Source organism: Paramormyrops kingsleyae, chromosome 4 (genome assembly GCF_048594095.1).
Source record: "Paramormyrops kingsleyae isolate MSU_618 chromosome 4, PKINGS_0.4, whole genome shotgun sequence".
Taxonomy (NCBI): Eukaryota; Metazoa; Chordata; class Actinopteri; order Osteoglossiformes; family Mormyridae; genus Paramormyrops; species Paramormyrops kingsleyae.
The window spans coordinates 7,187,335-7,306,053 of NC_132800.1; the positions used below are offsets into that span (position 1 = coordinate 7,187,335).

The following is a 118,719-nucleotide window of genomic DNA, read 5'->3' on the forward strand; positions in this document are numbered from 1 at the left end:
ATACAGTTCGACTAAATAGCCCATATAGTCTACGAATGTGTGTGTGCGTGCATGTGTGCATGTATGTGCCCGTTCAGGATGCACCCCAGCCTCGTGGCCTTTGCTGCCTAGGATAGAGTACGATCGTGCTTCTGGTCTGACCCTGACCCTGACCACCATAATTAGTTAGAAGACGGCTGTATGGACGAAAGTAAGTGATGACATAATATTACTACTACTACGACAAATATTATTATTATTATGAAGAAGAAGAATGCATTAATAATAACTTACATTTTCTAGTTTTATGGAGGGAAAATGCTGGAACATTCAACAGCGAGCACAGAGTCATCAGAACAGAAGCATGAAGCCACACGGCGACACTGTGACCCCCGCCCCTTTTCCTCACGCACACGCTAAGGACACGCAGCCGATGCTATGTAGAGTGGTCCCACGTCTAACCCTGGAATCCATGTGTCCCAAACGCCCGTAGGCTTTTACCATAAGGGCAGCCCGCTAATTAATGTCTCTCTGTACTAGCGGCTTCGTTAAGCTTCGTTGGGGTCCTCGAGTGTGAGCCCAACGATGAAGGTGAAGGTTTAATGTACAGCGCCTGCAGAGATCCCAAAGGGGGGAAAGAGGCAGGTATTAGCTATCCACAATCCCCAGAGGAAACCTCTGCCCTGTTTCATTCACATGCCCCTTATTATTGCTAAATTTTGGATATATGGAAGAAGGAGGATGGAAAAGGATGGTGAAGGGGCGTTGTTTACAGACAAAGTGGGATTGTGAGGTATGGGGGTTAGACGATGTCTGTATCCTTTGCATCTGGGCTGGAAGCTTTACATTTTCACAGTCATTCCTGCGTGATCCTTTTAAATCATTAGGCGATTTTTTCTGATGATGATTTACTGGAGACTTTAAAGCAGGGGAGCGAATCTAAATGGGAACGCTTTCTCTCGCGGTCCTGCGCTGACCTGCACCTCCACCAAGCTGACGGTCTGAGGTCTTGTCTCTCTCCAGCCGAGTCTGTTATTGTAGCTGCGTGAGGGCAGGATCCAGCTGCTCCGTCAAGCAGAAACCCAGCTCGGTCCGGTCCAAAACACAAAAAAGAAAAATAGCTCACTCTTTAACCCAGATATTTCGGATCTTGCTGGGTTGTTTTTCATCCCCATATTTACCCATCATCTATCCATCTTATTACTGCTTATCCTGGTCCGGGACATAGGGATTCTTGTTTATGTGCTGGTAAATATTTTCTGCAATATAGGCTAGTTGTAATAGTAGTAATAGTTTTAAGCCCATTTTCAAAGGTAAAATAGGCATTTAACTAGTGACCCACAGTGGCGGGATTAACGTGATGTGCACTAGTGGTAAACTGTTTCCCCCCCCGTAATTGTTTTAAGACCATGCTACAATAGGTACAACAGCCGTTCCCCGGGTCATCCCAGCTCTGACAACTCAACGTCCCAATGGCTATGCAAAACTATTCCGGGATTGGGGTGGCACATTTTCCGACGCGGTGGGAGAGACTTGCTTGGTTTGGTGATCACATGACCAGAGGTCAAGGGTAACTTTATAGACGCACCTCACTCCTATTGTATGGCTTAAATGCTGGACTAACAATGGCCGCTGTCAGTCGCGAACACGATCCAGAATATCCCGAGTCTGCGCTGAGGGAAGCCTGATCTGTGATCAGCGTCGACCCTAAATTAGCTCAGCAACATGGACCGGTGGCCACAAGCTGTCCGACGCTTCCTGACGCCTTCGCCCATTCCGGCAACCCGGCGTGCCGATATCACCTTTCACACTGTGCACGATTTATTCAAATGAATTCTAATTTATTCTCCGCATGCTCCCTGCAATCCGTGGCGTGTGGACCTGCACGTCGACATCCTTCTGAGGACCTGTTTGAAACACCAGGTAGGACCAGGTCGAACTGAATCACGGTAAGTAATACGGTTTTGGGGCCTGGTTCTAATTTTTCCATAAGATTTTATTGAAACAAATCATTGGTCAAAAATGTGCTATTAGATTCAATCTGATCGATGCTGCTGCTCATTTACAGCCTCCGGTACTTAAAGGTTTACTTGCCATGGTCCAAGAAGATATCACATTGAGACATAAACGAATACAGAAATAAATAGACATTTTTCTTTGCAAAGACCATGACCACTGGCTGATATCAGTGTAATGACTTGCGATCACCACCTTCTATACACTTTTCATTATCCCAAAGTATTCCTAATCTACACCTCCCCAAACACTTACATAAACCTCCATAAAAACTTGCTGGTCCCCTTCATTGGTCGGGTTGTGTGTCCAAGACTACATTTGTCTCCCCAAGTGAATAAAGAGTATGAAGAGCACATGAGAGTCAGGGGAGCAGCAACAATGATGATCCTGCACTAAAATGATACCAGTGCAGCTAAATCTAATCTCAGCACTATTGCAGCACATGTTCGTTTCTTCTCACTTAACATTTCACTGTTAATTCAATTCCCCGCGTATCCACATCCTGTGTTTAAATGGGCCTCATACGTTCTCGTCTCGCGTCTAGTCGGCTCGCTTTGCATTCTGCAGCATCCCATTTGATCTCACAGCCAGGAGGTCCGCTGTGCAGACCAGTGGCCCCGGTAACCTGGACCAGAACCAGCTGTGTGGATGTGCTAAGTTAGGGGATGGGTGGGAATGAGAGCGCCATCTACTGACTGAATGAATATTAAATGTAAATAAATAGATGCTGCTACAAGCCCCGTTTGGCAGGTCTGTTGGATTTGGTTATATAAGTGGTTGCAATTGTCGCAGAGGATCTCGCAACGCAGAATTCATTGTGTGTGTGTGTGTGTGTGTGTGTGTGTGTGGGGTGGGGGTGGGGGGGGTGATGCACTTTGATATACCCACCATTAAGCTATTTAACCTGTGTTTGTGCAGCACTATGCCCAGTTATATAAGGAGATGTTAAATGTAAAGTCAGAAAATTATAGCAATTGCAATGATAATTATTGTTCCTAGGGCTGGATCCAGGCGTAGGCAAACTGGGCAGCTGCCTAGGACACTATCAGCACAAGGGGGCCCAGACAAAGTAATCAAACAAACAAACAAACAACAAACAAACAAATACGTAATTTGATTGATTGATTGATGAAACAGACAAATTCAAATTTTATGTGTGTGTGACTGTATGTGTATATATATAACATTATATATACACTTTTTCATAAATATAATTTATAAAATAAGAATAATTTCAGAAAATTTATAACAATACAAATTATGCATCAATTTGAAATGTTTCTGTGCAGGCAGTAACGTGGCCAGCTCCTGCTATAGGTAGAACATGCAGCTGCCTAAGGCCCCTGAATTATCTCTGTTGCGGAGGAAGTGAAATGATCTTGAAATGATCATCAGCTTTCTTGCTGAGGGGGCCTCCCAAGTACAGCTTTTCCTAGAGCCTCAGAAAAAGGACAGAGCCAGCCCTGCATGTACCAATAACATGTCGATAAATGTATACAAATGTATAACTACAAAATATTTCTCCAGAGGAAAAAAAAATAGAAAAATCTTAAAGGATACATGATCATTACTTGGAAACTGAAAGCGATTCCCTGCCCCATTTGAATACGGTGAGTATTACTTTTGGGAGATGCTGTAATTGGATGCAGAAGCCACAAATGGCTGGCCTTCTGTGTATTTAAGAGACCTTGGCAGCTCTCCTAATCAGTTAGGAGCTGCTGGGATATGGCTAGTTTAATGAGACAGAGGCCTGGAGTGTAAGGCTGAGTGCAGGAACATTCTGGAAGCTTGGGAACCAGCAGCCGGTTAGAAAATGCAGCATCACCAGCTGAAGTAACGTCCTCACTTCCTGTCAGCCCACACAATGTCTCCAGCGTTGTACACTCTCAAAGAGTGTAAACATATTAGTAATTTCAAGGCAGCAGTATTGATATACTGAAGGCAACACACTGATTTTGCAGGTAACAATATTGATATGGGAGGTAATAACATTGATACTGAGGGTAACATTGTTGATATTGGATGTGATAATCACAGCGCTACTGCATGACATGTAGCAGAATGAACTTTTCACTGATATGGGTGGGTCAATAAGGGAGACACCTCCATAAAAGTACCATGAAAAAAACATGTTGCTAGAATCTTCTAAGCTGAGAACTGTGGGATGCTATGTTATGCTGAAACATTATTATTATTGTTATTATTATTATTATTGTTATTATTATTATTATTATCCATTGTCATGTATTTGTTGCAGTCTGAGAAAATGATGACACGGGTTTTTGGTGGGGGTGGGGAGATCTGTAGAGCCTCCGCAAAAATTCCCACACCGGGGCCATGTGACTCGGCCCATCTGCCCAGCATCGTCTCCTGTGCCCAAACAGTGACATTTACATTTTCAGCCCACTGGAATTGTTGTGTTTTTTTTTCCCACACCACACATGCGAGAGGGCCAGCTGAATGACGGAAATGCAAATGGCCCAGTGAAAACACCCATCATGCCCCGGGGCACTGTCCGTGGCCATCTTGCCAGGCTTTCGCCGGACATACGAGTCATTAAAGGATCGAGGGACACAAGCCTAATTAGCCTCATCATTCTCTGCCCCCCTTCCCAGAATTCCCCTGCCCCATTATCACTTGATAAGGGTCAACAAGCTCTACAATGCTTTACAATGGAAATTTACGACTTGCGGGTATTTTCTTATTCATTTCTAAATTCATTTCTTTATTACCATCCCACAAGCACTGAGGCTGCAGTTTTCAACGTTCTCCTCTGGGGGGCAGTGTGTGGCTCAGCAGGTTAGGACACTGTTCTTGGGATTGGAAGGTCATTGGTTCAAATCCCCGAATGATTTTGAACATTATACCCCCTGATCAAGGCCCTTAACACCTAATTGCTCCAGGGACTACCTGGTCCTGCTTGCTCAAAAATATACATCTGGATAAACACGTGTCAAATAAATAAAATGTCCATATAGTGCTTGGTGATGATGCGTTTGTATGACATCATAATGAATTTAGTGATGACGCATTCATCATAATGGACGTGCAAAGCACTGGAGCAATTAGGAGATCAAGCAAAATCTTTATGACAACATTACAGGAAGAGTGCGGCACTAAAGAACAGCTTTAGCATCCAAAAACAGAGCTGAGCATCTACTGGGGGTGGGGTTTGAACCCACATACATTGAACCACTCGTCCTCCCCAGTGTCACAGCACTTGTATTGACCTGCAGTAATAAGGAACAGCGACAACAAGCTTGTACCAGCTTTACCTACGAGGCTGCCCAGATATCTCCATCATTTTTCCTTGTTATTCCATCATCAGCCATTAATTCTGAAATATCCGGAGTACATCCAGTCTGCCGATCTGTTTGAACGCTCTGGTTCCACTAAGATGACCAGACCCCTTTTCACGTAATCAGACACCCTTCTCTAACCCACACCCCTCTGGCACAACACCAAACGTCATTAAGTATGAGGATTCCAAGCATTAGATGAGATTTAGACCCATTGATACAGTGGCTTCTGTGTGTTTTGCCTGTTAGCCTACACAATGAAGGATTACATCACGGAAGAATGTTTCCATGTGAACATCCGCATGGTAGAGGCAACAAATTTGATAACAATCACCTTAATAAGTTAACGCAACCCAGTGAATAAGTTCATGGATAACTCATCACAGTATTAATGCGACTCATTTGTCATTATCAGCAAACAAAGAATACACAGATGACAATCAGTACCAAGATACTGCTTAAAGAATGTTAATCTTCGCCAGGTGTTTTTTTCAGCATCGTTCCAAATAGGACATTTTCCCTCCTAGACCTAAATTCCGTCGGATGCCCATCATTAGAGGTTAAAGTTCTGGGAGCATGTGGTCATCCACTTTGAATGGGCCTTTCTCGTGTCATTCATCACCACCCCCCAGCCCCATTTCCCAGTCCCTCCCCCTTCCCCAAACACCAGGTTGCAGCCGGGGTGAGACTTTCGGCTCGCACCCATAGCCGGGCTGGCTGCTTCCCACCCAGTTGAGCATTTTAATTAGCCACTCTCTGCAGTGCATTAAACGCAATTAGATCTCCTGGAGCAGAATATGTTCGCAAACAGACACTCGAATATTTGGGAAGGTTTCTCCTTCTCATCAAGCCCTTCTCTCGCTGTGCAGGCCTCTTGGCATGACTTCTGCCTGCAGGGGGCGCTCTTGCAGCTTTGTTTCTGTTTTTTGTTTGTTTCTCATTCTCTAAATATTGTCTTGTCGAATGCGATTTCAAATTATCCACTGAAGGACTGTGTTATTCCACAAAGCCACTTTTCATATCGATTTTTGGTAATTCTTGCAGTAACGGCCACAGATCCCCAGGGAGTCTCTCCTCAAGCTGTGTGTATGTTCAGTTTGCAAGTTCTGCACGTTTGTCTAGTGTCCTCCAAATATTCCAGGTTTCTCCTTTCCTGGGGTGAACTAGCATGTCTAAATTGCCCATAGTGTTAGCGTGTGCCCTTCAATGGACTGGCATCTCATCCAGAATGCACCCTGCCTCGTACCCTATGCTGCCTGGGATAGGCTCCAGGTTCACCGTCACCCTGTATGGGATGAGAAGCTAAGGTAGATGGATGGAATGGCTCTAAATAAATGCTAAGCTAAATGCTGGCTAAAATTGTCATGTGTATCCCCATGATCACATGCCTAAATCTTCACGATCCTATTGGTTCATAGTGAATAAAATGAGCTAATTAGAGAACACCAGGTCTGATGCGTGGTAAGTCGTTGTTGCCAAGATGTAAGGTCAAACTCTGACAGTGTAGGGCTGCAAAAATAAATAAATAAATAAATCATGTTGCCATGGACACAGTAAAGTAACAGCTACCCCTCATGAGCCCCAGAAAGTTGCAGAACATTTCATATGTTTCTTCTTTTTCTTTTTTTTTTTTTTTGTTATTTTCCCTGAGGGGAAGTAAGACGCAAAGTGAACAAGGAGCAAAACAAAGCGAGAGCAAGTCAGCGAGCAGACAAGGACACGGCGGCTTGCTGAGCATTAATACCAGTTATTCTGACATTTCTAAGGAGATGGAGCAGTGATCCGGTTGGGGGGAGCAACCTACGTCCTACAGCTGTTTTTGTGCAGTTAATGAGCTGAACTAATTGCATTATGGGGGACTGATAGATATAGATCTGAGGACCATTGTTGGTTGCGGCATAATGAGGCATCATTATGCGATTTAACCTTTATATTGTCAGTGTCCAATGAAAAGCGCTTATGTCCACTTTTTGACGGTTGTGACTTTTTACTGTAGATGGAATACGCCCGTTCTCCTCTGTCTACTGTTAGAGTCTGATATCTAATTGACCAAAAAAAAGATGTTCTAACCTGTATTTCTGTTTGCTATCTACCATTCTGTACTCATGACTATCATTTGTATCGATTACTTTATATAGCTAATTTTAGCAACCTAATGTTGATAGCTAAAAAGTTAGCTAAGTAAAATTATTGCTAATTATGAAAATAAAGCAAGTTTAGTTTATATCTTGTTGAGACTGATATATTTGCCTCGCTGACAACAATCCATATAAGTCATTTGAAACATTAAACCGTTCACAGACGGCTTATTTTCTGAACCGACCGACAGAAAATGCATTTTTTTTCTCACATTATAAGAAATCAATAAGTTTGGAATAGATGGTTGCCACCTGATTCAATCTATATTTACTGTATATCACCTCCTTCCTGATTCAATTGCCCCAAAAATTCTTAACAAATATGGAGCCACAGCAGCATCATAGAGTACATTAATATCAGTGTAATGTATTGTGCTTTGAGTGTTTTGAATTTTGAGCAGTGAAATGATCTGGCATCAGGCAGCTGCAGTAGCATCTGCAGTGAGATATACAGTGCTGAGATTAACATTAAAATGCTGAGATATTCACTTGAGCGTCTTCAGAACGCCTTGTTCCCCCGCGCTGAGAGTCGCTCCAGGCAGGACGGACAACAGAACCATGTGAGATGGCGAAGGGAGAGAGGAACGGGGACTTTGTCGGGGTTCAGGTGTCAGATAGGCTTAAGCGAACCAGGAGGGAAGGAATGAAAAACAAACGGCAGCTGGCGCCTCGTCAGAACGAGCCGGAGACGACAAAGGCTAGGAGGGGAAGGCCCGGCAATCGTGGTCTGGGCTGTTTACTGGTTGTGAGAGAAGTAGTGGTGTAGAGCAGAGTGACAGAGCCATTAAGCAACTGCTCAAACAAAGACGATAAACAGCAGCGACACAGAGAGGTGCTGAACATGAATGGGTGTGTGAGAATACTCACCTGCATAAACGGTCCAAATGTAACACTGTGTACTCATCCATTCAGTCATCTTCTATATTTGCTCGTCCTATTCAGGCTGGCGGGGGGTCCCGAGCCCCTTCCCGAAACAAGGAGCACAAGGTAGGGAAGCCATCGCAGACAGATTATTATAATAATTACACAGATTTACAGTGTTTTCCGTAAAAGACTCACATGCCGTGTAACGCAACTTATATCTATGTTTGGACATTTAGAGAAGCAGTTCCCATATCAGTCTCAGTCATTTGCATTTATGCTTACGTTCAAAGACCACTATTTTATTGCTTATGCTCAAAACCTCACTTTCCATCCATCCTAAAAATAGGCTAACAAAGCTGTTGATATGCATGCAGTATTGCTCAGTATGGGGGGGGGGGGGTCTTGTTCCAAGCACGGACTATGTTTTGTTACGAAAATCTAATTAACGGTTCCTAATGGAGACTGTTGTCCTAATCTCTGTAAGTGTTGGGGGGGTTAGGGTGGGGGTGGCACACACGCGCACACAGACACACATTAATTCTGTCACACCCTCCATCTGCTTCACTTATTACTCTGTTTAATTTGTAACTTGTTAACCCAAAAACATTAGGGGTGCTGTACTGGGGCAGGACAGAGGCGCACAGAAGCTTCTAGCAAACAAAGGACTTACTGCAAATAAAGTAATCTCAACTCGCGTGCCTTAGAATCCAACCAGCTGAGCACATTAATGAGAACGGGAGCATACAAAACACTACCTGGAGTTCAGTACCTGCTGCCCTTAGTCTGGGTCTGCTGATCAGTCTCCATGGAGATGCAAAAAAAAAAAAAAAAAAGCCAAACAAACAGTGCTCTCGGGGTATTAATCTGCACAAAATGCATGAATGTGTGCAGCATTAATTAGACAGTAAAAGAATGAGAGCAGGAATAAAAATATAAAGACATATAGAGGATAATGGAACCAGAAGTAGGCCTTAGATGAGATGCCAGTCTAGCAGGGTGCGTATATACGGCTGATTTAGAGATGCCAGTTAGCTGTACTGTGTGGCTTCCTGCTGTAGAAAGAAAACAGGAAAACCCACAAGGTATGAGGTGAACATGCAAACTCCACAGGTGGCAGAGTGTGGGGAAATTGTGCAGCCATAGTGACTATTATTATAACTCATAAATAGGACGTGATTTGTGGGCCTTCAAGGACTAGAATGGCTGCAGCCAGTCCAAAGTGAGGCATGTTGAGTCTGGACACTCTCTCAGTGTCTGTGTGAGTGATGTGATGCGCTTCCTCTCGTGTGTCTGTATTACACGCAGTTTCACAGCACAGCACTGTCCACTGGACACAAGAGACGTGGGCGGGGCCACAAATTGCCCCCAGAAGCCTTGGGACGCCCCCAGTAGCAGTGTTCCTTATTTGGTTTTCCGTTTTGCACGATCAACTGACTGTCTTTCCCTGTCACTCAGTGAAGTCGCCTGTGACCCTGAGGGGGCGCTCAAACCGCCACTCTGTCTCCACGGCGACCGTCAGCCCACTCTCAATCCATCACCTGGCATCCACTGCGGGCACAGAGAGGCTGCCACAGCCCGCGAGATCTGTAAACAAGCGGCGGGGGCTAAATACCGGCCCAGTATCTATACTCAAGGCCTAAAAGTTTCTGGTTCACGTTCCAGCACTCTGACCATCCTACAGACGGATGGACACAGAGATCAAACAGACCGCCCTCCCCCCCGTTAAAGCTGCACTCTGAAGCAGCTGAAAGCGGGCAGCCATTTTGTTTCTCACACATAAATAAAACAGCCGTCAGCTAAGCAGGTTAGGATGCTGTGCTAATGATTGGCAGGTTAAGTCAAATCCCACGGTCAGTAGGATGATGTCATCATTGGGCCCCTGAACGAGGCCTGTAACCCTCAGTTGGTCCTGGGACAGTCTGATCCTGCTTCCTCAAATGAATGTCACTTTGGATAAAAGTTTCTGCTAAATATATGTCGTTCGGGAGTGATGTCCCAGAAGCCCCCCCCCACCCACCCACCCAGATCTCATTCAGTCGTTGATGTGACTGTGAAAATCTTAAGAAGGGAACTCCAGCAGTAAAATACAAGGTGATTCCTGACACCTTAAAATAACCCCCCCTCCCCCCCCCGGTGTTTAGCGGGCCCCGATGTGTGAAGCATCCCAAAAGCTTCCTGTTTTCTGCTGCCTGGCTCCTTCCCAGAGTGTGATGCATGTTCCCTGGCTTCACGTTCAGCCTGGGAATAAATCACACATCTGTTGACATTAGATATGTGGCCCGGAGCCTCTGACAGGGATGTCGTCAAGAGAGGTTAGCGCGTCGATCGATGGCGGAAAAAAGGACACGGGACACAAAAGCCAAGAGGAACTCCTGCATGTTCCCAGAGATTACACGCCCCAGACCTTCATCTCAAGGTCGTGACCTTCTCAGGTGGAGCAATCTCTGGATGTCCGATGGGGATAAAAGAATCTTCTTTTCCCTGGTTCTGTCCCCCTCCCCCAGAGAGTAATCCAGCACTCTCTGCTGCCCCCCCCCCCCCCCCCCCGGCACAGAAGGAGAGATGGCCAGCACTCCACCATTAGATAAGACACCGACACCCTCCAGCCCATAACCTTCCCTGGTTTTCTAACATCCAAAAAGATCACAGTTTCTTCTATATTCAAAAGCGAGCTGCAGTCCAGTCCCAGCTGATATTTCGTCTTTCTTGGGCAGCATACGTTTCTATACACTTTGGGGAGTCTCAGAGCCTTGAAATGACTTTGTCACGGACCAGTGAGTTCTCTGAAAACACTGATGTTGTAGATCTGCAATGTGGTCTTGGGGACAGCCTTGCAATGTATTAAGGAAGCCCGCAGTCCCACAGACGCGCCCTGCCCCCCCCCCCCCCCCCGCCCGCAAAATGGTGCACAGCTCCGCCAAGCCGCTAGGGTCACGTTAGTAACATAGCCAGCTGTGTAAACAGAGTCATGTGATTATCTCTACGTGAACGCGTAAATAAGAAGCCATGTCCGCTATCTGACTGCTTCTGCAATGCCCAGGTCATCCTCTTCCCGAAGTCCAGTCCTTCACCTGACCAGCTTTGCCATCTTGCGTCCCCATCATAAATAATCTCTACGCCAGTCATGCCCTCCCGTTCATTACACCGATGCTTTCTTCAATGGCCATAACTCGGCAGTGCATTCTGAGTATTCATACTTATGCATTTGTCTACAGGAATCCTCATACTCAGATTAATAGGCTCTCCTAGACCTTCATCGTTATTTACCCTGCAGCTTTTTGCCCCCCTCCCCCCAGCAGGCTTGTATTGCCACAACTTTCAAGATGCCCTAGATGGGTTTATTTTTCCACTCTGCCTGCCAGCTGACACCGCAGGGGACTTGGAGGGGGCAAGATCTATGTTAGACATCAGTGAGGGTGGGGGTACCAGAAAGAGGGGGGGGGGCTTAGGAGATTAACTAAAACCATGTGGACCCAACTGATCTCTCGCTCTCTCTCTCGGTCACCCACTTATGCAGTTGTCATGCAGTCAAATCCAAACAAATACTGAACACAAACACACAAAACGCGTGCTGTGCCTCAAAGTGACCAGCAGGTGGGCCGATGGAGTCATAGCAGCAAACAATCGATTGAATACTTCATGTCAATCCGCATTGTATTTCAGACAGCACAGAAGAATTCCTTCATAGGCCTCTGGCCTGCATTTATTAGCAGATACAGTATACAAAGCAAACTTAAACTGGGAGGGACGGGAACCACAACCCTGCCCCCCCGGAGCCACCGGTGACTTTATGTAGACCAGCTTCAAGCGGCTTCTCAGCAGAATTATTTATTCAAACAAGTCACTGGCTTTGAACAAAGCAGGTAAAGGGAAACACCTAGCAGAACCTCAACACAACCAGGTTTTTACAGAGGTCATACATTTACAAAACATTTTGGGCATCATCTTGTGAAAAACCCAAACAAGGAACAGTGTCAGTTATAATTCACCTTCACAAAAATTTGGGATGAAACCCAAATCTAGATCTTGTGTGCAACTAATATATATATATATATATACTGCACAATTTTGGCACAACTAGACTTTGCGTCTCAAAGCAGTTTAAGAACACAGAGAGCGCCACCATGTGGCAGCCGAAGTCACTGACAGGAGATGTGATCTCATGTGCAAACCAAGGCAAATCTTATTTGGTCCAGCAGGTACTTCCTGTTCCTAATGATTAATAGCAGGTACTTCCCATTTATAATGATTAATAGCAGGTATGTTCTGTTCCCTGTGATTAACAGAAGGCACTTCTTGGGAACAGGATTCGACAGGCACTTAAAAACATTTGCTAGGACCGGTATTATTCCCATACAGCAGTTCTGTAGTACAGTGTTCTTCATTCTGTCTCAGTGTAAATTACAGCAGTGCAAATAATCTTAAATCGCAGCTGGCTCCAAGTTTCCAGATCAAGCTGGCCTCCTGAAGCTGTGGTCACCATAATGTAACAACACCAGTTGGGGTCTCTGAACAGAACATATCGCATGAAGGACAGCCAGGAGAGCCGGGTGACCCGTTAGCAAGACACAGGCAGGTGCCAGTAAGACAGGAAGTGACTGGTATCATGGAGATACCAAGCGGAGACCGTGACCAATCACAAACGATCTGGTGACCAGGGCAAAATGGGATTGGGTGATGTTCCCTCAGTGGTACAGCGCCATGCTCGGACTCTGGTACAGGTACATGTAGGCGTCGCAGAAGAGGCGCTTGGCCACACCCTCCATCTCGCGTGGATTCTGACTGGCCAGCTGGCTCAGCGGCATGGTCAGGTAGCGTGCCACCTCGGGGCACGGCTGCACCCGGGGAACATTGAATCCATCCTGGTCGCCTGGGATTTGGAGACGAGAACACGGCTTAGTCAAGGGGGTGGGCTGAAGGGGATGCAAAAATATGCTGATTACCAGAAACAACAACAACAACAATATGATCAACGTGTGGTTATTTCTTCAGGATGGATTTGAGCAAGCATCAGATGAGGGACTGATAGAGACACAGATGGTCAGAGAGTCAAAGATGGTCAGGGAGAGGCACAGATAGTCACAGTCACAGACTGTCAGAAAGAGTCACAGACGGTCAAATTCACAGATTATCAGAGAGAGCCATAGACTGCCAGAGTCAAAGATGGTCAGTGAGAGGCACATATGGTCAGAAAGAGAGTCACAGATGGTCAGAAAGAGAGTCAAGGATGGTCAAAGATTCACAATGAGCAGGCAGAGTCCGACAGGCAGGTAGAGGCACAGACGGGCAGATAGATGCCACTCACCCTTCCGGTCGGCCATGCTGTCGAAGAAGATCCAATCTTTGGGCTCGGGGCCATGTCGGACAAAGGAGACATAGTGACTGGTTTCGATGCACAGCACTGCAAACAACTGTAGCTTCTCCCTGGGGATGATGATTGACTGCTGGAATCCCTCTGGGGGGGTGAGTGTACACAGGGTATGGGATCTTCGTTTGGGGTGATGGTGTACCTGGAGGGGTGGGAACCCCAGTTGAACACCAATCACAGGACGAAAGGTATCTGTTGCTGAATGCCATCAGCCAATCACATCACAGCTCTTGCATCCATCACAACATAGTGGATGGGGCAGGAAGTAGTTAAGAGGCAGTGCCTGTTTGAGGCAAGGGGCCTTCATTAACAGATTATGAGGGTTTGTTGGCTGACCTACCTGCTTTGAGCAAGTGCTGCAGAACTGTTTGAAGCCCGTGCTCCCAAAGACAGGGTCTCTAAAGCAGTCAGCACACTCCACTGCGGCCAGCTCTCCGCACAGCACGCACTCCTGAGGATCTGCAACAAGTAGTATCACTGTACCTGGGAATGGCATGCATTACCCCAAGCATCCACCAGAGGGCGGTGGCACCACACTCACTCTCCAGCAAGAGGTCACTGATGTCCAGCTCAAGGGAGGGGATGATTTTGTCAAACATCTTGAACTTCTTTCCGAACCGGGGCATCTGCAGGATGAGGCAGGAAGGCACCTGGACAGACATTTGTGGGGAAGAGGATGTGGCGTGTTCAGGTTTGGTCACGTGGTACATGACATGTAGGACAGGTAAAGTACTGATGGCTATACTGAACCTACTCCGTGGCTATACTGAACCTACTCCATTCCTTGTGTCCATCTGAACAATACTGAGCACACACATGCACACCACAAACACACACTGCATGTGTCTGTATTTGCAGGGACTTCCATCCATCCATCCATTCATCCATCCATTCTCCAACCTCTCATCCTGGCCAGTGTTGTGGGGGGAGAGGAACAAGGCTGAGGGACTCCCTGCACAGAAGGGAGGAATTCCCACTGACAGATGCTAATGCAATCAGTGGTCCGTAACTCCACGTCTCCACCAGATATAATAAATTACATTTATAAAGCCCAGGAAGTCACTAAAATGTGTCCCCCTTCACAGACTCACACACTTACCTCAGCTAGCTTGAGGGAGTTGTTGTAAAAAGAATGTTCCAGAAGCTGCTGGACTGTGGGCAGCACCAGACTCTCCTGATCCAGGAATATCTGATAGCAGAAACTCTCCTGCACCTTCTTCCCCGTCGACCTGTTGACTCACAGAACAATACCTCACAGTAATTACATAAAGTGTCCAGTGAGTCGTGCTTTTGTCCTTCTACTGTTTGACAGACAGTCCATCACGGATCTGTACAGTTTGGTGAAGTATTATTCGGTGAGAATTAAACTCATGAAGATACTGTACAAGTAACTGGGAGGACTCTAAAATATCAGTATAAAAATTAAAGATTTGAGTTATCAATAAGTAATAAGATAATTCTATTAAAATTTACAATAACCTAACAAAAATAACAAATAAATAACAATTAATTACTGAGCCATATATATGACAGTTACTCCTCATGCCCAGTGCCACTCATGCAGCCACACACCTTAGTTGTGTATCCTTCTGTCCTGCTGTTTATCTCACCATCTCTGGTGTTGTGTTGAATATTGAACTTAAAATCACAGTGTAATCATTACTAATGTGTGTGTATAAAAGAACTGATGTTCCAGTTCCGTGTTTTTCAAGAGTAACATTCAAATGTCTGGAAATTGCCTCAATCCCAACATTGCCAGATATGTCAGCTTCTACACCATTTATATTTTATATTTCGTTTTACAGACAGGAAAATGTCAAGCTGCCTAAATGAAGGACCCGAAGCCCCACAGGTCACCCTATGCAAACATGAAAGTGCGCTAGCTACTGTTAGCCGTGTCGGGGTCTCACAGCTTGAGGAGCGGCTCCAGGTGCAGGATATGGCCAATCAGGTTAAGGAACTCCTCCGGATCTGTGGGAGAATGAACGTCATGGTTACCGGCAGATGGCCTCCGCTTCCTGTGATTGAAGGACTTTCAGGAAGTCCTCCTAGACCAATCCACGCTTGGACCAGGTCCAGTTTGTCCCAGCACTCCGTCCGCTATGCTACCTTTCTCGTCCGTGGTGAAGGTGGGGCCTGTGGTCATGTATCTGCTAGCCTGCAGCTTCTTGCGGAGTTTCATGACGCTCCTCTCTGTCACGAAGCCCTTACTGCAAGCGCACACAGACAGTTCGTGAGCTCAATTCTGAAAGAGGGCTCACCAGAATGACTCAGCAGCGGAAAAATATCCCACAATGCCATTACACTTTGTGGAGCACATTTTTGCACATTACGAATAACTTCTAGGGCTGTAATGGTACACAACACCTCAGTACAAACCTCGGTTTTATTTCATTTCAGTATTTAGAATGTCTTTTGACATTATTTAGCCTATTATCAAAACTTTTATAAAAACAACAAAATTAAGAACAGTTGTAAACCAAAGGCAATGTGTCTGTGAATGAGTCTGGATAACAAAACCTAACAGATGCTTATTTGCACATTGTAAAAATATGTACAATAAATTTTAAAATCAAAAATATAAATGAATAACAAGTATAATTAACTAAAATTACTGAGTACCGTCTCTTATCTGCAGTGATAAATACTCCTATAGCAATAAACACCCTTAGCCATAATTTTATTTCAGACAGGTCTGAATTTCTTAGTAAAAGGACCTTAAATACTACAGGGAAGTTAACCTGCAAAGGCTGTATCTGCCTTGCTTTGGTCTCTCTCTCTCACACACACGCGCACACACACACGCATGCACACGCACACACACACAGGTTTGTAATTATATCTTTGTGGGGAATTTCCATTCATTTCTGTGGAGAAAACTACCAGCATATCGACCTTAACCCCTACCCAGCCCTAACCTTAGCCATAAGTAACCAAACAAAATACAAGACTTGTGACATTTTTAGTTTTTTGAGTGCATTCACAGATCTTTGTGGGGACCTGAAAAATGGTCCCCACAACGTCAAAATAACAAGTTTTTATTACATTGTGGATTGTGGGAACTTTTGGTCCTCACAATATAATATAAACATACTCCACACACACACACACACACACACAGGATGATGTTGTCTCAAATGAGTCAGCAAGTTGGATGTGTTTCCAGCAACATATTCAAATTTGCTATAACAGAACTGATAGACAGTCTTGGTCTTAGTAACCACTCTCTCCAGTGCTGGTGTAATTTATTGGGAAACCAAAATGTTCCCAGACTGCCGATTTTGACTGACTGGCATAGTCATATCTAACTCATAGCCACAATTAGCATAATGTGTTTCTTGGGAAACATCTACTTGTGAATTTAGGTTCCACCCATATCAGTAAATGATTTCATTCATTTCATTATGCGCACCAAACTGAAATGATGTACGGAACGGTATACAATGTTTACTATTACAGCCCTTATAAACAGTAAAAGTACTTTTATATGTTTTGCTTATCTTCTTCTTGCATGTTCTTAAAGGGCCTTTGATTGGCGGACATCATTTCCATGATGTCCTTCTGGACCGTTTTAGACGTATAACATTGTTTCGGTTAAACGGTGCCAACTGGGTGGTTTTAAGAGGACAGAGCAAAGAGTCAGAGAGGCAGGGGTGCCGCTATGGATTTCGGGCCCCATGAAGGCATTTCTTATATGGCCCCCAACTCAGAATAATCAAATGATGTTTGTCAGGGGCCCTTGGAATTTTCCTTTATGGCACCCCTGCATAGAAGAGGCATAGGGCGAGTAACTCCCTAGTGGGGGTGTCATGATCTCTTAACCAATGACCAAGTGGGGGAGGGGTTACCTGCGTAACGGGTTGACAATATCTTCTCGAAGGATGGTCTGGACGGACTGATCTACTGAGCCAGCCGACTTGAAGAGTAAGGAGTCCAGCACAGAGGAGCAGGAAAAGAGGCTGGGGACGAGAAAGAGGGACAAGGTGACGGTCGGACCCCCCCTCCCGCATGACCCGCTGTTGCGGCGCGTGCAGGAGCCTCGTGCCTCTCTGACCTGAAGAGGGCTGCATCCATGTAGCACGAGTTGCAGTGTCCTTGGATCCCCTTCATGTTACCTATCAGCAGCTGCTGCACCTGGTCTGTCCTGAGGGGGGCGACGTTGCCAAACACAGGCCCATCATCTGCTCCATTTATGTCTGAAGAAGAAGAAGAAGTGTTTAATGTGGAAACATCTGTGGAATAAACGGGCTGCAGCAACAGCCAAAACCAAACTCAAACTAGGACCCCAATGTAATCTGGAATTGTTCAAATTCACACCCAAAATAATACAGAGGAGCAAAACAAATCCAGCCAGTTAATTTTGCCTGTGAAAAAGAATTTTAAAGATCATCAATCATTGTGCCGGGAGATATAACTGCGTGTCATACATCTTTAATTTGGGCGTATGCTGAAAATCTCCCAGAGCCAAATATGTCGCTCTGGATTTGGATGTAGAAGATGTGCCAATTTAGCCTAGAATAGTCATTAAGGATGAAGAACAGAACCAGGGACATAATGTCTGACCCCTGGCACCCTGGTGACTTCCTCTCCAAGTGTCTACTTTCTTAACGAAAGCTTGAGGACCTGGAGCACATGGACCAAACTCCACCCAAGTGGATTCAATCTCAGATGCATTAGCTTCCACATCACTGCATAACATTAGCCCATTGGTGTATAAGATGAATTCGAGTTTGGTCTAAATGAGTGTTTCTCATTTCAGTCCTCAGGGGACTGAGACAGTCCACATTTTTGCTGCCTCCCAGCTCTCAGCCAATCAAGAGCACCGAATACCTAGTACAGGTGTGTTGGAAGCTGGGAGGAAGCAAAAATGTGGACTGTATTGGGTCCCTGAGGACTGGGTTGGGAAACAGTGGGTCTAAAAGTAGTAATTTGTGGTAAGTTCAAGTGTCTTTTTTCTGTCAAGTGACCTGAAAACTTGCTGGATGGTGCCCCCTCATCCACCTTCGGTGGGAGGAAGCGGGTGTCGGGCTGGCAGGAGGACAGCCGGATGAACAGGCCTCTTTTGGCGGGGCAGCGGAAAAACCGCTGCCCCTTGAAGGTGCCGTCACTGACGCCAAGGTCCTCTTCCTGTGCAGGGAGACACGGACGCAGAAGTGAGGCAAGCAGCCTGTGAGCTGCAATATTATGGGCAGAATTTTCAAGGTTATCTTTCTGGGGCTCTATTGTGACAATCTAATGCAAGGGTGTCGAACTCCAGTCCTGGGGGGCCGGAGCCCTGTGTAGCTTAGTTCTTTCCTTGTTCCAGCACAAATGATTCAGCTCAAGAGCTGTGTGGGAATTGGCACAAGGAAGTGCAAGGAGTTGAATCAGGTGTGTTTTGGGCATAACATGCAATAAACCAATAGGAATGGCGTATCACCTCACCTTTAAAATGCAGCGGCACATGAGCTACCGGCAGAGGTGGCCAATTCAGGTCCAGAAAGTAAAAATCCAGACCAAGCTTTTGCTTCAACCAACCAGTTGAGTGCTCTGTGATTGTGACTCTTTGTAAACCAATGGTTGGTTGGAGCAAAACCTTGGTCTGGATTTTTTACTTTCTGGACCTGAAATGTCCACCTCTGGCTACGGTGGACTGCTATTGTGAATGTTTAAGTAAGATCAAATAAAATAAAATAGCAAAAAAGCATTAGCGCACTTTCAGCACGTACCTTTTTCTGTAACAAGCGTTGTGCACGTTTCTGTGTTGTGCTGCTAAAACACCGTTTAACAATGTGCCACTGACTTTTGCCATGGTTTTTGTTGGTCAAAAGCCCAAAGTCATTTCACTGCCTTAAAATTACAACGTGCCAAAAATGTGCCCGGCCACACCTCATTTAAAAAACACCACTCACTTCTGACGACAAATGCACCAGTATGAAACTAGCAAAAACACTTTACATTGCGCTTTCCGCTTGTGGAAAAGACCTTAGACTTTCTTAAAAAAGAAAAGAAAACTGAAAAATATGAAGAAATGTTATCATTATTTCTGATCTGATCAACAGGGGGCGAGAATGAGCACACTCACCATCTCCAATCCGGCCATGATCCCTTCCTTATCTGGCAGCTTGCCGATCCACCGCACCGTTCCGTACACCTTCCTCCCATTCATCTCCACCTGCACCATTGAGTTCAGGCTGATATCATCAGCCTCTCCATCCGCACTCGATGCCAATGGCTGATCCGGGGTCAGTTTCACTTTCAGGTCTGCTGTTTAGAGCAAACACATGTAAACACATTTGAACACCAGCATCTCTTTATACCTCAAAGTGAGTTAAAAACCTTACAAATGTACCTGGCGTTAAGACAATATTGAAAACTGACCCAAATTCAAAGACGGAACTGCTGATATGTAATTCACACCTTCTGATACTGACTTAATACAGATTTTGGGGTAAAAAAAAAAATCTTTATTTTTGGATGTGCAAGATTTCTGTTTAGAAAAGTAATTCACATTTCTGGCTTCATACTTACGTAGACTTTACAGAAAACCAGAATGCAACACAAGTTCTGTACAGCCCTGTCAATGAAGTGAATGTTACTTTTCATAAATGGTAAAATGGGGCAAAATAGGATTGGAAGAGATGTGGTCAGGGGCATAACTAGAAATTCTGGGCCAACTGACTGCCCCCCCCCCCTATATTTTAAATATTCACAGGGCCACTGTGAAGTGCGGGGCCCCCGGAATCTGCCAGGATACCCATGCCCCGTGCACGGCATGCTGGGGCACACCTGGAGAGAGCAGCTCTTCCCGGATGACGCAGGCGATGGGCAGATTGACAATGTGTCCATCCTCCTCCTTCTCGCTTCCATCCTGCGGGACAGACGTGCAGATCACATGTAACATTCACAAGTATAAACTGGTGACCGCACCTATCGACCAATCAGAACTCACCGTGTGGATGAGCACGTGTTTCGCATCCTGCTGTATCTCCAGCTCTATGACAGTACCGTGGCGTCTGTTGTCGTCGTCCGTGAAGAATGTCACCCTGTCCCCAATTTTGAGAGGCTCCATCTGGCTTCTTGAATCGTGCGTCTTGGATGGAGGGGAATCCGGTTTCTTCTGGACCGCGACTCGGATTCGGGTGAAAGGGGCGAAGACACCGCAGTTGGCAGCACAGGTGAAGTACCTTCTGCTGCAGAATGTGCCGTCGTTCATGCCTTTTCCTCTGTATTTCCCCTGAGAAGAGAAGAGGACAAGCCTGCTGAGAAAGGGCTAATCAATGCAAGCACACAACCCAGACACGCCTCTTTGTTTACATTCGGGAGAGTTAACAGCCAATCACAGGTGACCTACAGGCCCTGGTCCACCTGACCGGGAGTGCCCAGGCCTGAAACCTGTAGGTGACAGATAGCAGTGTAAGCTATGAGGCTGCCATGCACTCGCCTTTCTGGCCTTGGAAAAACTGAGATGTTTGTGTAGTTCAGGATCAGATGGGACGCACAATGAGAGCAAAAGCTAATAAATTTGGATACAAAGTGCTATATTCGGGCAGTGTGTGGCTCCACAAGCAAGGGCACCGTGATCAGAAGGTTGAGAATTCAAATCCTGCGGCTGGCAGACTGATTTCATCATTGGACCCGTGAGCAGGGATGGGAACAAGTCACTCCTTGGTAAGTTCGAGTCAAGACTCAAGTCAAAACATTGCAAATCTGAGTCAAGTCTCAAGCCATGTTTCATGTCTTTCCATTGTTTTCGGTGTTGAGTCACAAGTCATAAAATTTCTAACTGAAGTCTGAGGCGAGTTGTGAGTCATGTCACTCAAGTCCCTACCCAAGTCAGTTTTTTTTAACCTTTAGTGATTAAAACATGTATCATTTAATGGTAACCATGCTGTTTTTCAACATCCACTGCAGATTGAGATATGTTTTTGTTGTTTTTTTTCTCATTTATTCTACATGAATAAATATTTCACGTGATCACCAGCAGGACCTCACCTCCAGTTCAATCCCAAACACGGTTCCCGATATGGGGGCTGTGTGCACCCTCGTATCCGTGATCGTCCCGATGTAGCGGATTACCCCGTCACACCATGCTCCAGTCACCTCCACGCTCACCGTGGTGCCTTCGGTGAGGCTGAGGGCAAATTCCAGATGCTCTTTTTCCTGAAAGGTCATCAGCCGTTCTTCTTCATTGTTCAGGGCCAGCAGCAGCTCTGCCTCCTTCACTGTTAATAGCTGCAGAGCTTCAAATTCTACATCTAGGTCGATCCCTAAAGATGTGCAGCTCACTGACAGTTTCTTTGTGTATTCCGGGGAATCCAAAATGGAATCATACTTTCTTTCCAAAATGTAGCATATATGGCCACAGAAGATGGAGTTTGGGGTCTTCAAGATTATGAAGTATACATACTTCTTGCTGTTCTCCGTTGCCATTGTATGGGCGCAGTAACCAGCTACAAACAGCAGAAAAAGAACAATAATCTATATGATAATAATCCTAGTGGCAAAAACAGCAGCAACAACAATAAATGTAACACATCCATTTGTAACTACTATCCATCCATCCACTTATCCTGAACAGGGTCTCAGGGAGCCTGGAATCTCTTCCAAGCAGCACAGGACACAACGGAAAAGAATACCCCAGATAAGATGTCCAATTGTTATGTGTTTCGACTGAAGGAACCAGATGCGCTCGCGAAAACACACTCCCCCTGTGGTCCATGTGGTATTTTATTGAATAACAGTAGAGCTGCTGTCGCATGCCACTTACAATAATTAAAAGTGGCAGAAACACAGCTGCACGAAACATCGCGAGACATTCAGCTGTCAGCACATTTTGAGGAACTAGCCCGATTTCCTTAGTTCACCACAAAAACTACATAAGAGAACATCTAGAGAAAATACGGCAGTTACTCTATGGATTGTGCTTTAAAATAAATAATTATGCCTATTTTTTTATGGATGACAATTAGTATTGGACAATCAGCAAAATGAAAATGAAACCATTGCTGTGGGATACATACATGGTCTATTATCGGCTTGACACCAACTTTGCTGGGTAACAAAAATAATATTATAAAAAAACGATAGCTGGTGGTCAACAATTCAGCAGTAATCAGTTGTGGTGGACAGCCACTCCAAGCCCACTTATCCCCATTAGCTAGATGAATTATGTATCGCCGCCTTACACTTTGTGCTGCTTCTTTCGATCGGAGACACAGCTCTTCCTGTAACTGTGCTTCCTAGTTGAATTCAGCTGATCAGAACGGATGAGATTTGCTTAACACTGTCGCCGCCAGTGTCCCCGTCACGTAAACGTGTCCCCTCCAGCTTCCAAGCCAACAAGAACGATAATCCCTGCGTCGCTTTCGTTTTCACCAAAATATCGTCCTGCAGTCAGCCCGCTTGTCAACTAATGTCACTGACGTCACATACATGTATGCAGCCAGAATATAAATTCCAGAAATGACATGTCTACAAACATAATCGTGCTTTTACAAAACAATGAGAAAAGTAATGCACTTTACATTGTCGTATATGAAAACGATTCTTAGTGAGAGTTTGGCAATGTAAAACGAACTGACAAAACATTAAGAACAAAAATCTTTCTGGACCGCTGAAGAAAAATTAAACTCAATTTCCCATAATTCATCGAAAAAAAAGTCATTTTCCCATAAGGCATGCCGCAGAAGCTCGAACTGCCTGATTGGATAACGGCTCGACGATTCCTTCCTCTGATTGGGTGAACTTGGCGACGCGTAGTTTGGCATTTATAGAAATGGAGGAGAAAGAATCTTTGAAGAGACAGATCGAACTGTTACAAAGTAAGTTACTGGATCGTTTTCTTCACGCATCTGACTGCCTTCAAGTCTGTGTAGTAATAAACAGTGGATGTGTTGTGAATGTTAAACAACATTTATGTAACTGGTGGCAAAATATGCTATTAAGTTATAGTTAGCTAGGAAGCTAGCTCTCTAGCAAACCACCACCGACTGAGTGAATGCTAACAACATAAACAAATGTCAGTAATGTTAACCTACGAGGCAGTTAGTAAACTGTATATGTTATTTTGTTAATGATTAGTATTTGTAAGTTTCAGAATGCTGTACAGCCTATTACATATATATGCTGTAGCATGTATGAACTTAACATAGTTATCTGTGAGTGTTTCGTGCTGTCTTCACCTATTTTCTCTGATTAAAGAAAACGAGTCGTGATACTGTTTAAATAGACTTCCAACAGTCAGCAAGTGAATTGTTTTGCGTGTTATCTAGTTATATCCACAATTGCTAGGCTGTGAAATTAAAAAAAGGTCACTACGATAGACATCCAAAATGATTTTTACTTTTCAGCCTGCATTTTGTAGATTCCTGATAAATAATTTAGCTGGTATGATTAATTTTCATACATTGCTTTATTGGAAAGTTTTAAAGTGCATTTATTGATTAATCGATGTAAACAGCAAATTTTACTGTAAATCTTTTGCATTTAAGACATTCCCTGCATTTGTGAGGGAAAATTCGAATGTCCAAAGAACAAATATCACTGGAATCCTATGGATTAAATTTCGGTTTTTGTTATTTTGTCTTGTCCAACTCAGGTCTCATCAATAACCACAAGAGTATCCATGGCAACGCCCCATCAGTTGCGGGTCAGTGGCAGAATCCTGCGCCCTCTAGAGGCAGAGGTCATGGTGCTCAGTTTCCCCACTCTTATCCCACTCGGCCGGAGCTGTATGCACCCCGGCCTGTGGGACACTGGAGGAAGAAGTACTCCCTCAGCAACCGGAGTGTCACTGCATCAAGCGACCCAACAAATCCCTCTTCTTCTGGCTCAAGCCTTGGACAAGAGGGCCCCCTAGTGACGGCGCAGCCACCAACCATGTCTGGTAGCTCTCAGCCTGCCCCTATCACAAGTACCGATCATTCTGCAACTATAACCAAGGAGCCAAGCAGTAAGGGAATAAAGGGAAGGTCCCCTGTATGTACTGCTGGTCTCCCAGAAGCGACTGGACAGCCAAGCCTGTCTGCAGTGAGCAAGCCCAGCCTATCGAGGGCTGCTGGTCCCACAGCTGAAGTTACCCCTTTAATTAGGACTCAGCAAGGCCTCAGGTCTGCAGGCAAGGTGACATCCAGTGTCCAGAAGCAGGAAGCCCAAAGTGGACCGAGCTTCAGTGTGCCTTTCCTCTTGGGGACTTCAGGCTCCTTGGCTAAGCCCCCAATGGGCTCTGCAGCTCCTGTTGCTCCTACTCCTCCTCCTCAAGCTCCCTCTGGTCAGCTTCAGCACAAGGTGCCCTCCGGTGCAAAAACAAGTGCTGGCAACCCAGCCCCACTAAAGAGGTCCAAATTCACCTGGGTGAAGGGGAGCGAGGCGCCGGCCGCCGCCCCCTCCGTTTCGGAAGCTGCCGGGGGCAGAGCGCCAGGCATCGACAGGAAGCCCCCCCGAAGGCCAAGCCTCTCGCCAGCACAGTGCCGGCTCACCAGTGCCGGGAAGTACACATGGGTGTCGGCAGTGGCAGGACGGCAGGCGAGGCCAGCCAAGCGCTTGCTGTCCCCTCGGGGGCCAGACGCGCCCGTGAAGAAGCCTAAACCCAGCCCATCTCAGGCGGCCAAGCCCAGGAGAGGCTCTCTGTCTGGGGCGAGTGCTGCTGCTGCCGCCGCGGCCCATAGCAGCCGCTACTGCTGGAAGGCGGCCGGCGTGGTGCCTAAGGGCGGCGGTGTGATGGCTAAGGGTGGCGGCTCAATGTACTGCTGGAAGGCGGCGGGCACTGTAGCTAAGGGCGCAATGGCTAAGGGTGGCAGCTCCGCGTACCGCTGGAGCTCAGACAGGACACCGCGTGGGACGTCCCCCTCAAACGGCAGTTTCAGACTAAGGAGCCGCACGAAGATCATCCGGGGGAAGCCCTATGGCAGGTGAGCATGGAGGCGACTTTCAGACAGCCACCTATCAAAGGTTTAATTTATTTTAACATTTCCAAACTCTTTATCTTGGACTGGCCTATTTGTTTACACCCGCCCTCCCTGTATGTGGCACCTCCTCTCACACCTTCTCTCTCCAGCAGCGTGAGCACAGTTCCGGCTGTGGTGGGCGGCTATTTCTCAGTGAGGAGGCGGAGTCAGCCAGCTGGGAGGCGGGGCCTGGTCGCTATCGGGAGGCACAGACTGTGCCGTCTCTCACCGACGGCCTCGCCAGGCCTCTCTAGGGCAGGTAGGTGGATTTGGGGGACCGACACGGCGGAGGCTGAGAATGTTTACCAATATGCCGGTGTCTCATGCCTGTGCAGAAGTGTTGGGGTTGTTCATTTAGCTCAAGATCTCGTCCTATCAGATTCTGTTCTTCTGTCGCAGTTGTATTCTCTGTAGTGCACTCTCATGTCTGTGTGTTGCATGGACACATGGTGTGTGTGAGGCCGTCCATACAGAGGCAAGGCATATTTATTTATATATCACTTTTACATACACAGAGGTTAATCAAAGTGTTTTACAGGAATAAAAAAAGATGACAGCTTTTTTTGTCATTATTCTTCAGTACAATGAAATTGTGTTGACATTTCTGCCTTTCCAGCAGTTGTAAAATTACCATAAAAATGAACAATAGAAAAAACACTAATTTGAAAGACCAAACAGCAGTTAGTTCCCATAAAATGCAGACAATAGGTACATACAGGTAACTATTCGGACATTATTTTTTCCCAGAATTCAATAAGCAGATTAGTAGTGTGTCTAAAATATTAATGAGATACGTATTGTGTCGCCCAAAAGTTAGTAATCTGTATAAATTCGGGGTATCTTTATGCTTATTAAATTCGGTTAGCGGAGCACGTCACGTGTGACTTTTGGTAAATCATGGAAGCGATAAGATCTGAAGTCGTGGTGAAGAAATGCACAGCTTAGCAGCCACAACATCTTTTAAAAGAAGAGATATATTGGATAAACAGGGTAAATAGACATTGGGTGGCTTTACTTTTTGCAGATTAAAGTAGCTTTATTATGGTAAATATAGTTTACATATTTCTTTCAGTTCACTTTTTTTTAAAATTTACTGCCTGTATTTATTTCAGTTTTATTTTGCGATAACTACACTGGTCCCAACAAGCCCAGTACGCACAAACACACACTGGCACTGTCAATCAGCGTGGAATAAGTCGACATGATTAGACAACACTTTACGTGGTTTTGGCTTGGCAGCCCGTCATCCAGAATAGCACCTGTGTGTTTTCTTTCCTGCATAGCGCTCGTGCCACTATGATATGCCACCGAAATTTGCACGGTGTACGAATCACCTTTGTGTTTTGTGATAATTTGAACTGCTCCCATAATTACATAGTTATATTGAAGAAAAACATTTATTATAATGAACTGAAGTGTTTTAGATACCCCAAAAGTAATTTTATTTAAAAACTAAAAAAAGCAATGGAATTAAAATATTGATGTCAGCGCATTTTCAGTGCTGATGTCATTGATTATGTTGACTAATCGCGGCAGCCCTAGTGTGTGTAAGAACACTTCTAGGGGTTCCAGTTATGGGGGTAACAGTCCTTGGGGGTTGGGACGGGTTTTTTGGTTTGGGGATGAAGAACAGAATTGATTATAGAGGTATGTGATTATACTGGTTTGGCATTACTGCCTGCCGTACCTTCTCCGGTGCCCATTGGTCAGCTGCAGAGTCATGAGCCGGGCTCCACCAATCATCAGTGTTTTGCCCCTTTAACCCCGGAACGTCGCCTGGTGGCAAAGCAGTGGCAGGGATGTCTCCCTGCCGCCCCCTGCCGCTGGATCTTGGGTTAGGTGATCTCTGCCCCCTTCTCCGCATTAAAATGTATTAAAAGTTTTTAGTTTGGTCTTAAGCGGGTTATTCTTGGGGCACCTCTGATATTCACTGGGAGCTGGTTCCAGCAGTCAGTTGTATAGAAACTACACCAAGTTCCAAAATATACAGTAAAATGGCAGCTGTCTCTGGGGAAGAAGATCCCAGGTGTAAGAGGACCTGATAGCAGCAAACTTTATGTGACCATGTGCTGAAGCTGAGGCGCACTGCCTTCTCCCGCCAGCAGGTGTCAGCATCCCCAATGCCTCGCTCGTCGTGGGCGGGCTGTAATGGATCGCTCCATCCAGCAGCAGTAGCAAGCGGGTGCCGATAGAGGGTAATTTGCAGCTGTTCTGGGCCTGGTACTGGGCCCCTATCGAGTCCGCGCACTCCATCGGCCCGAACGATAAAGGGGAGCTAATATATAATTATCCCTTGCAAATTGGATTGTTTTAACTAAGTGCGGCATGGGGGCCTGGCCCGATGGAACGCAATCACGCCTTTACAGCCCTTTCTTAACCACGTCCCTATCTCAGTGTAATTGCCTCCAGTGAATGAATATCCACACGCATTTGGCACCATTAAGATGTTTTATTCTTGTTGGGGGTGGGGGGCAGGGGGCTGAGCTACCTCTGCTGTGCTCCTCTTCCTCTTTTCTGGTCTTCTTCCTGCATTCCAAGGTCCTTTCCTGCAGTCCCTCTGTGCCCTGTACCAGTAAATGTGTTTCTCCAACTGGTTCTGGGGGACCACCAGTCGGTTCACATTTTTGCTGTCTAGGGATCCCTGAGTTGGGAAATACAGTACTGCTCTAAAACGATGATAGTGCAGGTCTTTTTGTCTACTACCCGGCATTTCCTGGCCCCCCTTTGAGCCTGTGGTCTATCCCCCCCCCCCCACCCACCCACCCACACCCCCCCCCTACCCTGTTACATAGCGTAATCGCACCCCTTCCTAGCATCCCAACACTGACACATGCATAGCCGTTAGGTTAAGGTTACCCAGAAGGTTGCCGGTTCCATTCCCCAAAGGGGGATTGCCATCTTAACATGGAGAAGCTACTTATGAATGGGTTACATGCCTTAGCTAAAAACCTAAATGTACAAGCACAAACAGCGCTATCTAACATAACTCCTTTCATGAGTCCGGAGAAATGCTTGCTGGGGTGCGGATGGAGTTGAACATTACCACACATCCCACAGATAGACAGAGTGTTTAGTCTTGGCTAAATGCTACATAAACCTGCATGGCCTCTTCATTCCTTTGTTTGTCTCTCTCTAGTCACTGATGTGCCCCCCCCCCCCCAAATGAAAAGAATACCATTTGTGGTGGTGGTGGGGGGGGGGGGGGTTGGTCTGTGCACGGTCCTGCAGATAAGAGACCCTAATAAAGAGCAAATTGAATTACTAATGATGAGGCCGTCGAGCGTGTTAAAGATGAGCATTAAAGCAACCTGACGTGCCCCCCCCCCCCCCCACCCATCTTGTGCTGGGCCGCCTCTTAATTCTGCCCCCCCAGGTTGGCAGGGAGGCCGGCTTTCCAGCTCTGGGTTATCTGCCGTTTAATTTAAAGGCGACATAAGCGTAAGTGAGCAGTTAGCGGTGTAATGAATCGCAGGCCGCACCCGACGCGCAAATAAGCCAATAAAGCAGATAAACGGCATGCTGGGATTGCTGAGGAGGTCGCTCCGCCCCCCTCCCACCCCCGCCCACCCCCTGGCGTCCCTCAGTAGAAATCCTCCAGCTGAAAGAGAACCAGATTCTATTTCCCACCGGGAATCTGGTGGAAATCTGCTGATCAGTCTGATCATCTCAGTGTGATTCTCTCCCTAGTGTGAAAATCGAATGAATGAGATTGTCCTTGTGGTTCCATCTCGTGTTAAATCTACAGATCAGAGGTCCCTCTGGATCCATTCTGTAATTTGAGATTTGACATTCCCCCCAGTCCGATGTTGTGGATGGGGAGCGACCCTCCCCCAAATGCCTCACTTCAGCATTTCTTAAAGTTTACAGAAGAAAAGCTATATAAAAATTATTTTTAAAGCATCATAAAAGATAATTAAGCTTCTATTATACTACATGCGCACATATAGTTTTGAAAATGCATGAATAGTAATTAAAATTACCCTGTTACTCCTGCATGGTGACATTTTACTGCTTATAAGGGATCCAAATCGTGGTTGTTTATGAATTTAATTAGGTTCCTCGATGCTCATTTAAGGCTTCATGCTGTGATCCAGGGTTTGTTCTCTTAAGGGCCACAAGAGGGCACTTGCTTTTTTTGCATTGCCTCCCTTCTCACATAAGTAGTTCGCAGATGGACAGATGGAGTTCTGTGCGAATGCAGATGCGTATGTTTGCCCCTCGTGCTCACTGGAACTTGAGTGTTCAGTCACTCATACAGCTGGAAGGTAGCTGGTTCGGACCTATGAGTGTCCTCTCACCTGATCGACTGTGTTAGGACCTGCAGGCGTCCCCTCACCTGCCCGACTGTGTTAGGACCTGCAGGCGTCCTCTCACCTGCCCGACCATGTTCAGCCACCTCTGACCTGAGCACAAAAGAGTACAGTTTATCTCATCTTCACAATAAATAGTATGCAGCTCTCAACGCTGCATACATGCGCACACACACACACACACACACTCCCTCCCTAGAGATGCTGTCTCACAGACTGGCAGTCCAGGAATTTCCCTACACACTGTCCATATATCCATATCTCTCTGTGGAGACTCTCCATTCATTTCTGTGGCCATAACCCTAATGCTAACTATGACACCCCTAACCCCCACCCAGCCCTAACCTTAACCGTAAGAAACCAAACAAAATACTTTTGCCATTTTTAGGTTTTTGATTACATTCTCAGATTTTTATAAAACTAAGGTATCCTTGTGGTCCCCTCAAGGTAAACATTTACAGGTGTTTATCACATTGTGAGGCGATCTGGTCCCCACAATGTAATAATTAGGAACACACTCGCAGCCTGGTGCACTCACTATCTCCACACTCACTAAAGGCCTCCCACGGTCACGAGGTCATTCTCAGTGCGTGGGTCCTTTGCGGGGAGGGCATGTGGGGAGGGTTAGTAATGGTGTCTGCCTCGCTGCCGTGTGTTTCAGCGTAGTGAAGTGTAATAATCCCCCCCCCCCAGGTCAGGTGTGGCCTTTCTGCCTGCGTCTCCCCACTACTCCTATTCCCGTAATAAATCCCAGCTCCCGCATGGCACCCCCTCCCCCCAACTGGGCTCTGGCCTCTTGCTTTATGGCCGTTGGGAAAGGGGGCAAGAGCCCCTCAGCTTGGGCTGAATAATTCATGTAAAACGCATTTAATCAGTGCATATTCCTCCAGGCGGCAGCAGAGGGCGACGTTTTTATGGACTGGGGGAGAGGGGTAATTCCCAGGTGGGCCCGGGGCCTGACCGAACCCCAGACTGCTCCCCCGCCAGCACCATAACTGCAGATTTCACGGGCGGGAGTGATGCTTAGTGGGACACGTCCAGGTATTCATGTGGTCAGGTGATTGTAGTCACGTGGTTTTGTGGTCAGGTGATCCCCAATTCAAAATCCCAGTCATGCGGTCAGACTTCCTCGGACCGTCTCCATGTACCCGACCGTAATCATGACCGCATCTGTTTGCGTTTTTATATTAGGACCCAATTGCCCCCCAGTGTTCGCATATCGCCGCCCCTCCTCGTGGGTTATTTTGGGCTGAAAACGAGCCCTCTGGGGTTTGTGCGACCAGCCCCCATACCGGTCCCCTGCCTGGTGGCCTGCAGCTTCTCCAGTTACAGCACCCCCCCCCCCCCCTCGCGGTGACAGTGGCGTGAGGATGGGCCCCGTGGGAGTCAGCGTCCGGCAGGGGGGGGGGACTTCACGTCGCCCCCGGCTGTCACTGCCGCTTGTCCTCCCAGCAGGATTACACTTTCGCTCGTGTGTAACGCCGCCCCCACCCCCCGAGATGTGGCTGCCCCATTTGAGCAAGAGCTTAAGTGTGTTAGTGACCCATCGCATGATGGAGGAGGGTGGGGAGTTGAGGGAGGAGGTGGGGGAGGGGAAGGTCAGGCTCATAACCCCGGGCATCCTCCGGGGCTGCCGCCTTGGCGATTCTGGGATCGGCTGGCTTGTATGGTCCATCAGGCCCACAAACAGCTGCTTGTGTTTGGGGGAGGGGGGGGGCAGTGACCCAGGAACAGTTGAGGAGCCTAACCAGGCTCACTGCCTCCAGTTCTGGCCAGACAGGGGATCAGAACCAGTGCTCCCTCACCTTCACTGCTGGCACTGGCAATATTACACAAAACTATGTCAGTCATGTATTGAATTTTCCAGGTATGCAGAAGGTTTGGACGTGATAGCCCGTCCCACTTCTGCTGACGTTATGGTTCCAAATTCTGAGACCAGCTTTTCTGTGGTGCCGTTTTAGAACCATTTTTTTGGTCTAGGGCCAGTTTTTGCTGTGGAAATGTGTAACTAGTAGCTCCAGATTGGGAACTGGATCGGGCACTGCTGTGGTACAAGCAAGGTATCTCAGCGCTAAGCCCAGCACAGGTCTCTGGGTTTCCCTTTGAAGACACTCGTCTGACTGGTTTTGAGAGCCCTCTGTTTCCCTCCTGGGGGGGCTGGGAGGCAATAGCTCTGTAACCCCCCCCCCCCCCTTCACATATCCATACAAATCCGTTACACCCATAGGTGCAGGATGAGATTTTTAGTCGGAATGACCAATATCCTTTACTGAAGTTCTTATGTATCATCAGTAGCTGTTAACAGCTAACAAGCATGAACATATAGGCTGACTATAGTCACTCTCATGCTGTTCAACCGTTATCTGACACTGCATTACCACCAACAACCAGAAGGGGGTGCACGCCTGAGCTGCTCACAGAGTTTGGTTGCTTATTTTGTATCACATCAGTTAAGTTGGTTGTCACCCACTATGTAAATCTGAGGCTTTATGTGGTCTGAGGGTCTGTCACAGTATTCAACCAACCACAGAGCGAAAGTATTTAAATTTCATCACCAAGACACCGGAATAGCATTGCTTCAGAAAGTCCTGGAAGTCAGCGGGTTAACATCTGACGTAACTCATACTTACAAAGGACTGCCATAAAGCCTGTTACAGGCAGTCCCAGAGTTACAATTTGCAAGTAAGCATCTGTTAGGTTTTGTTATTTAGACATGTCAATAGTCACATTGCCTTTGGTTTACAACTGTTCTTAATTGGGTTGTTTACATAATTAATAATAAATTTCGAACCAAATTCTGCTTTGATTGTCCTCACCCCACTGTGCGTGTGATTCCCTCCCCAGGCCTGTCCTCCCCGACACTACGCAGCCCCACTGCCCTGAGGGTCATCAAGACGCGATACAAGATAGTGACCCGTCGAGGGCTCCCAGGGGCCACACACAGCCCGTCATACAGCCCTGCTCTCTGCTGGAGGACCAAGAAGGTGCAGTGTGCCAGGTAAACGCAGCATACACACATACTCACTCACTCACTCACTCGCTTGCTCACTTTTACACACACACACACACACACACACACACACACACACACACTCTCACTCACTTTCTCACACACACAAACTCACTCACTCTCACACACACACACACACACACTCTTGCACACACACATTCACTCTCTCTCTCACACACACACATTCTCTCACTCACTCACTTACTGTCACACACACACACTCAATCACTCTCTCACACACACCGACTCACTCACTCTCACACACTCACTCACTCTTACTCGCACACACACACACATAAACACAAATCAACGTCCTTCCAAAAACACTCTCCCTCTGACTCCCCAGTTCTGTCCTCCTCTGCTTCTTCTGCTGTCATTAAACGATGAATGCAGGTTTGAGAGGCGCTCTACTGAGAATCTGCGTCCGGCCATTACCGTTGCCAAAGCCACGAGCCTAAATTATGGGATGCCTTATTCAGAGTTCCCCGGGGAGCTGTAGAGGCCGGCTCCATTATTTAGCAGTGCTTTCTGGAGGGCCGCTCAGGCTGTGATGCTCTTACATCTCTGTACCTTCCTCAAGAGAGAGACTGCCTTTAGTCACTGCACCACCTGCTGTCCTCTTGGGGCACTGTCTGCACTCTCCACTGTCCACTTGTCTGCACTGTCGCTGTGACACACCGAGGGTTGGCTGGGTGTGAATTCGGGGGGTGGCTTTGGTTTTCAGATCGCTTGAACAGACACAAACGAAGCGGCTTGTTTTACTGGTCTGAGTAACGACTGCCCGGAATTAGCCCATCCCCCCCCCCCACAACGTTTTGCTGTCTCCTTAATTACCCTCGTCAGAGGTGCTAACATAATTCAGTATGGAAGGTGTAATTACGCACAGCGAGTCTGTGTCTGGGAATAAGTATGTGTTAGAAAGCACAGAGAGGTATGTGTGTGTGTGTGTGTGTGTGTGTGTATGTGTGTGTGTGTGTATGTGTGAGAGAGAGAGAGCTGGTTAGTTGTGCTGCCTGTTTGTTTCATCCTTGGGAGTTACAGGGTCAGAGGTCACCGCCATTGACCTGAGGGCCAGGCTGACCTGTGCTTGACCACAGTGACCATCTGATAGCACACAGGTGTGGCATTACTGCCTTGATAACCGCCTCGGTTTGGCGCGCTCTCCCCCCTCAGAAGGGGCGTGTGCATCAGGTGTGGTCTCAGTCAGGGAATCTAGTGCCCTGATAGCCTGAGGAATTAAAAAAACAAACGAAAAAGCCTCTGTCGTTCTGATTGGTGGATGAGCCTACAATGTGACCACACCCCATGGGTGGTGCAGACAATGCGATGGCCCCCTTGTGAATCGTCCAATGAGACCATACGTTGGGGGGGAGGAGGCAACCATGCAACCACTCCTGTGTGGGAGGAGCTGGCCATGTGACAACCCCTTCATGGCCGGTGCTGATCATGTGACCATCCTCTCCCAGGACATGCCAACTCCTCGCAATCATGAATTTATGCCGCATCTGCGGATTCAACCAACCATAATGTGAAAATATTTGGGAAAAAAATCCAGAAAGTTCCAAAAGGCAAAACTTGAATTTGTTGAGCACTGAGCACTACATTGAATTCATGAGGACGGAGAGAGAGAGAGAATTTATATATTCTGTACGTATATTTTCTATGGCTGAATTGCACCAATATGGATTAAATTAATCCTGATTTAGACATAATGTAGAGTTAGTATGTCTAGGTTTAAACTGGTGGTTAATTAATCAGAGACGCGTTGCACTTCTTTATTTTAACCCTGGATTAGTTAACCCAATTTAAACTATGATTGGAATTGGATTCATTTAGGTTCAATGTCCGCCATGACGGCTTCAGACAAATGTAAACAAATTCATGATGCATCCAAGGCTAAATAAATTTGGCCCTAAATAAAGTTAACATAAATGTCTTGTGAACTTTTAAAAAAGTTATGCTTTTGCTTGAGTTATGCCGAATTACTTTACTTTTTCACACACACCTTGGACATTAATAGAGCAGTAGTCCTTTCAATTATGAAAAAGTTCTCCATTGTACCACCTGGGTCAGTAATCAAAATAAGCATGGGAGATGCTGAAAGTTCAAAGGTTAAACATCATACATAATTTTATATGACACTACACCACCACACCAAAACAATGGAGGACAAATAAGTTATGTTAAGTTTGTTAGTTATTCGTTAGTTATTGAGGGATTGAATGCAATCAAAACGGGAGACCTGTTCTTTATATTTTATTTATACGACCCGTGCCATGTTCATGATTCTTATTAAATCTGGCCAGCAGATCAATCTTTCGTTTTCGTTTTTCCACAGAATAAAAATTTGTGTAACGTTATCATGCTAATAAGCGCTGGCAAGTTTCACAGCTGGCAACGGCGATATTAGATAAAAGTATACTGGTTAGGGATCGAATTTTCCGATGCAGAAATATGGAGACACAGGCAGAAATGTATTAATTGAGGCAGTAAATGTAATTGGGGTAGAAAAATAATTCCGTCTGCTCAGTTTTTGCTCCGCTGCGTTTCTTCTGCACTTCCATGTAACTAACATGCTAGCGCCAGTGCTTGGAGTCAACCAATCGGTAAGCTATGGCGGAGTGAAGGCGCCTGTTTCTGCAGAGGATGCCCATGAACCATCTGATAACTCCCCGTAACATAAAAATGCAGAGCTGGAGAAGTGGAGGTACAGCAGAGTTTCTCTCACTTCCATGCATGGTAGCTGGTCTATCTTTCCCACTGAGGTATATGACTCACACTTTTGTAAATCGATGCCCCTCGGAAAACTCAGCATTGATTTAAAATATTCAATTGTGTTTAACCTGTCTCGAATTTTCTTACATGGGACTCTTTCCACCAATCCCACCCAGCAAAGAAAAATAGCAATCTTGTCAATAAAACGGAAACAGGCCGAACATAAACCTCCTCAAGGGGTGGTTTAAATATGACTGCTAATCCAGCTTTATACTAGGTTTTAATTCACTGGTGCAACAAACCTGAATTTAATATAGGTTTAAGTGCAAATTCAACTGAGATTATCAAAGGTTTAGATTTAACCAGGATTAATTGTGAACTAAATTCAAACTAGGTTTAAAACTAGGTTTAAAGTTAAGTTTGGTGTAACAGGTATTAGGAGATAAATCTTGATTTAATCCAGTTTAAAAGTTAAACCATGTTGGTGCAACCCAGCGTATGTGACACTGCAAATACTACGCCATTTCAAATAAGGCACTTGAGCCTCGCAGATACCAAGGCACAACTGTATAGTTACCGCTTAATTCCTACCACTAGGTGGCCATAATTTTGTGCTGGTGCCCAGCTTCTGCTAACACTGCACTGTCCCCACCCCTGCCAAACCACCAGGCCCCTTCTCTGTAATATATGGGGCAGGTGTGCCCCTCAGATCTACATTGTAGGCTCATTTTCATGAGCTTCAGTGCATGGGGCAGTGGAGCTAAACACAGCACTGCACTCTGCGGATTCTCTCACTGTATTCACAGCACTGCGCTCTGCGGATTCTCTCACTGTATTCACAGCACTGCGCTCTGCGGATTCTCTCACTGTATTCACAGCACTGCGCTCTGCGGATTCTCTCACTGTATTCACAGCACTGCGCTCTGCGGATTCTCTCACTGTATTCGTTTATTTTTTTCTTTTCTCAAAACAGCTAATCTGCACCTCAACTTTGTAACTGGAGTGTAATTCTTTAACAGCCGTGCCCCCTTTCTGCCAGTGTCTGCAGTGCGTGTCTTGTTTCACACCCCAGGCACTGCCATGCAGAGCCAGCCTGTTGGGTCTGGGCACGGCACCAGCTGTTGGTCTGCTCAGAGGGCCCCTGCAGTTTAATGTTACCTCCCCCGCCCCCACACATCCTCACCCCAAGCGGGAGGCTCGACAAACAAACGAGGTCATTAAGACGACTGGATGGTTATTCGCTTTAATAAGCGCCATTAAAATTCAGTGTGTCAACAGAGCCGTGTTATCAGCCACCTTCCTTATAATGGGCTCTGCGAGGCCAGATTACACCCCCAGTAAGCGCAGGTATCGCCGGCCTGCATCTTTACTGCCGTATAAAACACATTTTTAATGCTGGCATCGGACCCGGCTGCCTCGTGCCACTGGCTTGGCGCGTCTGCGTGCCTGGCAACACACGTGCGCTGTGCACTCATCTCGGAAAGGCACACTAAACGCACACGTCATCCCGAAGGGGTAAATACAAATAACATGCAGTTTAAGGGTCTAACAGCAGAAGCCCCAGTTTCAGCAGATCTGATCTCAGGTTACTGATTGTTACGTGCATGTGCCCACCCCTGTAGCACTCAGAACCCCCTCACTGCTGGATCAGGCTGCAATCGAGGTGACCCCACCCCACCCCGTCCGCAATTCCCAGCATGCAGGATAATTTAGGCTCCCATAGGAACCCCCAGCAAGCAGGAGAAATTGGATACCGTCTCAGTCTCCCCTACATTAATAGTATCTGCAGTTGGATCCATGAAGCGTGGTCTGGGGGGGCGTAGACCACCCATCTCGATCTGGATCATCCCGGACTGACTGCGTGTCCTGAGTAGGGCTTATCTGTTGTACCTTTGATCAAACTGCTGCATGCAAATTGCCATGTTAAATATCCAGTCCTATTAGGGAACAGAAGTCTACATTTATCAGCTGTGCGACTCTGTTTGACTCAAGGGCGAGAATAATGTTCTAAGTAATGCCGATGTAGCACTTTATTTAAGCCAGACTGCATGAACTTAACAGCAACAACACCCTTATTCTGAGGGCGGAAGCAGGTTCTGATACAGGGGTTCAGTCTGGAACGGAGCTGTTCAGGGTTTCTTTAACCTGGGACTCAAAAAAAAAACCAACATTCAGCACGTTCTGCGCAAGCCGGAGGTTGCGACAGGAGCTCTGTGCATGACCTCCCCCTCGCAACGTTCAGCTTGCCTGTGCATTTCCTGCGGCAGCAAACCGGCGATTGTGGCTGTATCGGGGGCACCAATTTCTGCATGTCGCATAAACCAAAGTCAGATAGATCATCACATGGCGTAATGCTGAGTCCCCCTTACCCTTACCCCTAACCCCACAGATGGGGATGCACTCAGTGGCGCCCCCCTTCTGTCGATCTGTGCGCCTTGATAGGGGGATTTATTCAGATGCAGATCTTAGTGATTGAGTTTAGGCACACTGCCTCATGTGACTCGTCTGTAATAAAACACCCCCTCCCTTCTCTTCCTTTAGGACGCTGCTGCAGAACAGGCTCCGGACCCCCCCGGGGCCCCTCCCGGATCAGGGGGTGCGTCCGTGGAGGGGGAGGGGCATGCGCTGGATCGGAGGGGCGCTATACCGTGTCTCTGCCAACAAGCTGTGCCGCACGGCGTCCCTGGGCTCCCCCACCATCAGCACCCGGCTCAGAATCGGTGAGGAAGGAGCCGCCGGGGGCTGGGATCATGTGTGTTTGTCGCTCAAGGCCTGAAGAATAATGTTGTCTCCTCCCCCCCCCCACCCCCAACAGGAAGGAGCCTTGCTTCTCAGGACCTGCCAGCGTACACCTCCCCTGGTGGCCTGAGCAGAGGCTCCAGCACCAGATACCTGGCCAGGTGGGTGGGGCTTGGGCCAGGTGGGCGTGGCCAGATCGGTCATGACTCTGTTGTTATGCAAAAAGTACAAAGCATAGTAGGTGGGATGATGGACTTTTAAGGGAGATAAGCAGAGAACCTTTAATAAAGCCCTGATGACCTTTTATACAATAACTGAGGCTTTTAGGCTGAAAAGGGCAAGCTGGGCGGCACGTTGGGTCACCCGTAAGCCCGGCTCGCTGCCCTGCCCTCGGCCCCCTTGCGCTGTAACACGAATGCGCGTGTTCATACCGCCGAGCTCATGTGGGTGTTCGTCCCGCCAGCCGTGCCCTCCAGCGCAGCCGCTCCGTCATCAGGCACGCCCTGCAGCGACACCAGCGCAGCAAGCAGTACTGCATGTACTACAACCGCTTCGGGCGCTGCAGCCGCGGAGAGGGCTGCCCCTTCATCCACGACCCCGACAAGGTGGCCGTATGCACCAGGTACAGCCTGCTCTGCTGGAAAGTCATAAAAATATTCACATTAATGGCATTCATACGTCCTTTTTTTTTTTTGAGAAGTGACTTGCTAAGACCAGCTGACTGAGGCTTCTCTGAATGGCCGTTGCAGGTTCTTGCGAGGCACATGCAAGCAGGCGGACGGCACCTGCCCGTTCTCGCACAAGGTGTCCAAAGAGAAGGTAAGCAGCAGATCTGAAGGTCTCATCATTAACACTGAATTTATGCACGGGGTGGTGTTCCGAAGCTCCGCCCCTGACCCCGCCCCTTGGCTACATCTTCCTTCTTGGAAGCCAATGTTTGTGTCACCATCATGGTAAACTGGTATGAGGGCAGGACTGAGCCCCCAGCCCAGGAGCCCGTGTAGTGAGACTCGGATGTGCTAACGTGTAAATCCCGTCCGGCCGCTGACTGATGGCGACGGCATAGAGCAGCTGTGGCCGTGGTGTATTGGGTTCTCGTGGGTGACCTGCATTCCCTGCATGCCTGGGATCCTCTGTTGGCAGTGATCCCCACCCCCGTCCCAAATGGGAGGCCCGAGTCTTCCTCACCCAGTACCGAGGTCCATTGAAAGCAGCCTAGTCTTCCTCCATCACTTTCTCTGCCATTGATTTGACCCGTTATTCTCATTTTTTTTTTTATCAATTGGGTATAGGAGGGGCAGGTCTCTTCACTGGATTGGCCTTCCCGGTAAGAGCGATGTCTTTCTCCCTCCTGTCATCGGTCAAAATTAAAGATAATCTTTTAGGGCATCAACAGCAAACACAGGTGCCCCACAGTTCATGATTATAACTATTAATAAAATATTAAACGTTGAGGTAATTCAACGATAAGCACCAGGCTTGTAGGCTGTCCCTGTAAGGTGCACCTGGAGTGCTTTGGGAGAGACTGCAGATTTCTGGAGGATCTGGTTGCATTTCAGCTACTTCGATGTCGGATTCCTTATCTGTTTGCTCTGCCAGGTTTTTGATTTAGGGGTTGTGCATGAACCTTAACCCGGTTAGCTTTACAGGTATTTTGATTTAGTGGTTTTGCAAGGACCCTGACACTATTGGGTTGTCAGGCTTTGATTAGCTTTGCAGGTATTTTGATTTAGGGGTGTTGCAAGGGCCATGACACTATTGGGTTGTCAGGCTTTGATTAGCTTTGCAGGTATTTTGATTTAGGGGTGTTGCAAGGGCCATGACACTATTGGGTTGTCAGGCTTTGATTAGCTTTGCAGGTATTTTGATTTAGGGGTGTTGCAAGGACCCTGATACTATTGGGCTGTCAGGCTTTGATTAGCTTTGCAGGTATTTTGATTTAGGGGTGTTGCAAGGACCCTGATACTATTGGGTTGTCAGGCTTTGATTAGCTTTGCAGGTATTTTGATTTAGGGGTGTTGCAAGGGCCCTGACACTATTGGGTTGTCAGGCTTTGATTAGCTTTGCAGGTATTTTGATTTAGGGGTGTTGCAAGGACCCTGATACTATTGGGCTGTCAGGCTTTGATTAGCTTTGCAGGTATTTTGATTTAGTGGTTTTGCAAGGACCCTGATACTATTGGGTTGTCAGGCTTTGATTAGCTTTGCAGGTATTTTGATTTAGGGGTGTTGCAAGGGCCCTGACACTATTGGGTTGTCAGGCTTTGATTAGCTTTGCAGGTATTTTGATTTAGGGGTGTTGCAAGGACCCTGATACTATTGGGCTGTCAGGCTTTGATTAGCTTTGCAGGTATTTTGATTTAGGGGTGTTGCAAGGACCCTGATACTATTGGGCTGTCAGGCTTTGATTAGCTTTGCAGGTATTTTGATTTAGGGGTGTTGCAAGGACCCTGATACTATTGGGCTGTCAGGCTTTGATTAGCTTTACAGGTATTTTGATTTAGTGGTTTTGCAAGGGCCCTGACACTATTGGGTTGTCAGGTTTTTGTTTTTTTTTTTGCTTTACAGGTATTTTGATTTCAAGATTTTTCCAAGAGCCACCACACTGTTGTGTGGCCAGGTATCCTGATTTAGGGGTTGTTTTGTGCTCCCATTGCTTGCTGGGGCATAGACTGCCCCAGGCTACCACAAACTGTGACGATCTCAGCCGTGAGGCTCTGATGGTGCTTTGCGGTGACAGTGGTGCATCACAGAACCTGCCACCTATCTCTGCTTCACTGCTTGGATGTGAGGAATTCCTGCCTGTTTATCAATCTGCCAGCCTCACTCCATCTCTGCCTGTCTGCCTACATTTCACTCTATGCCGTTTGGCTGCCTGCCTGTCGGTTTGCCTGTCTGTCAGCATATCTTACTGTCTGTCTGCCTACCTGCCTGACTTATTCTCTGTCTGTCTACCTGTCTATCTGCCTACCTGCCTGTCTTATTTTCTGTCTGTCTACCTGTCTATCTGCCTACCTGCCTGTCTTATTCTCTGTCTATCTACCTGTCTGTCTGCCTACCTGCCTGTCTTATTCTCTGTCTGTCTACCTGTCTATCTGCCTACCTGCCTGTCTTATTCTCTGTCTGTCTACCAGTGTTAATTTTGACAGCAGATTTCAATTTAGTTTTAGTCATAGTCTTTTGACTAAAATGCAATTTTAGTTTTAGTCATATTTTAGTCATCTGTTTTGTTTTAGTTTTAGTCTAGTTTTAGTCGACTAAAAAGCATAAGATTTTAGTCGACTAAATCTACTGTAGATTTAGTTGACTAAAATATATTGGGTTTAATTTAAATGTAATTTAGTTAAACCGTGGTAATATACAAAATATTCTAACTTAAAATTAAATAAAGCCAAGTCTCATTAAATATGTGGAATATCGTCTTTCCATAAAAACCAAAAATTAGATATGCATTGTTTAGAACTTGCATATGACATTCTTCATTCTGTAAAGCAAAAGTGCAACTCCAAATTATTTAAAAGAAAAACTGTATTTGGCAGTAATGCCATTGCAAATACTGCATGACCTGAAAAAATTACCTTGCAGATGTCGCTTTAGATTTGTTGTATTTTTACCAGCGATTTCCGCTCCACACGGTTTACACAAGGTCTTGTTTGTCTTGACATCAAACGTGAAATTATTCCATATACCTTCTCTTCTTTTTCTCCCAGCCATTGCCATGTCATTTTAGTTTAAGTCGGACAGACACCCACCAATGTATGCAAGATGTACTGTCGCATCTTGCGTCGCAAGGTGGATCAGTATCTTAATTTTCAAATGTGCGTGTGCGTCTTACCGCGCCACGCACCAAGATTAATTCTGATTGGATCATTTCCAAAAACGTCCCTCACTCACATTTTCGTCTCGTTTTTATTAGTTAACGAAAATGTCAATATATTTTTATTATAGTTTTCGTCATCATCACTTAATTTTTATTTAGTTATCGTCTCGTTTTCGTCAGTGAAAATTTGTCGTTGACGAAAATTATAACGAAAATATTTCGTCAACGAAATTATCACTGCTGTCTACCTGTCTATCTGCCTACCTGCCTGTCTTATTCTCTGTCTGTCTACCTGTCTGTCTGCCTACCTGCCTGTCTTACTGTCTGCTTAACTCCAGGCCCTACCTGCTAAAATTGAGTCTGCTTTAATGCCCCTTTTAACACATGGGTCTTGCACATGTGCAGTTTGGAAGTGGTTCTGAACCTGATACAGGCGCAGTAGAGAAGAAGCCTCACCCAGTAACCGGAGTGTTTCTCTGGCCTGCGAGTCCCTGGCGGATGTCTTCACCCCGAGCATATAAACGCGTCACAACATCTGTCCCAGGCCCTGCCTGGGTAAATATTTCTGTAGCAGTTAATTAGGCAGCAGTGACATGATCCTCCACTGAAAGCCTGTTTCAGGGTTTATATTTAGAGTGGCCTTAATGTCATACTGAGTACATACGGAAGGTGTCCCTGGATGGACACTATGGGCGGACGATGAAAGAATAAAGCTTCTGTTCGCCTGTCTATCCAGAGACTTCAGTCTGTCTGTCTTTCTGCTCGTCCCTCTCTATAACATTTGTTCTTATCATATATGTGAACACGTGTGTCCCACCCAGGATCCATGTGGAGCATGTGGGTGTATGTAATGCTGGGAAGAGTTGGAATAGCTTGATTGTACATTGAGGGTGGTAGATATTCATATCTGTGTTCTGATGAACCAGGTGGTCACAATCTGTGATAGCCAATGGAAAGGTAGAATACTTTTGAATACTAATGATGAAGGTGACATCCCATCCTCCCTCCCCTCACAGATGCCGGTCTGCTCCTTTTATCTGCGAGGCATCTGCAACAACAGCAGCTGCCCCTACAGCCACGTGTATGTGTCCCGCAAGGCTGCGATCTGCCAGGACTTCGTCCGGGGCTATTGCCCTCAGGGGGAGAAGGTAGGTCCCATCACGCCCCGTGGGCGTCCTCTCTGCCCCACCGGCCTTGCCGCCACTGTAATGCTTGGGAAATAAGGTTTACATTGAGCAATACAGAGGAAATGCAAGTCAGGCAAATCAGGTAAATCGGCAGAGCGCAGTTTTAATCTGGAGGGACCGCCGTTGTTTTTTAAGCAATGAAGATAAACCCGCCTCCTTGGAAAGCCCCGCCTCCTTGGAAAGCCCCGCCTCCTTGTAAAGCCCCGCCTCCTTGGAAAGCCCCTCCTCCTTGTAAAGCCCCGCCTCTTCTCCGTCCACACTCGCCCAGGGTTCACCCACCCTGTGTCCTCCCGCTCTTTTTCCTCTTTTTCTTCCAGTTACCTCTTTCACGTCCTCACATTCTGCGGGTCTTTATGTCACAGAGTATCCCCCTCATCACCCCCCTGGACCACTTAACTGCCACGGTAACCGTGCTGTGGCTTCCTGATAAGTACCAGAGAGATTTCCCTTCAGATGTTACCTTTTCTGCTTCCTCAGCTCCGCGTCGAACAGTCTCTCTCTCTCTCTCTCTCTCTCTCTCTCTCTCTCTCTCTCTCTCCCTCATTCTTTGCCCCTTTTCTTCTCTCTTTTCTCCACTCCTCTTGATGCCAGGGCATGTTTTAAATATTCCAGTGGAAAAGGCGCGCGTGTAAAACAAAGGCAGTATTAATATTTATTCTATTATCCGAAGTGCTTAGTCTGAGGCTTCAGGCCGCTGGTCCCAAAGCGAGATGGATGGCAGCCCCTAATTATTAATGGGGGAAGTGCTGATGGAGTCGGCCCAGCGGGCCTCGGCCACTCGCGGGTTAAGCCCCGCCCTCTCGATCGTGCTGACTCGGCCCTCTTGCTGCCGCCGAAACGGCCCTAATAGACCCCTGGGATGCCAGCTCCGGGACTTAAATCAAGTGGGAGCCCATGAGCGTGCTCTCAGATGAAGATGTCCCGTCCACGGGAGATTAAGAGTATGTGTCTGTGCGAGTAGGTGTGCGCGTGTGCATGTAAAAAGCCCAGGAAGAGGCTGTGTGGGATGTGGTTTTACACACTGTACTTTGGGGGGAAGTATCTTCTGTTGCTGTAACATGGCATCGTCCCCAAACCTCCCCAGGCATCCAATACCTTAACCGTCATGCCACCTGCTGGCTGTTAGCTGCATAGCGAAGCCCCCCCCCCCCCCAAAGCCTGTGCTTCTACCACGGTCCTCCTTTGTCCATTTTATGGACAGTGGAGTTTGTGTTACAGGCAGGCCAGCTGCATGCTAATTCATAATCCATAGCCGTGAGATTAAAGTGTCAGGCTGATGTGTTTATTTGTGTGGCCCGGGTCAGACCGGACCCCCGCAGGTCTCCGTGTGTCCATCTACCCATGCGCGCATGCTTTTCTATATCCACCCGCTCTTAACTGAGCATATGTGACACGTAAACTATAACGAAATAGGGACATGGGGTCTTGGTTACACTCGGCAATCTTCGGTCCTCGTCTTTCTGGGTACATGGTGCATGGTAGGAAATGCAATAACCAACCAAGTGAAATTTGGCAGCAGTTGCCACTGCACAAGAAGCACAGCAGTTTAAGCAGAGCATGGAGGGCCGGCAGGGTGTGGTGGGGGGACTGGAGGGTGGTTGGCATTGGCTCGAAGTCCAGGGAACCTGATCCACTGCCCCACCCCCAAGAACTATTTTAGGACCAACCTGCTCCCTTTGGCCTGGACCCATATGAAGCTGTGATTACAGCCCGGGACAGGTGGGTGCTGGGCTGGGGCTCTAGGAGGTCTGGATGCTGGGCTAGGGCTCTGGGAGGTCTGGGTGCTGGGCTGGGGCTCTGGGAGGTGTGGGTGCTGGGCTGGGGCTCTGGGAGCTGTGGGTGCTGGGCTGGGGCTCTAGGAGGTCTGGGTGCTGGGCTAGGGCTCTGGGAGCTGTGGGTGCTGGGCTGGGGCTCTGGGAGGTCTGGGTGCTGGGCTGGGGCTCTGGGAGCTGTGGGGGCTGGGCTGGGGCTCTAGGAGGTCTGGGTGCTGGGCTAGGGCTCTGGGAGGTCTGGGTGCTGGGCTGGGGCTCTGGGAGGTGTGGGTGCTGGGCTGGGGCTCTGGGAGCTGTGGGTGCTGGGCTGGGGCTCTGGGAGGTCTGGGTGCTGGGCTGGGGCTCTGGGAGCTGTGGGTGCTGGGCTGCGGCTCTGGGAGGTCTGGGTGCTGGGCTGCGGCTCTGGGAGCTGTGGGTGCTGGGCTGGGGCTCTGGGAGCTGTGGGTGCTTGGAGCTGTGTTTGTCCACGCACAGATTAAGAAGACAAAGTGAGGTGCACAGGCAGGCCTAAGGAAGTGTTTCTGTGTGACTGTGAACTTTTCTGGGATTATGTTTCCGCGTGATGATGGCCGCATCTGTGTGATAACGGTCATTTCCTTGGAATGATGGCCACATCTGTGTGATGATGGCTGTTTCCTTGCGATGACGGTCGTGTCCATGTGATGATGCCCGCGTCCGTGTGATGATGCCCGCGTCCGTCAGATAATGAATCTTTCAGGGTAACACGCATGTTCCCATGTGCCCGCAGCCCCTCGCGGCCGCTCCACCTCTTACCGCTCTCTCTGCCCCCTCCCCGCAGTGTAAGAAGAAGCACACCCTGGTGTGCCCCGATTTCTCCAGCGCCGACGGCTGCCCCCGCGGCTCCAGGTGCCAGCTGCAGCACCGCCTGCCTTCCAAGCGCCCGGGTCAGCGCCAGACCTCCACACCAGCCAGGCGGAACCGCAGACCGGAGAGCCCAGAAAGGTCAGGGTGAGCCGGCAGGCCAGTGGCCCCGGAAACGCTAATGCTGCGTGGAGAGACACGCCTCAGGGCAGGACGGGAGTGTGTGTGTGTGTGTGTGTGTGTGTGTGTCTATGTGTGTGTGTGTGTCTGTGTCTGCCTGCCTGTGTGTGTTTGTGTGTGTGTGTCCACACAATGTGGTTTTATTACCTGTTATATTTTAACCAAAAGTCTTATGGTTGTCATTTTTGGGATTATTTTTTGTGTAGCACTGAGAACTGCGACTGTAAATGAGATAAACTGCACCCTTTCATCCCCAGGTCAGAGGTGGCTGAATGCAGCCAGGCAGGTGAGCGGACGCCTGCGGATCCTAACAAGCTGCCATCGTTCATCTCCCTGTCCAGCTCCCCGGAAACACCTGAGCCATCGGACGCATCCCCTGCTGAGGGGCCGGAGGGCTCCGGTAAGGACCGCACACGTCTACTTAGCAGTCCAGTGTATAAACAACAAACCGCAGTGTTTCAAATGAAAGAAGAGCTGGCGTTCTGATTAAAGAACCAGATAAATACCCAGTTCAGTGGGCGTTTAAGATGGTCCAACAGACCGCAGAGGAGAATGTATTGCAGTATATTTTAGGGACACAGCCATGTAAATGTGTGTAAAGATGGGAGAGAACAGCATGAGGTTTTTGGGGGTATAACCCTCCGAACCTGCCAGCTCAGCTCCCAGAGGAGGAGGCGGTATTTGTGGGAAAGGAAAGCTACCATATTGGGTATCCACTGTTATTGGACAGGATCGGGGGCTGATGCTGGCTGTCCGGACCCCCTGGCTGCAGTTTGGGGCAGGACTGTGGGGAGCCCTGCTTCAGTGGCCTTCGGGGGGGCGGGACCCGGCATGGCTAACTCATAGCTTAGCAAAAGGCCCATAATGCACCTGCATTCGAACTTGGGCTATCACTAATGATTACATCAATAATCAAGTAATCTACTGATTAATCTGATGATTAATCAATTAATTGTTAATATATAATATAATATATACATTGCAGTTGCTGCAAGGAAGGAACCAACTAACCCTTGTAGGTTGCCCACTCAGTCACACATACAATCAGTTTAAGCACTAAGCACTCCAGTTTACTTAAGTTGCATGTTTTTGGACAGTGGAAGGAAACATGCACATGCATTTGTCACATCGTAAGTTCATGCCATTTTCACTCAGTCACAGGAAACAAAATTTAGCAAGCTTTGCAATTTTAATGATAGTTCCGTTTCATCATTATCTAGTACAAAACAAAACATGCAATACATTCACAAAAAATAGTTATATGATTATTATGTACTGTATTATGTAAGGTGACAGGCCGTTTTAGCAGTGAAAATTTTGACATGCAGGAATCGTAGATTAGAATTAAGCAAAATAATTTGTCAATGTGATGACAAAGACAGTCTAGGCCACTCCAACAAACTAAGTGGCTAACTTTGGATTATCGGGTGAGCCCGTCAAACCTGAATGCCTTCATTTAAGATGCACTCAATATAGACAAACATATTGGGACACCTGGCTTTTACACTCACAGGAACTTTTATGACGTCCCATATTGAATCCAAAGGAGTCAATATGAAGCTGGCCCCCCCTTTGCAGTAATAAAGCTGCCACTCTTCTGGGGAGGCTTTCCACAAGATTTTGGAGTGTATCTGTGGGAATTTTTGCCCATTCATCTAGAACAGCGATTTGTGACACCAGGCACTGATGGTAACATGAAGGCCTGGCCTGCAATCTCCATTCTCGTTCCTTGCTCAATGGGGTTGAGGTTAGGGCTCTGTGTGGGCCAGTCAAGTTCTTCGACACCAAACTCACCCAAACATGTCTTTATGGACCTTGCTGTGTGTTCTGGGGCACAGGAAAGGACCTTCCCTTAACTGTTCCCACAAAGTTAGAAGCATAGAATTGTCTAAAATGTCTTGGTATGTTGAAGCATTAAGAGTTCCCTTCACTAGAACCAAGGGTCTTAACTCATCCTCTGAAAAACAACCACATACCATCATCCCTCCTCCTCCCAAACATTACAGTTGGCACAATGCAGTCAGGCAGGTAATGTTCTACTGGCATCTGCCAAACCCAGACTCGTCCAAAAGACTGCCAGTCAGAAAAGTGTGATTTGTCACTCCACAGAACACGTGGAGTCTAGTGACAGTGTGCTTTACACCACTCCGTCCTACACTTGGCATTGCGCTTGGTGATGTAAGGCTTGCATGCAGCTCAGACATGGAAGTTCTGGGCTGGGACTGACTGACTCATTGCAAAGGTGATATCCTTAAATTCACTTAGCTTTTCAAAACAACCCATTCTTTCACAAACGTTTATAACCATGACTGCATGGCTAGGTGCTTGATTTTATACACCTGTGGCAAAGGGTCTGAATGATGCACTTCAATTCAATCTTAAGAGGTGTATCCCAGTACTTTTGCCCATACAGTCTATATTGTCATAATGCTTTGCAATACTGACAGACGACTGCATTCTTATTTACTTATAATGTGAATTTCTTCCACTTATTATTTGGACCCTCTGTGCTCCGTCTCCCTTCCACCATATTGCCGAGTAAAAGATTTAATATCGAGGCTTTTTAATAATCAAGAAATTAAGTTTAATCAAGTCATCGTGACAGCTCTAATTTGAACCTTTGTGCCAGAAACATGGGGCCATTCTTAAGTTTGATTTAGCTGAGAGAAAAAGGAGCATGTTTCTAATTACGTTTTCCCCCCCTATAAAGACAGGTCCTCTTTAACGGCTGTTCCTGAGAGGAAGCTTCAGATTAAGCCTCGTTTCTAGAATGGGCACAGGGCGTTTCTGGAGGATGACTTTCCACAGCTCCGCCTCCAAATTTTGCTGTGGCCCCTCCCCCTGGTATGTTAGCCACGCCCCTTTTGATATTGTTATTTTACTGTCCTGTCCCATGACAGGCCTGCTCACCAAATGAATTTTAATTTATAAACGCTGAATTAAAAGACAAATAAAGATTTTATTTATATATACTGTTGATTAAAACCTGTCTCTGTGATGTTCTGTGGTTATGATGTAGATGGAGGTCGTCCTCCAACGCTCGAGTCATGGCGTAATGACGTGGTCAGTGGGGTACGTGTCCATCCTTACGAAGCGGGCTGATCTGATTCCCTGGAGCAGTCACCATGAAACCTCGCCCTGAAATACCCATAATTCAGCCAGATTAAATCCTGCAGCGCCGCAAATGTTTCTGGACCTGCAATCCTGCGCCCCCCTCCCGGCACGCACTTGGGGTCCTTGCGAGGGGCCGGAGACCATGGCTCCCTGCCTTCGCTCCGACCGACCGACGTGCTGAGCTCTGCAGGCTTTAATTAAGGCCAATATTTCAAGTTTTAGTTAAAGTGAGAGAGAAGAGGGGTATGGGGGGGGCGGCGGGGAAACTCACGGAAACAAAAAAGGTCAACTGTAATTTTTCTCCCCTTCGACGGCTTGCAGAAACATAAAAAAGACAAACTTATTATAGTTCCACAGAGAGGCTGTCCCATCAATAACGATCAGAGCTTCTCCGGGACTAGTGATTCATTAGCATAACCGAGCCCCGCCCCCACCAGCTGTATCTGCCAGGAGGTAACGGCTCCGCAGCGTTACACCGAGACCTGGCCGAGAACGGGCACAGGCCTGCCGGACCACTGCCAAGGAGGAAGACGTCACGATCGAGGCACGTCGGGCTACGCCAGCGGAAATTACAGTCTCCAGTAAAGAGACCCACGCCCTATGGGATCAAAATATGCACATTTTATACCACACTTCCATCCGCACTGACCCAAAATTTTAGCGGTCTGTGGCCGCGTACAGGACTGGGAGCCGCCTGCAGCCTGAAAGGCCGCAAGAGCGGAGACCGTAGCGGGGTGAGTTACGGGGCTCCCTTACTGCTCAGTGGCTGCTCAGATCTCTGGCATAGATCAAGATGATTCCATCATTTCTGCGCCATTAGATTCCCGTCTGCGGTATGTACAGGCTTTGCACTTCCTGGTGTGATGGAGGTTTTTACAAACTAACTGCTAAACTGGAGAACAGAGCCATAAAACGCACCATCGGACTAAGAGCGGATGACAAAGAGGGGCTCTCCCGACCTGAACGGGGGGCGGGGGGTGGGGGTAACCCAGGGTGTCGTTCGCTAGCCCCTGCATGCTGATGTCCACTTTGCCTAAATGGGCAGAAGTGCACCAGCAGCGAGGTCTTAATACGCGGAGACACAATGAAAACCACTGACTTCAAAATTTATGTCTCAAGCCGCGGCTTCCCGCTTCTCGCTACAGTAAATGGCCTGAGCCTGATCGTCTTAGAAAATGCCATTTCAATGCGGACTGCTTAGCTTGGACTTTAAGGTCCACTCCTGCTTATTTGATAAAAAAAAAAAAAAACCCTAAAACGACTTTCGCGCACCTTAAACTTGAAACACTTTGATGCGATTTCCGCTCCATACCTTACTTACTTTTCCTATATCGCCAGCAAATTTTTCGGCAGGTGGTGTGTATTTTATTAATGCGCTTCTCTAGTGATCAACAGATTTCGTCCATCTCTAGTGCTTCACGTGTTCAAGGTGCTAATTGAGAATCACTGAACTCGAACTGACCAAAAACGATAACGATAATCTGTTACTTCTGAACTGTTTTATTCTGCTCTTTCATAAACGGTGTACATGGCCCCAGATATACTGGGGATCTTGAGGGTTGACCAGCCATATGTGTATAATGTTATATTGTGGCTGTCCCCTTAATTACACATCCCCCCTGATTGTTAATGAGTTGACGAAAAAAAGCGCGCCCAGAGGAGCTGAAGTCCCCTTTGCCTTGTTTCCCATTGGCCTGGGGACATACAGATACATTATGCCAGGGAATTATTTATGATAATGGCGTATATGTCATACGCTACTGAATCCAGCCAGATTTAGATCAGTTTCAGAAAAGCCTGAGCTTCACATTTTGCCTCTGCTGCCGTCTTAAGGAGCACAAACCAAAAATAAGTGGCTTTAGGACATATTCATATAGCCGTCTGTGCGGGTTTAGAAAAAACACCAATAATCTCTAATGCAAAATCATGCATTTGTTATTATTAGTATTTGTTGAATTAATATAACATATGCAATAATACCGAAGTTACATTTCTGCGTTAGTAATTATACTTTAAAAGTGAAAATTGAAACTTTTGTTTTACAGTTTTAATTAAGTTTTTAATGCATGAAATCGTATATTGGCCAATATTAGTGCATATTAAAATGTTTTTGTCGTCACTATTAAATAAAAATTCAGGTTATCTACGTAGCTTGTATTGATGATTGTGAACAAAACCTATATATATTATTCAGTTTATTACATCGTTTTTACCATAAATCCCGTTTTTTTCACCATATGAGCTGTGATTTTTTTTGTGTGTGTTTTTGATTAGTTTTTGATTGTTACTTTTGTACAATACATGACCAAAGATGTTTTGCTTTGTGCGTAGGATAACAAAATAAAACTTTAGTTATTTTAATTCAGTTCCAATGTAAATATATTTTTGACCCAAATAAAAACAAAATACGTCCGTTAGTTGGTGAAGCCAGCAATTAAACTGAACAGACGATTTTTAAGAACGTGTTATTAATTTTGCAACTTAATACGTGATCTGTGTTTCAAGAGGAGAAGAGTTATACGCTTAAATTCCTTAGTCAACTTTATGGACAATTGCCATGGAGGTAGAATTAAACCGCCCGCCAGCTACACAGATCTGCAGCTTAACGCCTTGTTGCTGAATCTCAGAAACCTATATCGCCTTGTACAGGCATAACTTGTATACATATGACTCTCCGAAATATGCAATAACACGAGAATAAGCCTTTGTTTGTGAATGAAAAATAAAGCCATAATTTTTAAGAAAGCAATGATTGTATGTTATATTTTAATATGATTTTTACCATTATTACTTGCTAATGCGTTGCACTAATATTTCGCTGTAGACACGCTGAAATGATTAGAGACCAAATTGCTGGGATTGTGCTGGAAATCACTTCTGCCCTTGCTTTTTGCGGTGTGAGAAGACAAAGTTTCAAATTTCGAACACGTTTTTAGATATCCAATAGCTCATTACAAGTCATTTTGTTCATTATTCACTAACAAATAATAAAGATTATTTTGTATTTTTAAATATTTCTGTTTTCGTGCGAGATCTACATTTATATTTAGTTAGTGTAATGTAACATGTTTTTAAAAGTTAAATGTACAGCTTATACAACCCGAGGTAACGTAAGTCCACGTAATTCCCATCCCTGCAAAACTGCTTCAGGCTGCCTTCTCTCACCTGCAGCGTTGCCTCCAGTTGTAATTACATAATGCCTGTCGCTAGAGGGCGGGCCTTCGACTGTCCCGAAAGCTGCCGCGCGTTCTCTGCTGCTCCCTGGCTTGCTGTAGGGAAATGCACACTTCGCTGTCACTTCCTCCGATTGGCTCCTGACACTCCAAATGGGCGGGTTATAGAACTCCGCTATCTATAAATAAGCAGACTACCTCTCCAGCACTGTAGTGGCTGTGGTCTGAGACGGTCTGTTCGGCAGAAATGCTCTAGAAACTTGTGTTAGGGACTTCTTTCTGCAGACATAACGGCAATACAGATTTCCCATACAAAAAGCACTGGATACACCGCGTCCATATCTTTATTTTGCATAAATATTATGCAGCGTCGTAGACGTGGATTCCAGTCGTGGATTAATTTAAGCGAACCAGCTTTGATTTTAACGAATCGATAATTTCACTTTTTTATTGTACCATTCTTCTGCGGATCCTACAGGACTGGATTTTAGCCAACTCCCGGGCATGTTTATGACAGCTGGCAGGTGATTGCCCTGCAGAAAGTGTTGTTTTTACTTATTGCTATTTTTTGAAGGACACTTTGTGTACTACTGACTTTCCCATCGAGAGGTGACCCACAATCGCATGCTTCCGATGATCGGCTCGGACTTTTAAAAGTTCTGCATTTACGTGATATTTTGCTTGACGATTAACGGAGGCGAAGACGGATAAAAGTAATGAGCTAACGAAAGGGGGGGGGGGGGGGAACAAGGCGAAGAAAACTATCCGGTACTTCCAAAGACCCAAGAGCACCCCAAGCCCGCTGCTGAGTTTAAGCGAGGACAAGACAGGTTTGTGTTTCTGAATGTAACATCTTCAAGTTTCAGCCGCTCTGCCCGACGGACCAAAGTGTGCATTTGACACGGGATAAGTTGTCAACAAGAGCCGCGGAGGCAAACTGGCAGGTGCTCACCTTCGGTTACATGCATACATATATTCGCGACACTATAAATAGACATTGTTTTAAGGGTTGACGAGTTATCTGCGCACGGCCCCGGGCGCGTGTGCGCGCTTGTGCGCGTGTGTGCAAGGGCTGCACTGTGCGGTCCTCCACCACACTGTCCGCTTTGGCTGTGAGAGCCGCTGGAATCGCATGGACTGACATGGCCACTGACCTCGCCATGAGCGCCGAGCTGCCCAACAGTCCCCTGGCCATCGAGTACGTCAATGACTTCGACCTCATGAAATTCGAGGTGAAGAAGGAGCCCCCCGAGGCGGAGCGGTACTGCCACCGCCTGCCGCCTGGGTCCCTCTCCTCCACCCCACTCAGCACCCCGTGTTCATCCGTGCCTTCTTCGCCCAGTTTCTGCGCTCCGAGCCCCGGGGCACAGAGTGTCCAGAATCCCGGTAACAGCCTCAACAGCAACAACAACAACAACAACAGCAACATCAACAACAACCAAAACTCCACAGGAAAGCCCCAACTAGAAGACCTTTATTGGATCCCCAACTACCAGCACCATCTGAACCCAGAAGCCCTGAACCTAACGCCCGAGGACGCTGTGGAGGCCCTGATAGGCAACGCGCATCACCATCATCACCACCACCACCAACCATACGAGGGCTTCCGAGCGCAGCAGTTTGCGGGGGAAGACCTCTCAGTGGCATCTAATGGTCACCACCATCACCAAGTCCACCATCACCACCACCATCACACTCATCACGTTCGCCTGGAGGACCGCTTCACGGACGAGCAGCTGGTCAGCATGACCGTGCGGGAACTGAACCGGCAGCTGCGCGGCTTCAGCAAGGAGGAGGTCATCCGTCTCAAGCAAAAGCGCCGGACCCTCAAGAACCGGGGCTACGCGCAGTCCTGCCGATACAAGCGTGTGCAGCAGCGGCACATGCTGGAGAGCGAGAAATGCACCCTGCAGAGCCAGGTGGAGCAGCTGAAGCAGGATGTAGCACGCTTGGCGAAAGAGAGGGACCTTTATAAGGAGAAGTACGAGAAGCTAGCTAGCCGGACCTTCAGCGTAAATAACAGGGACCCCTCCAGCGGCAACCACGGCAAGCCCCCGGCAAATGAGTTCTTTATGTGAGAGACTGTACAAATGCACCGATCTCAGTCGTTTATTGACTTTTTTTGTTTAGACATTAATTTAAGGAGACTTTATATGTAAAACTGAACTGTGTAAATTCATTTTATATATGCGCACATTGCGTACGCTCCTTACACACGTGCGCATGTATGTTCTGTACAAGTCTGAAGAGGATACTGAGTCATGAACGGAAAAAAGACTTGGCAACTGAAAGGGGATTATCGTCCTAATTACACGTTAATAACATTTAAAAGTTCTGATGCAGTAGATACAGCTGTTTAAAAAAATCAGTTTTCAAAGTCTTATGAAAAAATAGCCAAAAGAATATGCGTATAGATTATGACCCGAGTGGCAAATGCTAAATCTCTTCCAGTCTTAATTTCTCCATTAGAATGATTATTTTAAGCCATTATAATAAACTTTTCGAGTATGATGTTAAGGGAAATAACGGATGATAAACTTTTTCTCCATTCCGGACTTCTAGAAGGAAAAGCAAGAAAAAAACGAAAAAAAGCAATACATGTTCATAGTCGTCCGAAGCAGTTTTAGAGGACTGTCAACATGGAGCAGCGTGCACTTTGCGTGATGTGTCTTGGACGTTGCAGATCGACGCAAATCTGCGCACTTTCAACAACCCTGCATGCGGGACATGTATGGTTTTAAATATTTCAAAGCCTTTCACTTGTCCCCCAGTTCGTCTGGATGGGAAGCATGAACCATGGTTCTTTTTTCTCTCTTCAGCTTTATTAGTCTCGCCTGCTTTCTCAGAACGGTTTAGCAATGCGAAAACATAACGTACCAACAAGCGCGGAATGATGTACTGTCTTGAGGAAATGCGACTAACTGTAAATTACGAGACGTGCTGCGTTATTTCAGTTGTTTCTGTTGTTTGAAAGAAAACATGACAAACTGAGCCAGATTTTAGGGTAATTTATTTCCACTTGTAAACATATCTAGCGTATTGTTAGAGTGTTATTTCAAAAACTTTTTTCTTAATTGCTTGATTCTTCAAAACGTCTTAATACAATGTTTGTATGTAACAGCATGCAAATACTCTGCGATAATCTCATTCTATTTATTATGTGCAATTAACGAAACTTAAGCACTATATCCAAAATTATTGTCAAATCATGTTTTATATTAAACGGATCTGTCGTTCCATTGTTGTTATACAAAAAGGTGTAACATAGTAATGACATAGAATTAATGTAGATAGTAAAAAGTCTGCAACTGCTGCTAATTCCCTATGCACCAACTATATTTAAACAGATTTTTTACTTTGGGAAAAAGTGTATTATACGACACGGACGCTCTCCTGGAAACGGCTACTTTGGGGATGTCCGCGGTCGTGCTTGAAAAAGTATATCTTCCAGAACTAAGTCTTAAAACGGTGCTCAAAGTGCTTGTTTAAAATTAACGTGTCTTTCCCTAAAATAACACCTGCAATGGAATGGAAGTAAATTCAATCTATGATACCGTCAATAAATATTTCAAGGACGAAAGTTCTGCTCTTTCTGCTGCAAATATGTAGTGCAATATTGTATATAGGTATGAAATTACTCTGTGTATGCCGAAAAATATCATATCATAGCTATGTTTCATATTTTCAAAACCTGACATTTGGCGTCAAATACAAATACAACTTTAAAAACCAATTTCAAACTGTTTTATGCTTTGTTTTCTATTCAGAATTGTTTTTTTTTATTATTATTTTTATTTTAGTCAAAGGTTACGGGATGCCATTATGATTCAACGTGAAAATACCAATCAATGCCCAAGAATAGCCAAGTCACCGTTTGCTATCTTGTGCCCGAAACAATCTTACACTTCTTGAATAATGAACCTTCATACTTAAAAGTACTCCTGTAAAGTTTATGCCATTTTATGTTTTTAAATATTGTCATTCGACTGTCATTCTCTATTCATTTAAAGGTGGCATAATCTTTTTCGAAAATGGATTTTAGATTTGTGTAAGATACCTTTAACATTAAATCATACAAATCAAAGCCTATCTTGAACAAACGCTATGCGATTGATGTATATACATCTGTACATGGGAAATATGCATATAGACTTGTACATGGTCCGGAGTGTGAGCGAATCCAGCCATTATGTTTCGAAAAGGAATGTTGGAGCTTCTTTTCATAATGTTTAATAAAAAGTTATGACCACTTCTGGTCCTTCAAAGTGTGTTCGTCTTATTTAAAATGAGCTGTTATAAATATATTGCACACGCAGTTCTAGCAATCTTACAAACACATTTTTAAATTGTCCCACGACACATTTTGGCATATTATAATAGCAGTACAAATAATTATATATATGTTTAATTTACTGTTAAATTTCTATATGAATATTCCACATCAAACTAATTTCACCAACTCTGTATCGATTATGTAGTAGGCTAAATCATTCAGTTTTACCTAAACTCTTTTGATAATTATTTACTTGTTTTGCTATCACATCATATATAAGCCTTTAAATGTATTGTTTTTAATATATTAAAGATTATTGCCACTTTCCATAAAGAAATAGGCTTTATCTGCAAGAACCGCGTTTTAAAATTTACTACATTTAGTGTCTACATAAAATTGTACATTCGGTTTAGCGACTGAAGTAGGCTGTATTGAATTAATTTTAGTAATATTTTGTTTAAAGATTTTTTTGTGTCACAATAAGTATTTTGTGAATGATTTCAGTGTGACCGTCTACCTGAATGATATATGTATGCCTGAATGATACGACTTGGTTCATTTTCTTAAAACCATTAGTTAAACTTTGTGGTCTTTATACAACCTGTAAACATTATAATAGCTCTAAGTAGTTTACAGTAAAAGGTTGTTGTGAATAATTTAATAACGCGAAAGCCCGTCAGCACGTCTAAAACAAAATGCTTGTGTATTTTAAAAGCATTTTCAGTAAGTGTTTTTTTTAACGAAAAAAAAAACTAATAAACGTATATGCGTATAAATTTTAAGATGCGTTGATGGGCCGTCTCGTTATTTACGCAACTAAAAAATGCAAACATTATGGCACTTTTTCAAGACTTGAGATAGGTGAAATTGTATCGCCGAGTTTTTCTCTTATTGTTTAGATTTTAAAAAATCAAGGATTGTTAAATAGCATAGTTAACTCAATTTATATAGAAATATTCGATGTATACCATTTGTAACTCAACGGAACCTAACGGTAATAAAATCTATTAACTAATTATAGGCCTAAAGTTCAAATGACGGAGAAAACGGCGCATTTTCCGTTTGTGCAAAAAGCTCCTGCAGAGTGGGAATGTGGTCAGGGTCATCAATCATTTCTCTGGCTGAAGATCCCGTAGTTTTTAAATAAAAGGCAGAAACGTAAACTAGAATAAAGAGCTGCAAACTCATCTTCCACTAAACGCAACGAACCATGCATGACGGAGCCCGTTTTCCCGCGCCTCTTACACTTCTGTGGTAAAATGCTCCGTACTTGGACTCGTTTAGTTGGCCTTTCAATATGCATAGTACCTGATGTATTTCAGCGGTTCCTTTAGATTATATAGTTTGTTTACTTAGCGATTGCGCGCACCGCAAAGTGGAATTGATTGGCCTGTGTAAAACAAACCCGAATTGAGCGGTGAAACTTACTAACTCAATACCCATTAGCTGTATCCCGAAAACCCTGTATGTGGGCTGGACCTCGAGCTAAACCTGTCCTGGTACTAGGTAATCTTTGGGTTCCGACCCGGGTGTTTTAATAAACAGTCCTCCAAAGCGCAAGGCGGATTCGCTGTCAGAACTGCAGTTGTGTGTTTAGAAGGCGGAGATGTCCCGTGCACCCTGTTGCGCCAGACACAAAGTTCCTGATATTATAAGGGTTAACTGTATCTAAAGAGGCACTTACTGTACCATAAATGGAGAAGCTGCATTTCAGCGCAATATATTTTAAAAGATACTGTAATTGTCTTTATAATGATTGATGGTTATTCTATAGTCCCCCTAAAATATGATGAGAAATGTTTGTCACGATTTACCAGAATATCGCAGATATTCTGCATTTCAACACTTTGCAGCTATACTTTAATGGCGATTGCCTTAATCGTAACAACAACAATAATAGTAATAATAAATCGCTCCTAATAAAACTACATCAATCAAAAGTAATTGTTACAAAAACTGAAATATCTCATTATGAGGGTACTGGCATTTAAAGTTTGCTCTGCTTATCATTGGTTGTCTAGTTTGAAAATTTTGACCTAATTGCAATAAATTTCTGTAGTTTGTAAACGGACGACTTTGTTCGCTGAGGCGCTGCAGAGTGGAGGAGCGAATATCTGCGAATTGGGGGTGCGAGCTAAATTACTCCAGGGTTCTGTTGTTGTACCTTTCAGCGAATACTTCACGTGGGTTGCTTTGGTAACAATCTCCTGTCGCACACATGGGTAAAGCTTAGTTGACGCATTAAGGGGGTTTGATGACGTCCACTAAGTAACCTAGACAGTATGATAACTATAATTTAAGTTTTTTTTGTTTGTTTGTTTGTTTACTTGTGCTGTTTCTGTAATACGCTAGTATAAACAAATAGGCCTAACTACTGTAAGTATCATCTAATCGAGCACGTCCGACCTGGAAAGGGTCACTCCCCTGTACAGAACGGGAGGCGATCAGTGGTCACCGCAGGGGCTGCAGCGAACCAGTGCTGAGGCAGCGGGGTCGGGAGGGATTTAAGACCGGGCGTCCCTGAGAGAGGCGTGTCTCCCCCACGGCCATCAGCGGGCCCGCATTTATACTCACAGCATCAAGTGTTACTGCGGACCCCGCCGAGCAGCGCTCGGGCCGCTGGCGAAGAACTCAGCTGTTATCTGGCTCATTCCGCCAAACTCTCAGTCTGACTAAACGTACTGAGAAATTTTATATTATATTTTATATTATTTTATATTATTAAGCTGTTAAACACTATACACACACACACACACATATATATATATATATATATATATATATATATATATATATATACACACACATAGTGTTTAACAGCTTATTTTATTTGAAGTATCAAGTAGCCTACACACATTTAAGTAAGTGCCGCTGGACTGGGATGTTTCGCAGTAGCACATTATTTTAAAGTTATTTCACAGCATCGATTCACGATTTATTTGCCGTTAATTGATTCGGTTGAGGTGGCAGTGGAATTACATATACGTGAAATGTAAATATGAGGAAGTTGTAACTGTTAATGCTGAAATCATGCACGATATAAAGATACAGCCCTCATACAACAGAAATATTATATAATTATTTTTAATGTTTTAAATGCGATTTAAATTTGTCGGGACCATCCAGACAAACATAAACGACATGCTGTAAATCAGCGTAAACTTATTGTGAAATTGCTTCAGAACAGAATCACTGCTGTACACACGGGTTACGACGAACATGTTGTTTCTAAATTATTTTTGGAATTCAGTTTCGGTTGTTTAGGCAGAGGCACGTTGCCAGATAAAGTGAAAAGTCCCCAATCTACCGAAGACGACCTATCCGTAAAATTGACGGACACCCCATTAATTTTAGTTCTGGCTACGGGTACCTATCTCATTCTTCCTTAAGCCATTTGGGATAATTTGTCTGGTCGGTTTTTACATTTTGGGAGTTACTGGTGACGTTAATGAAGAGCCTGGTTAGTATTGTAAAGGTAACACATATGTTCTGGCTGCCTGGCGATTGAAGGGAGTGGTGGCACCGGCTTGTCATCTCCCCCCTGCTCCCCGTTTGTGTTTCAGATTTAACTGTATTTGACTCTCCCTGCCGGCCCCTGGAGGATGGGCTCCCCCTTTGAGTCTGGTCCCTCCCAAGGTTTCTTCCTTCTAGGGAGTTTTTCCTTGCCACTGTCGCCTATGGCTTACTCACTGGGGGCTTTGGGTGGGGATGCTGTAAAGCGCTTTGGGACAATGTAATGTTGTGATAATGCGCTATACAAAAATACATTTGTTGTTGTTGTCTAACGCCAGTGCTTGAAGTGGGCCGGAACGCAGCGGAACGCAGTTCCGGAACTTCCGTATTTTCGTCTTTTGGGTTCCCCCACTTTTTTCTGCGTTCCGGTACTTACTGAAACTGATCCGACGCAGCGACAGTGGCCCGAGAAAATTAGAGTTCCTGCACTTATTTTTTCCCACTTCAAGCACTGTATAACGCACTACAAACCCGCCCCGACATCTGGAGGGACATTAAACATCTGTCCAACCGAACACTCAACCAATCCCCCTCACGTGTCCCCGCAAACTAAACTGCAAACAATCCCGAGAGGCTTCAACGAACATGTGACGTGGAAAACAAATCCAGGCATGCATCTATTTAAGGTTTATCATTTAATTGTCAGAATTCCTGAATTCCACATGTTAGCTGCTTTTGCCTTTAAATTACATTGAACGCTCAGGCGAGCCGCCGACAGACGGGGAGATCATGGCTTTTAACTTGGGAACATCGAGTTCAATCAATAAACCTCCCGTCAAGAATCTAACTGCAAAGAAGCTTCTAGAAATTTATTCCTCTCCACCGGTAACTCCCCGCTACAGGCAATTTATTTTCTTAGTATATAATGTAATCAGACATTTTCTACAGAGAGCTGAAACAATAATGGCTTATATAGAATCCAAGGCTTTTTAAATTATTTATTTTTTTGTCAGTCATCCAGGCGTATAAGGGAACACGCTCACGGCATGGACGCATCTCACGTTATTTTGACCGTTTTTTTCTGATTGTAATAATTGTTCTGTTTGTACATGTTTCCCGTCATACCGACACGCTTTATATATATTTGCTACATTTGGTCCAGTTTGCAGCTTGAGTTTAAATCAGCTAATGGTTTTCATTTGAAAATAGTGTACGGCTCCCAGTGCAAATGACCCAAAGAAGCGCTTTTACAGACGGTTATCTTTGGATAACCGCGATTCTCCTGGAGCTTGACCGTCTGTGTGACTCGCGAATGGTGGGTGGGTAATGGACGCCGCCCGCGAAGCGTATAATGGAGATGGGAGCTTTAGCCGGCTCGCTGGCGCCTCCGCGAGTGGCCGTAGTGGCCCCAGCTGCCTCTTGTAACAGTCGGCAGAGGGAGCGAGGACGTGCTCGTTCACCTGGTTACGCACACGCGCCCTGTGCGTACACGCCATCCTGCCACCAGCGCCAAGCCGGTATTCTCGCGCCGCGTCCCCTTCCTCACGTCCTCTGCCCCTCCCCGTGTCCCCGTCTGCGTCCGGGTGCCCCTGCCTGTCGCCAGGCGGATAGCCTAGTTCAGCAAAGTCTTCACCCCCCCTCCCCGCTTCGGGTACTTCCTCCTGTTTCTGCTGACTCACAAGAAACAGGGAGCCGTCTGTCAGCCATCACCCCCCTCACTACCTCCCCCCAAACACCATCACACCTGACCCCCTCCCACACACACGCACACACACAGCACTCCCTTGCCCCATTACTGTGCTTCTGATTTAATCCACCGCCCCCTCTGCGCCTATGCAAACGTCCAGGATGCCCAAGCTGTTTCAATGTTTGTGCGTTTGTATGCATCTATGCAGCATGTGAAGAAGATGCTGCTGCTGCTGCATGCATGTCACTGACTCCGCTGACTGGGCACAAGACATGCGCGTAAGAGTACACAAAGGAGACCCTCCGAAAAAGGTGGAAACCCCATCAGTCAAGTTTATAGCTCCTTACACGCCTTCCAACCACGAGACAATAATAATATTTCATATCCGGCATGCGTTGTAATAAGGGGTAAAATAACATGTCTTTGCCAGCAGGATAGAAAGCTTGCTGAGTTAGATGTACCAGAAAGAAAAGCAAATGGGATTCTTTTAAGCAGGATTGAATTTATAGACCACACTTCCAATTTAATTGTTAAACTTACATTTAAAAAACGGCACCATAAAATCTCCCTCTAAATCCTTGATCTGTAAGTAATATATTTGAGTCTTTTCCCCACAATTTAGAAGAGGCCGCGGCTGTTTTTATGCAGTAATAACGCGTAGATAGGAATATGTAACATTTATAGGGAGCAAAATCGCTCGCCATCACTGACCCCCTTCGGACCCATGTTGTCAGCCGCAAAATAAATCACAGCCGTGTCTGCAAACACATGTAAACAAGATCCGTGTGGTTGAAGCGTGGATAATTATTTCTGTTGATCGTCAGTGATTGAACTCCTGTTCCCCCCGCCCCCCATTCGGGGCACCTCCTTCCCCGGGGCGCACCGAGAGGGCTCCCCAAGCTCAGGTCGGGTTACCGCGGCATTAAAACCGCTCGATCCTCCGGAGCGCAGAAAAAGGTAAAAAGCAATTTTTGGTTGCGGCGCGGCTCCGGGCTGTCATGCCTGCTAACTGACACCCTCCGTGCTGAATAGACAAACAGAAACATGCAACCACAGGAGAAAAATGTGCGCCAGCAGCGGAAATCTCCCCCTTTTCGTGCTCTGGAAATAAACAAATAAATAAATAAGCCAATGAATAAGACATTAAGGAGACAGCGGGCTGATTAAAACTGAGGCTGCCACGCCGGATTCACTTCAGAGCTCTCCAAAAAACCTTTTTTGACAAATTGCTGCATTAAAGCTACTTTGTGCTAAAAAAAAGGCAGTTTGTCAGATCGGTAACCCATCCACTAAACAATGCTGTAATAAATAAATCTGTGTTTTTATGTCTTTTGAAGTTGAAACCTATACTGTTAAAGAGATTTGCAAATTCAGTTTTGAAACTGGTTTAAAAAGGTGAGACGTGTTTTTTTTTTTTTTTGGTGGGGGGGGTGAATATCACGTGCTTTTATCAGAGCTGTTCTCTGGCACATGAGCACCCGTGACGCTGATCAGAATAACCGGCTGGATGATGGATAGATGCATACTTTCTGGGATATTCTAGGATTCTGGTCAAACATCCCAGCATGCCCTTAACGGCTGAAGCAAGTCGATGCTTTCAGTGTTTCTTGCGCCTGGCGTTGGGATGCGGGGTGGCACAGTCGTTAGCACTGTTGCCTCGCGCCTCTGGGATCTGGGTTGGAGTCTCTGCCAGCGATCCACGTGTGCAGTTTGCATGTTCTCCCGCTGTTGTGGGGTTTTCTCCTGGTATTCCAGTTTCCCCCCACAGTCCAAAAACATGCTGAGGCTAATTGGAGGTGCCAAATTGCCTGAAGGTGTGAGTGTGGGTGAAAGGTGTGTGAGTGTGCCCTGCGATGGGCTGCTGCTCCATCCTGTGTTGTTCAGTGTTCCTCAATAGGACAAGTGGTTGTAAAAAAAAAAAAGGAATGGATGGATGGTGTCTGCAAGCTGAGAAATTGATTTGCCTTTTTAATTATTATCTGTAGTTTTGCAGTGCAGGGTTTTATTTCCCCTTTCTGTGCTGTTCCAGCATGACCTTAAGCACCGAGACGGGAGGTCGCATTCTTGCTGACATGTGCAGGACAGAAGGTTTCCTCTCACCCCCCTCCCCCCCAGTCCAACCTCCGAGGAGGACAGGTCACCCAGGAGTTCAGTTTCTCTGTCAACCCAGGGTGATTAAATCAGATGCCTGAGCTGAGTATGGCCAGTAGGGGGCTTAATGGTTAAGGAACTGTATTCCTTTTTGGAATTCAGCTTAAACTGCTGGAAAAGGAGCTCAGAGTGTAGTTTTTATGGAAGAGACCGTGGTGGCCAGCTCTTAAGCTCTTAATGCAGCAACATGAAGGAGCATAGGGCAAAAAGAGGGAGCTGAACTGGAGCTTTTCATCAGGGTGCCACTGCAGGAACTGCAGGTTGATGTCAGTGGTCGTGTCCCGGTCTCAGTGTCATGCAGTGGATATTTGGGGCCCCCTCTGTATTTCACTGAATGCGGGGTTGGAGGTTCCCCTGTTGTGGAGTGGGGAGTCTTAGACAGGTTCTGGGCCATGAATCTGACAAGGTGTCAATGCCCCTCCAACGTCCCTGGTCATACCCTGGAGCTGCTCTAAGAAGCGCTTAGTATTCTGGGTTCCAAGGCGACAGCATAACTGGGGCGCGTTTCCCAAAAGCACAGTTGCTAACTAAGAGTAGTTTTTATGTACTTCTCTGTTCATGAATATGGTATGACTGGAGGGGATGTTGTTTACCCGCCTTGTTTGTGATATATGGTAGAATTAATTACATTTCACCGGCGGGGGTTCGCATATCCCGGCATGCTTGCGGACAATGTAAATAGCCCTTGTCTTTAACTGTAAATAGCCCTTGTGTTGTTGTTATGGTTATACTTGCCTTACCGATCGTAGCGTGTATGTTTACCCGTGCCTTGTGTTTACCCTGTCCGATCCTCGCTAAGCTCGCGATGCCTCGGTCCTCATCGAATAGGCCTAATAGCGCGATATTTTTAAAACCAAAAATGGTTATACCAGAAATTAGCTATAGACACATAGAACTTATCTAACAATACATAAATAGAGTGTTTCTAACAAGTTGGTGGTGTTGTTTCGAGTTGTGTCAAGAGACACGAAGAAGTATGGACAAATGCTATATAATTACAGTGGTACCTCAGAACTCGAACTTAATCCGTTCAGAACTCCTGATCGAATCATAAAAAGTTCGGGTTCTGATCGAATTTTCCCCATAAGAAATAATGGAAAACCAATTAATTGGTTCCCGCCCCCCAAAAAAATCACACCTAAATATGTTTTTTTTTAAGCATTTAAACACAAAATGAACCGGATTAAACAAGAAGAGCATGTACTGTACTAAACACATCTAAGGACATTTATCAAAACAGTAATTTGTAATGTAAGAAAATAAATGTATCCAAACAATGTGTCAAGTTAAAAAAAAACAAAACAATATATCCTGCCCCAATCATCTGCTCCTTCCGTGTGCCACGCCCCCTCGTTATCCCCGTGTGGAATCCCCGTGTGATCACGGGGTTGTTGTCATGAGTCCTCTGTATTTCGTCCGCGTTTCAGTTTGTTTCCCCAGTCCGGTTATTGTATTGTCCGTCTGCCTTTTGCCTGCTTTACTTGTAATTAAACCCAGTATTCCCCGATACCCTAACGTCTGCGCCTTTAGCTCCGTTCTGTCCTCGCTTGGCAAGACAATTTTATTATAATTAAATGTATTAATGGTTTATTATTAATATTAAAATAATAAGAAATCTTTATTTTAAAATGTATTTTATTATATAATAATAATTACTGTTACTGACTATCATTGTTTAAATTTATTTTTAATGTCTAAATATATGTATTCAGCTTGTGTTAACATGCACGATGCTATTACAGCAAATGCGAGGCTGAGACTGAAGCGTTACCCTTTGTTTCCGCTGAGAGACGTGCTGCGTGACTCATTTCCCCGCGTGTACAAGTTATATCTTAGGTTGGCGTTCACGGTTTGACTTCTGAGATTCAGATCGAGTACTAGGTATTGTTTTTCCCGAATTGGTTGGTTAGACTTTTAAGAAATTCGAGTTCTGATGAGTTCGAGAACTGAGGTACCACTGCATGCACGCGCGCATCAAATAGGAAAAACATGGGGAAAGCAAATCAAATACGGGCAAATGAATGGCTAAAATAATGAATCATTACTTAATCAATGAGTGCTTTCGTTGCAATATGAAAATACCCTTGGTCTTCTACGCGAGGAGTCTGGTATATCGTATAGTGGGGCTTACAGGCACCGGCGATTCCCACTGAGTCACTAGTAGGCTGTAAGCACAGGGCTAGATCGGGAATCTGTAAGTGTTCATAGTGTGATTAAAATAGAAAATAAATATAAGTACACACAGAGCCGATTTCACTAAATGCATTATAGCTAAAAAGCTAATAAAAAGTTTATAGTTCTATTTTTTTCTTCTGCAAGAAGCATCGCACAAGCATCATATTTTAATGACCAGACAACATGCGTAACTCAAAAGAGCACTTTAATGGACCCTGTACGGCCGCAGGCACGCCAAACTCACAAAAGAACAGGATGCAACAGAAAAGACGAGCAACAATTAATGTTCCCCAGTATATATACGGATCTGCGGAACCCGCCCCTTTTCCTTTTATCCACTCCGCAGGTACCCCACATTCCCGCTATCTCCAAACCCCCCGAGATTGGCTGAAAAGGGGTGGGAGGACTGCCCTATAATAAACATTAAATAGTCCTAGTCCTCTAGCCGCTACAATACTATTATTATAACATATTGATATTTTTTAGTTTTTAATATTCTTAATTATTGCTGTTCTATGACTGACACAATACATTAATAAAGCAATATCGGCACAACTAGAAAATCTACTACACAAACTACTGTGGTTAAAACAAAATCCGACGGTTTTGGGAAACAGTCGTACTTTGGATGTTAGTTTGAACTAACATAGTACGATGCACCGTTAATGCTAACTTCAGAAGAGATATTCCGGGAGGAGTTTCTGTCCCGTTTGGGACTCCGAATGCCAGACCTGAGGCTGAAGCCCCCATCCCATGTGGCAGCTAAAGTTATACTCCAGCTGGTAGTCCGTAACTGTCAGAGTGAAGACAGGACGGAAGCAGAGGGGTGGGGTGGGGGCGGGGGGGTCACTCCACAATCAATCATCCTATTAACCTTGACCGCTGGCCAAGCCACAGACTCCGCACCACTTAGACGGGAATCTCGGGGCCATCCGCTGGCACGGCGTTTCCAGCCCGGGGGCTACAAGTAAGACATCCCCCGACCCCGACATCAGTAGGAGAATCCACCTCCCAAACATAGAAGCAGGTTTCTTTACGCTCAACACGTGACAAGCCAACGAACCAAAGAATAAAGAAAATACCGAGACGCTAAGAAAATGTCACAAGTTGCACATCACCGTACGTGGTGGTGTAAATGACAATAAGTGGGTGCTTACCCCAAAGATACTGGGCTAATATTACAACGAGCGTTTGATTTATTTAGCAGGAATGACTTCATTTAAATAAGGATGTGCAGATTTCTATATCATGGGGATGGGATACCCGAGGACACTGCCAGGGGCTCGCTGCTGCTCATTACGGTGAATGAAACAACGCCCCGAGTTAATGTAGTGATGAGTGAGGAAAGGGGCGAAGCCCAAGTCAGGCTCACAAGTAGCCTAACTGCAGTGTTAGGTACCCGCTCCACTTTCCTCTTCTTTCCAAGGTTCGTGTGGATGCCCTGAGCCAATGCTGAACACCAGTGTTTAGTTGTGAGTGAAGGGGTCACTGTCCAGGGTGCTGAATGTCCTTCTGTAGTAGGGTGTGGCTGAACAGAGAGAGAGAGAGAGAGAGAGAGAAGGGAAGATGTAAAGTGCATGATGGACTACAGAGCTGTAAATGTGCGTCCCTATCATACCCTGCACTGCTAACCCCCCCCCCCTCCCCCAACAGCTTAGGAGGTTCATTACATTCAGCTCCCTTCTCAGTTAAATACAACAAACAGGCTCTCCTCAAATATATCACAACGTTTTCCCCACAATCACATTATAATCCCAATTCTTTGATAAAATAACCCATAATTATTAAAAATACAAATAGAAATTCTCTTAGGAGTAATATTAATTAAAGAAGGAGAGGAAGAATAAGATGGACAGCACTAAATACCGTTTGGGGCGGGCGGGGGTGTTTCTGAATTGGTGGTTTCCTGGAGGCTAGTCTTCAGCGTGACCGCTGACCCGGCCACCAGCCGCAGCGCTGCCATCTCTAACCCGCCATTGATCTCCTCAAGCGAAGGGGGCCCGACATTGCCCTCATGTGACATTGCCCTCATGTGACATTGCCCTCATGTGACATTGCCCTCATGTGACATTGCCCTCATGTGACATTGCCCTCATGCGACATTGCCCTCATGTGACATTGCCCTCATGTGACATTGCCCTCATGCGACATTGCCCTCATGTGACATTGCCCTCATGTGACATTGCCCTCATGTGACTCGGCTGCTCATTGCATCCTGGGATGTGTGGAAGCACATGATTCTTTAATGTGTACATTTTCTTTTGCTCACTCAGTGATGTCACTCTCGTCGTTGAGCTAATGGAGAGATGGGACCCGCCCCCTGACCACTTCACCTTCTCATCGCTTGCTTTAGACCTGATGTTAATCTAGGCCTCTGGAGGCCCTGGGCCAGCCAGCATGACCTCTGCGACCCCTCCCTCTTCCTGTTCCTGTTCCTGTAACCTAAGCCATACAGCTCCGTGGTCGACCCCCCCTTCCCCTGGTCGAGACGCCACTCTGTCTTCCATCCTCTCTTCTTACCCATCCTCCACGCATCTCCATTACCTCTCCACCTCAGTACACCTCTCCTATCCACCTCTTCACCTCACATTTGTCTGGACTCCTTCACCTTTGCTCCATTCCCTGTCACCTTTATGGTTTCCCATGCTTGAGTGGGTGGTCAATACTCTTTGGCTGTGACACATAGCTGACGGTCATATGGGTTACTATAATATGTCTATCTTCAGCAGCATGAGACACGCCCTCACAAGGTGTTGGTCTCAGGGTGGCGCTCTAGAGCCGCGTTCTTAGCTCATGTCACAAGAATTCACCAAAGATAAAACAATCACTTCGGGGGTCTACCCACAATCCTTTGCAGGGTTTCTCACCCCCACACTCTGGATAATGTATCAAACTGTTGATGATAGATCAAAAATTCCCGTTACAACTTCTGAAGTGTCTGTGTATCCTGGTGGTGGTGGTTCTTACAGAAAAACACCAAAACAATATCTCCTCCCACGTTACACGGAGATTTGCTCTGAATGACAGTAAGAGGTGTATTGCAAAGGTGTCAGTAACTGAAAAGAGGGAGCATTTGGAAGAAAAAAGACAGAGAGATGAATGGTCTCTTGTTCACAGCGCTGGCTGGCAGTTTGAGGCCGGCTGCCAGCCCCCACTGCCTCCACTTTTCGATTTCCATGACATTTCCTTCTGTTTCGGCTTAATGATGCAAAAGGTTTCATTCGTGAGAGGATCAAGCCAGAGAGCGCCAAGATAGGCCGATGTGTGCTAAAGTACGGTGATATAATCATGCCCCTTCCCAGGAAGTGAGCTAACGTGGGGGTGATCTGATCCCAATCTTTCTGAGGAAGTGAGCTAACGTGGGGGTGATCCGGTCCCAATCTGTCTGAGGAAGTGAGCTAATGTTGGGGTGATCTGGTCATGCCCATTCCCAGGAAGTGAGCTAACGTGGTGGTGATCTGGTCATGCCCATTCCCAGGAAGTAAGCTAATGTGGGGGTGATCCGGTCCCACTCTGTCTGAGGAAGTGAGCTAACGTGGTGGTGATCTGGTCATCTCCACTTCCCAGGAAGTGAGCTAACGTGGTGGTGATCTGGTCATCCCCACTTCCCAGGAAGTTAGCTAACGTGGTGGTGATCCGGTCCCACTCCATCCCAAGGAGCTGCCCTGAAAGGGTATATGAAGAGAAAACTGGGGTTCTAATCATTGGAATTCTGTTGAAAACCAGTTTGTTTCCATTCTTCCAGCTTTTTCAGGTTTTTTTAATTAGACTTCCAGATACACAAATCCACCATCTTTGCAGTTAAGCAGCGTCACACACATGTGGCTGGGATTCAAGTCCTATATTCTCCGAAAGGTGAGGAAATGTCAGGTGTGGGAATATCATTAGGAATGGTCAACAGCAAATGGGGGGGGGGGGGGGAAGGATTTCATCTGAAACTCACGGGAACCAAGCTGGAGAGCGGTGGAGGGTGGTGCGGCATTATGCGAAGATTCATCATTCCTGTCAGGACGAGTCTCTGCCCCCCCCCCCCCCCCAGGGACAGACCACCGGCAATGCCTGCATGTATCTGACAGGATTTCCAGTGCTTAGTGCCCCTGCTTTCCAAAATCACACACACATTTATCATTCAGCTTCAGTAGCATTTATTTCATACAGAGCCATTCTTTACCCCTCACAATGCACTAACTCTTTTTCTTATTCTCTTTTACACACACACACACACACACACACACACACACACACGAGCCTGTTACACATATCCCATGCAGCATTGATATTTTAATGCATATTCCCCATTTATTGTTCTTTCTGCATTTGAAAAGCACATGCTAAAGACATAACAGATTCCCACCAGTCCAGCTGGGGCCTTGCGGAGAGAGCAGGATCTTTGGGAGAAGGCAGATGTGTGTCTGGAAACTCCCCACTGAGGTGGACTCCACCTTGTGCCCGAGGGTTCTGGACAGACCGGGATGCTGCGCTGCTTTAGTGTAAAACAAGAGGCCCCTTCAGGGTGTGAGCGTTGTGTGTACCTGTGTGGTGGGGGGGGGGGGGTGACACCCACCGCTGTATGGCTGCAGGCTGATCTGGCTTTACCTGCATCTCGCCACTCAGACAGTTTAATATTTCAGCAGCGGCTGGTCTGGCTCCCTGGGGTAACGGGGCATTAAACACACCACAGCTCACAGGGCTGCAGGCCCGGGCGGGGAAGGGGAGAGCGAGGGTGACGGAGATGGACAGGGGGAGCAGGAGGGGGGAAGGAGAGACCCCATCCAAATGCAGGAGGCACATTAAACATTGATTGTTGCTGTGAATGGAAAAATGAACGAGTTTCTGGAAAACTGTGTTGAAGCTAAGTGTTAAACCAGAAAGCTGCATGTTGGTGTATCATGCATCCATGCATCCATTTATTTGTCTGTCTGTGTGTGTCTGTGTGTATGATTGGCCGACTTTAGCACAGCAACAACGCGCCATTTAGCAGGCAGACGGTTTGGCAAATTGATGGCCCAGCAGGGCCTCGGTTTTCAGACCCTTGAGTGAGATACTTAACCCACTTCTGTCAAGTTTAAAGTGTACATTGGGATTTTGCCCCATTGAAGAATAGAGGACAGAATGCATCTATCCACGTTCCATAGTAGATGGTTACAGTGATCCTGGAGCATGTTCTAGTAAGGCAGGGGACACCTCTTCACCCATGCCCCTTCAGTTTTTCCTCCACATCTCTTCAGATCTTCCTCCATGCCTCCTCAGATCTTCTTCCATGCCTCCTCAGATCTTCCTCCACTGCTCCTCAGATCTTCCTCCACTCCTCCTCAGATCTTCCTCCACTCCTCTTCAGACTTTCCTCCATGCCTCCTCAGATCTTCCTCCACTCCTCCTCAGATCTTCCTCCACTCCTCTTCAGACTTTCCTCCATGCCTCCTCAGATCTTCCTCCACTCCTCCTCAGGTCTTCCTCCATGCCTCCTCAGACCTTCCTCCATGCCTCCTCAGATCTTCCTCCATGCCTCCTCAGATCTTCCTCCACTCCTCCTCAGATCTTCCTCCACTCCTCTTCAGACTTTCCTCCATGCCTACTCAGATCTTCCTCCACTCCTCCTCAGATCTTCCTCCATGCCTCCTCAGACCTTCCTCCATGCCTCCTCAGATCTTCCTCCATGCCTCCTCAGATCTTCCTCCACTCCTCCTCAGATCTTCCTCCATGCCTCCTCAGATCTTCTTCCATGCCTCCTTAGATCTTCCTCCACTCCTCTTTAGATCATCCTCCATACCTCTTCAAATCTTCTTCCATGGCTCCTCAGAGACGTGAGGAGGTTCAATCTTTGACTCCGACATGTTCCCCGACCCGTAAACAGCAGCACAAACCACAGCCCCACAAGGGAATCTCCCACAGCCCCCCCAGCACCCCTGTCCGGGGCCCAGTGTCCTGGACCCAGGTGAAAGTGCTGATAGTTTGCGTTGGCAGTGCTGAAGCATGATCTTTTAAAGCTGCGTCGGCCCTTTGGAGTCTCTCACCTGAGTCCCTGACAAACACCAAGGCTGCTGGGTCATTAAGAGCCCCCCCCCCCCCATTATAACCTGGCTGCGGTACATGGACATGCGGCTGCAGATCCCAGGTATTAATTAGCTTTATCCTGCTAATACTGCCTTAGTTGTTGTGGGTGTGATGTGCTTTGTATGACAAGGGTTTTACAGGCCAGAGAACTGCTTGTTGCCATTTTGTTGAAGATAACCATGTCCCTGCTTTTGGAGTTTGCACTGGGATGAGTGTTTTCCTATATTCACATTACTTTCATTTAAGATTCTTTTTATTTATTTTTTATGCTTATTTCCCACAAAGCAACATACACTTTGAGATTAGCAAGGTCAGCCAGGCCCTGCAGCAAGTTGGGGCTAAGCGCCTCACTCAAGGACGCAATGGTGAAATTATTCTGCCGACCTTGGGATTCGAACATGCAACCTTCTGATCACAGGCATGACCACTGAACCACATACCACCGCACAGCGTTTCCTGTGCTTGTTTACACTGTGTCAGCCCTGTCATTTCCTGCTGTCACCAAAAATGGCCTTTTATCAAAACAGACGTGCCAGAGTCAGTCTACGTTAAAAACACTGGGTGAGCAGTGATGTGGAGAAAAGTACTATCAGTCACATTTAGTGGAACAGTGCGTGGCTTAGTGGGCTAAGGCTCTGTGCTTGTGCTCAGAAGGTTTCTGGTTTGATCCTAGGCAGAATAGTCACATGCTTCAAGGCCCTTAAACCCCAAGCTCTGATGTATACCGTCATACATCGAGTTATGCCTGATCGAGTCAATTCCAATCGCATTTATGTCTGAGGTCCATATAAAATAATATACACTGATCAATAGACGCCTGAAAGTGGATGCAGTAGGATGTTAGTGGGTGTATCGCTTAGTGTAACAGGTTCAGGAGAATGGGCAGCCCTGCCGGCCATATAATGACCTGCTGTCCATGTTTAGCGTGTGATGCAGTATGCATACTGTAATGTGTATATGATGGACAGCTACAATATCAAGATATGCACCAAATTGACCTGTGTCTGCTGGTCTTAGTCCCAAATGCAAACACAAGACTATATATATATATATATGTGTGTGTGTGTGTGTGTGTCTCAACGAAGAGTAATATGAGAAATGCGAAATGAACCCTTCCAATGTACTTGTGCAAATGGCACATAAAGAATCATTTCCTAAAGTATTAGTTCATTCACCTATATACATGCATCTGCATTCAGTACTCAATACTCAGAGTAAATAAATTAAGACCCAGTTGCTGGTTTAATGCCTCCATGAGAACTTTATTCATCTGCATTTAGAACCGAGCTTGTTAAACGTCTCCCCCGCAAGGCGATCGACACCATTGCCCAGCCGAGGGACTCGCTGGGGTCAGCACTGAGGTCAGCACTGAGGTCAGCAGCAATCGCCTGACTGTGGCAGCTCTCAGTTGTTTAGCAGAAGGCGGTAATTAAAATCGTCCAATTGAGCAATTAGGGTTTAATTAAGCACTTCATCCGTCAGCCTGACAAAGATGGAGAAAAACCAGCGGCTGCAGTTTTTAAAAGCATCGTCATCATTCAGCTGAGTGACTTCCTCTCAGGGTATTTTTGTTTGTGCGTTTGGTTTGCTCCTGTTTCATTGTGTTTTTGTTTAAGAATGTGCCGCTCACTGCAGATTTTTTTTTTTTTCCAGTGGAAAGTTCTAGAAGAACGCTCCAGAGGCGCTGTAGGTCCCTGACTGTTCCCCTCACAGCAGATGGCGGGAAGGTTTCGAGGAAAAAAAAAAAATTACCCGATTATATCTCAGGAGGGAAAATGCTGTTGTACCCTTGAGACCGGCATAAACGAAGCAGGCCGAGTGGATCGGTGGCTCAGCGAAGCTGTAAAATTGGAGTGGAGTCTATTTTCTTTTTTGGGGCCATTTGGAAATTCCACGTGAAGACCCCAGGAGCGCCTGAAGCTCCTTAGAGGATCAGAGCCCCAGCATTTTGGGGCTAATATACACATTTCTCCTTCCAGGTCCCCCCGCCCCCCCTCTAGTCTGCAGAAGAGCCTTGAGTCTCCATGGTCACGCTGCCAGTGCAGGAATGGCGGCTGGTATAATTTCCTCAAGTGTGGAAATCTGAGAGTGTTTGTCGGCCGGAGTGGTTGGGGGGGGTTAGGGCGGGGGGGGGGCTTTGCAGATCTCTGCCACGCCGTGGAGGCTCCCACTCACAGCCTGGCTTACGGAAATCCGGCAACGGTTTTCCTGCCGGCTAATGATGTCACAGGCTAATCCCACGGCATGGCTGCCAGTCCGACTGGAATCCGTGGAGATTCCTGTATGTGAGCCATGATAAGTCCCAGCATGCGTTTCATGGGGCTTCTCTGAATTTCTCCCCACATTTTTACATGATGGAGGGGCGGCAGCAATATCACCAGAAGTTAATAATGTAATAATTTATTCAGAAATCAGCATGCGTACAACCCAAAAAAAAATAACATGTTGCACGCATGCATACAGAGTTATCTGTATTTGGTGTTGGCTGACCACAATATATCCCTGAGTTTGACCTTTATGTGACAGACTGCTTCTCTTATTTAGGGTTTGGTCGTCAAGTCGATGTGAGTATGGGTGTCGGAGATAAGGCTGCAGCTGCGTCTGGGAGCGGTGTGTGCCGGCTTGGCCCCGCACCATTAAACCAGCCTGATAGCGCCTAGCGTCTGGGGGTTAGCGTTAGCTGCTTTAGCGGGTGCTTCTCAGTTGGAGCCGTTGGTGCCTCTGAACCGCTGTCACATGGCTTTAGTAATGAGACTGGTGTGTCTGACTGTCTGCCTGAGGAGGGGGGATTCAGGTACTGCAACACCCCCTTCCACACCCACACGTGGCTGGGCGGGGGCTGAATTATTGATGGTAAATATTCCAAAGGGCCACAAGGTCCATTCTGATGAGAGACCCCGTCTATCAGGGGTGGGGGGAGAGTCTCTCTCCACCCCTGACTCTGTCAATGACATCAGAACTCTCTGCTCCCCCTCTCCCCACCCACTGGAAGCAAAATCTTAAAACCATAAATAAGTTCAAAAATAAGCAATAAAAATATTTACTCCGACTTGCACAACTCCAAGAGGTTCATCACAATCTGCCCCCCACCCCCAGGAAAGCTGTACATCCCTCCATGCCCCACGCATATGCGCACACACGCGCACACACGCACACACACGCGCACACATGCACATCCTCAGTACACTATTTTAAGCTCGCAGATTCATCATCCGTCACGGAGACGCTCGTCTTGAAGCTGCTAACCATGCAGCTTTCCAGAAAGCCCGCTAAAAGCTTTCTCTCTTGTTTCAAGTGCCTCTTATTTTTATATTTTCAAATCCAAAAGGTATTCACGTGCCCCCTAATCTCGCGCGCTGCTCATTTGCGCAGTATGATCAGTGTCGTCGTTCTGTCGAGGTGGAGCAGAACCGGTCCTGTGATCATCGCCAGTTAGACAGTAAGAGGTAGGTAGCCTGGGGAGGATGAGACAGGCTGAGATAGATGGTGAGACAGGCTGAGATAGACGGTGAGACAGGCTGAGATAGACGGTGAGACAGGCTGAGATAGATGGTGAGACAGGCTGAGATAGACGGTGAGACAGGCTGAGATAGACGGTGAGACAGGCTGAGATAGACGGTGAGACAGGCTGAGATAGACGGTGAGACAGGTATGCAGAGAGCTCACAGATAGACCCTTTATATATGCCGTGCACTTCATGTTTCCAGGGTGATGTTTACAGATACAGCCCTGTCCTTTTCTTCAGTGGCCTGTGTTTTTCTATCTGTGTCTACCTGTATCTCTGTTTAATTTCAATGCGATTAATTTTTATACAGAGCCTTTCACAAGGTGCTTTCCATGGGTGTGCTGTAATAAACTATGACGTCATTTATACAGAATCATACATGACACAGGAAAAACAGGGCCCACAGAAAGAAAGATTGAAGGCCTTTTTGAATTTGTCCACAGTCCATTCCTCACTTTTCATGAGACTGAATATAACAGCTGGAATCATATATTTCCAGCAAACCCCCCCCCCCACATACACACACAAAGGTGCTGTGGCCTGACTGGCACGTACACACAGAGAAGCGCGCGGAATAGGGACATGCCGATGAGTGTTTGAGGCTGCTAATGGCTGCTGTAAATGGGGGGGGGGTAGCCAGCTGGGAGCCAGTGGTGGACAGAGCCCCCCCCCGGGTGCTAAGAGGTATGCTGGGAGGTGGGGGCGCGGAGCACTGGTTAGCTGGTTCCTCTCAAGTCCCCATGTTGTCTGCCATCAGGGTTTGTTGTGTTTTATTGAAAACTTGTTCACAATTTCCCCTCAATTGAATTTATTTGCCTGGGACCACAGCTCTTACTCTCTCTCACTCTCTCTGTCTCTCTCTCTCTCTCTCTCTCTCCCCCTCCCCTTTTCTCCCCACTGTCATCCTGCCTTTCTCTTAATGCTGGCTGTTGCGTGTGCAGTGACCATAGAGCTTCGACAAAGAGGCCAGAGCTGAACGTTAATCCTGGGGGGGGTGCCATATAGGGGGGGGGGAGAGTTAAGGGCCCTAAAAAAATGTGGAAGCTAAGTGGATTGTTCTGGGTTGGGAGCCCAGTATGATCTGCTTCTATGGGGCTCAGAATCTCCAGCGACGCCCCTGATGCCAGATTAGGAGCCTCAGTCGTCTCTCTAAAGTGGAAAGACGGGGGAAATGGTCCGTAATTAAAAAAAATATTATTATAATGCCTTAGTGTTTGCAAAAGCTAGTCATGTAGTTACACTGTCCACCCATATTACATTTATTACATATATTACAAAAATTAAAATGAAATTCTTCCATTGTATATTTTCCTGCGAGGAGTGAGGATATCTTCTTAGGTCGTGTGTCTAAGCTCGAATCAGGGCGCATTGAGGCCGCTGACAGTCCCAGTTTGGGTCAGATTCCTGTCACCTGTCACCTGTACCTGGACCCACGCTGACCTGCTTGTAGGGATGGAGGCCGTCCCAGTATCCCAGTATTCCAGGCACCAAAACTCCAGTTTGTTGTTGCTATCTTGGAGTTTTCTCCTAATTCCTGAAAGGGGCAGGGGGCGTTGGCTTAAATACTCAGGTCATATGGGCTCTGTTTCTCTGTTTCATAGCCTTTCACTACCCCCTTCCTAGCCCCCCCCCCCTCCCTCCTGACCTGCCTGGCTGCTTTTGCAATGATCCTCCTCTGATGAGTCCAGTGGAACAACAGTGTTCTTTTTTCTTTTCTAAAACAGAAAAAAAACCCACCTTTGTTTCAAGCCTAATAAACTCACCCCCCCCCCCCCAAGCAGCTACAAGTGTTAGCCTCTCCCCCACTGAAGTGCTTAATGCCTGCTTGCTCCACATTGCTGGGGAGGGGAGGGGGGGGGCAGAGGGCAGCTGGCTGTGAGATTTCCAGGCTCCCCTGTACTTCAGGGGTTAACCACCCCTCCCAACTGAAAGCCCCCCAGGCACAGGAGGTGTTTCCCTGTAGGCATTATGGGGGAGCACTATTTAGAGTGCACACACAAAGTCCACCTGTAGGGGGAGCAGCGGATCCCACAAATGGCACCAGCGACCACAGGCTGGAAAAGGGGGCGAGATAAAGATGAACAAAGGACCTTCCCATTTTCTTTCCTTCTGACTCCCTCCATCATCTCTTCCTCCCAGTTTGCCCTCCTCTGTGCCTCTCCATCCTCTCCCCATTCCTCTCCTGAGGGCAGTTTCCAGCCGACGTTCATTAGACCTCCGATCCCCAGGTGAGCAACGCTGTTTGTTTAACATGGGGGGGGGGCTCCTTTTACAGCAGACAGCGCCTAGCTGCCACCCCCCCGGCCACATCTCTCCCTCCATCTCACTCTCCCCCCGCCCTGCTCAGACGAGCTCACTGGCGCCAATTACATTTTTGTGTTTACCATGTGCAAAGTGGATGATTTAACATATAATGACTGAATGTAATGGTGCGCCGATAGCTTTCGTGTTGCATAAATGTTTCCTCTGAAAGCAAATGACGAAGCAAAGGGGATAAACAGTAATTCCAATAAAACAGTTTGGATCCAGCATTGTTGGTGCTTGGGCCCCTAATACAACAATGTTACAAAAAAACATTGTGAAACTGCATCAGCATCATATGAATATTATGTACAAAGCTACACAAATAAAGCTCTCTTTTTATGACTTTATTTAAAAAAATGAAACTTTTTTAGAAGTTCATATATGCTATGGTTCTGTGGGCTGGGGTTTGTTTGTCAGTCCCGATTCGAGTCAGCATTTCTGTTCCGTTGCCGTGAAGGCGCCGGACACTTTTGACACGGTGACACGTCACCGTGGTGACACGTTCACATGTCGGAGTCAGATTCTCCTCCAGTGCCAAGTAGGAGATTCGGAATGATGTGATGACAGTGGGTTTAGGGTCCTCCAGCGAAAACCAGTAAGACCATTTAAACCAGCACATTAACACACCGGTAGTGATGCATGCGCATTGCCAGACCAGCCCGGGAGTGCAGGTAATCACACTGGAGGCAGTAGCCAAGTGGATGCCTGGATAAATTACCAACAAGCCGTGGGATTCAGATTGCAGGAGAGGGATCTGCAGTTAAGTTTATCAAGCAGAGTTTGGTCAACAAAAGGCGAAGAGGATGGGAAGCCTAACAGCCAGAATGGAGCACAGAGGAGGAGGATCTTGTGTTTCCTCAGGATGAAGACCACCTCCCGGCGCAGCATTCCACCTCGACCCTGACGGGGGGCCGAGGAGAAGGAGCTTACGTATCACTTATAAAGATCTGATGTTTACCTTGGTCCCTCCCTCATATTTCTTAAATTGCCCTCCCCCATCACAGGTCCGGGGCCCCCAGGCCTTCCTGTCAGAAAGTTCTAGAGTCAGTTCCGAGGAAGGCATTTTGTTCACTCTTTGATTCAAATTGGCAAACACTGCAGTTTTGCACATTAATACCTACCTACACATAGCTTGGTACTTCACTACACTTTCACCCCTGTTTAAGACTTTAAGCCGGAACGTTCCCTTCCCTGCACTCTGTGCCTTAACCTCCAGGTTCCCTGGACCCTCCGGAACTCCCCCCCCCCCCCTCCAAATGAGATCCCACAGGGCCGAGCTTCCTTTATCGTTTTGCTCTAAGCTTGATTCCCATTGCCTTCAGAGCTGGGCTGCCTGCTTGCTAAGCAGAAGCCAATGATATCTAATGGAGGGGGGTCATCACATGGGACACCATGACTGGATCAATCAGAACCAACCGGGGCCGGTATAAATAACCCTCACTTGCTAGCTCTCTGCCTCTCTCTCTGTTTCTCTCTCCCCCCCCCCCCTCTCTCTCTCTGTCTCTCTCTCATTCTCTCTCATTTTTGAATATGTCAAAGTAGACAGGCTGAAGGAGCAAGAGAAGCAGAGGTAATCAGAATGAGAGCATGACATGGGACAGAGTCAGATCAGAGGCATGGGACAGAGTCAGGTCAGAGGCATGGGACAGAGTCAGATCAGAGGCATGGGACAGAGACATAGTTACTGTCTTTAACTGTGAAACAGCACTGTTATAAACATCATTCAATCCAGTGACCCAGCCCAGTGCTGGACCCACATGTTCTTCACCAAGCTGCAGAGGTGATTCCAGGAATTTTTAAGTTGAGGATATAAAGAGGGGACAACCTTATCCTTAACCAATTATATGTTTTGAATCGGTCAATCACGGGGGTGGGGGCATTCTGAGGGCCAATCAGCTTTGAGCTGGGGTCAGTGACCCTATGGCTCCACCCCTGTATATACACCGCTATCGAGCTGCCATTTGAATTCTTAGCCTGAGCAAAGCAGCTGCCTGTTGCTGATTGGCCTATGAATGTTTTACTCTTTGGGAGATGCCTAGGAAAGACCCCATTGTGTGGAGCAGACAGTGGCTGGGCACAAGGGCTAAATCGATACATATTTCAACGTTTAATGCTCCTGAGTTTTGTTCGCTATCCATGCTTACATTTCTGAGGCTGAAAATCCTTTGAGTTCGCTGATGGAATTCTCCCAGGGGAGCCAATAATGCTTGAGTTTACTATCTACTTTGGCCCGCGATACCCAACTGCATTGAGATTTACTGCCGGCTTCAATCTAAAGAAGCGTAAAGCAGCGGAGTCGGCATTAGCGAGGAGACCGAGATGTGAAGCTCCTGTCTTCCGCTAATCAGGCCCAGCAGACATGAAGTCTACTTTCACCTGTAAGAACCAGTTAATCAACCAATAAGCATCATTACGCTTACAAGAGATTAAGGATCTGTCTATTTTGCCTGGTAGTGTTCACTGTTCCAGCTCACTGTCTGGTGTTAGAGACAGGAAAATCGCAGGTTAAAGCCACAATGTTTAGAAGAGCGCCACCTTTAGTTCAAAGCAATACAGCACAATAGAAGTGACACATATTTAATGAATACCCCTAAAAGTAATATCAAGAAGATCACAGGGGATGGGGAAGTCTCCCTTATTCAACTATAACTTACAGCAATGATGCTGTAGCTCATCCTCAGGGGGCGGGGATACTTTCGACCAATAGCATATGATTAAAAGGTAACATGACATGGGCTGCCCCCTCCTGTCTCTTTAACAACATGGATCCAGTGATAAGTGACTGATTACACTGGTCGACAAATTTTTGAAGTTGTTTGCTTCGGGAATAAAATCTGCCAATTCTGATGCATTTTGGTGTGCTGATTTCAAATATGACAATAAAACAGGCTTATTGGCTACCGTTCAAAAGATATTTAAGTTTATATTTTCAGTTATGCAATCATACACATTGTGAAATACACTATACATCTACCGTACAGTGGCTCATATTCATTTAAACACAGACCCTTTAACTTTTGTTTACAATTGGTTTATTATTAGCATCTGTTATGATTCAGAAAGCAAACGCCATCATGCATTACTTATGTGTGGAGCCCAGCTCTTTACTTGGTCTCCAACTTTGCACCTGAAGTAAAGATGATACGCTTTCTTTACCTCAGCAGTTACACTGCGTTTCTGTGATTTGAAGGTAAATTCCCCGCAAATATAGCAAAACTGATCGGCATTGTTCACGCATAAACGAGGCATCTTTGGTCACTCCGAAACATCGGCCCGTATTTAATAATGAGACTTACTGATCCAGTACCGTATCTTAAAAATTATAGCCAATCAGCATTATTAGGTATCATTTTCGTTATTAGCAACCCAGAGTTAGTACAATCTGGGTAAATTTATTTAAGAAGCATTTTGACTGTAGACCAGTGTTATCTGATTGGCTGATTGATTATCAGGCAGCACTGTTGATGGACACCTGATATAGATGGTTCTTGATAATTGTTCTCCAGCCATTCCAGCCTCACATCCACTGTTCTTTTTTTCAGGGTGGGGGTTAACTTATTCATTAACCACTCCCCTCTTTACACGCCTCGCACGCGCTGCCGCTCACGCCTGCAATAACCGCTCGCTCTCCACTACGGGCCAGAAATGAAACGCTTTCCGAGGGGGAGATTAACGAGGTTGATAATGCGCCAAATCTAAAATGCTCCATTTGTGCCAAATAGCCCCGCTTCTTTAACTGGTGCCGCTCTGCGCTGTCATTAGGGCCGCAAACGCTATCGCTGGTTATCATCGCTAATGGGCGAGATCGGGGGGGAGCTGAACTGCATACGCGGCAATAATCGTACGCTCTGGCCCATCCGCTCCCCGCTTCCATTGCTCCTTGGACGGCCAAGCCAGGGGAGGGGATAGTATTCCGGAAACCATACTGGTCCTACAGGGCGAACAATGGACAGAAGTTGGGTGATTTTTGGGCTGTTAGGCTTGGTATATTCCAGATTGAGGCATCCTGACCTATAGCCAGGACCAATGGAAGCCCATGTTGCACTCATGGAAGGCTCCACCTCTGGCGCCCCCTGTCTGAGACAAAGTGAAATTGGCTGGCTAAGTCAACGCCTCCTCAGAATAAGGAGCCTAAAGTGGCCACTGATGTTGCTTAATGGGCTGACCGGCTCTGCCCGTCGCCTAGGTGTGAATCTCTCTTGGGCACCTCAAGGATAGGGTCCTCGCTGGAGGTGACCTCCGTGCTCCTGATCCAAAAGGCTGCTTCGCTTTCACAAAGCAAGGGAGCCGGGCCATCGACCCATAGGACTGCAGCTGGCGGTCCGGTCCCCAGCATCGTCTGGACCCCCGACTCCCTGGGCCGGGACCATGGAGGGGCTAGACGCTATGGATCGGGACCTGTCGTGCCCTTGATTGATTGGGGTGAGCGAACAGCCCTGTAGGACGGATCAATCCAGGAGCTGGAGGTCCCGGCGCCTGCACACCGGGGGGGCTCCAGTCTGTGATCGGCCGGCTAGGCCTGTACCTGCAGCAAATCCATGACATTCATCAGCATGAGTTTATGGTAGCAGGAGAACTGGTCATCTCCATGCACTGTAAAGCTCTTTGTGGTGCACAGAAGGCACGCGTCATCAAAGGTCGACCTTTTGACTGAGGAGCATGAGTGCATATTCATTTTAATATGGGGCCAATATCAGGCAAAATGATGGTAATATCCACCAATCAGGTATCAGCCAGGACAGTATTGCAGGTTTGTATCCAACCAGACCCCTCTTGATGCTAAACAGCACAGAACAGCTACGTGGCAAAGCAGCATGTAGCTTATGGTAGGAAATTAGATTAAATTAATGGATCAGATAGGGAATAATCAATAATCAAGCAGCACCCCCCCTCCCCTCTGAAAATAATGATATACTGGATAGGTATAGACCGGAGACACATGGTACATTGACTGTGAAGTGATAAGCACTGGGGTGTAGAAGGTAAGACAGAATCAGTGACTTTGTCAGACATATAAATGAATTCATAGACTGTACATTTTGGGCAACAACTTCAGGTAAATCACTGCATATATGAATGTGAGACATGGTTTTTTATTTCTTTAGCAAGGTATTGAGTCAGGAGTGTTATCATTTCTTAACTCCAGGCATTTATGTATCCAGAATATTGTTGTCCACCGGCTACACTATTGAGAGCTGTCCATTGATATTGTTAAGTAATATCTAAGGAATCTCATTTGCAGGCTGGGATTTTTTAAGAAACTGTTTGGTGATGACTGTTCACCTCGGGCCAGATTTTGATGAACCCTAACGCCACTTAAAATGCCCCGTGCCCTGTCCATTGTTCCGAGTCCTGGTTCAGATCTCATAGGATCCATCAGATGATTCTGATCTGGAGTCTAATTCTTCTGCTTCTATAACAAACCTCAGTCTTCCTCCGTGGAGCTCACCAGTTGTCAGATCAGGAAACAGTGAGTGGACGGACAGATAATGGGTGGATAATGGCCGGTCGGCAGGTCGGTATGATCGACGTGGCGTCAGGGACGTCAGCTTCTGGCCGGCCGTGATAAAGTTGCCCCTCCCTTCCCACAGTCCTCTCTGGCCAGACCCAACCTCTCCAGCACTCCGCCATCCAGGGAGGGATAATCCAGCGCGAGGGGCTTATGCCGTCCCCATTTACATAGATAGCGTTTATTACGATCCGTACAGAGAGGAAAACCTCTCACAGCGTAGAATCTCCCTGACTAAGCTAGTAATTTACACGGCCAGCGGAAGCGGTTAACCTCAGGATTGGGGGAGTGGCTGGGTGGCGGGAATGTGACTCCTCTCTTAATAAAATTTATAAAAGAGAGACATTATACCTCTCCCAAGCATGCACACCCCCCGCCCTCCCCAACTCAGGCAGTATAACAGGAACTTTTCTCTTGACTTAGGATTCTGTTTTTGAGTCAAAGGCAAAGAATTTTATCGTCAGCTTCTGATGTGTGGAGTCATATGCTGAGCTGAAATGTTGCCACACTTGGTCATAATGCAAGTGGAAAATAAGCAATTAATAAAATATAAATACTGAGGCAAAGATAATATTAACAAGACATCTTAAGACATGATATTAAGACTGAAACAGAGAGACACCTGACTGGTTGGGAAAGATTTTGCGAATTGCTATAGAAGTTTGGCATGGAGCTGAACGTACAATGACTTTAGATAACTTTATTTAGATTGAGTTTTCATGTATAAGCAGAAGCCAATGATATCTAAGGGAGGGATTATAGGGGGGGGGGGGGGTCATCACACAGGACGCCATGGCTGGAACAATCAGTACCAACTGGGGCCAGTTGCTCAGGGACAACTGACGTTTTCTTAAAAGACAGATCTGTTCAAGGATACTCTGGGAACAGGCAGGATTCTCAGGGAAAAAAAGAAAGTCATTCTTCAGTCTCCAGATCTCAGAGGTAGGCGATCGTACTTCATCCAGGCTCTTGGTGTGATTTCTAGAGCTATAAGTTGCACCAGGCACCAGATCTGTTGGTAGTGGACTTAGCATCAATAGGCTGCCTGCTGTCTGTTATTGTGCTTTACATGAAATACTTCAAAAGCACATGGTCCAACCAGGGGTGCTGCTAGTGATTTTGGACCCCATGAGAGCGTATGTGATTGGCTGATTGACCAAACCAATCATGTCATGCAGGGCCCCTAAGAATCGTCCTAATCCCACCCCACCCCAGTGCTATTTATGTGCATCTATAAACATGGCAAAGGGAATAAAATTGCACAACATATCTGTGTGAATGAAAGCCTCTGTTAAGAATTGAAATATTATCGGTATTTGACCTCTCCTGTCTTCAAGTGCAGAAGCTTTTTGGTTATAATCATAACTCTTTCTCAGAGTGTATTGTCAGGCTGGTGGGGGGCGGGGGGGGGGGGGGGAATCTCAGGGCTGAAGATAAGCGCCTGTCATCTTCCATAGGTGGTAAATGGTAAAATCTGATGGGAGGGGACAAAACTGAAGGCCAAGAAGAACAGAGGAGTTGATCACGCTTGATGGTTTGGTGGTGCCCCACCTCAACCAGCACCACAACGTGCTCAGGTGGAAGGGGCTCCAGACTGCTGACCTGTGGGAAATTACCCAAGAGTCTGCACATTGCCCCCGTCACCCCCACCCCCTTTTGGTCGGCAGGTGCTGAGGCGGATTTCTTTACGAGTGACTGCTAGCAGACCCCCATCCCATCACCCCCCTGAGCCCCCCTAAAATCCACCACACTCAGCCCCGAGGCAGCGACGCCAATCGATGGGCCACGCCCAGCCGAGCGTGTCCGCGCTGGGGCGCCTCCGCGGGGGATTCTGGGAAATCTGATTTATGACGCCCGTGAGTGTTGCTGACCACAAAGTTTGGGAGTGCTGCACCCTTTTCCCAGCCACCCCCCCCCCCACCCCCCAACCAGCACAAATCCACACTCCCCTTGCCTCAGATATCATCTAACTTGAGCAAAACATCCCCCCCTTTCCAAACGGCCATATTCATGTCCGCTGAGGCCCGTGACATGACATTGGTGCAGAAACCTCGAACAAACGTTTTCAAAATCGTTTGCATGTCCTGTAAAAGCCACCAGCATGGCCACCTTGCACGCATACACTACACACCCACACTGCATAAACCTCAAACACATTATTACCCCCCTGTATTGCCCATAGGGGGCACTGTGTGCCTCAGTGGGTTCGTATGCTCTGTCTGTGATCAGAAGGTCGCAGGTTTAAATCCCAGGGTCAGCAGAGTGATGTCACCATTGGGCCCTTGAGCAGGGCCCTTAATCCCCAAATGCTCCAGGGACAGTCTGATCCTGCTTTCTCAAAAAAAAAGAAAAAGCATGTTACTTGGGGGAAAAATTAAGGTTCTGCTAAATGAAGAAAATGTAAATGTTCTATTCTATACCCAACACAAACTGCATACTAACCCCACACATGCCTGAAACATACCTTATGTTCTTTGAGCCAGTGTGGGACTGAGGGGACTCTGGAGGGTGGGTGGCCCCCTTCCTTGAGACGCTGCCACATCACCAATTATGTCTCGCTCTCCTCGATGGTCCCGCCTGACCCGTTATCTTCCGCTCTCTCCTGCTCAGGGGCGATTAGCATCCCATCGGATAATGGCTTTTCTGTCTCCGCGATCCAACCAGGCAGCAATAAAACAATATTTATTAGCATGGAATATGCTAATATTTTTTCCCAGCTCCCTGAGAAGCTTGCATTTTATTTACTTATTCTGCAGAGATGAATATTTGTGCAGAAATAGCTCTGGTTAGCTTCCGAGCTCTAGGGTCCAAGAGAAGCCGCCCTTCCCAAAGCTGTCAATCAAGGTGACGGGTCACATGACTCCCTGTGCACCTGTGGGCTTTTGCAGGTCTGTGTACAATTAGCAAGTGCAGGGGTTAAAACACAATCAGAGAGGGAGGGGTGCCCTGCCAGGTATAGAGTGTGAAGGGGTGGGGCTGGTACTGAATAAGCCGCTCTGTACATTAGTTTATTAGTTATAATATGTATTTATGATCATAATCATGAAGATGCAGTATGTTCTTTTGTCGCCATGTTGTGTTAACACTTTAAAGTGATACAAAATAAAGTCATGGGGAGAGTGTGTGAACTCCGCGCAGACACGGGGAGAGCGTGTGAACTCCGCGCAGACACGGGGAGAGCGTGTGAACTCCGCGCAGACACGGGGAGAGCGTGTGAACTCCGCGCAGACACGGGGAGAGCGTGTGAACTCCGCGCAGACAGGACCTGGGATCAAACTCAGGACCTCCTTGATGTGAAGCAGCAGCACTAGCTACTGCACCACCGCACCACCCTATAAAGTTAAACATGGGACCAAAAAGTTATTTTATTCGTTATGATTATTGTACATATCGTGTTATTATTCATGCATCCAACCTTATAAGTCTAGCTAATAAGGGAAATTTTGGCAACAGTACGGTAAGCAAAATGAGCCTAAATATAAAAACACTGGACAGCAATCACATCTACTTGAGAAATCAGAGCGACTAATGAAAATTAATGTTAAAGCTGATGAAAAAACATGGCAAAACTGACCTTTTACACAACATGCACTTTGAATCTTTCACAAAATTTTGGGACATTAATAAAACAGGTTAACTTTGTAGGAGGCGGATCTGCAGTCCGGCAAGGTGCAAGTTGGACATAAGGAGGCGTAGCTGTGCTCTGCCGGGGTGTTCTCTGTAGTTAAACCCTGAGCATGTGTGTATGTGTGTGTCTGTGGGTGTGTGTGTCTGAATATGTGTGTGTCTGTGGATTTGTGTGTCTGTGGGTGTGTGTGTCTGAATATGTGTGTGTCTGTGGGTGTGTGTGTGTCTGAATATGTGTGTGTCTGTGGGTGTGTGTGTCTGTGGGTGTGTGTCTGTGGGTGTGTGTGTCTGTGGGTGTGTGTCTGTGGGTGTGTGTGTCTGTGGGTGTGTGTCTGTGGGTGTGTGTGTCTGAATATGTGTGTGTCTGTGGGTGTGTGTGTGTCTGAATATGTGTGTGTCTGTGGGTGTGTGTGTCTGAATATGTGTGTGTCTGTGGGTGTGTGTGTGTCTGAATATGTGTGTGTCTGTGGGTGTGTGTGTCTGAATATGTGTGTGTCTGTGGGTGTGTGTGTCTGAATATGTGTGTGTCTGTGGGTGTGTGTGTCTGAATATGTGTGTGTCTGTGGGTGTGTGTGTCTGAATATGTGTGTGTCTGTGGGTGTGTGTGTCTGAATATGTGTGTGTCTGAATATGTGTGTGTCTGTGGATTTGTGTGTCTGTGGGTGTGTGTGTCTGTGGATGTGTCTGTCTGTGGGTGTGTGTGTCTGAATATGTGTGTGTCTGTGGGTGTGTGTGTCTGAATATGTGTGTGTCTGTGGATTTGTGTGTCTGAATATGTGTGTGTCTGTGGGTGTGTGTGTCTGAATATGTGTATGTCTGTGGGTGTGTGTGTCTGAATATGTGTGTGTCTGTGGATTTGTGTGTCTGTGGGTGTGTGTGTCTGAATATGTGTGTGTCTGTGGATGTGTGTGTCTGTTGATTTGTGTGTCTGTGGGTGTGTGTGTCTGTGGATGTGTGTGTCTGTGGATTTGTGTGTCTGTGTGTCTGTGGATTTGTGTGTCTGTGGGTGTGTGTGTCTGAATATGTGTGTGTCTGTGGGTGTGTGTGTCTGTGGATTTGTGTGTCTGTGGGTGTGTGTGTCTGTGGATTTGTGTGTCTGTGGGTGTGGGTGTCTGTGGGCCACAGGTTAGCAGCAGAAAGCTTCAATCTGAGGGACATTAGAGTCTGGGGGATTTGGAGAGTGGCATGTAAATACCAAAATAATTGCCATTTCCCCAGCCGGACACCCTCTCTGATTAGGAGCAGTGAGATCAGGTCCCGGCTGTTCGGGTATAATTGCCCTGGGGGGCCTGACGAGAAGGTGCGAATCATCTCGCCCGTAATTGAATTGGTTGCTAAGAATCTAGCTTCCCCGGGGGGGTCGTGAGCGAGCTAGAGAGCTCCGTGCCTGGAGAATGTGCGTGTATATGCGGGGGTGTTTTAATCTCTGAACGGCAAACACGGTGTCCAAATGAAGTGCATGATCCTCATCGTTAATGTGTGTGTTTATTGGCATTGAGCTGGATTTTTTTAGGGAGGGTGGGGGGCAGATGGTGATATCCCTAAGGCTATTCTACTAGTAAGAGACTTCATTGTCTCTCCTCATTTCAAACACAGATCCCATTACACGCATGATTGGTTAGAATAACTATCTCGCCAAGGCACTGTCCAGCCTTCAGTCTAAACAGGCATTTACACACATTACTAAAAGTGACCTGTAGGGGGCAGTGGGCCTTACACCCAACTCAGTTCAAGGGTGAGAGGTCAAGTCTACCCCATGGTTCTAACAGACTTGCAGTTTGTGTCTGGGATTAGCCATGAACATGACCACTCGCATTAACATTCATTCAGGCAGCAGACCCTCTAATCCAGGCAGGATTTCACTGTGTTTAGGCTCAACTTGAATAAAACTGCGTTCAGCACTATAACAGCGAGCCTCGACGGCTGGTGTGCAAACTACAAACGCACGCACAGTCCCGGCAGTGCGTCCGGATGGACCGTAAACACTCCGCGTACGGCATGAGCTTTGTGGCCTGTCCGTGCCGTCCAATCGGAGCTAGTCTGGCAGACGTCGTTTACCTTGGTGCTGTTGGACCAAACAAGCCTCGCACATTTACACTGAGATCTCCTACTGGTGCAGACCACCTGTGATCAGGACACATAGACAGACCCACACACATCAGTCTACGCAGCTGGCCTCCGCCGGTGCTGATGCCGGTGGATCTGTGAGTGTGTTCATTTACTAATACGAGCAAATGTTTCCAGAATATTCCCCCAGCGATGTCATCGATCCAAGCTCTATAAAAATGATTAGACTCGATCCAGGCCTGGCTGGCCGCCCCTCCCCCCATCCCCCCTTCCCTCCACTCCTCGTTGACTCCCCTGTAATTATATATTAACTTCATTAACAAGGAGGGAGGCCTTTACCGTGCAATACCGTCCCTCTATGTCTTTGACGAGTCACATTCATAGTCATATTGATGCCTCATCGCTTTTGCAGCAGCTTTGGCAGAGACATGGGACATGTGACAGGTACGACACGAGGCGCGCGGGCATGGCGTCACCCTGACACTCTGCATCGATCAGCAGATCTGCTGTCCACTACATGGACTGTATGCTGTGAAGGCGACGTCTCGATGGCGTGTCTGCCTCCTGGCCTCTGGGGATCTCAATCCGACGGTTTCGGCTGGCGGTGAGACGCATGTTTTTGTGTGTTTGCATCTTTGCATGTCTCTGGTGTGTTCATGCACATCTGTGTTTGTAAACTGGATAATGGGTTGTGACATACGCAGGCAAGCAAGCTCTGACCAATCACGGAGGTGCGGTACACACACACACCAAGCGCATTTTGACCAATCACTGAGCTCAGACACACACAACAAGCAAGCTCTGACCAATCACGGAGGTGTGGAACACACACACACCAAGCAAATTTTGACCAATCACTGAGCTCAGACACACACAACAAGCAAACACTGACCAATCACTGAGCTGAGGGACACAACTGCCAAGCAAATTCTGGCCAATCACTGAACTGACACATATACAGAAAGCAAGCTCTGACCAATAAGGTCATGTATACACACACACCAAGCAAGTTCTGACCAATCACAGTGATTCTTCTCTAGATTGTGCTTGGAGAGCTCTCCAGAGGGTGATCCGTGCAGCAGAACGCTGCTGCAGGTCGGTCCTTCCATCTCTTCAGGACATTTACATCAAGAGATGTAGGAGCAGGACCTTCAGGATCATAACCCCAACAACAGCCTGTTTCAGCTTCTGAAATCACGAAAGAGATTTGGGAACATCATGGCCAGGACTGAGAGGCTTAGGAGGAGTTTCTACCCCCCAGGCCATAAGGTTTCTGAACCTGGACATGCCATTGCACCTCACTGATACACTGGTATGTACTGTATGTGACAATTAAAGAATCTTGAATCTTGAGTAAAATCCCAGCTTCCTGTGTGAAATTGCTGTATGCTTCCCCAAAACAGCCCCCAGAAAAAGGCCCCAGGAATCATGCCTTCCATGTTCCCCTCCAGAGAGACTGGAAGCTCCATACTGTATCCCAGAATGCCCGGTGGTCAGGCAGCTTCGTGGATCCCTCGTCGGTACGCTGAGTCGTGTTGGGGGGGGCGACAGGTGGGTACGCTTGCAGCAGGCCTCTGGATCCGTGTCACGCCGGCTGATTGGGGATTAGGGCATGCGGCGGACTTGCGGTGGTGGGGGGGGGGGTGCGATACAGCGATTAGCGGGGGGGGGGGGGTGCCGGCTCACCACCTGCTGAATTAGCAGCACGCTTCCGTGTGATAAAATGGCCGGCTTAGTCTGGCACCCAAGCTGCAGATAATCCAGCCTCAGCTGTGAAATAAAGCGTCTGCCTGCCAGTGTGTCCTTGTGTGCCGGCACACACACAAAAATACATACACACACACACACACACACACACACACACATCTGAGAAAATGAGTACCCAGAACACTCTTAGCGATGCCTCCGGGGGTACAGATGCTTTATTACAAATTTTAACCAAACAAACTTGTGCATTTATGTATGACACAGCGTATATGTACATATTTATTTACAAACATATACGTCAGAGGCAGCTGGTCTGTAGAGGTTGTTTTGAGATTAAATTATGAAACAAGTAACTCTGAAGCAACCCATTACTATAATTTTATTGTATATGTTTTTATAAATTTAAAAACACCATTGCAATGCAAAAGTATAATTCAATTTTCTAACCTAATATTCATTGGCAATGCAAATGTTGTGCCTTAACTAAACTAAGTTAAATGAAATGTTTGAACCACCCCCATTTATCAAGGCGACATTCAATAATCAGAAACAAAACAGGTTTTTAAATCAAAAGATCCTGTTTTGCATTGGAAATAGAAACTATTTACAGTAAATATATATATATATATATATAGAAAAACATCCTTCCGATGACGCGGCATTCTTGTTTGTTGACCTTAACGTTTCTATGATTCGCTAGGATATCATGAATTACTGTTCAACAGTAATTAAATAACAGCAATACAAAATAAATATTAGTTTTTTTGTTCAATATCTCAACTTAATGTAAGGAAGTAACACGTACAGCTAAAATGATTAGTGATGTATAGGTTTAGGCGGTTAGGTTTGTATAGGGGTTTGAAAGAAATCTGCATATTGACACTAACACCCCCCCCCCCCCTTCTTGCGAGTTTCCCAGAGTGACAGCCGGGAAAGGTCAGCTCTCAATCCGGCTAGTTAGTGGAATCCAAGTCCTGAATGGGCCAGAATGGGCATTTGTCTTGTGGCCATCCACAACAATATGAATCGATTTGAAGAAACACAGGCATGTCAGTCAGAGAGCGGACTTTTCCCCGAGCAATAACGCAAAACCATGGGTAGAAAAAAATATCACTCTACAAGATGTTATCTTTGCCTTTCTGAATAACGTACGTATTCCTATTCTGATGCATCCACGGTATATATGCGTGTGTGTCTTCCTTCATTGGCTGAGCGATCGGACATGCGTAGCCGATACGGGGCAGTGCAATCCAGGTGACCTCAGCTCACGCTGCAAATATGCAATTGGCTGAGTCAGTACCATCCCCCTTCTCCCCCCCCCCCCGCTGGTGATCGCTAAAGGCCCCTCCCTACCTGCCCGCGATCCCCACTCGCGTGTGCTGAGCTACGGAGTGTGGTACCTTGCTTGGCTTTTCCCAGCTGGGAATCTTCTATTGTTTCATTTTCTATTTGAATCAGGCTAGGCTACACTGAGCAGCAGGCTGCTTCCAGGTTCAACATTTCTAAGACAGCAGGACACGAGAATAAGGTGATCTAGGAGACACTGGGAACGACCAGAAACCAGCCAGGTAAAGGGCGGAAGCAACTTCCAAATGCCAAAGAACCAGGCTGCAGTTTGCAAAATAATAATGTACTATTCACAGACGCATATACATAAATTGAGAAATGAGTGAAAAAAAATTGTGTTGTGCTTTTTTAGTTTTTTCCACGGCTGTATGAGACACACACACACACACACACACACACATATATAAAGACAGCGAAAGAGAGCTGCGTACAAACTCAGTTATGTTAGTCACATATTTCCTCTCCTTTTCATTACTCTCCTATTTTTAGATGCACAAGCATTTTCCTTGACTTTATTTCCGCTGACGCCACACAAACAAATGAAGTGTAATTTATTACCGCCGCTCGGACTGTCCCAGGGCGTGGCTTCGCGCGCCAAGCGTAATTCAGCTAAATATATGAACGCAGCATTAATAACTCTGGCAAGATCGCTTTCCGTTCACTTTTCAGTTTCTCAGAATCGTTTTTTTTTGTTGTTGTTTTGGTCTATTTGTTTATTTTTTTAAGCATCATTTTCGGTCGTGATTTCTGGGAGTTAGATCGCAGCGAACTCGTTCATTTATAACCTGAACTTGGGATCGTGCATGTACAAAAGTCTTAGGCCATCAAAGGAAATGTGTAAAGCTTGGGAAGTTAGTGTGTATGTGCTATGAACAAAAACACAATTTAACATTAGAACATATGCAAATTAAGAGTATATCAATAACAATAAAGGGATCCCTTCTGTTCTCCAAAAAAGATACAGATATCTTGTTGTATGACTAGATTAGAGATGAACACCACTTCAGTTCCCAAACCTCTCCTCAGGGACTCTTCAGCTATTCCATGTATTTGTTAAATTTCACCACTGGCTTATTTAATTAATTGGCAAAATTAGTATTTGAAAGTCAGAGAGGTATTGATTAACCATATGAGTTCTGCTGCTGGTCAAGTCAAAAAATACATGGGTGTGTTGGATAGTCGCTGCAAATACTGATGTGATTTAAGCGGAGGTTTTCAAATGGTTAAACCAACACACTTATACAGGCATAATATCATAGTTTTACACAAACATGAAGATCCTTTAATCATTTTCTTTGACTGCCTAAGACTTTCACACAGTACTGTACAAATGTGATTAAAATAATTGTATGGTATGTTTTACTATATATATATATATATATATATATATATATATATATATATATAATAAAACCAACAGCAATATAAATAAATGCTGAAGAAAAGCTGCTTTATCGATACATTGGAGATAGTCAATTACACTGGTTTATTTTGTTAATTTCTTAATTTCTAGGTTTGATTTCTGCCAGACCAAAGTAGAGTTACACTAGTATGACTGCTGATTTCATGCCAATTCCATCCATCCATCACTTCTTAATCCCAGCCAGCGTTGTGGACCCTACCCCAAGAACAATGGGTGCAGGCAGGAACCAACACACCACAGGGTGCACACACACTCACAAGGCCAATTTAAAGCTGCCAATTAACCTACCACACACACACACTCTTGGACTGTGGGAAGAAACCACACAAACAGCATGCAAAATCCACACGGGAAGGACCACTGCAACACTGTGCTACCCTCATGCTAAACCCTGCATTCCTATCAGGCCAAAGCTGAAGTGAAGATAGTATTCAGGATTCCATCATCATTGGTGTAGTGGAAGTGTTGAGCTATTTAATTGCATTTGACTAGAATGATAATGGATTAGATATAATATCAAATAGTTCTCTTTTGTGTATTTTCATTACTGTCATTTGAATGTTCTACTTTAATTTCAGTCTCTTATAAGTTCTCAGGTTATTTCTGGTGAAATTCCCTTGACCAGATTCAATATCTTTGTAGCTTCAGTTCCAGCCACTTCCTGTCTCATGTGGGTCTCGCTGTCTTATCTGGTCCTTGCCGTCTTGTCTGGGTCTTCCTGACTCATCTCCCTCTCCCTGTCTTACCTGGGTCTTCTTGTCTCATGTGGACTTTTCTGTCTCATCTGGTTCTCCCTGTCTTGTCTGACTCTTTCAGTTTCATTTGGACCTTCCTGTCTCAGATGGGCCTTCCTGTCTCATCTGGGACTTCCTGTGCCATGTGGGCCTTCCTGTCTCATGTGGGCCTTCCTGTCACAGGTGGGCTTTCCTGTGTCATGTGGGCCTTCCTATGTCATGTGGACCTTCCTGTCTCATGTGGGCCTTCCTGTGTCATGTGGGCCTTCCTGTCACAGGTGGGCTTTCCTGTGTCATGTGGGCCTTCCTATGTCATGTGGACCTTCCTGTCTCATGTGGGCCTTCCTGTGTCATGTGGGCCTTCCTGTCACAGGTGGGTTTTCCTGTGTCATGTGGGCCTTCTTGTCTCAGGTGGGCCTTCCTGTCTCATCTGGGACTTCCTGTGCCATGTGGGCCTTCTTGTCTCAGGTGGGCCTTCCTGTCTCATGTGGGCCTTCCTGTCTCATGTGGGCCTTCCTGTCACAGGTGGGCTTTCCTGTGTCATGTGGGCCTTCCTGTGTCATGTGGGCCTTCCTATGTCATGTGGACCTTCCTGTCTCATGTGGGCCTTCCTGTGTCATGTGGGCCTTCCTGTCACAGGTGGGCTTTCCTGTGTCATGTGGGCCTTCTTGTCTCAGGTGGGCCTTCCTGTCTCATCTGGGACTTCCTGTGCCATGTGGGCCTTCTTGTCTCAGGTGGGCCTTCCTGTCTCATGTGGGCCTTCCTGTCTCATGTGGGCCTTCCTGTCACAGGTGGGCTTTCCTGTGTCATGTGGGCCTTCCTGTGTCATGTGGACCTTCCTGTCTCATGTGGGCCTTCCTGTGTCATGTGGGCCTTCCTGTCTCATGTGGGCCTTCCTGTGTCATGTGGACCTTCCTGTGTCATGTGGGCCTTCCTGTGTCATGTGGACCTTCCTGTCTCATGTGGGCCTTCCTGTCTCATGTAGGCCTTCCTGTCTCAGGTGGGCCTTCCCGTCTTATCTGGCCCTTCCCTTCTTGTCTGAGTCTTTCAGTTTCATCTGGGCCTTCCTGTTTCATTCCTCCCTGTGCCCCAGCTCTTGCTCAGCCCTACCCTTTACCCAATACACTTCTCTCTTCTTCAATCTCTCCCTACCCGCCCCTGGGGGCTTCTAAACCCCCCCCCCCCACCCCCACTACAGTTACTCGTTATCCGTAGAGGCACAGCGCTAAGCATTTTTCTCCTTTATTCATTTAGGGAGCGTCTGTTAATATCATATTGATGATAATTTCCCAGTAATACGCTATTTGCACTAATTGTGATGCAGGGAGCGGGTGATCATATCTGACGGAGCGTGACTCCGCTGCCTGCCCTCACAACTTAATTTCCTGAGTGTCCAAGGGGCCCGGGACGCGTCGCGGCTGCCGTAACCCGCCCTCCGCTCCCCCCAGCCTGCTCCTTTCTGCGACGCTCCCGCATCCTTCCCGCTTCTGCCTCTGGCAATCATTCACTAGCTCCTTCTTCATGCTAATTTCTCTTTACACTGCTAATTTATTCACTGATTGTTGTTGTTCTTGTTTTTTTATGGTGATACACTCAGAGTTGTCTAATAAAGAGATGCACCCCCGAATCACCAGCAATACCCATTTCAGCTGGGAGATTTTACATGATTAACCTGAGTCATCACCCTGTTTCATCTGCGGCCTCATTGTGGAGTCATGCATTATTATCATTAATAATATCCACTATAATAATAATAAGAATAAGAATAACAATAATAATAACAATAATAATAATAATAATAATAATAAATCTGTACTTGCAAAAACTGAAGAAAATGAAGAAGGTGCTGTGTTCAGAAGTGCTCTGCCAGTGCTATGTTCAGAGTTTGTTCTCATATTAGTGTTCAGCAGTGGTCAGTCAGTGCTGTCTTCGGAAGTTCTGTGTTCAGTACTTGTCCATCATTACTGTTAAATTGACACTGGCACACATGTGCAATTCCATATGCTGACATACAGACTCACATGCATGCACACGGATGCACATGACGCTTGCGTAGACATAATCCTGCCTGCACAAATACCCTGCAAATATCTTTCTCCTCCTCATCCTCACATTCCATAGGCCTATATGGAGGCAGCCCCGTGTCGATCAATGGGCCTCATAGTTTGTCAATTATGTGCAGAGCGGCAGCGGGAATGAGATCTGCATATATATGGGAGACGGGTTTAGCCAAGCGGGAGAGAGATGTGGATGTGCTGCCCTCAGCGCGAAGCGTCGCAATCGATGATCGGGGGCATGGAGGCCTGGCACGTGTGCGTGTGTGTGTTTCTGCCTATATAGTATATATTTATTGTGTGTGTGCGTATGTGTGTATGTGCCTATACAGTATATATTTATAGCGTATGTGTGTGTGTGTGCCTATACAGTATATATTTATAGCGTATGTGTGTGTGTCTGTGTGCCTATACAGTATATATTTATAGCGTATGTGTGTGTGTGTGCCTATACAGTATATATTTATAGCGTATGTGTGTGTGTGTGTGCCTATAAAGTATATATTTATAGCGTGTGTGTGTGTGTGTGTGCCTATACAGTATATATTTATAGCGTATGTGTGTGTGTCTGTGTGCCTATACAGTATATATTTATAGCGTATGTGTGTGTGTGTGCCTATACAGTATATATTTATAGCGTATGTGTGTGTGTGTGTGCCTATACAGTATATATTTATTTATAGCGTATGTGTGTGTGTCTGTGTGCCTATACAGTATATATTTATAGCGTATGTGTGTGTGTGTGCCTATACAGTATATATTTATAGCGTATGTGTGTGTGTGCCTATACAGTATATATTTATTTATAGCGTATGTGTGTGTATGTGCCTATACAGTATATATTTATAGCGTGTGTGTGTGTGTGTGCCTATACAGTATATATTTATAGCGTATGTGTGTGTGTGCCTATACAGTATATATTTATAGCGTATGTGTGTGTGTGTGCCTATACAGTATATATTTATTTATAGCGTATGTGTGTGTATGTGCCTATACAGTATATATTTATAGCGTGTGTGTGTGTGTGTGCCTATACAGTATATATTTATAGCGTGTGTGTGTGTGTGTGCCTATACAGTATATATTTATTTATAGCGTATGTGTGTGTATGTGCCTATACAGTATATATTTATAGCGTGTGTGTGTGTGTGCCTATACAGTATATATTTATTTATAGCGTATGTGTGTGTATGTGCCTATACAGTATATATTTATAGCGTGTGTGTGTGTGTGCCTATACAGTATATATTTATAGCGTGTGTGTGTCTATACAGTATATATTTATAGTGTGTGTGTGTGTGTGTCTATACAGTATATATTTATAGCGTGTGTGTGTGCCTATACAGTATATATTTATAGCATATGTGTGTGTGTGTGCCTATACAGTATATATTTATAGCGTATGTGTGTTTATATGTGTGTGTGTGTGCCTATACAGTATATATTTATAGCGTGTGTGTGTGTGCCTATACAGTATATATTTATAGCGTATGTGTGTGTATATGTGTGTGTGTGCCTATACAGTATATATTTATAGCGTGTGTGTGTGTGTGTGTGTGTCTATACAGTATATATTTATAGCATATGTGTGTGTGTGCCTATACAGTATATATTTATAGCGTGTGTGTGTGTGTGTGTCTATACAGTATATATTTATAGCGTGTGTGTGTGTGTGTGTCTATACAGTATATATTTATAGTGTGTGTGTGTGTGTGTGTGTGTCTATACAGTATATATTTATAGCATATGTGTGTGTGTGCCTATACAGTATATATTTATAGCGTATGTGTGTGTATATGTGTGTGTGTGTGCCTATACAGTATATATTTATAGCGTATGTGTGTGTGTGTGCCTATACAGTATATATTTATAGCGTATGTGTGTGTATATGTGTGTGTGTGTGCCTATACAGTATATATCTACTGTATAGTGTGCATGTGTGTGGTTATAATGTGTGGCAACACGTGTGCCTTTACATTCAGTTTAACGTGCCTTTGCGTGCCTCCCTCACGGTAGGACTGAGCACTTGCTGGTCAGTGTGGGAGTTTAAAAAGAGGGCAGTGTAAGATTTATTCTATGGTGCGTATACCCAGATGTGCTCTGGACACGTACCAGTGACCATAAAAGCTGCAGGCAGCCCCGAACCCCTGTGAGGGAAGAGAACACGGTCCCTGCAGAGGGCAGCGAGAGGGAATGCCCTGCAGGGACGCACAGGGAGGATGCTCGCTGTGATAATCTTCTAATTAATTATAAATAAGCCATGAGAAAGATCGGCTCTCAGTGGTGTCCCTGTTTCCGCTTGGAGCAGAACGGCAGGTTTGCCTTTTTCTCCCCCCCCCCCCCTCTGCGCGTCGATCGCATCTCCCCCTGCACGCTGCTGCGTCTGCATGAACTGAACGGCTCGCACCTACCATCCCCCCCCCCCCCCCCCTCAGTTTTCAACGCAGCCCCATAACTGGGCTCTTAGCGGAATTAACTTCAAGAGAAGGAAAATGAGACTGCCCCCCCCCCCACCCCAGCTTGTTTTACTGCTCCTAGGTACAGAAGGCTTGCGTACAGTAAATAAAACTTTGATACGTGGCGGGGGGGGGGGGTTAGGGAGGTAAATGAAACCCTCAGATACTCAGGAAATAACTAAGCATGTCTTATTCAGAACCAACGACTGGGTACAAGGCCTGATTTCCAAAATCAATCATGTTGATTTACAAGAGGTTTTCAATTATGGCGTACTGTTTCATGCGTATGTGTTTTGTACTGCAATACTATCTCTGTTTATCGTCATATAAAACAATATACATACATAGCACATGTCAATTTTAGATTTGTTTGATTGTACATTTATAGTGTACAATCACCTCTGGGGGCGTGGTGGAGTAGCACTGTGGCCTCGGACCTGCAGGTTTTGGGATTTGATACCATGCGGGTGGAGTTTGTGTGTCTGTGTAATTTTACATAGTTCAGTAATTTAATTTGTACAGTGCTATAAATTGAAATTCGTTCGACATGGTTGTACTGTATTTTGAAATCAAAATTAAGTAAATAGTGACGCTGTGCATTTTATTACCCTATATTCATGTAAGAAATATACAATTGTCAGTTAGAGGTCATGTGCCTGAGACATAAAGATACAGGGAAAAAATCTGTTATAATGATCATCTGCTTATAGTTACCAGTTTCACCCAGACAGACGTGATCACTATAAGCGGTTCCTACTGTATCTTCTATTTGAACAGATTGCTAGAACAATTTTATTATATTAGGAAATAATTATGAAGCTGTGTGGTGAATGGTAGATTAGATGTGACTGATAACTGCTGTACTATGGCCTATAATTGCTCAGAGAGCTACACAGGTAAATCATAAAACAGCTGCCACTGATTGTTTAGCCTAACTTACAACCATGCAGTTTGCCAGATTAATAGCAAAGTTCTAACGTTTACGTTAAAAACATTATTACAAGCATGTGACTGCAGAAATACTTCCGCTGTGTCATAGCTATTGTTTCCGAAGTTGCAGGTATTTTCTGTATTTGAAGGGCGTCTGTGGATGTGCAGTGCGCTTGTAAAATGTGGTTCGCATGTGTTGTCATTTTGATGAAAGTGTTTTCGAAATTTGTGCAGCTTCTACGAATTTGCAGTGTGTTTGCAGGTCCGTTATGCCCTTGAATAATATGCTTTGTTGCGTTACAGCGCCTTCATCTATTAGACATGCATTTCTTTATTTTGAATTGCATTGGGCTTTCTTGGCCACCGTAGGATTCTCTGGTTTCCTCCTGCTGTCCAAAAAGCATGCATATGGTATCTTATTGTCTGAAAATCCCCCATTGTGTGACAGTGCAGCCAAATTCACTGGCATTCTATCCAGGGTGTACCCGGTGCTCGCCGGGAGAGGCTGCAGGCTCACTGTGACCCTTCACTGAATAAGCAGTTTTGGAAGATGGATGGATACAATAGGTCTGCTGTATGTGAAAGCAAGATATGTCCAATTAGCAAGCCTGTATCTTTAATGAAAATGTATCGAGTCTATAAAGGAGATTACACGTGAGGCTTATTCAAATGCACTAAAAAAGCATCAATAAGGACTCCTTGTAGTCAAACAAAATAAAAACAAACATTTCTTTAAATTACCATAGATTAACAGGAGATATGGCTTTCCCTTTTCAAATATCTTAGTGTTCTATGCAAGGAGTCACACTTTGACCCCTATTCTTGTAACAGAATGTTACTCAGAACTATCTTTAAGCTGTCTGCTCCGCATGTGACAGTTTGCTCATTTGCTGTGTGTGAGGCGGCCTGTGGCACTTGGAAAGCGGAGGCTGTCTCGGAGGGAGACAGCCTCTTCAGGAGAACCAGGAGGATGTGGCAGTCAGGTGCCACGGCAGTTCACATCTGCAGGGGTAACCTGCCCGGGACCTAGACAGGGGGCGTCCCTTTCAATTTCAGGGGACCGATGGCGAGTCATAGATCGGGGGGGGATTTGGGAAAACGCCAGCAAAACCTACTTGGCACTGAGAACTGGGTGAACAGTCCTCAGATATAAACACTGAACGCGTGTCACAGAACTCATAGTGTGTAAGCTGTTTTGTGGTGAGGAGAAGCCTATCGATGTAAACAAAACGGCCTCTGAGAATGCCGTTCTCTGGTTCGCACCTGACTTGGTCACTTTGAAAATGACAGTAATGCATTTCAAATTAATAATCCATAAACCATAGATCTAACATTGCTGTAAATTCAACACCTGGGATTAATATTGTTCTGTACTTTAATTTGCATTTTTTTATTAACCATAACCATAGATCAGGCTAGGCAGAAGTGCTGTCTAACATCTACAAACTTGGTGCGTCTGAATCCCACCCCACGTCTTCTGTAGGGTGACCACTCGTTGGAATTTCATCTGCTGTTGGATTTTAGCCCCTTTCTCCAACTTTTTCCCTCTGTCCTACCCGCATACACTCCCCCCCACCCCCACACACACATACTGCAGATGTCGACAACGGCTGTCCTCCTTTCTGAGCCATAGTCCTCCTCTTTAGAGACAGGTGTCCTCCTTTCTGAGCAATAGTCCTCCTTTTTGGAGACAGGTGTCCTCTTTTCTGAGCCTTAGCCCCCCTTTTTGGACACAGGTGTCCTCCTTTCTGAGCCTTAGTCCTCCTCTTTAGAGACAGGTGTCCTCTTTTCTGAGCCTTAGTCCTCCTCTTCGGAGACAGGTGTCCTCTTTTCTGAGCCTTAGTCCCCCTTTTTGGACACAGGTGTCCTCCTTTCTGAGCCTTAGTCCTCCTCTTTAGAGACAGGTGTCCTCTTTTCTGAGCCTTAGTCCTCCTCTTTGGAGACAGGTGTCCTCTTTTCTGAGCCTTAGTCCTCCTTTTTGGACACAGGTGTCCTCCTTTCTGAGCCTTAGTCCTCCTCTTTAGAGACAGGTGTCCTCTTTTCTGAGCCTTAGTCCTCCTCTTTGGAGACAGGTGTCCTCTTTTCTGAGCCTTAGTCCTCCTTTTTGGACACAGGTGTCCTCCTTTCTGAGCCTTAGTCCTCCTCTTTAGAGACAGGTGTCCTCCTTTCTGAGCCTTAGTTCCCCTTTTTGGACACAGGTGTCCAACTTTCTGAGCCTTAGTCCTCCTCTTTGGAGACAGGTGTCCTCCTTTCTGAGCCTTAGTCCCCCTTTTTGGACACAGGTGTCCTCCTTTCTGAGCCTTAGTCCTCCTCTTTGGAGACAGGTGTCCTCCTTTCTGAGCCTTAGTCCCCCTCTTTGGAGACAGGTGTCCTCCTTTCTGAGCCTTAGTCCCCCTTTTTGGACAAAGGTGTCCTCTTTTCTGATCCTTAGTCATCCTTTTGCACCTTTAGTATAGGAATGGAGAGCGGCTTGTTATGATTAATCTCTAAATCATAACTCATTAGTTGGCAGCAGGTAGATTAACTCCATTTTTGATAAAGATGGAGTGGGCAGTATTGGAGTTTGGCAAAAGGAAGTAATGATAATTAGGTATTTTTTTCAGTCGAACTTGCGTGCTCCCCAAATAGCGGACGCAGAATCATCGCAGTCCAATCCAGCCCAAATCACCATCAAACGGTAGTTTTCATTTAAAGGCCCCCAAATTACCTGCCTTCTTTCATTTCAGTATCGATTGATTAATGAAGTCCATGTAGCCGTGGGCTGTTTATTAAGCCGCTTTTGATTAAAACGGAGCGGATTGACACGCAGCCAGCTGGTCACTGTCAATAACCCCCTCCCTCGATCGTAATCGGAAATGCGTTAAAAACGCAAATAAAAATAGGAAATACATGCTTTGTCGGGCTTTTTTTTTTTTTTTTTTACTTACTTCTGAGTTGTTCTTCTATATCTTCCAGTTTCAGGAGGTTTGTGTTCGCGGGGAGCAAGTCATAGCACACAGACCACCCTGACCCAGGCCCAACGGTCCGCTCTTGTACGAATAAACTATTATTATTTTCAGTCTCGAAATTAATTTTGCTAAGAGAAGATCTGCAGCTCTTCGCTAAAGAAAACCCTTAAGTTTGCAAAAGATAAGCACCGTTAATGATCAAAGTTAAAAACGATTAAGAACAGCTGATTATATCAGTCCGACTGACGGAGCATACATTCACCCGACTGGTTTACCCACCTCCAGCAAGGGGACATGAAACCCAGTATGAAGTCGTGTTTTCTTTAAGGAAACTATAAACTTTTTGCTGCGTTGCATGTTGCGCGACAGTCGGGCAAATTTATAACTCGCCCAGATCAGAAACATTCCCCCCTTTTAAGGAAGAAAGCGTAGAGCCGCCTTTGCCCCCGACTTTTCTTTAATGTTGCATCCGAGATGAAAAGGTAACCAGAGGCGGCTAGCGGCCCCGGTGAAAAGCACCGCCTGCTTTGGCGTACAGGCGGGCTGCTTTACGCTGTGTCTGCCGCACGATTAGGGAAAATCCTTGACCAGGCGCGTACTGAGAAATAACGTGAATCCCGAGGTCTGCTGCTGAAAAACTCGTGTAACCTGTGTATGTTTTTTTTTTTTTCCTTGGGGCTTTTTGGGTGAAAAAGCGCTTGACCACCGAGGGAGATGTGCGGAGAATGGAAAGCGCTTGGGCAAGCAAAACAGGGGGACTAAACTTCACTAAGTTTCTCTGCTCTTCCTCTCCATTTCGCCTTGAAATTCCTCTCCGGAGATTATCCGCAGGTAAGCTTGTTACTTCCCATGGGGCTACATCAGCAGCTCTCGCGTGCTCCGACTGACCACTGGGGAGTGTGAGTGCATCCATCAGTATAAGGAGGTGGGTGCTGGGGGCGTGCAGTCACATCTCTGCACGTGACTCTGAAGCTTTTGGTGCCCTTTTTGTGGGGGGTGGGTTGGTAAATAAAGCAGGATCGAGGTGTTGGGCCAGTTTCATCATTCTACCACCCCCTCCCCTTTTCTCATGCCACATCACAAAGCATCAACACCCCTGTAAACAAACCAGGAGGGGGCCCTAAGAAGATCATCAGTGAAGACCCTCCTCACGAAGCATGCAAGTGTGTGTTCACCCCATGTGTGAATATATGGTCTTTGTTTGTATATGGTCACGCAAGCACACATGTTTTAGGTTCTGTTTCCGCTTCTGCATCCTAGCTGTTTTTCTTTAATGACGGTGGGTGAGGGTGACACTTTGGGAGGTATAAGGGTATAAGGGGGCTTATACTATACTAGCTTGACAAAGGTAGATGATGGGGTGTTTGGGGGGAGGGGATTGGAACTTCTCATCAGAGAAAAGTGGAGATCAACAGTGGAGATCCATCAAGCTGGCTTGAGAGGGCAACTAACGAAATCTCCCTCTGCACTCGCCAGCTGTGCCTGACCTCCATCCAACCTCCACCTGCACTTCCTGTTCAGAGTTGCCTGTAACACCTATATGGGACACCTGGACTGTTTCTTAATACCAAGAACACAAAGATTGTACTTGTGGCCTTGCCAAGAGAGGTTTTGGTAACTTGGGATGGAATGAATCATGGGATTGATTTCACTGGGCGAGGATGCAACCGATGGATTGGGATTGGTCTCGTTTGGCGTGGACGCATCCTTGATATTTGGGGTGGGGCAAGATCGACATCCAGGGATTTTTACCATCCTCTATACTTCTGTTCTTAGTATTGGAACTGGTCCTTGGAAATGGAAGATGACAAAAAATGGGTGAATGAGAACACAAGTAAGGTCAAGTAACACCCCTGCACTTCTTGTTCAAAGCTGGTTATAACACCTGTTTGAGACACCTGCACTTCCTGTTGACAGCTGGCTGTAACACCTGTATTTCCTGTTGACAGCTGGCTGCAACACCCATAGCAAGCAGCCACCTGCTGCATGTTGTGTGCTAATTAAACGTAATTAAATATGACTGCTATGAGGGGTAATAATGTATTTAAACAATGTGAATTGAAACATCTGCAATTAATTCTTGATTCCCCTGGAGGCAGGAGAAGACGTTCTATTCTGCTGTGCTATACAACGCAATGTGAGCACTACATAATTTCATTGTGGGTGGATTGAGGCATTTAGTAGTTGTTACACTGTCTTGTCCTCATCCCATGTGATCAGACACAGAGCAGGGGACAGACACACCGAGGTCACAGTTTCAAGCCCTTCTGTCTCAGAGGTCTTAGCATGTATTTGCATGTGTCTAAACCAGTGTTTCCCAACCCAGTCCTTGGGGAACCGTGGAAAGTCCACGTTTTTGCTTCGTTTCAGCTCCTCTACCAGGTATTCCGTGTTCCTGATTGGCTGGGACGGAGCAAAAATGTGGCCTGTCCGGGGTTCCCCAAGAACTGGGTTGGGAAACAGTGGTCTAAACAACTATGTGTCTAATCCTTGGACGAGCTGAACTTGTGTTGAGAAAGGGCTTCAGGCTGGAAGGACAGTAAGTATTAGGATCAGGGTGGAGTGTGAGTGAAAATCTATTATAAAAAGACAGTTCTGAGGTTTGCAACACGATGATGATAACATTCAACGGAACCAAATGGTCAAGGGGGTGGGGTCACCCATGGCCTTCAGCTGCATTTAATAAATTCAGGAGAAACACACAGCATGAATGGTGACTTCAACATTAGCGTTCAGTCGCTAACATGATTGAACGTGATGCCAGCCTGAGATTGGTGCAGAACCACTTGAAGCCATCGGCCAGTTCTGGTTCTGACTAGCCGCCTCTGCGTCTGGATCTTTAGGTGAGTGTATTTTGGGGTTCAGGGGTTTGTTGTGTGGAAATCTTCTGTCCATTTAGTGTGTGTGGTGTTTATGTGTCATTGTTTATATGCCTGAATTACTATGAGTGTGTTGTGTATAGGAATATGTGTGTGTATGTCTGTCTGTGGTCATTGGGGGCCGGCCAGCCTTCCCTGTCTCCATGCACCCCCCCATGCCACCTCCCACTCATATATGCTGACCACTGCAAACAGATTAACGAGCCAGAGATCTCCCTCATGTTAATTAATTTGATTACGTGCAGGCAGCCGCGGCTGGGTGTGTGTGTGTGTGTGTGTGTGTGTGTGGGGGGGGGGGGGGTTAACGGGGGACATTTTAATCAGGGTCCCGGAAGATGAACAGAGAGGCTGGCTGGGGTAGCTGTGAGCCAGACCCTAATTTACAACATACACTGCCACATAGTCAATGCCCACCCCCACGCCCCCACCGCCACCCAGACCGCCTCCTCACCCTCTTCATTACCCCTCTCATTAATGGAAATCTAATCACACCCTCCCCCCACAGAAACACAAACACTAGGTTTATTTAAACAGGCTCTGATGATTCCCAGTCCTCTGTATTGCTATTCATGGTGTGGGGGCTGTCATCTAAATGTGCTAATTGTATTTGCTGCGCCAATGATCGCTTATGACTCTGATCCTGCTGTATTTATTAATACAACATCAGCACCCTCCCCCTCAAAAAAAAACTCTGTCTAAATCCCTCCTTAAAATTATTCAGCATTTTTTAAATCAATTTATGTAGTTTTTCAAATTTTATTTTGTATGTTACAGGATGCATGTTTATGTAGGAAAGTTACGTTAGGGGGCTTGACTCTAGGTTCAATGGTACAACAACTGCCCTGAAGAAGATGAATCGCTTCTTTTGACTTTGTACAATCTCAGTTTTTTTTTATTTTGAGGTTTGGATGTCTTAATGGTGCCCCAGTGGGCACAATAGCTGTTTAAGAGGAAGAATCCTTTGTGATGATGATGTCATGCCAGGAAATTAATTTTCAAGTGGGTTGTATCGGTGGTCCTTGTTGGGGACTAATTATGGTGATAATTCAGATTTTGTGGGAGACTGATGAGCCTTTTTGGCCCCTATATTCGGGCTTCTGTGAAATCTTCATGTAATTCATACATTTCACATTGACACTGTTGGTTTTTAGTTACCTAGTGAAATTCAATTTTATTCAATATAATTCAATTCATCTCAACTAAGTTCAATTCAATTCATTTTTATATAGCACCTTTCACAACACAGTCAATCCAAGGTGCTTTACATGGGTGTGTTGTGATACAGTGCAAAATCATAAAGTGAGACCAATGCAAAAACGAGAAATCAAAATACAAAGAAAAAAGAGAAAGACAACTGAGGAGAAGAACCAAAAACTACCAAGTAGGGAGAAAAAAACCTTTGGCAAGGAGTACACCTTTGGCAGTAAGTTCAGCCATCCCCCGGCCTGAGCCTAATCCTGGTGCTATGAACCAACCCTGCAACAAGGACACAGAAAGCTTAGAATAATGGCAGGTTTTTATCCAGACTCACATCCTTACATCTAATGATTGCTTCCTTTCAAATTTTTTGTCAGTGTAGTATTCCTGTATTAATGATACACCACTAAGTCAAATTGAGCATGTCCCGCCCAGTAGATGGGGGTAAGCCTCAATGATTCCATAGGACCCACCTTTCTGTCATACCCTTGTGCTCTACCCAAGCCCAAAATAAAAGCCTGCTTTCGGGTGCCTCAGAAGGTAACGGCGAAGAAGGTGGTGCTGGGTAATATACAGAAGCAGGGAATGCTGGGTGTTTGAGAGCCACACTTCTAAGCAAAGGAGAACACTGGGATATGTTAGTGAATATGTTTCAGGTATGGAGAAAGCGTCCCAGGAGTACGAATCGCAGGGAGTTAAGGTGCAGAACGTTGAATGTGGCTTTGAGAGAAAGCAGCCACACAAAGCAGCCTAAATAATGAAGCGTGCAATGAATCCTGTTTCCTTGCCCGCCTGAATTTGTGACAAAAAAAAAAAAACAAAACTGCCAGCCGCAGCAAATCAAAGCGTTCTACAGCTTCCCCAGAAGCCGACGAGGACCTGCACAGTCCTTCACAGCAGTTTGGGAGTGATTTTTTTTATATTTCTTGATACGTGAAGGAAAAGCAAGGCAGTTAAGTGAAAGGAAAATTTTAGGGAAGGAATTATGGGTGTAGGAGAGGCGTGGAGACCTGCGGACGTACGTAGCTATCGAGTCTGGTGAATGTGATGTGCGTGAGTAGTTTAATAAACACAGTCCTCTGGGGTATGTCGGCTGTGCAGAGCTTGACTCTGGGTCCAAGACCTGCCAGCACCGTTTGACCCAAGTTAGGCAGAAGGCGACCTGGTCACGAAAGGGCTTGTAACCGGGAGGCTGATGGTTGGACCCTCAGGGGAGGAGCTGATGCTGTGCCTTAAATGGCGCGCTCTATGTGAAAGCTGCAACAGTGACACAGAAAGAGTTGATTAGGCCAGGTTGGTCCATCTAAGTGGGGGGTATTATGCCATAAAAAACCCTAATAAATGTGCCAAATGAGCTCCATTTCTTATATATTACGCACATTTGTAGTGGTCCCATGCTTCACACAGCATATAAACAGGTTATTCATATGTTTACTATTAATGTTTACTACTAATAATAAAAAATAAACACTACTAATAGAAATTATTATTGATGGTATTATTGTTGTAGATATAATACTAATAATGTAATACAGCAATATAAAAGAGGGATACTTTTAAAAACATGTACAATAAAAACCAGACTGAATTTAAGCTATTTTTTCAGCACCATGGGCAGATTCCTGCACATCTTTATTATTGGACAGCTAAACAGGTGGGGGTGGGGGTGTGGGCGGGGTGAGAGGCATGGTGCGGGCTGAGCTGGGGGGACACATCCAGGGCTGACCAGGACAGTACCAGTGACAGGTGATTCCAACAGGCAAGTAAAAGAATCAAAAGAAAATTAACCCGCTGTTGGTCACAGTCTGCGGTCTGGGTTAATTCTACAAATGCCCTGGGTGAACCATTAACCCGGCGTTGGTCACAGTCTGTGGTCTGGGTTAATTCTACAAATGCGCTGGGTGAACCAGAGGTGCGAGGGTGCCCCCCTCTCATGCCCCCACCTTTAAACCACTATCAACACCCCTGCATGTGAGGTAACAGCATGTGCCAATCAAATGAATCATTTGACTGGGGGGGGGGGGGGGGGGGAGTGTAAATAGCATGGTGACAGGCACTGCAACAGATCACTGCTTCCTTGCTTGGTGGGCCCTTCCCCCTGAGAGAGGGTGCCAAATCAGCCATGAAGACATGGGCATCCCATGCATCTGTTCTGAGTTCCTCAGCCTGGCTTCTCGCTTGGCGTCCCATTCCCCTGCCTCTTTTACTGCCCACTGCCCCACTTCCGACCTGGAATGCCAAACAAAGAATGTCGGAGTCACTTCCAGGCTCGCTCTCGACGATATAATAGCTCTGGGGTTTGAGAAGACGGCAGATTTGACAGAATCCTGAGGGGAGAGGGGGAACTCGGGGGTGGGGGGCTTTTGTCAAATGCGCCGCATGTGACAAACCTTTACCGATCACATTGAAACGTGCCTATTTTCTTTTTTTTTGTTAGCAAAATCAGGTGCAGAGGGAAGCGTAAGTGACAGTTAATTTATCACGACAAAATGTAAGGAGCGTTACATCCGCGGTGGGGTCGCTGCGCTCTTTACGTCGCTGTGGCGTTTATCCCGTCCCGTCGCCGATCCCCTTCGTCTTCTTCCACCATAATCAATTAGCGCCCAGCGCGTCGGGAAAGGTGTCTGCGCCCTACATCGGCAGCGAGCTTGGCGTAAATGCTCCGTAAGCACTTTATCAGAGAGCCTCGCTCTCTCTCTCCGCCCCCGACATTCATTTCTTTTTGCTTTCTTGTTGTTTTTGTTACTTCGCAGCTCACTTCCGTATGAAAACCGTCATCCTGACACTCATTAAAGAGCAAAGAGAGGAGAAAAACATGAAGGAGTAGAGGGGGGGGGGGGGGGGGGGGGGGCTGTGCGCTCGCACGCTCGCCTCTTCAACCTGCGGTCAGAGAGACTCGCTCGTTACCACGGGAGACGATCACAAAGGCGATCAATTATGGATCAAATGAACGGCACTTGCCGCGCCCACCCCTCCCGCCCCTTCTCCGCTTTCTCTCCCTATGCCTGACCACCTTCTCCGGCAGGAGAAAAGAGGAGCGTGCAAGTCTAGACAAAGACGCTCCTGAAGTTTTGGGTCCGGAAGACTGAGGAACATTCATCTCCCGTTAATAACTGCGGTCAGACCTCAGAACTGATCATTGACATCAAGGCTTAGGGTCTCAAAACCTATCTATTTTATTGCTTTGTTATTATGTTTTCTAACATTACCGGCTTTTAAAAACTCAGTAATTACACATTAATTATGACGTGAATAAAAATGACAGTGAAAGACATCTTAAGTTTAAAATAAGCAGATGGAAATGTGCTGCTTAACAAGGTAAATGATTTAAACGGTACCATTTCTCTCTCATTTACACTCACCTAAAGGATTATTAGGAACACCATACTAATACGGTGTTTGACCCCCTTTCGCCTTCAAAACTGCCTTAATTCTACGTGGCATTGATTCAACAAGGTGCTGAAAGCATTCTTTAGAAAAGTTGGCCCATATTGATAGGATAGCATCTTGCAGTTGATGGAGATTTGTGGGATGCACATCCAGGGCACGAAGCTCCCGTTCCACCACATCCCAAAGATGCTCTATTGGGTTGAGATCTGGTGACTGTGGGGGCCATTGTAGTACAGTGAACTCATTGTCATGTTCAAGAAACCAATTTGAAATGATTCGAGCTTTGTGACATGGTGCATTATCCTGCTGGAAGTAGCCATCAGAGGATGGGTACATGGTGGTCATAAAGGGATGGACATGGTCAGAAACAATGCTCAGGTAGGCCGTGGCATTTAAACGATGCCCAATTGGCACTAAGGGGCCTAAAGTGTGCCAAGAAAACATCCCCCACACCATTACACCACCACCACCAGCCTGCACAGTGGTAACAAGGCCTGATGGATCCATGTTCTCATTCTGTTTACGCCAAATTCTGACTCTACCATTTGAATGTCTCAACAGAAATCGAGACTCATCAGACCAGGCAACATTTTTCCAGTCTTCAACTGTCCAATTTTGGTGAGCTCGTGCAAATTGTAGCCTCTTTTTCCTATTTGTAGTGGAGATGAGTGGTACCCGGTGGGGTCTTCTGCTGTTGTAGCCCATCCGCCTCAAGGTTGTGCGTGTTGTGGCTTCACAAATGCTTTGCTGCATACCTCGGTTGTAACGAGTGGTTATTTCAGTCAAAGTTGCTCTTCTATCAGCTTGAATCAGTCGGCCCATTCTCCTCTGACCTCTAGCATCAACAAGGCATTTTCGCCCACAGGACTGCCGCATACTGGATGTTTTTCCCTTTGCACACCATTCTTTGTAAACCCTAGAAATGGTTGTGCGTGATAATCCCAGTAACTGAGCAGATTGTGAAATACTCAGACCGGCCCGTCTGGCACCAACAACCATGCCACGCTCAAAATTGCTTAAATCACCTTTCTTTCCCATTCTGACATTCAGTTTGGAGTTCAGGAGATTGTCTTGACCAGGACCACACCCCTAAATGCATTGAAGCAACTGCCATGTGATTGGTTGATTAGATAATTGCATTAATGAGAAATTGAACAGGTGTTCCTAATAATCCTTTAGGTGAGTGTATTTACACAGGTGGGGATTGTATTCATGTGTTCCTCTCATTTCTGTTTGTTTATGTATCTCTTGGAAACACACATGGCAGCTACATGCATATGGTTACAATGATTTTACATCCCAGTATGGTGACCACTTCCTTTGTATTTTCAGAGTTACAAAATGAAGAAAAAAAGATGTTGAAATGGTGATTTTTTTTTTTACTCCAAGCTAGTGTTGTGAGACTGTATCACATTTTCACCCAACTGAGGTCTCCATTGTCATTAGGTTGGTAATCATTTGCCTGCTTCTCTCATTCTCCATCTTCTCCTCCACCACACTCATCTCTCTATCCCCCTTTCTCCCCCTTTTCTCTATCACTCTCTCGCTCGCTCTGGTTTTATTCAAAGTGCTTTATTGGCAGGATATATATGTAAGAGATATATCGCCAAAGTGCAGCGTTGCTTTTAAAGATCGTAACAGGTGAATGGTGAGTCGAATGTGGAAAAAAGAAAAATAATAATCCCAATAAACAATGCAAATGACAAATTTAATATACATACAAAAAGCCACTATCTATTTTTTTCTCTCTCTTCTCTTTCTCACCATCTTTACCAATCCCTCTCCCGGTTTTTTTCTATCACCAGGTGAAACCATCTGTGAAAATAATGACAAATATTTGTGTGGATGAAGGGAACTGATATGATTCTCATTCCACTTGCGGGCTCCAATGGATTAATTAGAAAAACATTATCAGGTGAGTAATTAGCTGATTTAAGACGGTCATAGAGATTTGGACTAGGCCCACAGTCCATGGTTTTGAATTTTAAAATGACATATAATTAAAATATTATTTAATAATAATGGCTGTCCATGTTTCTGAAACCGATTTTTGGCGAAATAACTGCAGATGGTAGCTGTCCGTGGTCTGGAACGCCTTTGTAGCTGTCTGTGGTGCTGGAACGCCTTTGTAGCTGTCTGTGGTGCTGGAACGCCTTTGTAGCTGTCTGTGGTGCTGGAACGCCTTTGTAGCTGTCTGTGGTGCTGGAACGCCTTTGTAGCTGTCTGTGGTCCTGGAACGCCTTTGTAGCTGTCTGTGGTCCTGGAACGCCTTTGTAGCTGTCCGTGGTCCTGGAACGCCTTTGTAGCTGTCTGTGGTGCTGGAACGCCTTTGTAGCTGTCTGTGGTGCTGGAACGCCTTTGTAGCTGTCTGTGGTGCTGGAACGCCTTTGTAGCTGTCTGTGGTGCTGGAACGCCTTTGTAGCTGTCTGTGGTGCTGGAACGCCTTTGTAGCTGTCTGTGGTGCTGAACCCTCAGTTTAGTGTAATAATGGCCTGTGGCAGCGGTTCATGCTGCTGAAATCCCGTTCATTGTATCGGCTATACGCGGAAGCTGTCCGTGATTCTGAAATCCTCTTTTATTATAATAGCGATGAGTGGTAACTGTCCGTGACGCTGAAAAAAATATCTATAACCTCAGTATGGTTATTATTGTATACATTTTTTTTTTTTTTAAAAGCATGTCTGTTTTATATTTGTATTACATAATTAGTGTTATATTTATAATAATAATAATTATTAGTAGTAGTGGTTATGTTTTATTAGTTGTAGCAAACTGTCACGTCACGGGCAAGGACGAAGGAAAAGGCAGGCATGAGGAAAACCAAAGGGGGGCTTTATTAAATGAAACTACAGGCAGGGCAAAAGGAAAACGGACTACAAGGGGTCAAAACGGGGTAGGAAGGATAATGTGAGGACACAGGGCACACTGGGGAGCGCAGGCAGGCAGCAACATCAATGACTGCACTGGGGAGCTGGAGACAGGGAGGCACTATATACATCACTGACGAGGGAGCAGATGAGAGGCACCTGGGGTGATCCACACAAGGGCTGTAATGAGAGATAAGGTTAAACAGGTAACAGGTGTGGCTCATCAGAGCCAGAGAATGAGGGGGTAGGGATACAGGGTGTGACACAAGCATATTAATAGAAAACATAAGAGTAACATTTATACTGTTGTGAAACATGAGACCACTGCAACTTTGCATAATGTATATATAAAAATGGGACTTATTCTGCATATTTAATTGGGGTTTTTCATGGCTTAACACATTCTTTCCCTTAATGCCAGTCAGTAATCTCTCATATAGCCATTTTCCATCAATGTGATGCTCAGACTGGTTCAATACTTTTCCGCTGCCGATTACCTGGTACTGGCGGTCTGACACTGCACAGTCGTGATGTCAGCTTGTGAACAGAGGGTCCAGTGAGTGTGAACTTGTTATTTACACTGTCTAATGTTGTTTTGATTTTAGCATTTGCTGAAAACATGCAGGAATTAAAGTATAGTTGGAAAAGACAGACTACATTCTTAGTATGGAGAAAATGATTAACAAATTAAAAGAAAAAAACTTAAATTATAAATTAAGTTATAGATATTAAGCAGTAATGCTTTGTAATGTAACTTGCTAATGTTTTGTGAAAAAGAGTTTCAACTCGTACTAACACCAAAACCGGTGCATTAGCCTAAACATTTTTTTTGTCAAAAAACATTTAACAAACTCAAAAATGTTACATGCCCATTGTTATGTGCGACATGGCCATCTGTTATGCATGACGTTTTTAATCAGTGGGAAAGCGGGCCGGTTCTCAGGTCACACCGGTTCAGAACCACATGAGAACCGGCTTCCTATCAGCACTGCTACCGGTACCAGCACCAACATTGGCACCATCATCAACACCAGCACCAGCACCGGCACCAGCACCAGTGGAAACGCGGTAATAGGGTGATGTCGGCATCCCATGACTGAGAGGATTCTGGTGAGCGGCTAATGATCCCATAATTGAATCATAAGTTTACTTGCAGAACTGGCAGCGGGTCATGAGCAGTGGGATTGTCAAGGTCCCTATGAGCCTGCCAGTGGTACCACAAGGCAGGCAGTGGGGTGGGGTGGGGGTGGGGGTGCATATGTCCCTCAGTTCCCAGCAGGGGGTAGTGGAGCAGAAGGGGGTCGGGGTAAGAAAAATGAATTGATCCCGATGGAGGTCGTTAGCCAGCCTCTTCAATTAACCGTGACACAACGAGGAGGGGATAGGTTGAGAGAAAGCAGGGGAGAGGCTCGCCTCACCATGACAACGGGGTTCTGGCACTTAATGAGACAAACGAGGGCTAATACTTATTTACAGTGTGGGCCAGAGTGGGCCAATCAGTGTGCAGTGGAGAGCCCTGCTGGGCATAAATCTCCCAGCTTCTCACTACACACGGGCTATAAACCCATAACCTGGGCGAGGCAGCATGGTCCAGCATACAGGGCTACTCCCCATTCAGAATGGGCTCATGCCCCAGATCCATAAATCCCCATACAGCTTCATTGGTATTTACCAGGAGGGGGTGCTCTAAAAATGTTTCTGTGCGCCCTCTGAATGAACATGGAGTTCTAAGGGGAAAAGGTGTGTCTGGGAATTTGGAGAACTTCAGGAGGAGGGTGGAAGCCCAGGACTGAGGCAGCACTCCAGGATGGAGGCAGAGCCTGGAGATGGAGACACACCCCTGGGGATGGAGCCAGGCTGCCAGGATGGAGAAACGGCATCAGCTCAAAGTTAGACTACGCTGGTCCGTCTGGCTCATCCCCAGCGAGCCTCTCCTCGCTCGCTCATAAATGAACCAGGGGAAACTAGCTACCTCAGCAATTCAGCCCCTGGAGTGAAGAAAAAAAAATCAAAATATCAATAACCTCTTATAGCATTAAGGAAAATGCCTAAATCTTTCGCTTTCTTGCCCCCCCCCCCCCCCCCCCCTTTACGTTTTGCCAATATCACTCAGCCACTTACACTTGGCCCTGCTGGAAGTTTCACGTGCGCTGTAAGAAGCCATGCTTGTAATATCCTATCTAGTGTCATTGTCCACCAGTATGCCATCCTAATGGATCAGGTGATTATGAACTAGATTCTACCACTTTTGAACTGTTGTGCTGTTTGACGGAAGCTCAAGTTAATTATACGACAGAGTCCTTGCAGAAACTCCAGCTAGCGGCCATTATAATCACCAGTACCATTCTGCTAACTGCCAAACTGTTATGTGGTCAGACATTATCAATCGATCAAGCAATAAATCGGTTGATCGTTGATCGGGATGATTCTGAGAACATCACACACTGGTTGAGGGTGGGGGGAAATGCAGCTGGGATAGAAAAATAAAGGGAAAATGAGACACAGGACAGACAGAGAGGTAGGGGCAGGCTAGATAGGGGAATGGAGAGGAAACCTGCATGACTGCTCCGGGAAAAATATTATTGATGATTTTGGGGGATGGGGGTGTAAATTATTAAAAAGACCCCAGCGGACCCGTGAGTCTATCTTTGACACCCAATAGGAGCAGACACTGATGTGCTGGACGAGGCGGATATGTCAGAGGACAGGGGTGTTGGGGGGGAGGGGGGTAGAAGTGCATGGAGCTAAAGGGACATCATGTGCTCTTTGCTCTTTGTGCCTGCTGTCAGTCGGGGTTTGGGGGGTCTGCAGGGTTGGAGGGTCTGCAGGGTTGGGGGGTCTGCAGGGTTGGGGGGTCTGCAGGGTTGGGGGGTCTGCAGGGTTGGGGCTGGCCCATTCATTTGTCACTAAGTCCCTGCCTCCATGCAGGTGCGGTCTGTGCATATGGGCATGCATGAAGCCGGCCTGAATATGGAGGCCTGATATGTGATGACGTGGAATGTTTCCGAAGGGGGGAGAGGCGTGGACATCAACAAGCGATGGGGTGGTACAGGGTGCCACAGCTCATCAGCTACTGCCTGACCCCCCCATCACTGCGCTCGGGGTGTCTGTCATCCAACCTGACATTAAGAGCTCCGACAGACGGCCTGCCATCGCCGCAGAAACTGGCTGATGGGATGCCGTCGGGCAGCTGTCGCACTGCATTGTCCTCCAGGGCCAAGGAGAGGTCAATGTTGGCCTGTTGATGTTCGGTGTTTCTCTGCCAGTTTATATCCGCTGGTGCTGTAGATGTTGAGGTTAGAGCTCAGTTTGTGTCATATGGACAATTTGACAAGGGGATATTTCCATAAGGGTCAGGCCACCAGTGGCAAATATGACAAGGTGCAAGGTTGCTAATTCATATCTTTGGGGGGTGGGGGGGGGGGCAGCATTTGTGACCCCTAAGAATGTGGGAGCCAGTGGGTCTTCAGCAGAACAATCATTGTGCCTTTAAATCATGCCGGAATTGTTTTTACAAATATCCTAATCAGTTTCCATTCAGACTCCCAGGATCTAAGGTCCCCAGACAATGATCCGTTTGCATGAATCTACGGCAGGGACTAGCAGGTGGGAGGAGTCAGTCAGACACCAAGCTGTTTCTGACTAATTAACAGGCCACCCCACCCACCTGTCACCTGATAAGGCACATGATCATTATGAACATGCACAACAGGGATCCTGAAACTCATAAACGAAATCCATCAATTATTCTTCTTCCTAGCGTATGTCCTGAATTGGCGCATGTTGTGCTTTTTGCCACATCAGTCACCACTTGTTCCTGTCTGTTGCGTCTTCAGGGGTGACTCTGGCTTCCTGCATGTCCTGTTTGAGTCGGCCACACCAGCGTTTCTTTGGTCTTTCCAGTGGGCTTTAGTGCAGTGCTATCTTTGCTATTGACTGGTCGCCGTTACGGGCTACAAGGCCATACCACTGGAGGTGCACCTCACACATCCTCTCAGCAATGGGGGCTACTCTCATGAGTTTTTGCACATCATTGTTGGTGACGCAATCGAATCATGTCAGGCCGAGTGTCCCTCGCTTCATCTTCATTTCTGTTAAATGCTACTTCATCTGCTACAACCCCAATAACATATAACCTATGACTTCTAACCTTTTCTTGTAGCAAATATGATCCCACCTAGCGCTCTCTGAATGGGCCATAGAGACGTATGCGCTTGTGTGTGCGTGAGTGTGTCCATGCCCACACGTGTGTGTCTGTGACTGTGTGAGGGAGTCAAAGAGAAAGACAGAGAGCTGCAGTATCGACTAGCCATCAAATCTACCATCGTCTTTCTCTCTGCCTCAGCATTCCTCACCTCTACCATTACTGCTCATAATCTCATCTGGAGAGGCACTCAGGAGAGCGAGCGGGGGGTGAGACGCACCAAGGGGGGGCAAGAGAGCGAGAGGGAGGGAGGCAGCAGCCTGATCTGCTGCATTTACTCTTGCTGCTAAATGATGGTCAGATCAGATCGAAGTTCACAGGGTTTTTTCCTTTTTATTAGGCTGACCGTCACCTTTCACATCCAATCCCAGCTGGTCATCACCTTTCACATTCATTCCCAATTGGTCATTACCTGTCACATCTAATCCTAGCTGGTCGTTACCTTTCACATCCAATCCCATCTGCTCATCACTTTTCACATACAACTGCAATTGGTCATCACCTTTCACATCCAATCCCAGCTGGTCATCACCTTTCACATTCAATCCCAGCTGGTCATCACCTTTCACATCCAATCCCAGCTGGTCATCACCTTTCACATCCAATCCCAGCTGGTCATCACCTATCACATCCAATCCCAGCTGGTCATCACCTTTCACATCCAATCCCAGCTGGTCATCACCTTTCACATCCAATCCCAGCTGGTCATCACCTATCACATCCAATCCCAGCTGGTTGTCACTTTGCACATCCAATCCTGGCTGGTCATCTATTAGATGTGATTCTCAGATGTGTTCTGGCAGGGGGATGGGAGTCAGAGTGATGGCTCGGTCTGGAGTAGAGGGAGCAATATGGTGGGGCTGTGCTAGGGAGAAGGATCTACCTGGGGGAGAAAGGAGGGTGGGCCCTTTGTGGGGGAAAATATTCAGCTGGTGGAGACAGGTCTGCAATTTACAGCTTTCTTCAGAGGAAACCCCCACATGAATAGTAAGCAGGCCCTGAGCATGACGGCAGAGGTCCCGCAGTCGATACAGCTGTGGTCAGGAGAACCATGGTATTGATGAGGTGAAGGAGCAGTCTGATGCTGAAAAGGGGGAGACTGTGGAGGCTGTTTGAGAGGTTCCAACTGTCTGAGAGTTAGTACCCCAACTTCAGGTTAGAATCAGGGTAATTATCATGAAATAAAACAACAAAAAATGTAAACTGAAACAAGAAGATACAAAAATAAATATTGCTTCCAAAACGAACTGAAATAAAATAAAAACAAATGTTACCATATATAACGATTATCTTTAATGACCATTAACAGTTCCTTTAATATGCTTTGCCCATTTTGAGGACATCAC

General features: G+C 46.2%; 3 protein-coding genes and 1 long non-coding RNA gene across 9 annotated transcripts; 3 read left to right on the top strand and 1 right to left on the bottom strand.

Annotated features, from left to right (window-relative positions):
• Nucleotides 1-11,973: 11,973 nt before the first annotated feature.
• On the bottom strand, nt 11,974-23,104 carry cyldl (cylindromatosis (turban tumor syndrome), like). Of its 4 annotated transcripts, none has more exons than XM_023844733.2 (15): nt 22,832-23,104; nt 21,639-22,096; nt 20,596-20,880; nt 20,433-20,514; nt 19,729-19,907; nt 18,632-18,791; nt 17,719-17,860; nt 17,513-17,623; nt 15,774-15,874; nt 15,575-15,635; nt 14,764-14,893; nt 14,206-14,314; nt 14,005-14,123; nt 13,602-13,806; nt 11,974-13,166 (listed from the first exon to the last, which is right to left on the bottom strand). In XM_023844733.2, exons 2-15 carry the CDS (start codon nt 22,074-22,076, stop codon nt 12,982-12,984), a joined length of 2,307 nt encoding a protein of 768 aa, XP_023700501.2. In that variant the 5' UTR covers nt 22,077-22,096; nt 22,832-23,104; the 3' UTR covers nt 11,974-12,981. The 4 variants fall into 4 exon arrangements, with proteins under 4 accessions (XP_023700501.2, XP_023700497.2, XP_023700499.2 ...); XM_023844729.2 differs by having other exon boundaries at nt 19,729-19,910; nt 22,832-23,090; XM_023844731.2 differs by lacking the exon at nt 22,832-23,104 and adding an exon at nt 22,667-22,816 and having other exon boundaries at nt 19,729-19,910.
• A 277-nt stretch (nt 23,105-23,381) lies between these two features.
• On the top strand, nt 23,382-49,130 carry zc3h3 (zinc finger CCCH-type containing 3). Of its 3 annotated transcripts, XM_023844725.2 has the most exons (12): nt 23,382-23,467; nt 24,244-25,555; nt 25,702-25,850; nt 32,746-32,899; nt 38,168-38,346; nt 38,442-38,526; nt 38,829-38,987; nt 39,115-39,184; nt 43,201-43,332; nt 45,943-46,106; nt 46,403-46,545; nt 48,856-49,130. In XM_023844725.2, the coding sequence occupies exons 1-12, from the start codon at nt 23,422-23,424 to the stop codon at nt 48,912-48,914; spliced, it is 2,652 nt and encodes an 883-aa protein (XP_023700493.2). In that variant the 5' UTR covers nt 23,382-23,421; the 3' UTR covers nt 48,915-49,130. The 3 variants fall into 3 exon arrangements, with proteins under 3 accessions (XP_023700493.2, XP_023700492.2, XP_072566653.1); XM_023844724.2 differs by having other exon boundaries at nt 46,403-49,130; XM_072710552.1 differs by having other exon boundaries at nt 25,705-25,850; nt 46,403-49,130.
• Nucleotides 49,131-51,523: 2,393 nt separating this feature from the next.
• mafaa (MAF bZIP transcription factor Aa) lies at nt 51,524-56,697 on the top strand. The gene has a single exon (XM_023844727.2). The coding sequence runs from the start codon at nt 53,575-53,577 to the stop codon at nt 54,508-54,510; it is 936 nt and encodes a 311-aa protein (XP_023700495.2). The 5' UTR covers nt 51,524-53,574; the 3' UTR covers nt 54,511-56,697.
• Nucleotides 56,698-103,340: 46,643 nt separating this feature from the next.
• Nucleotides 103,341-104,836, top strand: LOC111860746 (uncharacterized). Its single transcript, XR_011989865.1, has 3 exons — nt 103,341-103,667; nt 103,922-104,018; nt 104,613-104,836. It is a non-coding gene; the product is annotated as an uncharacterized lncRNA (long non-coding RNA).
• The last annotated feature ends 13,883 nt before the right edge of the window (nt 104,837-118,719 follow it).

Bases quoted from the DNA above. Each gene is read 5' to 3' on its own strand.
- zc3h3 (XM_023844724.2), top strand. From the start codon at position 23,422: ATGGAGGAGAAAGAATCTTTGAAGAGACAGATCGAACTGTTACAAA. The intron at 23,468-24,243 runs GTAAGTTACTGG...TGTCCAACTCAG, and splicing joins ACAGATCGAACTGTTACAAA to GTCTCATCAATAACCACAAG. The intron at 38,347-38,441 runs GTGAGGAAGGAG...CACCCCCAACAG, and splicing joins CAGCACCCGGCTCAGAATCG to GAAGGAGCCTTGCTTCTCAG.
- mafaa (XM_023844727.2), top strand. From the start codon at position 53,575: ATGGCCACTGACCTCGCCATGAGCGCCGAGCTGCCCAACAGTCCCCTG.
- cyldl (XM_023844729.2), bottom strand. From the start codon at position 22,076: ATGGCAACGGAGAACAGCAAGAAGTATGTATACTTCATAATCTTGAAG. The intron at 18,792-19,728 runs GTGAGTGTGCTC...CTCCCTGCACAG, and splicing joins TCATGGCCGGATTGGAGATG to GAAGAGGACCTTGGCGTCAG. The intron at 15,875-17,512 runs GTAACCCCTCCC...GTGCGCTTGCAG, and splicing joins ATTGTCAACCCGTTACGCAG to TAAGGGCTTCGTGACAGAGA.